General features: G+C 38.8%; 1 protein-coding gene across 1 annotated transcript; it reads left to right on the plus strand.

The window, feature by feature from the left end:
* Window positions 1-61,838: 61,838 nt before the first annotated feature.
* opn8a (opsin 8, group member a) lies at window positions 61,839-120,405 on the plus strand. Its single transcript, XM_055232187.1, has 4 exons — window positions 61,839-61,911; window positions 89,097-89,390; window positions 95,920-96,245; window positions 119,980-120,405. The coding sequence occupies exons 1-4, from the start codon at window positions 61,839-61,841 to the stop codon at window positions 120,403-120,405; spliced, it is 1,119 nt and encodes a 372-aa protein (XP_055088162.1).
* Window positions 120,406-121,896: the final 1,491 nt, after the last annotated feature.

Raw genomic sequence — 121,896 nt, forward strand, 5'->3', positions numbered from 1 at the left:
CAGACCCCAGAGCACATGATCAGAGGAAAGAATGACTTACTATAAAAGATACTTAGTCAAAAAAACACACAAAAAAGATAATAATTGAATAAATAAATGCGTATTCTTAAGTTGCCAGCGTTACAAGTTTTGCTAAAAGGTGTTTGTTTATTTAAAAGTTCACCAAAACCCAGCGAGGCGAGGTGGGTGGTCGCCGCTTGTGCCAAAGATGCACCAGCCTTGTTTAATCTTGACAGTTATTTGTTTGCTTTGTGAATGAGTATGCAGACTGGAAAGCCCTATTAGCCCCAGTGTAAGCTCATTACAGGAGGCCGTTCATGATGCTAGACTGTGGTCGGTAAAGCACACGGGGCTCCAAACCAATGTCCAGACAGGACTCGGTAACCTCTCTCCCTGTAAGAGCCGGTCCATTCAGGGCGCGCAGACATTCACGGGTCTGATAGGATTTGGTAACTGTCGTCACCGCTCCAGCTGGCACCCCGAAGCTTTGACTGCGCGCCGATTCGATTCAGAAATCCGAAAAGTGACTCCAGTGTCCTCCAGTGATCCATCTAAAAGCAGAAGCCACGTGATGCTGATAAATATTGACTTTTTAATTTGCACATTCGCTGTTGTCTCTGCAAACATTTTCGAGGCGATGTGTTTGTGCGCTGTCCTTAGGTTCGTTCCTCCACTGCATCCATCCGCAGGCCTCTCAGAGCTGCTCTCACCTCATCTGGGAGCCATTACCTGCACACATGCTCCTGTCTGAGCTTGATCTGCTGGGTTAAACAAATCCAGGCCTTGCACAGCGGCCTGCAGGAATCAGCTTCATACATCAGCTGTGAAACGGTCTACATGACAGGGTTCGAGCGGCTACCGTTAGCTCGGCACTATCACTGATCTTATAATGCCAAATATGTTCAAAATGACAAATGCACTTAAGTTCAGACTCCGAATGTGGCATTTCTATCAAAAAAGCGGAATTTTGATTGGAGCCAAGGCACACGCTGTGTTCTTTCTGCTTACATTCATCTGGTACGGCTCTGATTCCCAGACTTGGAAAAGGCACTTTATCCTTAATATTTTTGGTTTATAAATTGACTTCTTCAAAAGATGTGAATGATAGACAAAGACACACCTAAATGGTACAAAAGGTTTTCATAGTCAGGATGTCATCTGCAGTGTCTAAAAACCTAAACGCACAACTTATACTTAGGAAACAAACAGCTCCAACCACTTTGACGTTTGTAGAGTCTGATTTGATTCTGTCCCTTAATCTAAGCTTGAAATTTCATTTATGTTTATTACATTTCCTGTTTCTCACTTCATCACATTAAAATTGAAAATGACAGTGTAATTATCATTTCATCCTAAATTGATCCCAATCCATGTGGGTTGGCTCCGTACGAGACACGAGACAGAAAAAGAGATGGGGGAAAAAGAGCTCAGCTTTTGGGAGCATTTGGCGATGGTTCAGTCATCTGTAAGACGTATCGCTGAAGGGTGGGGAGCACTGCAGGCGGAGGGAGGGAGGAGGGGGAGAGAGGGGAGGGAGGGGGAGGGAGACGTTGGGAGATTGCGTTGCGGGTGTTCCCTTGATGTCCCCCTGACAGGAACCAGATTGGGAGCCGTGCGGCGTCGGCGCTTCGGCTTTTTATTCGTCTGGCTCCAACGGGTTTTTCCTGGCCTGAGTAGGCCCGGTTCGGAGACACTGTGGCCCACTGGTGGAGCCAGCCTCGAGTTTAAGTGAGAATAACAAATGTTAGAAAAAATAATAGGCCTACAAAAAGGAAAAGTGAGGAGCCGTACAATTCTACTATTGTTCATAAGAGCAAGGCAGAAAGCGTCAAGCCTCGTCTTTGGGACATTTTACTGGCTCTAATAAAGAGTGTGTGGTCCTTGTTCTGCAGAGGGCTGCCAGATTGACACATATTCTCTACAGTAGTATTGGACGGTTCCGTATCATGTATTTTGAGTTGTGTTACTTGGCACAGTGGAGTCGAGACCTGTCATTCATCATGCTGTAGCCTTGCTGAAAGTAGCGGTCCGCACTGCTTATGATGGCATAGTAAGCAGTGCGATGAATAATAGTACAGGCCTTGGGTGGACACAAATGTGAGATTTCCACAAGACGTTTCTGCTCTTACACCAAAACCTGGGGATATAAAATGCATTTTAATCTAGCCTAATGAAACAAGAGAATGAACTTTAGTGATTAAAATTGTGTCCAATTATAGTAATGTAACCTTGACTCTTGTGTTACATGCATTACTTGGCTGTGCTGTGCGCTGAGGGGCAGAAACACACTTGGTCTGTGCTTAATCAGGCCTGTTTTAAGTGTTCTCTGCAGCTCTGCTCTGTCAAAGAAAAACGTCTGGTCGTGGGTGGCTTCGCTGGGTCACTGAGCCTACAGAGTGGAGCATTTCATAAGAAAGAGCCCACTTAATTCTGAACCATACATGCCATTAGCTGATTTACATGTGGACAGCTATCATCTTGTGAGAGCTTTGACATTGATAAATGAGGTGTTTCACCTAATAGGTAATAAAAACAAATTATAGGTCTTAAGAGAAAGGATGTTCTTCATTTGGCCCTGTTTTTTGTCTCTTTCGGGGCAAGGGCCAGATTGTTTCCATATGATTGCAGCATTCATTTGTAAAGATTACAGACTGAGATTAATAACAGACACTCTAATGACCGACATCGACTTTTCCTTCAAGTAATTAAAGTAAAAATAGTAAAGACTAGAACAGACAAACTCATGTTGTATTTGCACTGAATCAGACATTTGAAGTGAGTAGTTAGTCTAATTATACAAAGCAGTAACGAAAGGGAAAAGATAACGCGGCAGTGGCTTATTATTTAACACGAGACGACAGAGGGGAGTCAAACACCTTTAGATTTCGTCCGACTGTTGTTGTAACGCTCGAGCGAAAACGGCGCAGTGCACGGGCTGAGAACGGACGAATATTTTTATACCTAATTAAATGTTTACAGTCCAGCAATTGAAGGTGTTGGGTAAACCTCAATGGGGGAATAGTGTGTGTTTGTGTGTGTCCTGCTCCTGCTGTACTAAACTCATATAAAGGACACTATTAACAACTTCATGCGAGTGGATAAAAACAAGTGATATACACCAGAGTGAGGAGTTATTATCTATGGACAGACATTCAAGGACAAAGATGGTGAAAGTTTTATTTTTTTCCCCAAATATAAACTATCCGCCTAAGCAGTACTTAGTGATGTGTTATTCTTAACCGGCTTCAGTCCTGGACCGGGCCCTGGAGTCCCTCAGAGGCCGTATATAAGCTCTCTCGACTTTCTGTAGCTCCAAGTGAAAAGCTTTCCTTCTGCTGTAACACAAACCTAACACAGGACAAGTCTGCCTCTATGCCTTGTCTGGGAGCGCTCAAACATCTGATGAGGACGCCACTTTCACAGCTCCACAGAGGAGAACTTTCCGGAGCAAAAGGTTCATTCACGGCGAAAAGAACTGTTCTGTCAGCTGTGAGTCTCGCCGCTCAGTAAGTGGCAGCAAATCGCCGGTGGGAGTTAACGCAAATAAATTTCAAAACTCCACGAGGTGCCGAAATGTAATTCTAACGATACGGGTTTTTCCATATACGGTAAAAGTGAAAGTCCATATGTGCAGAAATTTCAATCATTAGGAAGAAAATGCTAATTTAAAGTAGAGAAAAAACACAAAATGATACTTAACGGAGAACTGGATGAAGCGTGTTAAAGGATCTTTATCACGCAAAAATGGACTCTTGGGAGATTCAAAATGCGTCAAAAACATGTCTGGAGTTGTGTTTTGTTTCATTCAGACATGTTTGAGTAACACTGTCTACATCTCCAAAGCTCAAAACGCTCTGTTCCACCTTGTGATGTCATGAAGTGGTAGTTTTTTTCAAGTTACCAGCTACCTTTTCGTTTAAACACTGGCAAATCCCGGGCTGAAATGATCCAAACTGATTCTAGTGAAGCTGTATGGAGTTTAAAAACACAGTGGAGCACTTCCTGTATTACCACATGATGACATCACAAGGTGGAACGGAGTGTTTTCAGTTTGAGAGAAGAACTCGGCCTAAATATGCAGGATCTTTGTGTTTAAACATGTGTGAATGAAACAAAACACAAGTCTGGGTGTGTTTTTGAGGAAACAATATTAAAACATGGATCAGAAAATGGCGTAACATGGGCTCTTTAAGTTAAAATACTTTTTTTTTTCCAACATAACATACTCCAAACAACTTTTAACCCACTACCTCTTGTAAATAGCCTTATAGTATTATAATTACTATTTTATGTTACTCGTACTGTGTCTGTATCTGTATATTTGAGCCTTATGCGACATCCCTTTTGATATTTTCGCTCCCTTAATTATTCTGAAATTGGAATCTTATAACCGTTCTTTTTTGTTTTTTCTTAATATAGTGCGATATGTGAGCTGCTACGTCCAAATACTTTCCCTTTCGATCAATATATCCAGGGCTGAAATGATCCAAATGATTCTAGTGCAGGCGTATGGAGTTTTAAAACACACTGAACCACTTCCTGTATTACCACACGATGACATCACAAGGTGGAACGGAGTGTTTTCAGTTTAAAATATGCAGGATTTGTGTGTTTAAACATGAGTGAATGAAGCAAAACACAAGTCTGGGTGTGTTTTGAGGAAACAACATTAAAACATGGACCAGAAAAGAGTGGAATATGGGCCCTTTAAGTTGAAGTATGTTGTTTTTTCCGCCCTAACCTTAAAATGCTCCATAAAAATGTACAATTCACTGTTTTTATTTAACCCACCACCTCTTGTATATAGCCTAGTAGTATTATAATTACTATTTTTACGTGTACTGTATCTGTATTTGTATATTTAAGCCTTATAAGACATGCCTTTTGATATTTTTGCTCCCTTAATTATTCCGAAATTGGAATTTTATAAGCGTTATTCTTCAGTCTTTGTTATTATAGTGCGATACACGAGCTACTACGTCCAAGTACTTTCCCTTTGGATCAATATGGCGTATGTTTAAGTCTGGAGGCTCAAAACCTCCTACCTACAATGTCATTTCTCTGCAGCGCAAGTTACAACATCAAATAAAGAGTGTGAACGCCAAGAAAGTGGTGTGGGCAAATAAAAAAAAAATGTCTTGGATTCCACGGTAATTGCAAAAAGGACACATTTTGCTGGAACAAAGTTTGTGCTGAGTGACGGGAGAACGACTGCAGCAGTGTTTAGAAACACCAGTCGGCCAGTCTATTGCCGAGGAGCCTGGGTGTCTGCTTCGAGAATCCCCCCTCCCGCCCCCGCCGCTGCTGTAAGTAGGATGGTACATGCGGCCTCACTATACCGCTCCTGCACAGCGCTAAAATTAGCCCCCCCCCCAGAACGAGATGGAATTCTAAACAGAATAAACTTTTCTTGACTTGATTATATTCAACCATTCCAAGTTTCACTATTCAAAAGAGACAAAGGGCAAAAAAAAAGGGGGAACTTTAGAATGTAATTGCCCCGGGTCTGGCATGCACATTGAGTATTGTGTTGAGTCAAGACACACAGTAATGCCCGGGTCTCCGTTTCGGCTGCGTCTACAAGGGGGCGCTTTCACATCTTCCATGGATTTGTGGTGAGTTTGGTGATCCATAGAAAGTACAGCTCAAGCCACTAATTAAAAGCAAGCAATCCGTAAAACTGCACTAGCTTCAGGCGCTGGTGATGTCCTCTGGAGGTACAAAGTGAAGCCGTGTTTGTGATGGTTTTTAGACAGAATCGGTGGAGTGACGTTGACGCCAAAAGATGAATTAATTCTATGTTGATTGCGTTGTTGATGTTGTAGATTTGCAGCTTTAAACAAACTTGCGCGATGCATGTTTAGTATAACCTGGCCAGAGAGAACCACACGCTTTGACTAAACTTTATAAAGACGAGTGGGTTTTGGAAAAGAATCGCGTTTCCCCAGTTTCGGAGTGCGTGTTTGACGGGGGGTGGACACGTCGTTCGGTCGTGTTGAAATAAATATGGCGGCTTGTATGTGCCGTGTTTTCAGGGTTCTGAGTATAAGTCGCACCCTCAAACTATGAAAAAAGTGTGACTTATAGTACGGAAAATACGGTAGAGGTAGAAGAAGAAGAAGAAGAAAAAGAAGTAGAAGTAAAAAAAAAGTAGGAAGTGTAGAGGTAAAAGTAAAAGTAGAGGAAGTAGAAGTAAAAGGAGTAGATGTAAAGAAGTAGAAGAAGTAAAGTAGAAGTAAAAGAAGTAGAAGTAGAAGAAGTAAAAAAAAAAGTAGAAGTAAAAGAAGTAGAAGTAAAGTAGAAGTAAAAGAAGTAGAAGAAGTAAAGAAGTAGAAGTAAAAGAAGTAAAGAAGTAGAAGTAGAGGAAGAACTAGAAGAAGTAAAGTAGAAGTAGATGTAAAGAAGTAGAAGAAGTAAAGAAGTAGAAATAGAGGAAGAAGTAGAAGAAGTAAAGAAGAAGCAGAAAAAGTAGAAGTAAAAGTAGAAATAAAAGCAGTAGAAGAAGTAGAGGAATAAGTAGAAGAAGTAGAAGTAAAAGAAGTAGAAGTAAAAGCATTAGAATAAGTAGAGGAAGAAGTAGAAGTAGAAGAAGTAGAAGTAGAAGAAAATAACACTACTGTACTGAGAAACAGTGTGAATTTTTGCAGAATTAACAACTGAAGAATATGACTCTTAATTTCATGTAAAATAATATAATTTTGTTCTTAATGATACAAGAATTTTCCAAAGTCGATTTCTTCTGCATTTGAGAGTCATGTGATACAAATTAGCGGCTGTGGTTGGACCGTTCCAAGTCAGGACGGGGGTTTGTGCCGCTCCATGGTTCGATTCCAGGCCCAGAATGTAGAAGGGATCAACAGACCAGATGATTTTGGATATTCCAAGGTCCCGCCTAAAAACTAGAGGGGACCAGACTTTTGCTGTAGCTGTCCCAGACTCTGGAACAGTCGACTTCTGTGTATCAGACCAGCTCCATCTTTATATATTTTAAAATCTTTGTTGAAAACTCTTTGTTTGAACTGGGTTTTAACACGAGCTGAGATGGACACTCGTATTGTTTTGTTTTATCGTGTTTTTGCATGTTTTGTTTTACAAGACTGCACTTTATATCGCCTTTGTGCAGCACTTTGGACAGCTGTGGTTGGTTTTAAATGCGTTTTAGAAATAAATTTGACTTGATTTGACGGGACTGTCTGGTCAGGCATGTTTAATATGTAATTGCGCTCGCATAGTTATCAATTCTTTTGTGGTCAAGACAATTTTATTCTATGACTTATGTAAACTTGCTCCACTCTATTTCATCGCAAACCAACTTATCATGAAGCTGGAACAATATTTCTGAGGGTCAGTATTTATTGTGTGCACTTTTTCTTTGCAATACTGAGACTCTTTTGAATATATTATCAGATTTGAGCTGTTAAAGGTTGAATTAACACGCTGTATGACTCATTACAGATGCAAAACCATGATTTTTTTTTAACAATATTGTACATTTAGCACCATTTTTGTGGTTTACGTCTGCTCTTGAGTTGTCGTCAGTGGCATAAATGAGTTTCAATATTATCTTTCATCATTTATATTTACTCCAGCGATTTACAACGTGTTATCGTGACAGACCTATTCGTCATTTATGATTTATTTGAAAAGAAGCCCACGTTCTGTTGACTATAGTAGCAGAAACATAAATGGTCGGTAAAAATAAACATGGGCCAGCAGTGTGGTAGGTACAATCTTGCAGAGGATAGACTTACGTACGTGAACTATGCTTCCAGTAACGATTGCGTTGCACAACCCAACCCAAAGAGAATATAAATCCCCAACATCTCATGGATAACCGACCAGACAGAATAGGTCTTGAATCACTCTAAACAGACTTTATAATTACCGAGATGTGTTTGTTTCTTCAAAATGACAACTAAAACGTCCATAAACCAATGTCACTACTTTACGAGCCGAGGCCAGCGGTCGGCCACCTACAAACCAACAAAAACAAAGTTGAACAGAAACCTTTATATCAAAAGCCTTCTCCTGGCGACTGCACACTCGTGTTTATCGAACGCTGATTTTAATGCTCCATTTTTATCATGGCGATTAGCGTTGTTTAGTCATCAGTCAAACCATGACTTCCCATGCTGGTGAGAGTGTAAACACTTGTCTCTCAAATCAGCTTCATTTGGATAAAAAGGACACTAGCGTCTTTGAGAGCATGATGTTTTGTGTTGTTTTGCAGTGAGGCACTGTCAATGTTTTTGTGGAAATAACTACAATTCTAACATGAATCACGAGTGAACCATACTGTATTTGCCACAATGAATTGCTATTTCTCCTTTCAAAATCCCCCTACTTCCCATCCCAGTTTTCCACCATTCTCTGGCGTAGAAGTCTTCCACAAACACTGGATATGTTTAACTTAAGATCTGAAAGCGTTCTCTGTCAAACCGCTTCTATCTCGTGTGATATTGGCTTATATCTGCAGCGCGGCCTGTGAGTTTCCTCGATAGAAGGAAGGAAAAGTGTTTAGGGTAAAGGGGGAGGGGTGACGCGAAGGGGGGGATGGAGAGAGGGAGGGAGGGAGCGACCCAGACTGTGACTAGGCTGGGGTCAGGTGTAAACACACACAGCTGGTCCGCAGATGTGAGCGCGCCGCAGCCAGTGACCATGACTCCGATGCCTTCCTCTCCACTCACCTGAAGCGCGGCAAAATCAACAAGAATTTTTTAAAAAAGCACTGGTAAAAAATGAAGAAAATGATTCTTTGCAGCTGATGTCATCAACATTCCCTGTGGGTGTGATGTTAACTGGAGGATTTCTGAAGTTTCGTTTGTTTAATCTTTAACTTCTGATGATAAAGAACTGACTTAGCTGGAAATCACCTTTTTTTTGTTGAAAATGAAAAACCTAAATGGGAGCATGGACACTCGTATTGTTCACAGACTCCTGAAAATGTGTTGTGCAAATCTATTTCGTTTTCAGCAGTAAAAACCTTAAAATGTAGTGTTTGCACTGCTGAACATTCCTCCATAGACACACATGTAGAACCCACTTCCTCCTCAACGCATCATGTCACTGCAAAGAATGTTATGGTGATCAAAAAAGAAAAGAATTTAAAGTTATAATTAGTCTTGCTTTCCTCTTCGTTCACCTGATGCACAGCAAAATCAGCAGGAATTTTTAAAAATGCATGTAAAAACATACAAGAAATGCATGAAGATTTAAAAGACGTTAAAAAAAAAAGTGCAATCACACTCGCACGTAGACCACATCAAAATTAGAACTAAGCTTGGACTAAATTCAGAAATAATCCTGGACTAAAACACTATAAAAACCAAAAGTGTTCAAACCACATCTGCTCTAAACTGGGCTCAAACCAGGAATCAACAAGGACGACTATGAGCACACACTCAACTTATAATTAGTCTGATTTATGAACAAACTAGTCTCTCTAATTCTCACATTCCACAGTGAAGCCAGGCAGATCATTAAGAGCACTGCCATCCATAAGTCCAGCGTGGACACACTGTTTCTTCCAAAGCTTTTGTTGTCTTTCTAAATGCTTTAGAATTTGTTATGCCGTTTGTGGATTTTTTAAAGCCCCTAATCAAATTGTTCAAACAAATGATTTCATGATGGAACAGAGCGGAGAGATGCATTTAAAATTCCTCGCAAAACACGGCCAAAAAGAAACAGAGCTTACACCCCATCAAACTTAAATATTTACACTCCATGGTGAAATATCAGTGGTTTATCCCTTGTTATAACACATGAAAAAGCTCTCATTCTTCTCATATTTGAAACTCATTCTACACGGCTGAAAACAAGGGCGTAGGATCGGATTTAAATCTCTTTGTACATAAACTACCCATTGACTTGCAGTCTTCCTGCCGGAAGAAGCAATTAGCCGAGCGAGACAAAGATCTCAGACATGTTAAAGAGATAAAAATAAATAAATGTGGCTATTGCCGTTAGACTTTAGGGCCTGTTTCAATTACAGCGAGGGCTTAGCTCTGTGTCTGTGCAGGCTCCATCCTCCTCTTTTCTATGGGGACTTTTTAATTGCTATGTTTTAGCAGAGAGGAAAACAGAGGGGAAAGTAGTCTTCATCCTGGCCTCCCACTCTGCATCAGTCATGAGGCCTGCGGTGATTTGTCTGTTTAACGCAGGCCACAGTTCGGTGTACAAGCGCCGCTGCCCAGACAATGCCTTCATTCTTCCATCATGAATAGAGATTTTCTTCCACAGGTCTTTTCTGCTGGATTGATTTATGTGACATAATTTATTATGACCAGCGAGTCAAGCTCCTTCAATTTCAGGAGGTAAAATGATCTGGAGATTTGTTGAAATCACAACACCCTCCATATAAAAGCTTTTGACAAAGTGCACATAATATACATCATTAGATTAGTTGCTGGCATGACTTAGCCTTACATAACTGATACAAGTAGACTGGCTCTTATTTTAGGGATTGACTTCCATTTTAAACATTCCACACAATCTGCTGAAGTTGGTTATCCTTTCGATGGGGCGTAGGATTTCAACCCTCTCAGCCTTTTGCTTTTTCCATCTCCAGCGGATGGCAGCCATGTCAACTATCAAAAGCCGAGTGTCTTTGAGATGATGAGTGATGAGAGCCATGTGGGTCAGAGCGAGCGCAGACACACCTCCACATCTCCTCTGTCAGATACACACTTTCTGTCAGCGAATCTCTGCTGCGTTCACTGTCCTCAGGCCTCCCATCAATCATCGGTATTCCGAGCTCCACGTCTCCGCCGCTCTGGCTGCGTGTGTTTAAAGCTCTCTTTGTGCCTTTTGACAGCGGAGCCCATTTAAATTTCCCCTCAGATGCGATAATATGATGACGGTTACGCTATTATCGAGGACACTGCGCTCTCAACACGTTTAATGTGTGTTTGACAGTGGCGTTGTACCTTTCCTCTCCCGGTGCTGTACATAGCGTGATTACATGGAGACAGATGGTTTGAATTTGAGCCCTTCCTCCACACACTAATATTAGACATGCCTCAAATTTATCTCACATCTTCATAGTCGACAGGATAGACAGTTTGCAAGTGCAGTCTTTACCTTATTTATTTGACTTTCAAGGAACGGGGCAATTTAAAAGCCAGACATAAACCAATGAAAGAGAGTGGGAGGAAAACCAAAGCAAAGAATATTTGTCTTAATGTCTAGAGCAATGTCACTATTATAATTTCAGTTTTTGAGATGGACAAGAGTAATTATTAGTTCTTAAAGGTGCATTATGGAACACGTCAGTCATCTGCTTGTCTTGGTGGGGTTTTTTATGCCTGGAATGTTGCACAATATGGCTTTACTCTCATCTATCTCCAGGTTACAGGTCAGATCTGAGGAGAGGCAATTCCTAACAGTCAGAATGCATGTTTTTTTGCGCAATAAAACACCTGCACAACTGTAATACACAGAAAGTTTAATGTGAAACCGTGGAGTATTACCGGCAACACAAAAACACCTCATTGGAGCCCAGCAGGGGGCACACACTCCACCAGAAAAGTCACATACTGCAGCATTAAAATAACTTTCTGTAACTGTAGAATTCAAAAATGTAGGTAAGGACGTCCCTATGACCATATTTTCCGGAGTATAAGTCAAAAAATGCATAATAATGAAGAAAAAAACACATTTGTCAGGTTGTCAGTGTGACCGCAACAAAGATGTGAAATGATATACTCAGGTGTGACTTATATTCCTGAGTATAAGTCGCATCTGAGTATAAGTCGCACCCCAGCCAAACTAGGAAAAAAAGAAAATTTATAATCTGGAAAATACGGCAATCTTTATCCTAAAATGTCTCTGTTGAGTATTTATTCAGTAGATTTGCCTAAAAATACGGTATTTTTGTTGAATATTTGTTTTCTGGAAGCCAAACGTTGTACAGCTACATCGTGGAAATGAGATATTCCTTGTTCTGTTTCTCAGTGGTTGAAAGGAATGACTTTTTATCTGGCATTGGAAAAGATAAGCTAAGTTTTGGGAAATACGGACAATATTGTACAATTTTCTTGTAAATAACATCATATCTGTTGATGGCTGGGTAAATGATACTGTTTATTATTTTGGATTATTATTGTATATTTAATTATGTTTTTGGTCTGGCTCCCTATTCCTCATTGTCTTATTTATATTTTACTACGATTATCATTATTTTAACTAGTAATACAACTTTATTTTGTTCTATACCACCTTTATTACCATTATTATGCCTATGTGCCTTGTTAGTTCGTTGTTCATGTTAAATGGAAATGAAAAATCTTAATAAACTCGTAAAAATAAATAAATACAGTGGTCCCTCGCTATATCGCGGTCTCACAATTAAGTAAACAAGAGAGAAATGTGAGAAAACGTCAATGTCTGTGTGAGAAAAGTGTATAAAGTGTGCGGTGAGGGGTTTTACAGCTGCAAAATGTATAATAATTGCAAAAAATAAAGCTGATACTTCGCAGATTTCACCTAGCGTGGATTATTTTTGGAACATAACCCCCGCGAAAAACAAGGAACCACTGCAACTGTAGAATTCCTGTTCAGATATTAAGATATTCAAGGCAGAACATTACTCACTGCACACGAACTGATTGCCTCATACTTTACGACGAACTCAGACGCTGCTCTTATTTACCGAGAGATAAACACAAGAATTGGTTTCGAAATGGCTTGATTGGGCCTTATGAAATAGACACGAGATGAAGCCGAGTCTCATTGCTCCAGGAAAAGCCGGAAAAACCCTTCTACGGCATGTGACCATCAGACAGACTGCATCAACAAGAATAGTGCAGAGGGCTGAGTCAGCCTCACTGCTACTGCCCGGCAATAAGTACTGAAGACATGCAAGATAGCCAAACGCAACGGAAATAGAGAGGAAAAGGGGGAGAGCGAAAACAGCCCTAGGTTCTTGTTAAAATTAGACACTTAAAGACTCCTGCTGTGCTATGTACTTTCTACCATTTACCATTTGACTTCACGACTCTAACCTTGACCTGACAGCGCACAGACTTAAATGAGTACTTGGCTTCCATAACAGCCTGTTTACTGGAAATGCAGCGCACATGGGACAATAAAGACTTATGGAGCGTACCAAGCTCCCGCCGACCTCTGCTGCTGTAGACCAGAGCCACAAGTGCGTCCTACACGTACACTGCAGCGACGGGTAAACAACAAACACATGTAATGGATAGAGCGCATTAGCCTGTCTTAAAGCAGCGCTGCAGATAAAATATGAGCCTTGTTGTAGCTAATGATGGAAGCTATTAGTTTTATCTGTCTCAGGCCGTAAAAGGAGCACTATGTAACTTTTCGGCACCTACTTGTTGTTGCTTTGCCTAAAATGTTCCACAGTATGGGGTTAAAAGTATCTGTTTTGTATTTATTCTACTGCACATTTTTATTGCACTATGATGCTATAAACTTGCATTCTTACTGTGAGTGGTGTCGCCTCTCCACAGATCTCCAGGGTAAAGACACATATCTCCATGGAGACAAGCCACTGGCAGATCCTCCATCAGAAAATTTACATAATGCACCTTTAAAATAGTATAAGTAAGTATAAATCTAGTCTGCATTTATTCAATTCATTTTTATCGCACTATAATACTAAAAACATGCATTCTTACTGTGAGTGGTGTCACCTCTCCACAGATGTGACCTGTAACTTGGCTGGATAGCTTCACTTGAGTGTTTCCATAGAATTAAGATGTTTAATTCTACACTGTGGAAAATTCCAGGCCAAAGTCACACATCACCATGGAGACAACCCGAAGACAGACCCTCCACCGGAAAAGTTACATAGTGCATCTTTAAAATAGTATCCTTAAGTATATTACAAGTTTTTATCGCACTATAATATTAAAAACATGTATTCTCACTGTGAGTGGCGTCGCCTCTCCACAGATCTTACCTGTAATTTGGCCTGATAGACTTAGACACATTTAATTCTACACTGTGGAGAATTTCAGGCAAAAGTCACACATCACCATGGAAACAAGCCAACACCTGAACCTCCACAAGAAAAGTTACACAGTGCATCTTTGAATTAGTATCAATAAGTATATAAGTGATCTAATTTGGATTTATGCAATTACACGTTTTTAATCGCACTATAATATTAAAAACTTGCATTCTTCTGCTGAGTGGTGTTGCCTCTCCACAGATCTGACCTGTAACTTCGCCTGATAGCTCCAGTAGCCCGTTTCCATAGAATTTGACACATTTAATTCTACACTGTGGAGAATTTCAGGCAAAAGTCACACATCCCCACGGAAACAAGCCAATGGCAGACCGTCCACCGGAAAAAAACTGCGTAATGCACCTTTAAAACCCCACATTTAGGCTCAGTATAGTATCAGTAAGTACACAAATGTGCCCATAAGGAACGAAGTAAATCTTTTTAAAGCTAATATTAACGTGGCCATAATTCAACTGGCCACCGTGTTGTCGTTTACTCCACGATTTCCTGCGTCGTGCGGTGAAAGGGCAGGCTAATTATATAACATATCACCTCATTTTTTATTAAGTGCACGTGGATGGCCTGTTTCCACATGGATCTTCAGTCGGGAGCGATCTCTTGTGTTTTTCCCGTCGCGGAGCACAGAAGCATGTGGTCAGGAGACTCAAAGCAACCGCCCACATCAAGAACAACTATCCGACCTCCGCCACAAACCGTACCGCTCCCCCGCTCAACCGTAATAACAGAGCCATCAAATACCCGTATTTATAATCTCTGAATGGGCCCATTTTAAAGCGGCCCACTCCAGAGGTATAGGAATTGTTGGATAGTTTGCGGTTCACAATCTTTTAAGACACTGTGACTTAAAAACGTGAAAAACAACTAGTTCTTTTTAAAGGGCCTATATTACGATAGTTTCTGATCTATGTTATAATGTTAATTCCTCATCACAGACCGACCTGGAGTTGGAAATAGCAAAAGACGAAGTTTAAATCTGTCAAATCTGGACAAATTGTTGTAGGAGTGAAGACGTTTTGCTTCAGTTCTGGTCAGTTTACTCCTGGACACTGCCTTATATCTTTATCTGAAACTGTAAACAGCTATTTGTCTCCAGTTTCAGCCTTAACGATCCAATTCAACCTGTAATGACCGTCTACTGTTCTCTTTGTTCCTGTTTGCTTTGGGTCTGAGGAGAGAGTTGTAGATTGGTGAGCTTCTTTAACTCCATTTCTTTTCTCTGGCTAAGATCTGAACTTCTGACCAGAACTGAAGAAGTGGCTTGGATGAACAGCGAAACATCTTCACTCCTACGACGATTTGTCTACTTGACAGATTTAAATTTCTTTTTTTTTGTGCTATGGATCAGACCAGGACGACTGAGGGATTACACAAACAGACCTGGAGTTATGTTTTGTTTCATTCACACATGTTTAACACACAAGTTTTGGATATTTTCAGCCCTGGGAATGCCAATCTCTACTGATATTAAGGTAAAAAAGTAGCTAGTAAACATGAAAACTACCCTTATGTGACATCACAAGGTGGAACAGAGCATTTTGAGCATTGGAGCTGTAGACAGACTAATAATAAAAGGTTACTCAAACATTTCTGAATGAAACAAAGGTAGGTAACAGCTTTATAATGTGGCTTAAAGCTTTTTTGTGTAATATAATATAGGACATTTAAACGGTTTGAAGGTTCAGTTTTTCTTCACTTATGAATTCAGAGCATCCTAATTATTCACCGCGATGAGTTTATAAGCACTTTTTCAGAATTTTGAGAGACCAGAGCGGATTATTGTCATCGGAACAGCATTGGATGTAGAATTAGATGCAGACAGCACACAGCCTGACTTATTTTGACCTCAAGAGCTGCTTCTACGATATATATCTACACATGGGCTAAAACACATTCAAGGAAATATATAGAGTACGGGCCCCAAGAGTCACTGTTCTGTTATGGTAAATCAAATAAAGTGAGTTCCCGTTTAAAGCACTAGTACGGAAGTTATATTTAATCAAGATTTACCAAAAGTGACGACCAAAGTGGGTTCAACTTTGACTTCACAATTTGGTTCCTCTTAAGTGTGTGCAGTTGAGCTCCAGAATACACACTTCTTCACTACTTTTACTTCAATATTTTCAAATGGGCGTGACTGACAGGTGGATTAACCAATCAGGGACAGGCATGATCTGTCTGTATTGGAAAAAATAAAGGGAAAAAATATCATAGGAGGCTGAAAAATATTGAGGATTTCTGCAAAATCTGTTCATCTGAGGTGAGATTAATGTGATTTTTATTTGTAAATCATAGGTGACCAGTGAGCTCCGTCGTTTCACACGTGCAGGGCCAGTCCAGCCTATAAACAGACTAAGCAGCTACTGAGGGCACAAAGGCCAGCAGGGGGCCCCCTAAAAGCCCATACATTTTTATTGAAAATAATATATCAAGTTTTATTGGACACAGGGCTTGTGTGTTTACAGCAGCCTAAATATCCCTCTCAACATTTGTTTTACATCTATAGTAACAAAATATCTGCTGCTGCTACTTTTGTTCTTGAGTCGGGCAGAGGTGAGGGCAGCTCTGTGTTTACACCAGTGCAAGGACCCGACATAATGTAAATTTAAGCCGACTGTCGCCAACTGGAACACATTAAAATCCACCAGAAACGAAGAAAAAATGTGTAGAATTGAAAAAATCTTGACCCCCCTTATATGTTTGTGTTCTGTTCTTGTGACTGTGGTAGTTTTTGTGACATTCTGGATGTTTTCAGTCTCATGTTGGTCAGATAAACACAAAAACAAACTGGTCAAGATGATGAGAATAGAGCCTCAGTGACAGATTCAGCTTAGGGCCCCCTGAAAGCTAGGACCGGCCCTGCACATGTGTCATTGAAAAAAAAGACTCAATGATATGAATCTATAGAAAAAAGAGAGAAATCAGTGTGGATTTGCCACATGCTGTGCTTCCATGAATCACACTTAATACCAATGCCAGTAACGCTAGTGAAAATAATTATACTTGCCTTGTCGGATCCTCATTTGTACATTCATGCCCCTCAACTGTTTGCTACAATATCCAATTTCCAATACCAAATGTGCTCAATCTTTTCAAAACTCCCTATTAAAATAAGCAGGGCCACCGTGGATGTATTGTCTGCTCCTAATGACACACAGGCCTGCACTGACGAGGCCAAATCGTGTTATAAACCTCAATAGAAACAAGGAAACAAGAACTACCACATGTCACAATAACCAATGACAACATGAATGTGAAAAGCAGGTTATCAAACAGACTGGATTAAACAAGATCTGCAAACTTTCAAATGTCACTTTATTTGAAGATTTATCACTAACTTTATGAAGAAATTGTCAAATGACTCAGTTAAAATGTAGTAAATCTAACTGTATGTTTGCTGGTGGGCCTGTTACGATAACCAGGGCTGGCCCAACCTATAATCAGACTAAGCAGCTGCTTAGGGCCCCGAGGCCACCAGAGGGCCCCCAAGAGCCTATACATTTATATTAAAAATGATTGGAAAGTTTTTTCTGAAAACAAAATATCTCTCTGGTGTTTATACTAGTCTAAATATTCCTCTTAAATGATTAGATGTGTTTTATTTCCAGTACCTAGATATGTGCCGTCTACAATATTTGATTCAGGCAGTGGTGTGGACAGCTGCATTTACACTGGTGTGAAGGACCCCTCCCTCCAGGTGCGCTGAGGAAGCAGCCGGACATTTGAATGGACTAAAAGTTCGGGACAATGCATGAAGAGCCCAGAGGAAGATTATTTTGAGGAAAGAGGGACTTCAGAGAAGACTCGAAGTATGTCCCATTTTACACCAGTGGATCTGCAGATAAAACAGTGAGACTGGACGAGTATAATTCTGCAGACAGGACACACCACAGAGGGACAGAGGACACACCTCAGAGCAGCAGAGGACAGAGGACACACAGGACACACCTCAGAGGGACAGAGGACACACAGGACACACCTCAGAGGGACAGAGGACACACAGGACACACCTCAGAGGGACAGAGGACAGCAGGTGAGTCTACTTATTACACTGGCTGTTTTTGGTTGTGGCTTGTTCTTTTGTGGTAATTTATTTAGATTAGCACCTGGGTTTAGTATTTACCACTTCCTCTTTGCAGACTGCACTCCGGGCTAACTGCTAACGCGCTAACTGCTAACATGCTAATGCGCCAACTCCTAATGCGCTAACTGCTAACCAGCCACTGTTAGCATAACAGTGACTGTTGTCACTTTTACCAGTCACACTTTGTCTGATATATTCACGCTGCTGTGTCTTTTTAAAGCTCTGAACTCGCTCTGTTCAGTCAATAAATGTGTTTGTCAGTTATAATAAGTCCATAAGTCCATGCACAAGCAAATAATCACCAGAGCCACTTAGCAACGTTAGCATGCTACTATCACAAGCACTGCTCTGATGTCCTCTGTGAACTATAAAAACATTTAGAGTCCTAAATATTTGAATATTTCCTGTGACAGTCACATGTGTCACAGATGTGCTTAATGTGCAGAACAATGTGCAGTTTTATGTCCAGAGACTCAGCTGAGAGATGAGAGTCAGTTGTATCGGCTCTTGGTATCGACTCTTGGTATCGTGTGTTTTTATACTGTTATACTTGTTATTGCTGTTGTGAGAATGTTCAGTCTTTTTCTAAGTGGTTATGATGATGTCTTAATGTTGTTAAATATGAATATGTGGCACTGAAGTGGAGAGGGGCCCAAGGGTAAACTCAGCTTAGGGCCCCCCAGAGGCTAGGGCCGGTCCTGACGTATAACACATATTCAAGTTCGATATAGCGCTGAAGTAAATAAAGATAAATATTGAAACTGTCTTATGCCACTAACACAATAACCCGAGAACAGATTTAAACCTCAAAAACTATTCTAGATCTACAATATTGTTAAAAAACCATGAGCTGCAATAAACAAACAGCAGAATGAAACACTTTAGTGCTTAGTTTGCATCTGTAATGAGTCATACACGTTATTTATTCAATCTTCTACAGCTCAGATTTTATAATATAGCCAAAAAATACTGTTCCATCCAACATGTACTGAACGATAAGCTGATATAACAATTATCATGACAGGCTTCTACAACTATGTGACATATTACAAGGGCGACTTTAGTAATCACGGTGCAAAAATGTGTTGTATTGTAAAGCCAAAAAAAAGGAGACGCTTTCTGTCAGCTGTAGTTTAATCTGTGGCACTGGTGGATAATTATTTTATATTTTGCACTTTTTAAATCATGATACATATTAATCTCAAGCAACTCCACTGTAAATGTCATCACAACAAAGTACCAAACCAAGCTGGAGGCAGTGCTAATGGATAGATACACTTCACTTGCCTGGGAACTAGAATACACACTTCAATACTTTACGAAGATTAGCCAACCAGGGACACGCATGGTTCAACTGTATCGAAAAAATAAAGGACAAAAATATCACAGGTGGCTGAAAAACATCGTAGATTTTTGCAGAATCACTGGGCGAAGGCAAAGCAAGTTTATTTGTATAGCACAATTTGTACACAAAGTGCTTTACGGAATAAGAAGGACATTAAAATCACACAAATCAAAACATAAATAATCACAAATAATCATCATAAAACTAACATTGAAACTGAAGAGTGCAGAATAAAAACCTTTCCGTCAGTTTCAACTGGTTAGCTGTGTATATGACATATGTTTAGTGAAGTAGTAAACTCTTAATCTGAGGTGAGATAAATGATTTTATTTGTAAATCACAGGTGACCAATGAGCTCCTTTGTTTCACATGTGTCACTAAAAAAAACAATCTGATTGGACGATCACGTTTGACCAGCCTTGAGACACAAAGGACGTGGGGATCAGACTGATATTAATCTATTTAAAAAAAAACAAAAAAACCCATAGATATTAGTCTGGATTTGCCCGGCAAAAGTTCACAGTAGCAAACAGTGGCTTCTCTTTCAGTTGAATCAAAATGGCTATAAACGAGAATATCTGGAACAACGTCGTCTTGAAGTAGGACAATAGATTACTAAAACACGCATAAATTCCTCTAAAAACAACTTTGAGAAGAGAAAAACCATTATCGTACGCTTAAACGCTCTTAAAAGTCCATTTTGCACAACATCTCCTCTAACAATAATGAACCAAAACATTAATTAAGACACAAGCGAACGCAAATCCCCAAACTCCACAGTGTGTTAAGCGTTTCCACTGATTACTGATGTTTCGCATGTGTATTAAAGCACGACATTCAATGCTGCGCAGTCTAACGATTACCTCCATGTGCTTTCATCTTTCTGTCCTGTCTGGTTCGTAGTGAGCGGTTGTGCTCGTGCATGCCAGTCTCCTAATCAGCCATTCTGATATTCTCAGAGTCAGGAGAGGCATTATTTGCACATGTGGAGTTGATGACTAGAATACATCAAGGAGCAGCTGGCATAGAAAAAGCCTCTCTTCAAAAATACAAAAGAGCTACATTTTTTAACCATTTATTCCCCACTTGATGCTAAACTAAGCCTACGTAGAGATGGGCGCATAAACAATAATATCGTTTATCGTGATAAATATGGTAGACTATAATCATTTGGGGGACATTTTATATAATCGTGAGAATCGCCAACGAAGAGAATCCCCTTTGTATCACCAGAATGTGCAGAAAAACACCTCCAAACTACAAGATAACTACGCCAACAGTAGTTTAAATATGGAAACAATTCATAATATTAAAATTATAGTTATTCAACTGTCAGCAGCTTTAATAATTTTCGTGATACAATCGTTAATCGCAGATGTTTTGGCCATGATAATCGTGACACCACATTTCAGTATCGTCCCATGTCTATTCATATGCATCATGTCATATAATAATAATAATAATACATTTTATTTATAACGCACTTTACATTTGAACAACAAATCTCAAAGTGCTACAGTGCAAAAAAGACATTAAAAACTGAAGACAATTAACATTAAAAACAGAAAACAATTAGTGTAAAAGCAATAAAACAATAGCCGGTGTTTATCTGTAGGCCAAGGTAATATATTCACTTAAATTATTGTACAACAGTCTATTCCTACCATATTTGAATTATTGTGTAGAAATCTGGGGTAATACTCTATATTTCTACTCCAAAAGAAGGTCGTTAGAATAGTTCACCAAGCAGACGATCTCGCACCAACAAATCCTATTTTTGTTAAGTTAAAACTAGTAAAATTGTTTGATCTTGTTGATTTGAGCACAGCCGTAACGATGTATAAGGCAGATAATCATAACCTCCTCCTTGTTTACAGATGTTATTTGAACAGAGAGCGTCAATATCATCTTAGACGAACAGGTATATTCAAAAATAGTAAGACTAGAACCAGTAAAAAACATCATTGTGTTTCTGTTCGGGGGGATAAGTGTGTGGAACAACCTCGATGATAAATTAAAACACTCCTACACAATAGAAACATTTAAAAAGAGGCACAGTATAAAACATTACTTTTGAAAATTACAGGACTCAGGAATGATTCATGTGAACTGCTGTGGTTTGTAGTTTTTTTGTTACATATTGAGTCATTTGTTGTAGAACTGATGCTGCTTTTTGTGGAATTCTTGTGCGTTATTATTAAATAGGTTTTTCACTTCAGCCTAAACCCTTTCGGTCGTGACAGAAATGTTAAGTACGACCTTACACAAGTTGAATAATGTTTGATTTTGAACATAACGACCAAATAAAATACTTAACTTTACTTCATATGTGATGGAATTTTTCCCAACTACTGTTTAATGTGAATATTAAAACAGTAAAATATATCCAGAGATGCTTGAATGGTGCGTTTGGTAACAAAAATCCAAAAGAAATACAGTATTTAACCATTTCATCCAAACCCAATTCAAACCTAATCCAATGTAATTAGATTAGTGCGTATTCCATTGTCAAAAAGACTTGCAAGATTATTGAAAAGTATAAAATATGTTCAGAAGGCTTGTGTTGAAAATCATTTGAAAGCTTAGATGTCGTGACGTCTGAGTATAGGACAAAGTATAGACATTTCAATGGGTTAATTTTAAGATATGCTTCATAATTGACAACTGAAACGTACTTATTGATAACAAAACATCACTATTTTTCACTTCCCAATGACGTCTGCCTGTCATAGAACTCTTATGTACAAATTAGCCACCTGAAATAATGATAAAAGTGGCAAATATGGATTTTTATATAGATTTTTCCACCTTCAGGTCACTCAAAGCGCTTTACATCAAGGAACCTGAAAGCATGATTTTTTGTTTTATCACTTTACTCTTAAACCTTGTGCTGAATACTGTGTCTAAACATTGAGGTGAACTTGTTTCTCTGTATGAATGCGACACATGCTTATTTTAAGACGTCCACACTGGAGCCTGCTACTTCGGTTACATGACACGGGTATTCATCTTTCGGTTGACACTTTGTAATACATCTTTTCAGTGACGTATTCTACCTTTATGTAAACAGCTAACGGTAAATCCATTTATGAGCTTGTACGGACAGTTTGTAAATAGGACTAGCCTCTTATGGATAGTACCTTTCTCGAGGTATAAGTACTGGATGGCTCCTTTGTTATGTAACTCACACAAACGCATGATGTCGAGACTGGGATTCGAATCGCCAACGTTCAGATCAGCGAACAAACACTGTACAAACTGAGCTCCTGCAACACTATCTTGACCCTAAAACTGTATTAGAAATCCACATTTATAGCCACATTTTCTTATCGTTTTCCATCCAAATCAACCCTTTTTGTGAAGTCACATGAGGCGACCGTGGCTGCGACTTTGGGCTATAGCTATAAAAATAAATCGAAACTGATAGAATGGCGCGAACCCAAGATTATACATTACGTTTCTGTCAAAGCGCGGGGTAAAGACAAATCCTGACAGACATCTGCATTAGACAGAATCACACAAGTAATACCAGAAGCAGAGCCGGTGTCACCTAAACACGCACGGTATATTTATGAAGTCCACTACGAGAAAACTGGCCACTGCTCGTCTCCAGAGAGAGCGTACCTAGAGGAGGATGTTATCGCCGTGGCAGTGATGAGGGATGAATGGTGTCCCGAGGGTCGAAGCCTAAGTCCAAGTCGACACATGTGCGGCAGTACTTTCAACGTATGTCCATAAATCAGGCGTTGGACGTTTGGCACGGTATCAGTATGGGCCTGTCCGTCATCCTGCCACCGCTGCCTTGAGCTACTTAATTAATGTGGCAAATGAATGCTGCATATCATAATGAACACACAGCCCCTTCTGTCCCGGGCCTTCCTCGGGTTGTTATTCTTGGTCCCCATAAAGGACGCACGGCTGTGTACGTAAGGATATTTATAGGTAATGGATCTATTAAAATGCATGAGATCAAACTGAAACAACAAATAAATGCAAATGCGCTTAAACTAGAAGTATGTGAAAGTAAGGTTAGATTGGTTTGGGTTTGATGTATCTCCATGGTTGAAACTTTAGATCTTCTTGAGAGTTGGATGGTTGATGGACCCTGCTGCCTATTGTCATTGACTTGATGTAGGGGTTAGGGTTAGATGCAAAAAAAAAATAAAATAAAATAAAATGAAAATTTAAAAAAGAAATTAAATTAAAAAAATAAAATAAAATAAATACATTAAATTAAAAAAATAATAAAAATAAAATACAAAATAAATAAATAAAAAAATAAATAAAAAAAATAAAATAAAATAAAATAAATTCCGACACACTTCATAGTGATTGGTTAAATCCACCTGTCACTCACTTATAGCATTGATAGGAGCTGACCAATATGGGCAGTGGATGGTTAAAATGTCTGCCTTTGAGCCTTTGAAGTGCTGTACGTTTGCAATTTGTTTTCTGCCCGACAAAACCCACAATGTCGATGAAACGTTCTGCACCGACAAAGACGCCTACGAAGATTTGAACTTTGAGAGAGTTTAAACGAGAGAGAAATGTGAGAAAATGTTAACGCCTGAGTGAGAAAAGTGTATAAAGTGTGTGGTGAGGGGTTTTACAGACAAAAACATATAGAATAACTGTAAAAAATAAAGCTGATACTTTGTAGATTTCCCATATTGCGGGTTATTTTTAGAACGTAAACCCCGCGATAATGATGACTGAAAAACTGTTGCCTCTCTCTCTGTAACTGCTGCAGTGAGACTCTTCATTTTGGTCTTAAAATGTTCGTAATAACTGTCTCTACATGATCCTGGTAGAGCTAAACGAGGACTAAACGAGGACTAAACGAGGACTAAACGAGGACTAAACGAGGACTAAACCAGGACTAAACCAGGACTAAACCAGGACTAAACATGGGTAATCAGTGTTTCAGTTTTATGCAGCTAAAACTTGGAACAGTCTTTCTGAAGATGTGAGACAGGCCTCTACTTTGACAATGTTTAAATCCAGGCTCAAAATGGTTCTGTTTAACTGTGCATATGACTAAAAGGTTATTATTCTGCACTCTTCTCTTTTAATGTTAATTTCATGATGAATATTTATGATTATTTATGTTTTGACTAGTTTATATTGTGATTTTAATGTCTTTCTTATTCTGTAAAGCACTTTGAATTACTTTGTGTATGAAATGTGCTACACAAATACACTTTCCTTGCCAAAGTTAACAAATAATTAGCCGTAAAAGTGATTTAATCAACCCTCTACAGCTCAAAACATTCCGTAATACAACAAAAACACCACAAATTTCCGCACCTCCACAAAGAAAACGAAAACATGATAAATAGTGAGCCCCAAATATATTGAACAATGAGTCGATACAGCGTTATCGTGACACACTTAAGTATGTCTGGAGCGAATGGGCCATTTACAATCTAAACTTGATTGTCCTCTGCACGCACATTTTTTCTCAAAGAAGAACTACACATCTATATTGGTCTGACAGTCTCAGGTAGAGGTTAATGCTTCTCCATTTGTTACTCTTCCCTCTCCTAACACTGCGCCCCCTTTAGTACGGAAGACTCATAAATCACAAGCACCTTCCTAAATCTCAAACAGGAGACACTTTGATTTACAGCTCCAGAAGACGGCTCATTCCTCATCCTCCTTTTACTTCTTTTTTTGGGACGTAAAGAAACTATTGCCTTACCGCTCCCTTCCACTCGCTTTTCTGCAGGTGTCTAGACGTCCAAAAAAAGACCCGATTCACCGATAGCCAAACGACAGAGACTCGCAACTGGAATGGAGCTCTGCGGAGATGGTTAATAGGACGTGACATCATTTACGAGTGACTGGAGGTAAAATGAAATATTAAAATGCTTTACAATAAGACTGCTGGACTAATAGCTCCTTCTTAATGTCAGGGATTACTTTACAACTTTTGGTCTCTGTGTGATTTCTTACTAAAAGCTAAAAGTGCTTTGCAGAAGGCAGCCCATACGTCTAAGGAACTTTTTGCCCTAAATCATAGAGGGACAGGCTTACAGTTGGAGAGTTTAGAGTAAAAATATAGATCAGGTTCTTGATGGAACTAAATGGCTTGTGACCCAGTGACAGAATGTTTTCTTGTCCCAGACTTTAGGCTATTTCTCAAACTCCGAGGCTTGTTGTACTGGGAAGGCCTTCAGTGAGTCCACTTTGAACCCCAATCCAATTCTCTGTGCAGCCCCAAACCATAAAAGATATTTTAAAAGGAGTCTTTGTCTCGGTCACTGAAGAAAGGAAACAGTCTTTCTTGGATTTGTTTGTATTCCAAATAGTGGACTCTTTGTTTAAAAGACTTCCATTTGTTACGGCTTCGTGACTTTATTTCTGCTTTGGTACAAAAACCTGTGGATTTGGGTAGAATTTTCTGCTGCTTTACTTTCCAGTGAGCATGCGTTGGTACATTTTTTGCATCTGACCGTTATAATCCATTTACTTTACGTAGTTTTTATCTGCATTTGTGAGAAGAAAATGGGGCAATAATCTTGTTTGACAGTTGGGAGCAGGGGCAGCGAGGCATCGGTGTCCCACAATGCAAATGTAAAAACAAACAGAGTGTAAGTGTGTGAAGAGAGGAGGGAGGTGCAGTTCACCGCATATACACCACATATACACATACTGTACATGCTAACTCCACAGAGACCCTCCATGTGTTAGACCTTACTCCACTCCACACGCGAGCCTTTGTATGACAACTATTCAGCGCAAGAATTCACTTTGCGTTTGTGTGCCCAAACTATTTGGTCCCGTCAGGATTGATTTTTCGTTACTGAAAAAGTGATGACAATTGTTCTTAAAAATAATCTATGATGAGCATTTGAACGGCCGTGTCACGAAACAGAACGCGCTCAAAACCGACAGAAGAGAAACAAGATCGACAGGCTGCAAACTCGACTCTCAGGCAAACTCAAGAGTGGAAAAAATCAAAAATATATATATGAAAAGCTACACTACTTAACCAAGAAGATATTTTTTTTGCTCGGAGTGTTCCACAGCATGGCATTTAACTTATTTATCTCCATGGAAACAAGCAGGTAACGCCACCAGGCCAAGTTACAGGTCAGATCTGCAAAAAACGTTTGCATTTCAGCCATAAAAATCATGTGTACGCTAGATAAGTTTAATGCCATACTGTGAAACAATCGAGGCAAAGCGATATCATCTCCACAGAGACGAGCAGCTGACGGACACCCCCATCAGAAAAGTTACACAGTGCACCATTAATTGCCTACTGTGTTTGTTATAAATACAGCAAAATGTACATAAATGTTGTATCGAAGTGACTCTGAAGTGCTGTACGTTTGCAATTTGTTTTCTCCCCGACAAAACCCACAATGTCGATGAAACGTTCTGCACCGACAAAGACGCCTACGTAGGTTTGAACTTTGAGAGAGTTTAAATGAGAGAGAAATGTGAGAAAATGTTAACGTCTGTGTGAGAAAAGTGTATAAAGTGTGTGGTGAGGGGTTTTACAGCAAAAAAACATAAAGAATAACAAGAAAATAAAGCTGATACTTCACGGATTTTGGCTATTGCGGGTTATTTTTAGAACCGCTGTACATATATAAATGCACACACAATAGATTCATGAGTAGCGTGGCATTTCCCCGCTGCAAATATTGTCGATTATTCGCCATAATCCTGCTACGAACGAAAGCACAGCGACTTTCTCCACATTTCTGATTCACTACTGACCTCCGCAGTGAACTTTGTGGTCAGTGCTCACCATACTAACACAGCTGCACGGCCTGCACTTAAGAATCATATAATTTAGTGAGGGAATATCTGTATGTTTGTTAATCTGTACTCAGCAGAACTGCAGCAGACATAATGCTTTCTGCAGCAGTGACCCCGTCCTGGCCCTGCCTTGCGCTTGCGGGTCGAGGAGCAGACACAAACACACAATGTATATGTCCGTTTTATGTCCCTGCGGCTATTCTCGGACCGGCTGGACACAGTAGGTTAACGTACGAAATGAGAGTTCAGACGCTGCAACGACGCAAATACTGGCTGTGGGTTTTTTTCGCGCGGTGGGACGACTCATTCGATCTGACCACCGGCGGCCGCCCCCCTTCCTCGCCCTCCTGCTTCTTGCTCGGTCTTCCTTTCTCCCCAGGGATCACGCTCCGTCGCTTCGGGCACTCATACCCTCGGTTTGCGGGCAGAACGCCAGAAGCTAGACCCGAGGAAAAGAGGTCCCGCTGAGGGGAAATTCGAGAATGGGATTTATTAAAGACAAGAAAGAAGGCGAAGGGGGGGGGAAAGTACATGCGAACAGGCGTCGAGGAAAGGTGGACGGGGGGTCAGAGGGGTTCTTATCACGTAGTTTATCATATACAAAAAGTACGGAGTGTGGCTGCAATCCCGGAGACAGCGGAAAAGCGGCAGAGTAAACATGTGTGCGCTGATGGAGATGAGGCGTGAGTGACAAGGCCTACACTAGCCCCATTGTACCGCACGTTAGCGAGTTTGTCGATCTCTTACACTCATCTATCAATAAATATACACACATCAGCTTTTGATAAACAAACGTGTCAGTGGTGGACGTCTTGGTCAGTGGTGGGTAGTGCTCGGTTACATCCACTGAGTTAGGATTACGTATTTTAAAAGGAGCTAAGGAGCTACACAAAACTGACTCTTGTAAGGTTTAAGTCATGTTATAATGCTGTTACCAGTACGTGTAAGTAATATCTGATTTATAATTTGAGTTTGAGGTGATTGGAAAGACAAAACCTTAAGTAATGCAAAAAAAAATTGGTATTTTCAGACCAAAAAACATAAAAAATGTATCGACAGAGCGGTGCAAGAAACATAAATGCTCCAATCATTTAATATTTTCAACATAAAATTATATTCACTCACTAGTAAGAGTACTTCACAGTAAGAGTACTTCAAACTAAATAATACTCAAATAGGAGTAAAAGTATGCCGAAAAGTACAATGTCTTTAAAGGGCTCATATTACACTATTTTCTGATCTGTGTTATGTTGTTTTCTCATCACAGATCTGGAGTTGTGTTTTGTTTCATTCACACATGTTTGAGTAACAATTATTAGTCTGTACATCTCCAAAGCTCAAAATGCTCTGTTCCACTTTGTGATGTCATGAAGTGGTAGCTTTCAAGTTAACAGCTACTTTTTAACCTTTTGTTCAGTAGAAATGGGCAATTCCAGGACTGAAATGATCCAAATGATTCTAGTGAAGGCGCATGGAGTTTAAAAACACAGTGGAGCACTTCCTGTATCACCACATGATGACATCACAAGGTGGAACAGAGTGTTTTCTGTTTAAGAACTCAGCCTAAAAATGCAGGATTTGGGTATTAAACATGTGTGAATGAAACAAAACTCAGCTCCAGGTCAGTTTGTAATGAGGAAACATAAAATAAATCAGAAAACAGTGTAATATGAGCACTTTAAAGACATTGTACAAGTTGGGAGTAGTTTTCAGACTGTATAAATAATACTCAAATAGGAGTAAAAGTAGTTTAAAATACTCTTACTTGTGTAAAAGTGTTGGTTACTCTTGGCACTGCGACTACGTCAGATATGTTTTCATTTTTCAAATTTTCTGGTCTGAAAATACCAGAATTTGCATTACTCTACTTAAAGTTTTGTCTTTCCAATCACCTGAAACTCAAATCAGATGTTGCAGTGTCATAAGATATTGCAGTGTCATAAGTACTCATAACTAGTAGCTTTCTCACATACTTTTCACTCTTACCTGAGTCATTTCTCTGACCACTACTACTTGAGCAATACTATTTTGAAGTAACATTATTGAGAAGAGTTTTAGGCGACTCTACGCACCTCTGATTTTGAATTATTTAAAGGAAATGGTTGAAATAACTCTGTACTACGTGGGATGGTCCAAGTGGTTCAATATAATAAATGTTTTTTCTCATACATCAGGGCTTTTTAAAACTTCAGAGTAAAAAAAAACACATAGGCTTATAGTTTTCTTGTAGGTTTTCAGAGCAGAACGATGTAGACGTACTGGTGAGGGTATATTTGGGGTGACTTGTTTCAGAGCACCTCATCTGTAATACTAGAAGAAGGAAAATTACAACTCAAGGCTAAAATGGTGTTTTTTGGCTTGTACAGAAACAGCCAGAGAGAGGTCCTTGCAGAGGTTAATAAACAGAATAGTATGATATATGTTTTCGATCAACGCAGTCCATCAATTCATATTAAAACTGCCAGTGAATCCAGTTAAAAAAGTAAAAGAAAAAGTTGGAAATCAGCAAAAAAAACAAAAAAAACAAATCACCGTGCGTCTTTTTTCCTCTTTTCTCCCCTGAACTCTAGCTGGACATTTGCATAGGATTGTAAAAGTCACAGATTCAGAAAAACAGGCCTCATTTATAGACCTTTAATGTTTGGTAAGGCCTGGGCAACACCGCCATCTGCAGGTCGGTCCTAGTTCTGCAGGTTGGCTGGAACAAAACACTGGACACAATTATCTTTAAAAAAAATTAAAATAAACTGTGATTTTTTAATGCAATGTATAGTTTTGGATGCATATTTAGGTGACAATAACTTTGCTTTTTAATGTTCCTCAAGTGAAATAGTGTTATAGCAGAACACTTTAGAAGGAAATACTGGAATAAACATGAAATGAATGCGAAATATGAATCTTGTAAGTGTATTTTATTTGTATCTTTTGAATATGGCGCAAAGCTGACTTGTTTTGGCTTTAATGCATTGTTAAAAATGTGGAATTTTCCTGCTTTTTCCTACTTTTCTACATGAGCTAGTTTTTTAATTCAAAACGTGAGCAAAGGCTGAACGCAAAAAAGTCCAAATATTCAAACAATATTATGAATTTCAACGTCTTATATTACACAAAATTGATTCTTGTGAGCTTTAAGCCGTGTTATAATGTTGGAGTAACCTTTTATTAGCCTATCTACATCTCCTGAGTATTTTTGAGCTTTGGAGATGCTCTGTTCCACCTTGTGATGTCATGAAGTGGTAGTGTTCAAGTTAACAGATTTAACCTTTTACCTTTAGTTTAGTAGAGATGGGCAATTCCAGGGCTGAAATCATCCAAATGATTCTAGCAAAGGTGTGTGGAGTTTAAAAACACTTCCTGTATTACCACATGATGACATCACAAGGTGGAACAGAGTGTTTTTTGTTTGAGAGAAAAACTCAGTCTAAATATGCAGGGGTTTGTGTGTTAAACGTGTGAATGAAACAAAACAAAACACAACTCCAGGTCTGTTTGTGACGAGGAAACAACATTACAGTATAACACAGATCAGAAAATATCGTAACACGGCCCCTTTAAGTCCTTCTAACCCTCGTTCCTCTTTTGCCGTGTAGGATCTAGAGGAGTTTTTATTAGTTTAGCCTGCAGTGTTGACGCCCACCCACAGGTGCCAGGCTAAAGTGAGTACTGTTCCAGGTGTATGCAGCCACAGTAGCCTCTGCGCTGCTTGGCTTCACCCTGTTTGACTGCCTGATCTCACAGGAAGTACAGGAAGTGCTCCAGTTACCCAGCAGCAAATTTGAGGTTTATAAAAGGAGAGAGCTACATAAAAATCCCTGGACATTTTCCTTCAAGTCAGCAGCTAGCCCAAACAAGCTCGAAATTTTACTCTTGCATAATCAAGATATGGATTTTTTTCTTGAAGTAGTTTCAGACTGTATACTTTTACTCCTACTTGAGAAATACTTTGTTTGAAGTAACAGTACCCTTATTTGTGTGTAGGTTACTTTTAAAAGTCCGTGAACAGTTTCCTCCAACTCAGCAGGCTATGAATTTTACTCTTGCACCATTAATATATGAACATTTTCGTACTTTTTCGGGACTGTTACTTTTAATTTTACTTGAGTAATACTTTGTTTGAAGTAACTGTACCTCTTACTCGAGTAAAAGTGTAGGTTACTCTTCCCATTGTCGGTGAGTTTAGGTTCATTTTGACTAACTATTTAATGGTTTTAATAGATTTTGCTTTACTTGAGGTTTTATCCTTCTAATTACATTAACTTAATCTTATAAATCAGATGTTACTCAGTGCAGTGGTAGTTTCCAAATATACAAGTTTATACAGTATTTTCCAGACTATACGTTGCTCCGGAGTCTAAGTCGCACCAGGGAAAAAAATGCGTAATAATGAAGAAAAAAACATAAGTCGCACTGGACTATAAGTCACATTTTTGGGGGAAATTTATTTTACAAAATCTGAAACCAAGAACAGACATTTTATCTTTAAAGGCAAGTTATAATAATAATTAACATTTATATTTATTCAGCTAATTTTAAATGTTCAGTGGTTTTAATAATTTCACATATAAGTCGCACCCCCGGACAAACTATGAAAAAATGTGCTACTTATAGTCCAGAAAATACTTTAAAAAAACGCTTCACAAAAATCAGTTTCAGACTCAGCAGCTAGTCTGAGTTATATTTGTTTGGCTTTTTTTTTGTAGACTTTTATGTGAAGCACTTTAGTCAACTCCTGTTTTAAATGTTCTATAGAAATAAACTTGAACTGAACTGAACAGTACTCTTACTTAAGTAGTACTTTGTTTGACGTAAGTGTACTCTTACTTGAGTAAAAGTGCAGGTTACTTTTCCCACTGTCAGTGAGTTTAGGTTTATTTTGAAAGTATTAAATGGTTTGAACAGATTTTGCATTACTCGAGGTTTTATAAAAGGACAACACCTCGTAAAAATCAGTTTCCTTCAACTCAGCAGCTGGTCTGAACGAGATCAAATTATTACTCTTGCATAATTAATATATGAATTTCTTTGTACTTTTCAGAATGTATACTTTAAGTCCTAATCTTTAGTCTGAAATAACAGTTGTATTTGGCTTTTTTGTTGACTTTTATGTGGTTAGTTCCTATTTTAAATGTGTTATATAAATAAACTCGAGTAAAAGTGTGAGTCTAGTTTTATGTTAAAAATATGAAATGACATTAACATTTATGTTTCTTGTATCACTCATTCAGATATTACGTTTTTTTTTCTTATTTCTGGGATCTGAAAATAGCAGATTTTACATTCGTTAAGCTTTTCTCCTTCCAATTCCAGGAACTCCAAATTATAACTCAGATGTTGCTTACTTTAATGGTAGTTTCCCCAAATAAAATCTAAAAGTTTATAAAAAGACGCTTCATAAAAATCCCATCACAACTTCTTTCAACTCCGCATCTCGCCCGACCAAGCTTTTAATTTTACTCTCACGTAATGAATATATGAACTTTTTACCACTTAAAAGATAAAAAGTAATAGATTTTGTTTACGTTTTTCCAAAGAATTTACAACAACCGTGTGAGGTGAGATTTATAGCTCCATTAAAGTGCGCCATTACCTGCCTCACACCAGGGCACCACCCACAGCGACCACAGCATCAGGCAGCACCACCGCGCGAGAAAGTAGCAAAAGTAAATAGTTTCACGGGCATCACCCAATAAACCAACACATCGCCACTTGGAACGAATGCGCGTTTTAATTGAGATGTAAAAGCCTAGTGGCATTTTAGGATTCTATGAGCGTTTACCTTAGAGTTTGTCCTGCCAAGTCGAGGAAAAAACAGCACAACACGGCGTAAAAACGGGCACATTTGGGCTTGTTATTGTCAGAACAAAGCTGCGTTCACACTCACATGTTGCGTATTTGGAAAGCTAAGGAAAGCAAAACAAGAGCATCCAGTTCCACTCTTAAACTACAGCCCCGCATTTTTAATTTCCTCTCTCTATACAATGTTATTCACTGGCATCCAAACCAAACACGAGCCCGGTAGCCTGCGTCGCTCCAAAGGACAAACTGTGTTCTCAGGGCGAGCTGTCGGCGGCGCAGGGCACGGCTAAAAGGATGCACTCCCTGATGCGGAACTAAAAGGTACATGTACTGGGACGAGGTAATGTAGACGAATAGAAATTTGACAGCACTGATTTCATTTAGAGGCTGGTTTTGTGCCCAGTCAGCGGCGTGTTCGGCATCAGATACTATGAGCATGTTTAAACTGTCAGTCAAAGCAAAAAAAGTTATATACTGTACTTATTCAGTTTGTCAATTATTTATGTAGAATATTCAGGGAAAAAGATGGCCAAAGCGTTCTTTCTTAAAGGTCCTATACAGTGGTCCCTCGTTTATCGTGGGGGTCACGTTCTAAAAATAACCCGCAATAGGCGAAATCCGAAGTATCAGCGTAATTTTTTTTACCATCATTCTATATGTTTTTGGCTGTAAAACCCCTCACCACACACTTTATACACTTTTCTCACACAGGCATTAACATTTTCTCACATTTCTCTCTCGTTTAAACTCTCTCAAAGTTCAAACCTTCGTGGGCGTCTTTGTCGGTGCAGAACGTTTCATCGACATTGTGGGTTTTGTCGGGGAGAAAACACATTGCAAACGTACAGCACTTCAGAGTCACACCGCGATCCAATGTTTATGTAAATTTGTCTGAACACATTCTGTACTGTACAGGAGACACGGCACGGAGGAGACTGATGGACAATGGTCTACAGTCCAACAGCCAATCAGGACGCAGAACACAATGGTCTACAGTCCAACAGCCAATCAGGACGCAGAACACAATGCACGTTCAGACGCTGTAAAAAAGCATGAAAAACTGCACAAGAAAAATCTGAAACAGCGAGGCGGCGAAAGGTTACACAAAATTGACTCTTGTGAGCTTTAAGACATGTTATAATGTTGTTCCAGCTTCAAACAGACCTGGAGTTGTGTTTTGTTTCATTCACACATGTTTGAGTCACACTTTATTATTAGTCTGTCCATATTTCCAAACCCCAAAACGGTCTGTTCCACCTTGTGACGTCATGAAGTGGCAGTTTTCAAGTTAACAGCTACCGTTTCCCTTTAATTCAGTACAGATTGAACTGATTTAATCCAGTTCTGGAGCTGAAATTGTCCAAATGATTCTAGTGAAGGTGTATGGATTTTAAAAAAAACAGGGGCGCACTTCCTGTATCGCCACATGATGACATCACAAGGTGGAACGGAGCGTTTTTAGTTTGAGAAAAGAACACAGCGTAAATATGCAGAGTTTGGGTTTTAAACACGTGTGAATGAAACAAAACGCAACTCCAGGTCTGTTTTTGATGCAGAAACAACATTATAAGAGATCAGAAAACAGCGTAATATGAGCTCTTTAAAAAAACAGTAAAACATATGATGGTATTTACAGCTTTACATGGTTTGGTGTAAGTTGGCCAATCCTTTTTGTGTTGGAATTGAAAGTAATAATAATAAAAAGCATATTTATGAGATTTATAAGGTTTTTAATGGACACGGGATGGTAGGACTGTTGTTACTAACGACAAAGCAGATCAAACTACTACAAAGAGCTGGAGTTGGCTGCTAAAACAACACTATAGGAGTCTGTTATAGCAGTGTTTCATTTGTTAGAATTAAACATCTAAACACCATCTGGAAGACATGTCTCAAAGATTAAACCGGCCCTTCATTTACACCGTTATATTTTGAAACCAAAGCGCTGCAGAGCTGAGTCCGATCTGATTTGATGTGCTCCAAACATCTTAAATACTGTAATGCACATAACCCGGTTTGACAATGAACAGGTTTTAAACATGAAAAACGATCCGTGATCTCGTTTTAGCAGCACTCAGCATCTTCAGTGCCACACAAGGTGGAGGGGATAAGTCCACCTGGCGTTGGCTCGGGCAGGCCGTAAATGTCTGTGTAATCTAAAGAGACAGCCGTGGCAGGGCTCAAACTCCGCGTTAGATTGATCCCAGAGCACAACAACATCGTCAGCCCCCGGCCCTTCTGCCACATTGTTGTTAAGGGCGGGTTACAGTGGTTTTGATTTCAGCAGACTTAGCTGACCTCCGCTTCACAGCCCACCAGAACAGGGAACTACGTCTGGCTGGCCTCCACGCTGGAACCAGGCCTACGCAAACATTTTAGCTTTCTTAGACAAAAACTTTTCTTTTTGCTTCATTTCCACTGCTTCAACAATATTCTGCATTATCTAAAGCGAAGACGTGTTTCTTCTAACTTTGTTCATTTCTGCTGCTGTTTTTGGCAGATGGGACACTTAGGGGACAGGAGACGGGGGGGTTAATTAAACTGCGTGTCTCCGTGGGGATGTTATGGCGTTGCCTGGAATGTTCCACAGTATCGCATTAAACCGTGTCCTGACGGGAGTGACGGGCGGATTAACCAATCAGAGAGACGCGTGGTCAGTTCATGTCAAAACAAACATGGACGCTTACATGTAAAAAAAGGAAGGAAAAACAACACGGACGGAGGTTTTTCATGCTCTGCGGTCCGATTCCAGACACGACTGGATTCAAATAGAAACTAGAAGGAACTGGCTGCTCAGGAAAAGGCCAAGTGACAGGTCAGATCTGTGAAGAAGCAAGCCTGCTCACAGTAATAATAATAATAATAAAACACCTGTTAACTGAGAAAATGCAAGCTGGATAAGGTTAATGCTATACTGACAAATATTCCAGATCACACTATTACGCTTCCATTGAGACACGCAGTTGGAAAAGTTACATAATGCACCTTTAAAGCACAGTCAATATTATGTATTTTTAAGTCGCACCAGCCAAAAAATGTATAATAATGAAGAAAAAACATATAAGTCGCATTTTTGGGGGAAATTTATTTTACAAAATCCAAAACTAAGAACAGACATTTTACCTTTAAAGGTTAAGTTGTAATAATAATAATAATAAAAAAATAAAGAACAACAGGCTGAATATCAGTACATCACGCTAACGTAACACATTTATATTTATTCAGCGACATGAAGCACAGACAGAACTGAACACGTGTCTGGTTTGTTAACAGTTAATCAGATAAATAAAGCAGAAAAAAAAACAAGCAACAAGTTTACTCTGGATCTCAAAATCTCTAAATCCATTGAATTCTTCGTCCTCGGTGTCGCTTCTGAACAACTTCAACTCCGGAGGAAGTTCCACGTGGCTGTCATCAGACTCAGTACGATTTTCTTTTAGGTCCATTTTTGTTCAGTCTTTCTCAGATATCTTTTAAATTACCGTAATATTACTGTAGTAGAGACTGGTACACAAGCCTAGAGCGCCCTCATGCGGTTCTCAGTGTGACAATAACAAAGATTATATGAAATTATATACTCAGAAATGACTTGCATTTCACATACAAGTCACTGAGTATAAGTCGCACCCCCGGACAAACTATGAAAAAAGTGTGAATTATAGTCCAGAAAATATGGTTTGTACTTCCTGTTGCCCTTTTCTGTACTAAACTGGTCACTTTATAACAGCGGTCACCTTAAGTCATGTTTGCACTGTTATTCTGATGTTATTATATACATCTACCTCTACTCTACTCTTTTTTACTTGTATATTGTTATTATTCAGTGTTTTGTGTTTCACTTTATCACCAAAGAAAGTTCCTTGTTTGTGAGTTGTGTTCACTGACAATGGAAATAAAAGTTTTCTGATTCTGATTCCATGGAATTGTAGTTTCTTTGGCTACAATCTTCCTCAGTATAGCGTAAAAACATATTTATCTCTATGGAAAAAGCTCCGAATTATGATTTTAACTTTCCATGGAATCGTGCAGGTGACACGACTTTAATGGAATTGACAACAAAAAAAAAAGCTTTTGTATATACTGTATTTTCCAGATAAGTCGCACCAGCCCAAAAATCCATAATAATGAAGAAAAAAAACATTTCACATATAAATCGCATCAGAGTACAAGTCGCACCCTGGCCAAACTATGAAAAAAGTGTGAATTATAGTCCGGAAAACACGGTATGAAATTCCTGTTGCCCTTTTTCCATGGAAGTGTAGTTCCTTTGGCTATAATCTTCCTCAGTATAGTATAAAACGTATTTATCTCTATGCAGAATGTCCCAAATTATGATTTTAACTTTCTGTTTCCATGGAATCGTGCAAGTGACGCGCCTTTAAGAGAACTGGCAAAAAAAAAAAAAAGTTATTACTGCATACCGCCATCCAGAGTAAACAAACTGCGCAGACAATCGCAGTGTGAGTGTCGTCTGCTCGGCCCCAAAGCACGATTCAAAACTCAGATTATTTTTCCTTCTATCTTTCCCTCTCCATTTTTTGCTGCTGTGTGAAAAACCCCGCCAGACGCCTCCGCTCTCCCCCTCTATCTCTCTGCTTGAGTGTTGATTATTTTGCTTTTTGTCTTTTCTTTCCTCAAATGTGTTATTCATCCTGTCCTGTGTGTCTCGGGGCGCACTTCAGAACAGGATATAAAATAAACAGAGCAGCTTCGGCCTCCTATCGCTACGACTCCACTACGTCTACCTGTAACAATAAACAGCCCGCGGCCTTGTTTATACTCATCTCTCATTTGAAGACAGAAGCACAACAGGAACTAGACCGTGGCTGGGGATTTGCACTGCCGACAACCGCTGTGAAGAGGAGGGCTGCTGGATACTACTGGAGCATGGCAGGTACGATGGTGCGCCGTCTGGCAAAGCTGACGTTTACCTTGGAGAGACACCAACCATCTGCATACTATAAGCACCAAGTCGCCAACAGTGAGCAAGACGAAACGTTCCCCCTGCATTAGAACGTGTTTATGTAACTTAAGGCTCTATTTTCTATACTGTGTGTGTGTTCACCAGAGCAGCCGCTGAGGTTTGTACCGTCATTACCCCAAGAGCTAAAGCGCTACAAGTCGGTTATTTCATTTCTACTGGCAGAAGTGACAAGAACAAGCTCAGTAACAAAACAAAAAAAATGGTGTTATAAATGATGCGTTAAATGTATTTCATTATATTTCATACTACTGAGTTTTGGTTTTATGTGTTACAGTTGTCCCTCGCTATATCACGGTTCACCTTTCGCGGACTCGCTGTATCGTGGATTTTTTTAGTACGCATCGTGTTCTGCGTCCTGATTGGCTGTTGGACTGTAGACCATTGTCCATCAGTCTCCTCCGTGCCGTGTCTCCTGTCCAGTACAGAATGTGTTCAGACAAATTTACATAAATGTTGGATCGCAGTGTGACTCTGAAGTGCTGTGTGTTTGCAACATGTTTTCTCCCCGACAAAACCCACAATGTCGATGAAACGTTCTGCACCGACAATGACGCCTACGAAGGTTTGAACTTTGAGAGAGTTTAAACAAGAGAGAAATATGAGAAAATGTTAACGCCTGTGTGAGAAAAGTGTATAAAGTGTGTGGTGAGGGGTTTTACAGCTGCAAAACATAGAGAATAATTGCAAAAAATAAAGCTACTACTCGTAAACGAGTTTCAATATTATCGTTTATCGTAGTATATTTCAGTAGCGATATATCGTGCTTCAAAATCTGTTATCATGACAGGCCTATTTCTTATTCTGTAAACTGCCACTTCTGTAAAACTTTGTGTACAAATTGTGCTATAGAAAGAAACTTGCCTTGCTTTTCGTGTTTTTGTAGTTTTTTGGGGCTTTTTTGTACAATTTAACTTACTGATATAGAGTTGATGTTTTTATAATCATATTGTTCATCACTACACACTGCCCACCTCTGGACTCATTATCAAACAGCCAGTCTCCAAATGCTGCAGGTGGATTATAACGACACTTTACAGGTGCGACTGAGAAGGCCGCGATGAACTGGTGCGACTGAGATGTTTGTCACTGCACGACTGAACACTTCGCTGCACTAAGAACGTTAATGTGCAGTTTTATTTGCAACTGAATAAGTCAGAAAATGAAATAACGTCACTCACAAACACAAGATTTAGTGCAGTCCGTTTCAGTCCAAGATGTGAAGACACTGTTGTGGTCGTCTTTTTAAAATGTGATTGTGACAATTCAGTTCCTGTGAACTTTAGTTAACCCTGTGTCCATGGCCTGAACTTTTATGAACTTAACTGAACTTAAGTCATTTGACTAAAACAATGTAAAACAATATTATTTAGAAATGTTAAATGGTGGTATTGCAATCGTCTCCTTGTTATTACAAGCATAAGCAGTAATTATAAAATTAAAACCATAAGAATAAAACCATCAAAATCATTAAAATGACAAATATGAATATATGATAATAAGCATGTATAATAATTAAATCTTAGCGACTAAATCTTTACTCAGTTAGCTTCTGTAAGCATCATTCAATAAAAAAGGAAACCATAAATGTAAAAATTAAAGATACAGTAAGGTGAATATCAAAATATCAAAAATAAGTACTCATAATGATTAATCAAGTATCCTTAACAAGTTAAGTAACTTAGCAACCTCGTTCAATCATATTTGGCAAATCAGTCTTTTGTATTCACTACCTAATGGTATTTTAACTACTACAGCATCATAAGCAAATCAAATATAAAATGAAAGTAAAATCATCAAAATGACAGATATATATAAAAAATAAACAATAAGTTTAGCGAATAAATTTACATTCAAGTGACTTCATATCATTTAGCTACTTTAAGCATTATTAAACAGTGTGACGTCACGTTCGCTCTGGCGACCTCTGCTGATGGATACCGGGGTTCTTCAACATAAAGAAATAGTCTTTCTTTTTCTTTCTTTAAGAAAGGGAAAGAAAGATAGTCTTTCTTTTTTTCTTTCTCTCTTTAAGAAATACTAGACTACCTGCCCAACGATGTAAATCGTGTCAAAAACTTGATGAACTGTAACTTCCACTCCTACTACAAGGCTCCCCAGGGTGATGCCTCAGCAGTGACAGAATCCCCGCGGCTCCCGCGCTCTGATTGGTCGTCTCCGAGGGACAACGTAAGCAGATTACCGTAATGACAGTAACATATTTAAAGAGCCCCATGCCTCTGCTTTGAGATGCTGCTTGAATTTACACGAGAGCACAATTGGTTGCGGAGTTACGATAATGGAAAGTCCACAACCACAAATCTATTGGCGGTGATAGCAGCCGACGCTATAGGGTTAAACCCAATGTTATTTAAAGACACACTGTGTATGTGTGTGTACTGTGTACATATCACTGCAGGTAGTTCTACTGTGCATAACATCTTTAAGGTATTATAAGAATGTCTGTGTTGGTTTGTTGGGAAATATTCAAAGACCTGCTCTGCTCCGTGACAAAATCTAATCTATATAATCTCATTTCTTGAGGTAATTTGTCATCATTTCATTGCAGTTTGTTACGTTAACATTGTAAACAGCCGATTTATAAAACAGGCATAGACATACTGAGGTTGTGCTTTCTGCTTCATTTTGTGTATATGTGATATAATTGGAAGAAAAAATGCAATTATGACGTACAACACCATGTCTATGTAATCCTCCAGACATCCAGATTAATTGGAAAGTGAAGGTACACAAATGAGTATCGCCAAGTGTATGTCGTAAAAATAATATGTCAATTTCTCACATATTTGAAAGATACTTAAAGGTTCTATATTACACAAAATGGACTCGTGTGAGGTTTGAGTCATGTTATAATGCTGTTACCTCCTCAAAAACATACCTGGAGTTGTGTTTTCATTCACACATGTTTGAGTAACACTTTATTATTAGTCTGTCTACATCACCAAAGCTCAAAATGCTCTGTTCCACCTTGTGATGTCATGAAGTGGTATTTTCCAACAGCTACTTTTACCTTTAGTTCAGTAGAGATTGACAATTCCAAGGCTGAAATCATCCAAATGATTCTAATGAAGGTGTGTGGAGTTTAAAAACGCAGTGAAGCACTTCCTGTATTATAACATGATGACATCACAAGGTGGAACAGAGTGTTTGCAGTTTGAGAGAAGAACTCAGCCTAAATACACAGGGTTTGTGTATTAATGAATGAATTGATTCATCTGTTGTTTTATTGTGTCTTGCATACAAAAAAACAGAACCTTTTAATGATCTTCTAAGACAATTAACAAAATACAATAAAATACAAAAGGGCCGTTGCCAGATGTGCCTTACAAACACCAATGGACTCATTTGTCGCTTCTTCCAAGCTTTACTGAGAAATAAAGCCAACTCATAAACATCAGAATGAAACAACCGCTTCATCTTGTTGTCGTCATTACTCCAGAACATATCAGGGAGAACACTGGGTGAACATTTCATCAAATAAAGGATTTCTAAATTCATCATAAAATGGACAATACAACAAAAAATGAGCTTCACTTTCCACTTCTACCAACGCACATAAACCACAAAGTCTTTCTTCTTCAAGGGCTTGAGAAAACCTCCCAGTTTCTAAGTCCAGATGAAGGATCCCTGTCACAGCTGTGCCTCAACGAGCTTTGATTCCTGCTCAAATCTGCTCTGACATAAAATTCAATCTTAAACGTATTTTTTATTTGAAAATATGATCATTTATTTTAACATGTGTCAAACAAAACAACTCCAGGTCTGTTTGTGCTGAGGAAACATTAAACATGAAACATAGATCAGAAAACGGTGTAATACGGACTTTTAAAGCTGCACTACGCAACTTTTCCTTTAGTTGGATCCATTAACGGCTTGTTTCCATGGAGATTTTGCTTGGGATTTTTCACAGTATCACATTAAAACTCATCTATGTCCACGTCAACGAGAAGCTGACGCCATTGGGCCAAGTAACAGGTCAGATCTACGGGGAGGGCAAGCTCGCTCACAGTAAGAATAACACAACGAAAGATAAAATTAATACCACACTGAGAAACATTTCCAAAGCAATCGCATCGCCATTGAGACAAGCGAATGAAGAAGTTACACAGTGCACTGTTAATTGAGCTGACAAGAAAATTAAAAGTTGTTATTGCATTAAGTTCACCGGCGAAAACAAACTCGACCCACGCAGACGATCGCTGCGTGAACGTCGTCTGGATGGTCCCGAGGAGGATTTAAGGCTCTGATTGGTTTTCCAGAAGGATGTGGGACGCGGGCGTGTGGCAGCTGCTTAAAATAAAGTGACAATTTTTAATGGGGTCTCAAACCTCAGCCAGTGTCTACATCCTGCCAAACCCAGAGCCGTGGCACCGGTCCAGGCTTCAGCTTTATTGAAGGCGACGCGGAGGAGTTAGCTTGTTCTAGGAGCTTATGGGACTATTAGGAGGCCTTTGGAAAGGTCTTTACTGTAACGTCAGCACATGTCACGCAACAACAATATAACATGAAATAGTTTTATATGAATAACCGACGGAATTAGACTTAATAAAGCATGAACAAAGACTTAACTCATAATGAACAAATAGTTTATAAACAATGATTCAGGCTTAGTAACGACCTGATTTTACTGCACACGTTACACTATTTTCTGATTTATGTTATAATCTTGTTTCCTCATCACAAAGAGACCTGGAGTTGTGTTTTTATTTTTATTTAGTCTGAGTTATCTCAAAGTAAAACGCTCTGTTCCACCTTGTGATGTCATCAAGTGGTGATACAGGAAGTGCTCCACTGTGTTTTTAAGCTCCATCTACACCTTCATTAGAATCATTTGGATCATTTCAGCTCTGGAATTGTAAATCTGTTCTGAACTAGAGGTAAAAGGTACGTGCTAACTTGAAAGTAACCACTTCATGACATCACAAGGTGGAACAGAGCATTTTGAGCTTTGGAGATGTACAGACTAGTAATAAAGGGTTACTGAAACATGTGTGAATGAATCAAACACAACTCTGGGTATGTTTTTGAGGAGGTAACAGCATTATAACAGATTAAAGCTAATAAAAGTCAATTTTGCATAATATAGCCCCTCAAAAATCGTGAAATGTAGACTGCAGTGGCCCAAACTTATTCCTCACTTACTTTATGCATTCCGAGCATCCTAATTATTCACAATGAGTTTACAAGCATCTCTAAATGTTCTTTACAACATGAGCGTAATGCTAACAACATACATAAAAATGCTTTATAATTAGACAGAGACAGCACACAGAAGGCTCATTTTGACCATAAGAGCTGCTTTTACGATATACAGTGGTCCTTTGTTTATCGCGGGGGTTATGTTCTAAAAATAACCCACAATAGGTAAAATCTGCGAAGTATCAGCTTTATTTTTTACAATTATTCTCAATGTTTTTGTCTGTAAAACCCCTCACCACACACTTTATACACTTTTCTCACACAGGCGTTAACATTTTCTCACATTTCTCTCTCGTTTAAACTCTCTCAAAGTTCAAACCTTCGTAGGCGTCTTTGTCGGTGCAGAACGTTTCATCGACATTGTGGGTTTTGTCGGGGAGAAAACACGTTGCAAACATACAGCACTTCAGAGTCACACTGCGATCCAACGTTTATGTAAATTTGTCTGAACACATTCTGTACTGTACAGGAGACACGGCACGGAGGAGACTGATGGACAGTGGTCTACAGTCCAACAGCCAATCAGGACGCACAACACAACGCACAATCATTCTCTGTAAAAAAGCATGTAAAATTGCACTAAAAAACTCAGCAAAACAGCGAGACCACGAAAGGTGAACCGCGATATATTGAGGGACAACTGTATCTGCAAGACCAAAGTTACTAAGAAAAAAAGTACAGCCCTTCTAATTAAGAACAGCCTAACAATTCATAACCCCTTGATGAAGTAGTTACTCAGCGCTTCTTTAACTGGTTGTTCATCGGTAAAATGGTAAAGGGTCACATTTTTATATAGCACTTTTGCACTTTCAATACACTCAAAGCGCTTTAAATCAAGAAACCACTCACCCATTCACACACATTCAGTACAGAGACACTGGGAGCGAGGTGGGTTGAGTGTCTTGCTCAAAAGTACCTCTTGTGTCCATTTGACATTGATACAGTTTAAAGATCTGTTTAGGTATCATTACTCAAAAACAAGTCTTGCACAGATTTTCCCCTCTGTGTTGGATGTTTGTGGCAGGTGTGGTGGATCACCTTGAAACCTCGCGTATATATTTTTTCTTGCCCATCCCTTACAACCTTTTGGCGGGTTTATTTTGATGCCATGTCCAGAGTGCTGTCAAAAACAATTGATGTTTCTCTGTATGAGGCCATCTTTGGTGTTGCAGAAGACTTCCCTCGATATTCAACTTTACAGCTACAGGTTTTGGCTTTTACGTCTCATCTCGCAAGACGCCATCTCCTCTTACATTGGAAATCAACAAATTCCCCATCCAGCACTCAAGGATTAATGAGGTTATGGCCTTTTTGAAAGCAGAGAAGATTAGATATTCCAAGAGGGGTATAGTAAACAAATTTTATAGAAAGTGGCAACCATTTATTAACTTTTTTGAAACTCTCTAAGCCAACCCCTACCTCCCCTTTTTATTGTATTTTTTTTTCATTATTATTATCATCATCATTAATATTTTATTTACAATTTCTAATATTTTTATGATGATTTACCGGTCAATCTTTGTTTCTTTGTTTCTACCCTCACCTATGGTCATGAGCTCTGGGTAATGACCAAAAGGACAAAGAAGATCGTGGATACAAGTGGCTGAAATGGGTTTCCTCCGCAGAGTAACTGGGCGCAGCCTTAGGGATAGGGTGAGAAGCTCGGTCACAGGAAGAAAATGGATTGATGGCATATTTTTTATTATTTATCATGTGCGGCTCTTTATACTCATCTTTTCACTCAAGATTTTATTTATTTATTTAGTTATAGTATTTTCATCTAGTCGACAAATGTATACCCAATTTTTAATTTTTATGGAACAAAGACTAAATTTGTTTACACATCAATAAAAATATATGAAAAAAAAGTTTCTTGCCCAAGGACACAACAACAGCATTCGTCTGTGGGAGCTGGAATCGCACCGCCAACCTGTGGGTCAGTGGACTTGACCGCTCAACCAATGATTTATGTTCACGTCGAGAGCTGGATTCGAACCACAGACACACACTCTACTGTCGCTCCATTAGTATTTAAGCCTTTATTCATGCTTTATTAAGGCTAATTACGATATAGCGGGACCGAAATATAAAAAAATGCATGATAATAACTAATCGTACATGTAAATATTTTTGTTTTCCTACAGAAGGCCACATTTACTGTACAGCGAGACAAAGACGACAATCGGAAATGCAATTACTGTCTACGTGAGCGACGCATTCCTAAGTACAGGGCCAATTTCACAGCAATTTCAGTGAGTCAGCGGGTCGTAAGTAATCATAATGGGCACCTTAATGTTTTCTCACTGAGCAGAGCAGGTCTTTGTGGTTTGATCCTTTGGACATCTGATCCTTCCAGTCCTCCCCCACATATTTAAACTGTACACAGAAGCAGGGCATTTGTACAAGTCCCCAGAGAGGCCCGGCTGACTCCGTGTTTGTTGGATATAGTCATTTTAACTCTATGTCAACAGGGATCGGGTTGTTTTAAGATTCTGTTGGTCTTAAGGCTGGCGGCGCTCGAGAGACTGAAGGTAATGACTAGACGTTTTACACTAGACCTAATTAGACTTTGAAAGAGTCCTGGTAGTTTAAAGTTAGTTTGAAAGGATCAGAGACAAGAAGGGTACACACTACACGGCCCAGAATTCATTATAAGCTGTAAGAAATATTCATGAAGTCCTTTCTATGTTCAAGTTTTTTTTTAAATAGATATTTTAAACCCCTTTACACTGATATTTTATATATGTTATAATAATGTTTCGCCGTGTGTTTACTTGGTTTAAGCACTTAAAATGTAAATTCATAACTTTATACATATTAAGTGTTTTAAATATTCACTCATTCACTCGTATCCACTACTTTCTACTGCCTGGAATGTTCCGCAGTAGGGCATTAAACGTCTATTTCTGGCAAAATTCAAAGTGCATGTGTTTTTAATTACAAAAATACCTTCATAAATATGCATTCTTACTACATTCATAACTCTTTTGTTTCTAAATATTTTTATTTTATTTTTTCAGAGCATTTAGAACGAGCCTTCCGACATTAATCTGAGCAAATACAGCACCGAGAAACGAACCCTCATTGTACAGTGATACTTTGGGTCAAATTCACAAACCCAGCGGTGTTTTACCGTCGACATTTTAACACCAGAGATGCCCAAGACAGGGGGCAGTATGTGACCTCCACAGACCTGACTAGTCCCGATTTCTTCCTGTGGGGCGATCTTAAAGAAAAGGTGTTTGTGAATAAACCCTCAGACAATAAATGACTTAAAACGTAATATCGAAGATCAAATAAGAGACATAAGCCCAGAAATGCTGAAAATGTTATGTAAAGTGTGTTGGATCGGGCTGTTCAGGGCGAAAAGTTCAAGTGTAAGTGAACAATATGTTGCCAAAAATCTCGGAAGGTTCAGTTTACCTACTGCTAAAATTTGGTGAGTATAACTTAAGAATTATAGGAGCTATTGCAGATTTAAAAGTGTATAAGCAGGGTTGCCCCTCCTCAAGTCTAACCTGTAAACTGGCCTGGTGGTGCCGCATGCTTGTCTCCAAGGAGTTAAGACCAAAAAGACTCACACTACATGAGCATAATACACACCAATAATAATCTATAAGGAACATTTAATCCTTCTCCTATATACAAGTTTTAATTTTTTTGTTCTATGTTTCTTGAACCCATTTACCTCATTTTGGTATTAGCCGGCGCTAGCTTTCAGGGGGCCCTAAGCAGAATGTGTCTCTGGGCCCCTGGACAGAGGATATACCCGAGCTCAGCTATTGGTGACTCACATTTGACGACATTATGACCCTGCTCTCATCACCTTGTCCAATTGTGCTTCTATTTATATAACCAAAAGACTAATGTTTTAATGTAACTTGTAAAACAGCCATTCAAAAGTACCTCACCTATACATAAAAAAAACTAATGTAATCTTTATAGAGGGATATTTAGGCTGCTGTAAACACTCGAGCACTGTTTCTAGTATAACTTTACATATTATATTATTTTCAAAACAAATGTATGAGATCTTGGGGGCCCTCTAGTGGCCTTGGGGCCCTAAGCAGCTGCTTCATCTGCTTATAGGCTGAACCGGCCCTGCATATAAATTACAATAATGTCGTATGAACTGTCAAACTAATAACATCTCCGTGCAGACAAGCAGGTGGCAAACCCTACACTAGAAAAGTTGCACAGCATACCTTTAATGTTTTGGTATTACAGTGTTAAATGTTCTAAAAAGACACCATGCTTATTCCTGGAGCTTCTTACCTGCTTGTGGACCAATGGGCTTCTGATAACATAACCAGGTCCATATGTTCTCTTTGAGTCACTATAGTGTTCCTCCAGGGCCCAGCTTTCACTCTCCAACTGTTAGGAGACAAAACGTAGAGGTCAAAACACCTTAAATGAACTAAACCGTCTCAAAATCATGACGCAGCACTAAACCAGAACCAAAACAGTCCCAAAATAGTAATAAATCAGGAGTTTATCATGTCTAAACAATGACTACTCCTGATATTAACCTGTTTTAAGATCAAACCCAGTTGAAACCAGCCTTATCCACTAGAAAAGCTAGAGTCTAGAATCACATTTTAAGAACTACTTATCCTTTACTAGTGCCATAAGTAATTAATACATGGTCGCGTGTAACTTTATGACAAAAATTGAGTACAGTAGAGGATAGTTTTTTAATGTTCATAGCTTGATTTACAGACACAATAGTGAAATAAAAATACCAGGATCAAGTAGAACAGGGTTAATATGAACATTTTAAGACCAAAATGACGAATCTGACAGCAGCATTTATGAAGATAGGGACGACAGTTTTTCAATAGAAAGAACTGGAGCCAGAGTCAATGGAGCCAGATGTGTGTCCAGGCTCACTTCCTATTTGTAACACAGCGGCTAGCAGGTTAGCTATGTCCATTTATATGTACAGTCTATGGTTGAGCCCACTGACACAAAACTTGGTGTTAAAAAAGAAACCTGCGTGTGTCTCATCTGCGAAGCAACTGTGGCGACAGCAAAGTGGAGAGACACTTCACTACGCGTCACAAAAGCTCCACACCAACTACCCACCAGGAGGCGCTCTACGGGAAGAAAAAGCCCTGCGCTAAAGGCAGATTTGGGTAAACAACAGGCTTTTTTCACAGCGAAAAAGTCACAAAAAGCAACTGAGATTTATTAAAAAATATGTAAGTTGATGTTTCTTTAACATTACATAATTGATAACTTTTTGAAACATGATGCAACGTAGATTATGTTTTGTTAAAAAGGTTTGTCCGTGGCTCGTTAAAATGGGACACTTTTCCAATGAGACGTAGTGATGCAAGTGTCATCTGAAAGTTTAACAATTCCTAAGATTAATAAAGTTAAAGTGCTGAATATTTATATCTGTTTCCCACCTTCTGTCATTGTTAATTGTGAGAAAACATTAACGTGATCAGTGTCTTCACATAGATCAGGGGCGTCAAACTCAATTTCACTGAGGGCCACATCAGCAAAACGGGCCAAATGTAACCGTAAAACCGTATTAATGTAACTGAATGTAATGTAAAATAAATGTAACTGATTTTTTTAACTTACTACTTGACTACAAACATTACATATGTGTTTAGATGTAAAAAAAAATATGACTGTAACTGCGTATCTCCTGATAAACTGACATTTTAAGACAGTCATACTTTTTAATTTACCTTGTCGCGGGCCACATAAAATGAAGTGGTGGGCCGCATTTGGACCCCGGGTCTTGAGTTTGACACATGTGACATAGATGATTATCAATTATCATTATTAAGAATGTAGAACTAAAGGAGAACAAACAACAAACAGGGCAAATTTGTTATTTCAGAAAAGTGTATTAGACTTAAAAAGGATGGTGACCCCTGGTTTAGATTAAGGTCAGATTCAAGTGGTAAAGTGAAACATATGTGAATGAAGCAAAACACAACTCTAGGTATGTTTTTGGGGAGGTAACAGTATTAAAACATGGCTTAAACCTCACAAGAGTCAGTTTTGTCTTATGTGCATAACCATAGGAACCCAACATACTGTAACATGGACGTGTGTGAATGTTGTGTCTATCCATTTCCTTCAGCAGCTCACCTCTGCATCGTGAGCCTGGTCTTCAACGTTTTGCCAAATACCATTCCTTTCTCTGTCCCCATTCCCCGCTGTACTGTCCTGTCAAAAACACACAGAAACACAAACATATAAAAATCCCGGAGAGTGGACTTGAATGTGCTGACACAACGCCGTAGCTGTGTCCAGGTTGTCTATAAGCAGCTCTGTCAGGGCCAAAATGATTAAACAACCAGGCGCTTTGTGCAGGGACTGTGATTAGACCTGGGAGTTGTATGTAGTGAAAAGGGAAATACAAGAAAGTGCTTTTAGTGGTGCCAAAATTCACTGCCCCTGTTAAAACACTGCTGCTGTCAACGGTGTTTTTACTCACACACATGGAAACAAAATTTATCACAACTCTCAGGAGAAGTCTGGGGGTTTTTTTTCTTTAGTTTTTAATGGGTCTCAAAACAACTCTGCATTATTTGGTTAAAACACTGAGCAACAACTATTGTAAAATGTGTTTGATTGCAAGTTGTCAACGTTTTTTTTTTCTTTCCTACAGTAGTTTTTTGTTTTGTTTTGCATCTTGAGCGCCCCCTAGGCATCGTCTCATACTCTACCCTTTAAATTATGCACCGGTGTTTCCTTAGCCATTATAAACCAATTCAATTTAGTGGAATATTGCCCATTACAACTAATATTTTATTGTTTTATTAACACGTATGCCAGACTTATCCTACAGAAACATCTCTAAGGGTCTGAAACAAACATTTTATATTCAAATATTCAATCTGAAATCACTCCAAGTACCCGCTGGCTGCTATAGTGCTTTTTGGGAAACACTGTAGTATAATTAATGTCAAACTTTCTACAGATGAGAGGAGGATGAGATGTCCAACACTGCCCTCTAGTGTTTAAAGACTAATAAGCCATTCAAACCTAAACAGTCCACAGTTGTATTATTTGTTTATTTGAGCAAAGCAACGAGGCACTTGTTTAAGATCAGTTTTTGGTGGTTAAAAAATTCCTGAGATGTTTTTGGATCTTGCACACACATCCATTTATTTCTCTCTATTTCACAAACTAAAATTCTTCCAGTTGATGATATACAGTGTGTCCATTAAGTTTCTTTACAATTTGGTAAGATACATTCAGTTGGTAAGATATATTCAGTTGTTGTATTGTACTCGGTGGTTATGAGCGTTTTTAATCACATTGTATTTTTGTTTTGAATGAACCCATTAGAAATGGCTGCTCCTCAAGAGAATGTACAATGTGTATCATGGTTTATGGACACAGATTCAACGAAATTACAGAACAAACTATGGAAGAGATTCACCGTCACGTCTGTCAATTCATGCATCGGCACAAGAAATTTATGGAGACAGGAACATCTTTCTGCGGGCCTGTGTTAAAGATATCATATTAAACAAAGATACGGAACATTACTGAACTAAAGCAAGAGATACAGATGTGTTTTTAACCACTGATGAGGTTCTGGTACAGCGAACATGGCAAAAAATCCAGTTCCGTCTTGATGTGTTTCGTGTGGTGCCCACGTAGAGATGGATTAAATGAGGTTCAGTTGAACTCAGTGGTTTCCAACATTTTAGTTTTTTTTTTTAACAAGTCTGACTTAGATACTATCAACCGCCTTTGTAATATTTTTTGTTTAATTGTAAGAGACTTAAAGGTGCACTATGTAACTTTTCTGGTGTGGGATCTGCACCTGCTCGTCTCCAATGAAGACGTTTTTACTTTTAATGTAATGTTCCACAGCATGGGACAACATAAATAATATAAATACATAAATACAGATGTTTTTATTGAGCAAAAATACCACACAGCATGCAGTCCCACTGACCGGGGTTGACTCTCCACAGATCTGACGTGTAACTTTGATCTGGTGACATCATCATGAAGCCCAGAAAAGTTCCATAGTGCCAGTTGTTCTGTTCATAGTGAAACTGTTGCTAGGCCTGTCACTATAACAGGATATATCGCTACAGAGAAATATTGTGATAAATGATAATATTTGAAGTACTTTGTCACTAATTAACATTTAAATCACGCTAAATAATCCCAGTAAACCTGTTTCATTAAAAGGCCTGAGCTGCAACAAATACACAGCAGAATGTACCAATACTGAAAGCATGTTTTTTTTTGTTTTTATTACTTTACTCTTAAACCTTGTGCTGAATGCTGTGTCTTAAACATTGAGATTAACTTTTTTCTCAGTAAAAATGTCCACACTGGAACCTGCTACTTCAGTTACATGATACAGGTTTTCATTTTCTGTGACAAGGTCTTATAAAACATCTTTTCAGTGACTACAAGCATCTTTTTAGTGACGTATTCTACCTTCCTGTAATCAGCTAACGGTATATCCATTTACGACCTTGTACGGACAGTATGTAAATAGGACCAGCCTTCTGTAGATAGTACCTTTCTCGGGGTATAAGTACTGAATTGTGCATGTACCTGCTCTTTGTACCTTCACTCCTCTGATATCAGATAAAACTTCTTTCAACTCTCTACCTGGTCTGGAATCGCTTCCTTCACAATTACAAATACTCAGTCATATAAGAGACTTTCTCATGCCTCTACATCTCAAATCTCATCCTATTCCAACAAAAAATACCCAAAAATCTCACAGTTAATATTGAAGCCCAAAATATATTGTTCCAGTTTTCATATATTGAACGAAAAGTCGATATACTGTAGTAATTATCGTGACAGGCCTAACTGTTGCTAATGACACTAGCTGTTTTCGCTAGTTGTAGAACCGACGTCACGCTCTGAGATATGGAGCAAGAGACACATTTTTGGAGGGAAAAAAAGACAAATTTAAAATCCAGAAATGACGAAACAAAACGCTATTATTTCTTACCCCGCTCCGCAACACACAAACACGCAGTACTTTGTGTGGCCCTGGTTTAATCATCGTAAAACCAGACAAAGCCACATGTACACAATTTAGCTTCCCGAATCAGCCCGTAATCCATAGTTACAGAGGATGTTTCTGCGTTACGTAACAGGACAGATGCACAAAGGGATCTGTCTATGAGCACAAGCCTTCGACATTTTAACATCAATGGAACAGACAAGCTATTGATAGAAGCACTGTCTGAGATCAGTTTGAGATTAACCGACACAAAACCCAATGAGTCAGAAGTCCATATTTCATTTCGTTGTCAATCCATAGATTACTCCTTTAAAGGTCTCGTCAAAAGCACCGGCAGCACATGGGGAATAGATTACTGATAACTATAAGCCAGATTATGTTTCTTGTGAATGAAAGAAGGAGGGTCTAAGGCAGGGGTGTCCAAACTATGGCCCAGGGGCTAAATACGGCCCTTAGACCAATTTTTATTTGTTCTCCATTTGCTTGCTTTCTGTTGATTAACTTGCTTGTCTGTTTCTCTTTCATTGTTGATTTTCTAACGTTCCGTTGGTTAAATCAGTTCTCATGATCAACCCTAAGTGGCAGCTGCTGTTGTGATTTTGGGCTTTACAAAAATAAATTGAACTGAATAAACCCTGTAATTACATAAATATTAACCATAAGCCAGAACAAAACATCTGTATTAAAACATCAAATTGCACCGTCCTTCAGTTGAGTTTTACACTGAACACAACCTATTAACTGGACTGGATTCATAACGCACTCTTACAGCATCCACAGCTGCCCCGGGACAAGCCGATAGAGACTTGGCTGCCCGTTTGCGCCAACAGGCCTATCTCATCTAGCATGGGTAGCTGGAGTACTTTGCCTAAGGACACAACATCAGAGCCTGTGTTTGTCGTTAGCGGAAATACTAAGCTCACCTCCCAAAGAAAATATATTGTTCATTACAGATTTGAGTTTTTTCTTGTGTTTTTGTCTTTGCTCAAATGGAGTAAGGTGAATAGTATTACAGGATACTTGGCTTCCGGAGGTAATCAATAAAACAGAACTGATTTTACAGCCGTTGACATATAAAAACAATAAGATGGCGACATTGAAATGGCATCTCCCTGATCCGGCAGAGTACACCTAGATCAGCAGGATCTGGATGTTGTTTTACGTTTATTTATATAGAGAATATTGTGTTTTGTCCCAATTTAGTCCTGTCTAGTGTCTGAATAGAGGATAAAGGTTTTGCGCTATAAGCTCTTTCAAAGCTGATACTGCCGTTGTGTCACTGAGCAAAACACTACGGCTTTTGGTTAAGAAAGCAGCACTCACGGCGTCTGATTGTTTACGTGACTCAATTGTCTGCGAGGTTGAGCTGATTTAATGTGTTGAGGTCTGAAAAATGCAATTTTTACGGTCTTAAAAATGTAAAAAAAAACAAAAACAAACAAACATCGTATTTTCCGGACTAAGTGGCACTTTTCATAGTTTGACGAGGGTGTGACTTATATGTGAAATGTTTTTTTTGTTTTTTTTTCCATTATTATGCATTTTTTGGCTGGTGCGACCTATACTCCAGTGCAACTTATACTCCATTGTGACCTGTACTCCTTATACTCCAGTGCAACTTATACTCCATTGTGACCTATACTCCTTATACTCCAGTGCGACCTATACTCCTTATACTCCAGTGCAACTTATACTCCATTGTGACCTGTACTCCTTATACTCCAGTGCAACTTATACTCCATTGTGACCTGTACTCCTTATACTCCAGTGCAACTTATACTCCATTGTGACCTATACTCCTTATACTCCAGTGCGACCTATACTCCTTATACTCCAGTGCAACTTATACTCCATTGTGACCTATACTCCTTATACTCCAGTGCGACCTGTGCTCCTTATACTCCAGTGCGACCTGTGCTCCTTATACTCCAGTGCGACCTGTACTCCTTATACTCCAGTGCGACCTGTACTCCTTATACTCCAGTGCGACCTGTACTCCTTATACTCCAGTGCGACCTGTACTCCTTATACTCCAGTGCGACCTGTACTGCTTATACTCCAGCGCAACTTATACTCCTTATACTCCACTGCGACTTATACTCCGGAAAATACAGTAGTTGATTCAATTGTTTGACGACAGGTAATGCTATAACAACTAGCAGCACCATGCTTTATGAATAACAAAAACTCAATAATAAGATCCATACACTGGTCTCATGCTACATCATATCTGTACCGGGGCCAGACAAATTTCACTTCACTATTGCGCTCAAAACAACACCGACCATTGAACCACGAAGCAATAGGATGTTGAGTGTCCTAAATTCCCTGAAGATAAATGTAATATTTCTCCTCTCATGGAAGCGTACCCTGCTGGTGTCAGCCCAGACTCTGAGATCACCCTATAGCAGCTGTCGTGCAGTTTCTTATCCTGTCCCTATTAAGTCTAGCTCCTGCTGATTTGTGTTTCACTCCAAGAATCCGAGCGACATGATGGACAGTTACATTTATATCTCCGTGTCGGTTAAACATTGATTTATGGAGAAGCCACTGAAACCCGCTTCTTACAAAAGTAGCCGTCAAATCCACGCTTATCACTTATTATGAAACTGACCTAAGATTAAAAACATACTAAAACAAGAACAGAACTGCATCAAACACATATTTACCTTCATGTGAAATTCATAATAGTTCAACACTGAGCTGGAGGCAGGGCCAGTCGCAGTTTTCAGGGGGCCCTAAGCTGAATTTGTCTCTGGGGCCCCCTCCTGGCTCAGCTATTAGTGATTCACATTTGACACATTCTGATTCTGCTCTCATCACCTTGACCATATGACCTTGATTATATTTGTGTTTATACGACCAACATCAGACTGAAAACATCCAGAATGTCACAAGTACTATAGTCACAAGAACAGAACACAAACATATAAGGGGGATGATCAAGATTTTAAAAATTTCTAGACATTTTTTCTTCGTTTCTGGTGGATTTTAATGTGTTCCAGTTGGCGACAGTCGGCTTAAATTTACATTATGTCGGGTCCTTGCTCCGATGTAAACACAGAGCTGCCCTCACTTCTGCCCGACTCAAAAACAAATGTAGCAGCAGTAGATATTTTACTACTATAGATATAAAACAAATGTAATAGTTTTAGAAGGATATTTAGGCTGCTGTAAACACACAAGCCCTGTGTCTAATAAAACTTGATATATTACATTCTTTTCAATATAAATATATGGGCTCTTGGGGCCCCCTGTTGGCCTCGGGGCCCCAAGCAGCTGCTCAGTCTGTTTATAGTCTGGACCGGCCCTGGCTGGAGAACAGGTTAGAAAGCTATGGGTGAATTTCCATTTGCAGATTAGTTGACCTGGTTTATGGTTAGCATCTCTGTAAATACTGGGCCTATCCACATGAAACAAAAAACTGTTTCATCAAAATGTTTAACGCCTTCTCTGTTGGCATAAATGAACCAAAGTGATTTTTTAAAAACTGTGGCTTCAGAAAACGGTAACATTACACAATCCCAAATATAACATTAATATGGCACATATGTGGAGCCAATACATAAGAAATAATTAATGTCTAACTGGGCAAACCGCCATTGCTGTGAAATTATAAACAGTAGCATGCTGTGACTCTTATGTAAGCAGACATCAATATATAGTCCATAACAATTATTAAACACCACTTTTTATACAAACTACATCGCAAATTAGTATATTTATGTTTTTCCTAACATGTTAACTGCATATATACTGAGCTTTGGAGTCAAATTAGAGAAGCCCAGACCTACATCATTTATTAATATTTGTATGTATTGGACCATGGCCTTTTTCAGTGATTCCAAACCTCTTTTGTCCCCTAAGCACAGTCTCATATTCTGAGCCCCCCATATTAACGGTACCGGTGTTTCAGTAGTAATTATACATCTGTTTTTAGTGCATTGGCAATCATTACTATATATGATATATATTCTTGTTTTATTAACATTTATGCCAAAATTATCCAACAGAAACATTGTTAAGAATGTAAAATGTTCTATAATGAATATTTCACATTCAAATACAATTCAGTGCAACCTTTCTTTTAGTTCTGAAATCACTACAATTTAACCCTGGAGAGTGTTTATGTTCCTCAGGGATCCCGTACCCCTGGTTGGGAAAGAATGGCCTGCTTGACACCCTCTCTGTACAAACATGGCGGGTCAGTGGGCTGTTTGTTTCTTCACAAATTTGTCCTACTCCTACATCTCATTTATTATCACACACTTGTTGATATATATGGAATTATTCTTATGCATCTAGAAACCATTTGAGTGACACATGACAGCTCTACAGATACTTATTACATATAATCTACATTCATGAAGAGATACTGTGCACTGGTCAGACAGGTGAATGTAGTCTATAATCCTCAAACACAGCCCCTCACACTCATCTCTCACAGATGCAAATCAAAACCACATCTTTCCTGAAGAAATGTCCTGTATTTCCTTAAAGTGAAGCAGGTCCAGAACAGACACATGTTCCTCACACGTGTGTCGTAGTCATGTTATTTCTTTAATGCTGTTGCTCCTTCATAAACACACAGGTCACAAATCACACTGGCTACACTTCAGTCGCTCTCAATCCACTGCTCCGTCCGAATCCTCCAATTTTACTAAAAACTCACCCTGAAACTAGCACACTGTTTGATTAAATGACTGTCTGTATTTCTAACTAACATCTAATCACGAGAAATGCAAAGCTAAAAGTTATTTCAGTCATTTGTGTTGAAAGCTGGCGCTGTTTCCTGCTGCACATGCGCACTCATCAAATCTCCTCAGATGTCCGATTCCTCCATGGGATTTATTCAGAGCTGGTTGAGCCGGCTGTAGTCCTCAGAACGCATGCTCAAATCCCTAAAACAACCGGATGTAAAAGCGCATGTTGAGAGTGTGGCACAGCCTCAGAGGACAACAATAACTCACCACCGCGGTTGATGCAGTCTGCTCAGTGACCAGTAGGGTGTACTAAAGAACACCAGGACTACATCCATACTCCAAACAGGCAGAAGTGAAGGGAAAAAGGGATTCATTGGATATAATTTGAAATCATTTGATTATACTGTAGACCCACAATGATTTTAAATGAATTTATTGGACACGAACTGCCCTGACCACACGCGACTGATTATAAAATATAAACAGCATGACTAATGTTACACAGAAGATAGAAGATAGTCACGCCTTTCATCAGAGCAAACTCCAGCTGTCACTGTGCAGATTTAAAGTCACAGGAGTAGGCCACATGTTCAAAGTGTGAGCTGGCACACACCTGCTGCATGATGGAACGTGGCTGAGCAGAGTTTAGTTCTTAACAAGACATTTAAACTATATATATAGGATATTCACCACAGTACATATATACACAATATGTTCACATTAGTGCTAATAGTGCAATTCACAACAAGAACTGCAAAGTAGTACAGATACAAAAGTGCTAGACTCTAGAAAATTATACATTTTATATCTCTAGCTGCTAGAGAAAGTAGTACAGATACAAAAGTGCTAGAGGACAAATCTCCAAAACATTTGTAAAAATATGCAAAAAAAAATATAGACATTGAATTACAATTATTTACATAAGTTTAAATCATGTGGTTTCAAAGGAAGGGGGAATAATCTAGAGTCTCTTATAGTGCCGTCACTTCTTTTAAAAAAACAGTTTATTTGTTTGATTCGGTTTGATTCATCCTTTTAATTTATATTTGAGGGGGCCCATGTGAGGCTTCTTGGTCCAGGCCCTAAAAACTTTGTCAACGGGCCTGACTAGAGTTGTAAAAAAAATAATATTCTAAATAAATATGTTTTGTGGTAATTGTGGCATCAAAATCAGTATTGAGTATTTTCCTTGTGTTAAGAGTGTCCACTCTACCCATGTCTAATCATGTGTGAATTAACCACATTACACTTCTGCCTACGGCCATATTTTAAGAGCACGTCTGTATCTAATCCATGAGTTTAATTATTCCTCATTATACTCAAAAACTTTACATTCACTAATTAATGTGTTTTTTTTATGCAAATGTTCTTTGTATTGTGATGTAATGTTTGTATCTTTGCTTGCGTACGAGTGGGGGTTTATACATACATGTGCGTTGCCTTAATGCAGACACAATCGCTGGGTTACAGATGACGTCACAACATGCTACAGGCTAACAGCTCAAATAAATATTGTTAAAATTGAGCTTTTTGTTGTAATACAGTGAGTTCTTGGGTCTAGTTACGAACAGACATCAACATTTGTGAATTATAGGAGTGGGCCACAGTAGCTCAGTGATAGAAGATGGTTCGAATCCTACTCTCGTCCTTCAAAAAATAAATAAATAAATGGTAGAGCGGTTAAATCCACTGACCCACAGGTTGGCAGTGCGATTCCAGCTCCCACAGATTATTTTTTACAGTTATTTTATATGTTTTTGTCTGTAAAACCCCTCACCACACACTTTATACACTTTTCTCACACAGACATTAACATTTTCTCACATTTCTATCTTGTTTAAACTCTCTCAAAGTTCAAACCTTCGTAGGCGTCTTTGTCGGTGCAGAACGTTTCATCGACATTGTGGGTTTTGTCGGGGAGAAAACAAATTGCAAAACGTACAGCACTTCAGAGTCACACTGCGATCCAACGTTTATGTAAATTTGTCTGAACACATTCTGTACTGTACAGGAGACACGGCACAGAGGAGACTGATGGACAATGGTCTACAGTCCAACCGCCAATCAGGACGAAGAACACAATGCACGTTCATACGCTGTAAAAAAAAAAAAAAAAACATACAAAATTGCGCCAAAAAAATCTGCAAAACGAAGACTGCACAATCTACAGGAATGAGTCTACATCAATTCATATCATCAATAAATATCTATAATGCCATTGTTTGTGGCATACGATACAAATACGTTTTTGGATATTTAATGATAAAATACAACATAATCAATAGGAAAATCTGGCTCTTGCCCCCAACTTTACATTCTAGCATCTGAAAACCACCAGAACAATTTGATAATCCCAACATAAGTCACAGCATTGGAACATACTGTACCTTTTTATTCCTTGTTGGTACATTTGATGTTTTCACTGCCTGTTTTCACACTTAAAGAGGTGCAAAGATCTCTTGGACAAACGTGAAGAGGGTGTTAGATATAGACATGCTTCGGGCTGGATAAGGCGAAGTCATAGGCTTGAGAACAAATACAAAACATCGAGTGTCATTGAATTAAAAAGCTCTCGTCAATGATCAAAGTAAACAAGCTAATGCAAAACACCTGCACCTCGGTACATATGATTCACACTGTTATCAAAGATTCCTCCACTCAAATGTGCACTGTGTAACCTTTCTGGTGTGGAGTACGTCAGCTGTGTCTCCAAGGAGATTTTGATGTTTTGCCTGAAATGTCCCACAGTTTGACTAACTGAACTTTGATTAACTTATAAATTTAGCTTTTTTCCCCAATTATAATCACGCTATTGCTAAAAACCTTGAAAAACATGCATTCTTATTAAGGCTGCAAGATTAACTTTAATCTAATCGAAAATAAAATGCCCTGTTTTATTCTGCATAAAAAAATTTAATCCTGTAGTTTAGATTTGTACAAACGTGTTCTGAAAAAGTCCTACGTGTGACTCCTGTATTAGTTCATATTTCAGTCTTTTAAAATGCAAACTTTGAACAAAATCCCATTATTAAAGCATAAATATCACATCTGATCATAACCGCGATGCTTGTCAGAAAAAAGGAAATTTGTTATTTTTCCCAAATCTCTGAATCCTATATTTTTATTGTGAGCTGTATCGCCTCTCCGTAGATCTTAACTGTAAAATGACTTGGTGGGGTTGGACACAAAGCAGGTCACGCCACCATGGAGAGTGATAAATTTAAAGACGACATAGTGTGCTTGTTTCTGCTGTATACAGTTGTTGCTCACTATATCATGGTTCATCTTTCGAGGTCTCGCTGTTTCGTAGATTTTTTTTGCGTAATTTTGCACATTTTGTTTTACATTGTCTGATCGTGCATTGTGTTCTGCGTCCTGATTGGCTGTTGGACTGTAGACCATTGTGTTGTGTGTCCTGATTGGCTGTTGGACTGTAGACCATTGTCCATCAGTCTCCTCCGTGCCGTGTCTCCTGTACAGTACAGAATGTGTTCAGACAAACTTACATAAATGTTGGATCGCAGTGTGACTCTGAAGTGCTGTACGTTTGCAATTTGTTTTCTCCCCGACAAAACCCACAATGTCGATGAAACGTTCTGCACCGACAAAGACGCCTACGAAGGTTTGAACTTTGAGAGAGTTTAAACGAGAGAGAAATGTGAGAAAATGTTAATGCCTGTGTGAGAAAAGTGTATAAAGTGTGTGGTGAGGGGTTTTTACAGCTGCAATATATAATAACCGCAAAAAATAAACCTGATACTTCACGGATTTCGTTTCCTATTGGGGGTTATTTTTACAACGCAACCCCCGCGATAAACGAGGGACCACTGTAGTTATAATCTATGACACCTGTGGATCATTATGTTATCATTTAAATCTCAATATTCATCTAAAACGACTTAATAAAAGAAAATCCGCTGACTTACGGGTTAGAAAACTCCAGTGCCCAACGAGAGCTGACGTCGCCGTAAACATCACCGCAACAAAGAGCCGCGGACTTATCAGCACCTCCGATGGATAGCTGCACATCACACTAGCGAGTAGCAGTAGTAGGATCACGGATTAAGGAAATAAAATCGGAGAAGGATGTAAGTACGGAAGGCTTAACGGAGCAATGCCGTCTTGAATACAGGACTATAAAGATCACTCAAACTTGCATGTATCAGGGTAAATACAACTTAAGAGGGGAAAATGAGAAAGCGATACAACTACAACATGGACAAAACAGTTCATTGTGCATAACAGGTCCGCTTTAACGTCATTCCGCTCTACACGTAGCGCACCGTACTACAGAAAAGTTCCAAAGTGCGCCTATGTCGATACACTTTAATCGATACAGATGCTTTATATTCATAGAAAGACACATCCCGCTGTGCGCTGTTAATCCCTCGGAGATAATAATCCCTGTGTGTTGTCAATTTAATCTAAACACCGTCACCTGTTGTGTCTTTACAATGACCACCACGGAATTGTAAAAGATAAGAAAAGCGTCAAGTAGCTTTCGACATAATTTCAATAGATTCTTTAGACGATAATTGCTCATAGTCTGGGTACATCCCTTGTCAAAACTGATGCTATCGTTTTGCCACACCCCGGGGAATTTTTACTATATAAGGCTAGAAGTAATTACAATCTGGATGTAGCGGTGCTGTTATTTGTAGATTAGCACACAGCGGTGGGGGAGACGGGTAGGGGCCCAGCCTAGGTGTAGCGTCAGAGAGTGGCGTTTGTCCGTGGTGCGCTCAATACTAAATTGTCCATGTGGTGGGGGTTTCATGCTTTTATAATTGGTGTCAGCGGAGGCAGCATCTCACTCCCTTCGGTTATGACGGTTGACAGCTTTGCCAGGAAATAGCGTGTCAAGTGTTGGGGAAAACTCGAGCGTGCAGGTGCATCTAGGACCGTATTCCCCTCAACTCCCAAGTACGTGCGAGGAACGAGAGGAGAATCCGGCAAGACGGACGTAAACATGGAAGAAAAATACACGTCCAAACTGTCACCTACCGTCGATTTTTGGGCAGGAGTGTACTTGGTGATTGTTGGTGAGTTTGGCTTTCATTTTTTGCTTCTTTGACATGCAGTTTTCTGAAAGTAGAAGAGAAAAGACATGGTAATCAATATTAGCTTAAGTGGAATTAGTAAAGTTTGTCTTCTGCTTTTGAAATGAAGTGTTTGACTTTTTTTTAAATCAACATTTGGCTGAAGTGTTTACTGCTGAGGTGGTATCAACTAGTTTTATTTGAATAATCATATGACAATAACAGGAATCAGCTGAACAGGAAAAATGTGTTTTTGTTATTGATAAAACAGCAAGATGGGGGTTAATTTTGTAGAGAAATGTTTTGTTCAGCTTGTTTTTTAGACATAAATAGACAATAGTATAGGGGCAACACTATTATTCTCCTTAATAATCATATAATCATTCAAATTTCTGAGTCAAGAATCAAGAGTAGAGTTATAGTTTTGATCATAACAGCAAGAAAAACAGGTTTAATATTGTAAACTGTTGTGAGTATGTGACATATGTCTGCTCTGGCTTACTTTAAAAGAAAATGGCTTACTTTAAAAGAAAATGAACTGATTATGAGTAGCGGGAGAAGTGTAAATATGTTTTATCAGTATGTGTTTGTACGTTTATCTCATTTCTGTTGGCATTATCTTCACAGTTTGCCCGCTCCACTTGTGTTTGGAGTCACTGTGAGCAAACAGAAGGAGACACGTGGCAATTTTATGGATTTACAAACCTGCAAGAGGTTAAATAACAATGTCTATAGAATTCTGTTGTTCCTGAGACAGATGTGTAACTATAACTGCAAATTTGATGAGGAGATTGCGTTATGCCCATAAATAGAGTAGACTAGTGTCCATTTTATCCACTTTTTTGTCTTATTTTTTTGTTTAGAATAACATTGGACATGATGTAGTCCATTTTCAGACGTAGATTAAACCTGGAATAGATTGGACCTGTTATATTCTTGATTTAAATCTGGTGTTTTTTCTTTGGTTGCACTCGGCGTGAAAAGTTTGAGAGCCACTTAAGGGCTAGACGCATAAAATATTAAAACGAATCCTGTGATAATTGCTGCTTCTTTTCTTTTAAAAATAGGGAATTTACAGCAGCTGCACTGTGCAAAGATACTAGCTCAATATGCACTGTGACCTTTCTGGAGCAGGTGGTCAACATGTTCCACAGCATGGCATTTATCTGTTAAATTATGTTAGGGGGGGCAAGCCGCTGATGTCACCAGGCCAAGTTACAGGTCAGATCTACAGACAGTCAACCCCGGTCACAGTAAGATACACAGTTTTGCAAGGTATTTTTCAGCAACACAAACATACTTTAATTGAATAAATGTAAAATAGATATGTTTAATACCATTACAGTGGAATAGTGTTACTTTACATTAAATAGTACTTTCTTTTATCTGTGTAATCCCTCAGTCATCCAGTAGGTTCCATAGTGGTCCACGGGTGTGTACTAGTCTATGTGTCTTACCGTATACCAGGGTCTCAAACTCAAATTATCTGGGGACCATAAGAGGCAGAGTCTGGGTGAGGCTGGGCTTGAGGAAATAAAGCAATTCTTGTGGATTTTATGGATATACATTGTTATTTGTCAAATCTTTTGCGACAGGAGGACACAGCGCGAGTTACACGTGTGTTTGGAGTTTACTGATTTGGCGGAACCTTCTAAACGCAACATGATAATGCCATACTAATATTAAACTTTCATATTATCCTGCGGGCCACAAAATATCCTCTCCAGGCCCCCGGGCCGCGAGTTTGAGACCCCTGCCGTAAACCGTATTTTCCGGAGTAGTATAAGTTGCACCGGAGTAGAAGTCGCACCATCCAAAAAATGCATAATAATGAAGAAAAAAACATTTAACATATAAATTGCATCTGAGTATAAGTCGCACCCCCGGCCAAACTATGAAAAAAGTGCGACTTATACTCCAGAAAATACGATACAGCTCAAGATCAGTCTAAAACTATTCAGGAAAGGTTCATTTCTGTCCTGGTTTTAGAGACTTTTTTAGTACTGATGCTTGTTCAAATTTGTATCTTGTTTCAATAGTATTTTAGTGTGGATTAATATCTGATTTTCAATACTTCTGAAAACTCTACAGTGAAACATTTAAAGCAAATCAATAACATCTCCATGAAGACAAACATTACAGTGCACCAAAAACAATTACAATTTGTGACTAAATCTACCACAAAAGGAATATAAAATATATAAAAACGATTCAATTTAAACATATTGATGCTGAAAACAAACAAAAAAAGGACTTTTGAATCTACTGAACTCAGTTGTTTTTCTATTTATTCTATGGCTCTAAATTTCTTCCCATCTACAACTGAAGAAAATATCAGATCATGACCTTAAAGCTTCCCCGTTCGTATGGAGCCAGCCTATTTCATTACTTTAGACATATATCCAACAGATAGCTCCTGTATCTCCTTAATATGTTCCACAAATAGCGAGTCATACGTGAATCAGGACAGCTGCATTTTGCATAATGTAACCTGCTGAACGTAGCGCTGTACGATCCGTGTCTTGTATTAAATATTAAGGTTAGCCCAGGTTAGCTAATCAAACCAACACGTCGGACTACATGAAATACATAAGGTACATTTTTTCTATAACCTACATATTGTTTATTCATTCATTGATGCAGGAAAATTATGTAAGACTACTTTTTCTTAGCTAATGTTTCAGATGTTTATAATACAATATATAAATGGATCTTACCTGATTACTTACAATACATTGATACTTGGGACTGCAGGTTTTCATAAAGTTAGGTTTTTGGGCAGGTAGGCGAGTTTGCAACCTTAATTAGCGAAAAAAAAAAAAAAAACACGTGTTAATTAGTCCAAAAACTTGTGATTCTAGCTGCTACTCAACTCAAGAATGTGGAAATATGTCTGGAACTTTATAAATATATTTAACTGTATTTTCTAGTTTTAAATCACATTAGGATGGCAAAAAATAAAAAAAATACATAAATAATAATAATAATTATTATTATTAAATCATATATATGTTTATATGTATTTTATATGTATTATTATTGATATTTATTTTGCCATAAAAAATAAGTTACATTTAATATTCATAATTAAGATTCAAGAAAATATTTACAAACTGGGAATATTTTGAAAAGGAATTTATTAATTTTTTTTAAATTGTATTATTTTATTTATTTTTTACAAAATTAGTCATTCAAATCATTTATTGAATTTTTTATATATACTTTTCTGGTAGAACTTGGAGATCTACCTATTATACTTGGCCATGGCTCTACCCTCTGCCTGCCAGGAATGTCCCGTAGCATTAAATATTTATATCTTGCATTGTTAATTCAATGCTTGTCTACAGGTTTTTACACACTGCTAAATAAACCTTGAAAAACATGTTCTTGTCACCTCATTTCTGTGGCCATTATCTTCACAGTCAACCCGATCCACTTCCACTGGGGCTCACTGTGAGGAAACAGGAGATGTGTTTATGGATTTACAAACCCACACAAGGCTAGACAACAATGTGTCTATAGAATTCTGTTGTACTTGACACAGCGGCAGACGTGATGAATACAATACTAAAAAAGAATGCGTTATGCCTTTAAACAGGCAGGATCGGCTCTTCAGTTTGTAGGTTTTGTCCTTCTTTGGATAATGTCTTGTTTTGAACTATAGTGGAAATGATGTAGTCCACTTCTAGACCTGGAATAATCCTGACATATACTGTTTTTTCCAGACTATAACTCGCACTTTTCATAGTTTGGCCGGGGGTGCGACTTATACTCAGATGCGATTTATAAGTGAAATGTTATTTTTTCTTCATTATTATGCATTTTTTGGCTGGTGCGACTTATACTCAGGAAAATACGGTAGATAATTTAGATCTTGTGCTACTCGAAAAGCCTTGAAAAAAACATGATCTTGCGGGAACGGTGTTGCCTCTCCACAGATCTGGCTTATAACTTGATAACCTGGTGGTGTTACCCATTGTCTTCATGGAGACAGATAAGCGCAGTGTTTTATTGAGTAAAATTCCAGGCACGAGCAGGTTGCGGACTCCATCAAAAAAGTACGGCACCTGTACTTGATTAATGTGGATAATTTCTGCCTTTTTAAATCAATTCCAACTGAAAACCTTATATAATTGAGTGGCGTTATGTAAAGGTTGCTCGCTGTGGACCCATCAATCTTCTAATGCAGAGGGAGCTGTACGTTCAGTTTTCATTAACACAGTGCTCTGACCGGACAACATTTCAATCGCACTGCGTCCCATAACGATAATGACTTTTAGCTATCAAAAATCGCCTTACAATTGACACTAAACTTGAACTTAAACCTTGACAAGTCTAGACCAGAACTAGAACAGGATCAAATCAAGTCTTCATCAGGACTAAACCAGTATAAATATGGACAGAACCAATTTGTAAGACGCCCCTATAGTCACAGCGGTCACTAAAGTTCCTAAATGCTGCCGTTTTTGCTTTGTTTGGAATGTTTCAGTTGTTTTTATTGCTAAAGAAATCCTGAAAAACATCAATTTTTACCAGGCATTGACTCAATATCAATCCCGATACCACGATAATAGTAAAAAAAAAAACCTCTTTCTTTAGACAACCGAATGTGATTTTCAGCATTAAATTGTTTCTTGTCTATTCCAAAGTGGCTTTATATCTGTGGTCCAGGTACGTTCCATAGTGTTCCATGGACGTACACTTGTCTATGTGGTATTACACCTCATTTTTGTGGAGAAACTTGAGCTAAATCACCTGCAGATGATCCGATTCTGGACAATATACAAATATAATGCATTGCTTACTTTCTTTCAAAGGTGCAAAACGTTCTACATGACTCATCTGTGGCCATACATCACACTAAGGAGCGATAACAGCTCTGTTCTGGTCATTTTGGTTATCTGTAGCCGTTCTCTTTTCAATATTCTGTAACCCCCACTCTGGAAGGGTTATAAGACACTCACCTTGTCTGAGTTTGCTTTGTGTTTCTTGTCTGTGCCTCTGAGTGTTTGACCTTCACTCTTCTAGTTGCATAAAAACCCTGGTACAATCTCACCCTGTCAGACTCTATAAAACTCAGACATCACTTAAGACTCTACTAGAATCTGCTCCACACATCTCTGAAGACACCGCGCACTGGACATTGCCTTTAACCCGACTTATTGCTGTAACCGTCAATAAAAAATCTACAGAACGATCCGTGTGTCTTGTTCTGATACAGTTCAAGATCATTTTAAAAGGTTCATTTCTGTCCTGTAAATGATTTTTTAGCATCGACACCTGCGCAAATGAGTATCTAGTTTCGATTCTAGTTTTAGTTTGGATAAGTATCTGATTGTCGGTACTTTTGACAACCCTAATTCTTCCTCTTGTGAGATTATTATTCCATGTAATATGGTAAATCATACTTTGTACTCCTGTTTACGTGTGCGCCAACGTGGCATGAGATTGTATATGTACCCTGAACCTCCATATATGATGATACTTTGAAAGATCAGCTAAAAATGCTTGTTTTTGTGCACTTTGTCTTCATTGAACCCAGATAACAATCTGCGTGCTGTACATTTCTAGCTAATTATTGAGGAATTATGACGTGTGTTAACTAGTATATAAGGAGCCACAGTAGAGATGTAAAACAGGAGACAGTTGGTGTTTCATTCGATTGATGCCTGCATCTGCTGAATAAAGAGACTGATTTGAAACTGCCCGGCCTTCTCGACTCCTGCTTCTAGTTCGCCGTCCAGGAAAACTGACAGTTTTGGTGACCCCCGACGTGATGCTAAGTCCTGGTCGCAAGGGCGAACCTTCTCCTCCACAGAACGCCTGAGAAAGACATCGCAAAAACGAGCGCTCCAAAAGACGGTACGACAGAGGCCTTTTTCATAGAATTTCTGTCAATTGGTTTAATGCTAAATTAATGTGATGTGCTCTTGGGACATTCTGTGCAATTAATTGTTATAACTTTAAATTAGTAAGTATTTCCGTGTTTATGGCTTAGCACGAAGAGAGAAAAAAAGCACTAGGAATTAATAATAAATAGCAAGTTTACACTTAGATCAGGTAAAGTGTAATTAGAAACAAATTTAATCATTTCCGTGTTTATGGCTTAGCACGAAGAGAGAAAAAAAAGCACTAGGAATTAACAATAAGTAGCAAGTTTAGACTTTGATCAGGTAAAGTGTGATTAGAAACAAAGTTAATCATTTCCGTGTTTATGGCTTAGCACGAAGAGAGAAAAAAAGCAAGTTTTATAAAAAATATTTAGTGGTTAAAACTTTACACTAAAAAAGAAAACAAAACTGTTTAATCAAGTTTATATAAAAATGTGGTACCCAAAAAAACTATATGTAATGCTGGCAACAATATTTATTAGCATAATAAGAGCTCAAGCAAACGAACCTGTTCAAATGAATTTTACTCAGAATGAACATGAAATTACTTGTTACTGCAAAGTTGATAAAGGGGCAATAATTCAGATTGGCATCATTTATATTCCCTGTGAAACAGAAGCATTAATAGATGGAATTAACTTGGTAGACTTAACTAGGAAAGAGCAAGAAATAGCAACTTATTCGCCGGAACACGGTGTCCACTCGAAAGTTTGTGATTTCATTAGCAATATCCCCAAGCAAAAAGATAATGTAACCCAGACCAAAATACAGTGTACATGGTACAATCAGCCCATTCGTTCTAATATTGGCTGTGTTTGCATCTCATATCCTTTTGGTAGTAAGGAACTACGTAATATTGACAATATTTGTGAAAATAATACAATAAGAAATGTAAATACAACGGTCAAAAATAGCAAGCATCTTAATGTGACATACCAAAATGCTAGTGAAAATAGTCTGTTTGATGTCCAAATGATAAAAAGTCAAATTGGCACTCTTATGAAAAAGGTTACGCTTACAATTGGAGCAGTTTCTGAATCAAAATCCACACAAGAAACAAAAATAGAGACTATGATTAAGAAATTAAAGAATGAAATGGTAAAAGAGATTATAGACGAAGCTAGAATTATAACCAAAAACTTGTGTCCGTCAAACTCAGCAAATGTCGCTAAAATGCTAAAAGATCTAAAAGAAGAGTATGATGCCTTAAAAAATATCTTGAAAGGAAATGTTATTTATATTGTGGCTGCATTTGTTGCTGTTTTTCTAACTCTGGCTATTGTGTTGATTATGGCTTTATTGTTATGCTTGTGTTCGCCACGGACCACTAAAATTATGGCATTAAATCTCCCTGATTCAGCTTCCATCTTAAGTTGGGATGATTGTGATACAAAATAGACAGTTTAAATGGTTAACTGATATATTATTGGATGATATTTGTTAGTGGCTGTATCTTGTAGTGGCCAGATGGGTTATGGTTCTTTTAAAATGATATTCACATAAATAAATTGACTAATCGGGAGAATTAAAAAACTGTTGCTATGATTGGAAGTTAATAGAAGGTATAGATAATTGTTTAATTAATGTGGTAAAGGATTGATTTTGCATTTATTGGGCAATTGTATGGATAATTGTTTAATTGATGTCAGGTGATGCTAATGTTTTGCATTTATTGAATTATTTGTGAATAATTGTTTGATCTAAGTAGGATAAAGCTATTGATTTGTACTTACTAGTTATTTGTGGATGATTGATTTATGTGAAATGATGCTAATGTTTTGCATTTATTGAATTATTCATGAATAATTGTTTGATTTAAGTAGAATAAAGCTATTGTTTTGTATTTACTAGTTATTTTTGGATAATTGATTTATGTGGAATAATGTTAATGTTTTGCCTTTATTGGATTATTGGTGGATAATTGTTTGACTTAAATGGAAGAAAGCCAATATTTTGCATTTACTAGTTATGTGAATCATTGTTTTATTTAAGTGAAATAGAGCTAATGTTTTGCATTTACTAGATATTGGTGGATAATTGTTTGATTTATGAGAACAGAGCTATTATTTTGCGTTTATTGGGTTATTTGTGGATAATTGTTTAATGCATGTGGAATGAAGCTATGGTTTTACATTTGTTAGTTGTTTATGGATAATTGCTCAATGTATTTGAAATAAGGATATTGCTTTGCATTTATTGGATGCTTGATGGTTGTGGGATGACGGTTTTGCTTCTCATTGTGAAAGGTTGAGCCTTGTGTTGTCCTGGGATAATTTATGACTACAAAAACAACTTTGTTACAGCAGAACTCATTTCTTCATCAAAACTGAGTCACTTATTTATTTTGACAAATTTCATAAAATAAATAAATAAATTAAGAAATAAAAATTAAAAAAAAATTAAATTAAATTAAATTAAATTAAATTAAATTAAATTAAGTTAAATTAAATTAAATTAAATCAAGTATTTTGAAGTTCAAGTTGTCTCCAGGTTTCTCCTATAACGTGGCTCAACTTAATTTGTATCACTGTACAACCAACGAACACAATGCAGTGGTGGAAATTAAGAGTTGCAGGAGATTTTGAGTTCCAAAATTGTACATTATCCATTAAAGTAGGGTCTACTAACCAAAACAAAAATGTATTATTTAATTACTTAACTAATCTGGTAATTAACTCATTAGTGTGAAGACAGATTGAAGATAGACCCCAAATTAAAAAAAAAAAAAAAAAAAAAAAAATTGTTACTTTAAGATTTTATTTTGAGAGCTGGGAAATGCAAATTGGGGAAAAGTTTAAAGTATTTGTAATGTAACTCTATTGGAAGGAAAACGCAAGGCTTAATGGATATGAAGTGAAGCTGTTGTTGTACAATTGTTGGGCATTTTGTAGTTTACATTTTTGCATTATTAGGTGGATGTGAAGTAAAACTGGGTGGCACTTTGTAATGGCTGCACCCTATTTGGCCTTAGTGAAGTGCAGGTACTTAATTGGTGGTGATTCGGGCTTAGGGACTGTTTGGTTGTGGCCTTAAGTGAGCACTTGATTTGGAATTTATTGGCTTGTGTTGTGTGTAGTTGTTCATGCTAGTTTTGTGCTTGGTTGGTCCTTGGCTAGCCATTTGTGTGTGTATTTGTGGACGCATGTTTGAGTGTCAATTTGGGTTGATACTTGGGTGTGCGTTTGCAGGTGCATGCGCTGGTGGTTGGTTGATCATTGACTAGGTGTGGGTAGCTGCACGTGGCGCAGGTCAGTTAGTTGTTGGTTGGATGTTTATTTAGGATGGAGATTGAGTGATTGTTGGGCCTAGGTCGCTATTGGTCAGGTCTAGTCATTATTGATTGAATCTTTGTTCGTGCCCTGTTGGGGCTGAGTGAAGTGTAGTTGTTGAAAGGTGTTATCTAAAACTGTTTTTTAAATAATACTAATAGAAATAAACAGAATTAAATTATAATAATAATTAGCAGGATTGTTAAATTTAAATAATAATAATAATAAAGAATATATTTATAATAAAGAATAATTTTAAAACTTAAAAAAAAATAAAATAAAATAATACTTCTTTAATTTAAAAATAAATAAATAAATAACTAATACAAATTAAAATAAAAAATTGAATTGAAATTGGAAAAAAAAAAAAAAAAAAAAAAAAAAAGATTAAAAAATAAAATAAATAATTAAATAAATAATACAAATTAAAATTGAAAATTTAAAAAAAAAAAAAAAAAAAAAAAAAAAAAATTTTATTTAAATTTTAATCGGAAAAAATTAAATTGAATTGAAAATAAAACTTAAAAAAAAAAAAAAAAAAAAAAAAAAAAAAGGAAGCGAAAAATAAAATAAAGAAAAAAAAAAATAAATTATATTAATCAAGTACTAAAATAGGATAATGCTGGCTTTTGGGTGAATTTCGAGCTCTTTCTAAGTCTTCTAAGTTAAGTTTTTTCTCTCTTTTAGAAACCAAATTAAAGGCAGGAAGTGAGAACGAAGACGCCCCCCCTCCGAGATCAAAAACCCCTTAGAGTCCACAGGTAGATAGTTAAAGACAAATTGTTCATTAAATAGTAACTCATTCTAAGTTAAGTTTTTTCTTTTTTTTTAGAAACTAAATTAAAGACAGGAAGAGGGAACGAAGACGCCCCCTTCGAGATCAAAACCCCTTTAGAGTCCACAGGTAGATAGTGAAAGACAAACTGTTCATTAAATAGTGACTCATTCTGCCAAAATCATAGACTTGACAACAAATTTAAAACAATATCCAAATTGTTATACAGTAGCCGAGAGGGTAATTTAACAAAATACTATAATACAATATATATCACAATGTCCCAGTTCATCACGCTAGACCAATTGGTAGAATTCTGGAAAAATAAAGCCCTGCAGGAGGAGGCAGATCCAAAAAAGGCCCAAGAAACCCAGTCCATCATTCAAGTCATTATTAAAAAATATGTCAAAAAAGGAATGATCCATGGTGGAAAAGACGCCATTGCCCCCACAGAAGAACAATGGAAGAACATCAAAAACTACTACAAGGAGAAGATCAAACAGTGCCAATTGGACCCAACCCGAAGTGCTTTAGTAAGAAAGGTGAACCAATTGAAGATACAAAAGCACAAAAATGAGATGAAGAGCCAAATAAAAATACAGAAGTACGAGAATGAGATGAGAATGGCGAAGAAGATGCATAAATGGGCAAAGGAGATGACGGTGATAAAAGAAACGAAAGAATTGTCTTCTATCCTGGTTCTTAAGCCGAAGGAGAAGGAAGTGTCCCTGAAGGAAGAACTGCTGAGAGAGAAACCGAACGAACCTGCAGCAGGCGTATATCCAACCCTTGAAGAAAATAAAACATCACACAAATATGCCACACGCTCTAAGCACAGAAAGTCCTGGGAAGAACCTGAAAATTCTGATGAAGAAGAAGAAGTGACTGGCAGTAAAGTACTAAAGAAAAATCAAAGATCACAAAGATGGGATGAAGACAACACAGATGATGATGTTCCACGTCTCGACAGTACTTTACGGTATGCAACCAGTCCATCCCCACATGATGAAGAATGCTGGTATGAGATGTCCAGAAAAGCTGCTCTGCCCCCACCATATTCAGGTACCACCAGCAAAAACCCAGTGCTGAGGAAATCTTCTGCTTCCATGATGACATCAGACCTGGCTGCATGCTTGACCCCGAAGATAACTCACAAGGTAGTTGGAGGAGAGTTGGCATTAACATCTGTTGGAGCATGCTCAAGAGAAATAGAAGAAAAAATTGACTCTGTCCAAAACCAAGTAGCTGCACTGGCTCATATTATTGAAACTGAGAAAAAGCTGAAGCGAAGTGATGACGAGAGACGCATGCAAAGACAAGAAATGATGCCTGACCAAGAGATGACAACGAAGACAAGCGGAAGTTTGCTCTCAAGGACTGAAGAAGATGAAACTAGAGGTGCTATGGCTGAAGTCTCAATGAAACAAAATGATGAACCCTTTTCAGTTGATGGATCGTTCAGCGGAACTGTTGAAGAGACTCGATACGAAGAGGCATACATCAACGGTACCATCAATCCCATCCAACAAAGAGAACCTGCAACTGTCTTTCCAATAAGGACGGATGGCCGACAAGTGGTCTACCAGCCATTCACATTAAAGGACTGGAGTGCCCTGATGCTCACCCTACCAAAGCTGACCAAAGGAGGCCTGCCATGGATGAGAGCTCTCCTGAAGCAGACGGCTGGAGATAAACTATGTTGGGGAGACATGCAAGCTGCCCTAATCAAAGCTGCCGATGAAACAGTCGCTGATAACATCAGAAAAGCCATAGAAAGAAGATTGAGAATGCGGCTACAGAATAACAATGCCATTCACATCTTCCGAGACATCCTGGAAGAAGAACTCAGGACACGATATCCATGCATGTGACAGAAGAGTTGTTATCCATGCAGATGAGAGATACTGAAGATTATTACAGCTTCAAGCAACGTGCCACAAGCCTATATCATGATGTCACTGGAGAACCAATTGAGCCAGGAACTGGTATGTCAGTCATGTTCAGGTCTGTTCTGGTCAAGGGGATGCCTAACCAGGTTCAAGAGGCTTTGCAAAATGTGATGGGGCTGTACCGTAAGACTGAAGACGACTTTGATGCACATTGCAATCATGAAATAAACAAGTGGCAGAGAAACAGGAAGGCGTTTGAGGACCAGAAGAAGGAGTTGGAACTGGCTACTGTGAAGTTGCAATTGCAGAAATACCAAACTGAAGTTAAAGAGAAGAAGAAAGATAAGAACACAAATGTGATGAGTATACAGTCAGACCCTGCTGAAGAAGACATGTTATCTGTCACAAAACAACTAACAACTGCAATCAAGATGGTGATGAACACACAGCAACCACAAGCAACAGCAGTGACACCCAACTCCCAAACAGGTCAGCCTATGTCAATACCAAATGTGCCAGTGATGATTTACAACGGTCCTCAATCAAGGAACCAAGGAGGTTTTGGAGACCCCAGAAGAAACAAAGGTACTGGCTACATGAACAATCCAAGACGTGATCAGTGCCACCTATGTCATGGAATAGGACACTGGAGAAGAAGTTGTCCCTTAGCATCTCAAGGACAAAGGCAAGAGCCACACAATTTTCAACAATACAGGCAACCAATGCAGAGATACAACCGACAACAGCAGCCACCAATGATGCCACAGCAGACAGCCGGTCCAATGCCCCCACCTCCAAATGGAAGACTCATGAACGTCGGAGCTTACTATCAAGGAGGAAGAGATGTTCATGGATCCTTGGATGAACACTATGACTACTGAAGGGGCCTACAGCCAGACCATTCGCTAAAACCATGGAAGAGCGAACCAATGGTGGTCTTGAAGGTAAATGGACAAAAGATTAAATTTTTGGTGGATTCAGGAGCCACAGTATCCTGCATTCGACAGAAATTTCCACTCTCATCGAAGACTATGTCCATAACCGGCTGTGTGGGAGAACCAGAAGTAAGAACTTTTACTGAACCATTGGCAGTAACAATGAATGAACAGACAGTGAAACAAGAATTCTTATACTTGCCTGACTGCAGTATCTCCATATGTGGAAGAGACTTGATGTGCAAATTATCATTGTCAGTGGTGTTTTGCCCCGAAGGTCACAAAATACTGGACCGATGTGAAACCCTCAAGATACTGAGAGATGCAACTATGTGTAAAACCACTGAGATCTTGTACCTTTCTCCAGATACTGCTCAAGACTCAAAGTCACAAGTCACAATCTATTGGACAGAAATACTCACAGATCCAGAAAAAGGTAACACTGCATCAGCATTATGGCAAAACTACAAAACATGGGCAAGATCACTATATCCACTCAGTGAACCTTTTGACCCCTTGCATGTCACTCTATACTACTCCACACTTGATGATGAGACCTATGACGAATTATGGCAAAAGGTGGATGGACAGACTTTTCAAGTGAACTACTCATATCTCTACTTGGGCCCTCAAGGTATGGCACTCGCAGTCTCCCTCCCAGAAGAACTGAGACCGTATTCCAGGGGGAGTGAAGAAAGCACACCACACGTATCGCTGGCCATATCCAAACATCATTCACCAAGACAACTTGGTCCAATGGTCAAGCTGGCTTCAAGTCTTCAGTATGAAGCCACCGAAATCGGAGGTGTGTTCTACAACTCACAACACAAAATATTCAGAATTGTGCTACCTCAGGGCTCTGAAGATAACACAAGAGCATCCAAGCAATCCAGACAACGAATTTTCGAGAATCATCCGGATACAGAGAGGTATCTTGCCCAAGTACCATCACACATATGGATGATGCACCCGAATGATGTGGGTCAGACGAAACATGCTGTTAAAGTGCAACTCACCACAAGCAAGCCGATATACCATCCCCAATATCCACTCAAAGAAGACCAAGTAATGGGGATTCAAGAAACTATTAATGGATTGCTGGAGTCTGGAGTGATATATGAAACTGAATCAGAATACAACACACCTCTCTTTCCAGTGAAGAAATCGGACTTGCAGAACTGGAGGATGGTTCAAGACTTCCGTCCAATCAATGAAGTTACAGCTGGAGAATCATATCCAGTGCCAGACCCCTACATCGCCTTGAATAATCTGTCACCAGAGCATAAGTATTACACTGTCTTAGACTTGGCAAATGCATTCTTCACAATCAACTTGGAGGCCTCCTCCCAGAGGTACTTTGCTTTCAGACACGGAGACAAAGTCTATTCCTACCGAAGAATGCCCATGGGATGGAAACACAGTCCCGGTTATTTCAGCCACTTCCTAAGACAAGACCTGGCAGATTTGAAGTTTCCAGAGACATGCACTCTGATCACTTATGTGGATGACATCCTCATCGCTGGAAAAACGGCAAAAGAGGTCCTAGAAGCAACAGTACAACTGCTCACACATCTGTCGAAAAAGGGGTACAAGGTAAAAAGGCAAAAGATACAAGTTGCAAGACAAACTGTGCATTTTCTCGGACGAGAGGTGTCGAACGGTGCGCAAGGAGTGTCTGCCAACAACAAAGATGCTATCCTGAGTACTCCAAAACCAACTACGGTACGGCAAATGCTCAGTTTCCTGGGACTCTGCAATTACTCTCGGGAGTACGTCCCTGGCTATACCGAACTCACAACGCCCCTCCGAGAACTCATTAAGCCCCATGGTATGCATAACCTCTCAGCCAATTTACAGTGGACGACGGAGTCTGAAGAAGCATTTATCAAGACAAAACAAGCTATTTGTGCAGCATGCAGCCTATGTGCTCCAAATTATGACATTCCCTTCCATCTAGATGTGACAGAGAAACAATCATTTGTCCAAGCTGTTCTCTATCAAAAGCATCATCAGAGCCGAAGAGTGCTGAAACACTACTCTTGTAAGTTGGATCCCCATGAACAAACTCAACCTGGTTGTGCTCGTTATCTGGCTGCTCTGGCAAAGACAATTGAGAAGACTTCACATATTGTACAAAATCATCCACTGGTGGTGCACACTCAACATGGGATACTTGCTTATCTCAACTCTCGTTTGTTCATAACTACTGCACGAAGATCCAATCATATTTCAAAGACTTTGAAACAGTCCCATATTACTTTTGAAGGAGGAAATACCAATATGGCAGTAAATATGGAGACTGAAGGACTTTCACATGTGTGTGAAGAAAAAGTCAGAACTGAACTGTATGTGAGAGCAGATTTGCATACTACACCTCTTTCAGACCCAGAGATGACCATTTTCTGTGACGGATGTGCATACAGAGCAAAAGAAGGTCATATTGTGTCCTCGTATGCAGTGGTGGAACAACTGCCCTCTAACCAATATCGTCTGATGGAAGCCCAGCAGATAGCAAAAGGTTCTGCACAAGTAGCTGAAATAACAGCAATGTTACGAGCACTACAACTTTCAGAAGGCAAAGCAGTAAACATCTATACAGACTCAATTTATGCTTACAAGACTGTCACATTGTCTTTAGCTGGCTGGATCAGAAATGGTTTCAAACTTGGGACCGGCCTTCCAATTAAGCATGAACAACTGATCAAACAACTGATAGATGCTGTCCAATTGCCATCAAGACTTGCTATCATGAAATGCAAAGCTCACACCAAGGGAACAGACTCCATTTCCCTGGGCAATCAAGCCGCAGATCAAGCTGCAAAGAAAGCTGCAAATTATAATCCAAGAAACATGCTTGTTTGCACTGAAGAAAAGATTGAGAAGTTACCTGATGCAAACCTGATCGATGCAACATACATAAGAGAAATTCAAGAAGCAGCTGGAGCATACGAACATGGTGCTTGGAAACAACGTGGGGCCATTAAAGATCCTTCAGGAATCTGGAGAAATCATGAAGGAAGAATTGTGGCTCCTATCTCACTGCTGCAGATGCTCTACGACGAATACCACACCCCTACTCATCGTAGCTACGAAGCCATCCTCAAACATATCGATTTGTGGTGGCACCCAAACATGAAGTCTATCATGCAATATTGGATAGATGATTGTCGCATTTGTCAAACCATGAATCCAAAGAAAGCTTGTAAACCACCGCCAGGAACTTATACTCTTCCCAATAAGCCTTTTGAAAGAATTGTCATGGACTTTACAGACATGGGTCCAGAAATGAGAGTTCGAGGATATCGCTATCTACTGGTCATAGTCTGTGAGTATACAAGATGGGTTGAAGCGTTCCCCTGCAAGACGGAAACTGCCAAGGAAGTAGTTAAGCACCTAACTACTGATGTCTTCCCACGATTTGGCATTCCACACGTCATAAGGTCAGATAACGGGACACATTTTACTGCTAAAATAGTCCGTGATGTGCTAAAGGCTCTTAATATCACCCAACGTTTTGGTACTGTCTATCATGCGGCCAGTCAAGGGGTATGTGAAAGGATGAATGCCACTGTCAAAAGAAAACTTGCAAAGGTTTGGAAAACCACCAAACTTGATTGGGTCACTGCCTTACCTTTTGTTTTGATGGACATCAGAAATAGCGTGAACAAAACCACGTCATATTCTCCTCATCTCCTATTAACAGGCAGAGAAATGCATAAACCAGAAGGCTCATTCACTGAAGATACACCATTTATAGAATGGGACAAACAACATCACTCATATGTTCAGCAGCTCCAAGAAATAGTGATGCAACTACATAAATGTAGACAAAGAACACATGATCTTGAAGATGTAATTGATCCAGAGATGAACATAACCCCGGGATCTTTTGTGTATGTGAAGGTACACAAACGACACAACTGGACTCAACCATATCAAACTGGTCCATATCAAGTTCTACAGTCCACTGGAAGATCAGTACAAGTTCAAAAAGAAACATCTAAAGTGTGGTACCATTTATCACACTGCTTTAAGTCACCAGTAGACCCAAGTGAACGAAGTCTAACCCAAATCCAAACTGACATTGCCACCACATCTACCATGCAGAATGAAGAAAGCCGACCAAATCCAGACATCGCTGGAAACAGCGACCCTGATGAACAACCCCAACCACCTTCTGACACTGGGGCTCCAGAAGAGGAGGAAGAAAGGGGGAGAAGAAGAAGCGGGAGAAGGAGAGTATAGGCCATTTTTTAAGCCATATTTTTTGAAAAAACTTTTGGAAAATTTTCATTGTCTATTCTGGATCACACTAATTATGCTAATTTCTATTGTTCTAGTGTGTTGGTACGTTCCCCTTATTCATGGAAGTGTTGAGAATGGCCTCGGACAGCCAACAATCAAAACAACAACCGAGCTGACAACAAACAATACAGGTAAGAGACAATGGGCACTGAAAAGAGTAAAGAGAGGGACACCAAAACTTCTAAAATATTGTTATGAAGGACAAACGTGCAACGTACTTTTTGATGTGTGCGAAGTACTAGACTGTATGCAAGACGCACCTGCTATAGACCATGCCTTAAATGTACAAATTGTCTGCAAAGATACATGTCTGACCAAGGTAAATGCTCAAAATGATAAGGTTATAGAGATCGCCAGAGTTATAACAAGTACCAGTGGACAATATAATAAAGAAAAAGATACTTTTGAAATTGGCTTACAACAGAGAATTACTTTAACAAAAGTTAGGAAAAATCATGCTTCTTATCAAGAGGACCTAAAACATTGTAGAGGGCGCAAATCAATTACTCAAAGATGCAATCCTTTAGTATTATCTATTAAAAATCCAACACTTAATGACTCTGGAATCTATTCTATAGGATTCCAGTGTTCAAAAATTGATACTGTACCCTGCAATAGAAAACTAAAGTTAAATTTTGAAGGCTACATCCAAACAACAATTTTGAAACCTAATAAACCTGCTCCAGAAAATGATTTAATTTCCCTAACCGAAGCAATTAAAATTGAAACAGGGCACGAAATGAATGAAAATACTTGGCTAAAATGGGTACAGTATACCGCCCATACTTTAACTACAGAGGATTGCGTTGCATGTTCTGCAGCTAGACCACGATTAACAACTACATCAATACCATATTCTAATGAAAAAGACCTAACCTGCATACTTAAACTCTTCACTAAAAATTCATTTGATAAAACTGATGAATGCTATCAACTTCATAATAAACTACCAGTAGTAGCCTCCAAGGATGTGCCGACATCCTGGACTCTGGGAATAGCTAAATATACGTGTTTCCTTAAAGATACCATTATGCGTACAGACGCAGGGAAAAATGATAAAAATGAAATAGAGAGTTTCACTAAACATTTTTGTAATCAGACTTTATCTTCTGATAATTATAGAGAATTTGCTTTTCTGAACGGCCATAATACTGCTCGTGCAGATATTTGGTGGTTATGTGCAAATTTACGTTTGTATGCCATTCTATCAAAAACATGGTCAGGTGTTTGTGCACCAATTATGTTAATTATTCCATTTACCATAGGTCCAGCAAATTCACTAAATTTAAAACAAACTCAATTGTCATACAGAGTTAACTCAGGAAATAATCATGTATTCAAAAGGTCGTTGTCTCCTCAATCTAAACCCAAACTCCAAGGATCATTTAATGAAGATATCTACCTCAGTTCTATCGGTATACCCATGGGGGTTCCAAATGAGTTCAAAGCACAAGATGTAGTTGCGGCTGGATTTACTTCAGTTTTATTTGCTGGAGTAACTGCTACTAAAAATACGGCTTGGATAAATTATCTCTACTATAATCAACAAAGATTTATAAATTACACAATTGAGGCAATAGAAGGCATCGTAGAGCAATTGGGCCCTACGTCACTTATGGCCTGGCAAAATCGGATTGCTCTAGATATGTTACTTGCCAAAGAATCATCAGTATGCAGCATGTTTGGAGCAGAATGCTGTACTTATATACCAAATAATACCTCACCCGATGGAAGTATTGCAAAAGCTTTGAACAAACTTAAGTCCTTGTCCATGGAATTTGCTAAGAATTCTGGCGTATCTGAAAACACTTGGTCAAATTGGTTATACGGGATGTTTGGTCCTTGGACTACGACCATAATATCTGTCATTACTACAATATTGACTGTAATTGCTATCTTGATCATAATTGGATGCTGTGTTATCCCATGTCTCCGATCTCTAGTAGAACGATTGATTGCAACTGCCCTAACAAAAAAAGACCCCTCGTCACAAATTCTATTACTCTCTGTAGGGTCCCAACTCTCAGGTCCCGAATCAATTGACTAAGTTTGGTCAAAATTATGTAGATTGCTAAAAAAGTATACAAGAAAACAAATTCTGAATCCTAGTAAGTGCTCCTTGTTTCTTATTTGCTGTCCGAGAGTCATGTATTGATTTATGTGCTATGTTAGCCTAAGGGCTGGGTTGTGTTATAATCAGGGTGGTTAAAGCTAAAGCTAAAATTTTACTCACATATGGGAACTTTAAGTTGAATGTATTATTATGTGAAAGTAGCTTTTTGTTTTTTTTGTTTTTTGATTTTGTTTTGATGATCACATGTGTAAATGTGATCAAAAGGGGAAATTGTGAGATTATTATTCCATGTAATATGGTAAATCATACTTTGTACTCCTGTTTACGTGTGCGCCAACGTGGCATGAGATTGTATATGTACCCTGAACCTCCATATATGATGATACTTTGAAAGATCAGCTAAAAATGCTTGTTTTTGTGCACTTTGTCTTCATTGAACCCAGATAACAATCTGCGTGCTGTACATTTCTAGCTAATTATTGAGGAATTATGACGTGTGTTAACTAGTATATAAGGAGCCACAGTAGAGATGTAAAACAGGAGACAGTTGGTGTTTCATTCGATTGATGCCTGCATCTGCTGAATAAAGAGACTGATTTGAAACTGCCCGGCCTTCTCGACTCCTGCTTCTAGTTCGCCGTCCAGGAAAACTGACACTCTCCACACGTCTCACTCGTCTGACGTCATCACCGATACGTCCCACAGCGGAACGTTCGGCAAAGCAAATCCGTACGATGGCCCCTCCGCCGGAAAACTTTAGTACATCTTTACAAAAGCCATACAATTGCAGCTATAAAAATAATCCACACACAGACTGAGCGCGAGCGAGAACACCTGATGTCTTAGCTCCCCAGAGGGTAGAAAGTACAAACACAGGCTTATGGTAGACCTGTCATAAAAGTGCACAAGAATGAATTGAAGAAAAACAGTTATGTCTTCAGAAATAAACAAATGAGCACAAGATCATGAGATTGAGGTTGATTGAGGTGATGCTATTCATTTCAATGTGGAACGAACTAATGAAAGGAAATATACAGCAGCAGGAGATGGTAACAAATATGAAGAACGTGTCTTGATGTGTTGGTTGAGGTTTAAAAGTGTCGAGATTCTTGGGTCTTTGTCATCACTAGCTCCACAATCAATCCTCAGTCAGGAAAAGCCTGTGGTTGGGAGCACAATTCAGACTTTGGAGGAAGAAATGCGACTGTTTTTGTGTTAAAGGGCCTGTATTACGCTGTTTTCTGATCTGTTATAATGTCGTTTCCTCATCAAAAACACACCTGGAGTTGTGTTGTTTCATTCCCACGTTTAATACAAATGCTGCATATTTAGGCTGAGTTCTTCTCTCAAACAGAAAACACTCTGCTCCACCTTGTGATGTCATTTTGCAATCCAGGAAGTGCTCCACTGTGTTTTTAAACTACACTTTCACTAGGATCATTTGGATGATTTCAGCCCTGGAGTTGCCAATCTACTACTGAACTAAAAGTAAAAGAATGTAACTTGAAAAACAGAACTTCATGACATCACAAGGTGGAACGGAGCATTTTGAGTTTTGGAAATGCAGACAGACTAATAATAAAGTGTTACTCAAACATGTGTGAATGAAACAAAACACAACTCCAGGTACGTTTCTGGGGAGGTAACAGTGTTATAACATGACTTAAAGCTCACAAGAGTCAGTTTTTGGGCAGTAGACGACCTTTAAAGGACAATGATTCAAAGTGTGTCTTGTTTGAGTTTATGGAATATGTTGACAATGGCATATTTATTTGTTTTAATAATAAGAATAATAATAATGTGAAAGGACTGTCACCCAATAGTAATCCCACTTAATAACTTTCAAATACAAACTTTTATACCTAACCAGATCTTCTTGCAACAGCGTGCGCGTACTCTGGTGTATGAACGTGCATTGTGTTCTGCGTCCTGATTGGCTGTTGGACTGTAGACCATTGTGTTCTGCGTCCTGATTGGCTGTTGGACTGTAGACCATTGTGTTCTGCGTCCTGATTGGCTGAGGGACTGTAGACCATTGTCCATCAGTCTCCTCCGTGCCGTGTCTCCTGTACAGTACAGAATGTGTTCAGACAAACTTACATAAACGTTGGATCACAGTGTGACTCTGAAGTGCTGTATGTTTGCAATTTTTCTCCCGGACAAAACCCACAATGTCGATGAAACGTTCTGCACCGACAAAGACGCCTACAAAGGTTTGAACTTTGAGAGAGTTTAAACGAGAGAGAAATGTGAGAAAATGTTAATGTCTGTGTGAGAAAAGTGTATAAAGTGTGTGGTGAGGGGTTTTACAGCAAAAAACATAGAATAATTGTAAAAAATAAAGCTGATACTTCGCAGATTTCGCCTATTGTGGGTTATTTTTTTAACGTAACGCAGACGATAAACGAGGGACCACTGTATAAAAATGGAACTGTCACCGTATTTATGTAATATGTTTTGTAACAGTATCGGTTTTTGATCCCTGTACCCTATGCAGTTTTCTAAGTCTAGCTTTAGTCACATTAAAGCAGAAACAACTTTTCAGAGGTTTTAACCACGCTATAGTTGTTTCTCCTTCAAATTTACCCTCTTGAAGTCGTATTTTGAGTGATTTGCGCATGTTTGACCAATCTTTAATCGCCGTGTCAATCAATCAACCCCCGTTTTTACTCGCCCACCGCTCTGTACTTACGTCGTTCTTCAATATTATGTTCTTATTCAGTGAGATACGTAGGATTCTGCAGCGTCGCATAGTCATTTCGGTACAAATGAGAACAAATCTACTCACTAGTGTGATGTGCAGCTATCCATCGGAGGGGCCAACGTCAGTTTTCTAAAGCGGAAATCGGCAAACTTGTCTCTTAAGTCGTTTTACATGAATATTGAGATTTAAAACATGCAAATTATAACAAAATGACCCACAGGTGTTGTAGATTATAGCTATAGAGCAACACAAGCACACTATATGTTACTTAAAGACAAGAGTTTTGTTGTTTCGTTTAGTCCTGGGTTACATCAGCCTGTTTCCGACAAATACGTTGTTTTTTTTCCTCCTCTTAAAGTGTATTGTAATCAGCCGTTTGTGGCAAAAATCACAGTGCTGCTACATGCTGTTTTCATCTCAATCTAAAACAAACTTGGAAGAAATTGGAAGAGATTGTGTCGTTTTGGGATGAAAGCTGATTGGCTGTCCTCTGGTGGCCCACTCTGCTCTAATTAGTCGTTAATAAGTAAAGTGATAATTGCTTGAACCTGTTAAAACACTGGTCCACATTGTAACGTTATAGCCAGTGGTGGAAGAAGTACTCAGTTTTGCTACTTAAGTAAAAGTACTGATTACAGAGCAAAGAAATACTCAAGTAAAAGTATCACATGAAAAAATCAAGGCAATCAGGCAAGTATTTAGAGCAGACTTTGAGATGTAAAAAAGCGTAGTAGTGTAGTGATTTTGAAACAAATTTGTGCAGAATCTTTAAACAATTGAATCAATAGATTTTCAGCTGGTCAACAATAAATACTTTTACTTTTCAGTCCTGTTCAAAAATGTAGTGGAGTAGAAAGTACAAATACTGCTCTCAAATGTAGTGAAGTAAAACATATCGAGTTTAAATGTAGTGAAGTAAAAGTAAAAGTACAGATACCAGGGCAAAGAAATACTCAGGTAAAAGTATCACATGAAACAAAATCAAGTATTTCGAGCAGGTTTTGAGATGTACAGGTAATAAAGCTTCAAATGTAGTGATTTTGATACAAATTTGTGCAGAACTTTGTTCAACAGAAACAATTGCGTCAATGGATTTTCAGCTGGTCTCAATAATAAAAAATACTTTTACTTTTCAGTCCTGTTAAATAATGTAGTGGAGTACAAATACTGCTCTCAGATGTAGTGAAGTAAAACATATCCACTTTAAAATGGAGTGAAGTAGAAGTACAGATACCAGAGCAAAGAAATACTCATGTAAAAGTATCACATGAAAAAATCTTTAATAAAAGTATTAAAGTACCTGTTGTGAGGTAAAAGTAAAATGCAAATACAAAATCTGTACTTAAGCAAAGTACTTTACTCCTTTTACTTGATTACATTCCACCACTGGTTTTGGCGTAGTACTGCTTTAGTCCATAAGTATTGCAGTCCATAAGTATTTGATCAATAAAAATGAAACGAGACACTTAAACAAGTCAATTGGTGGAAAAAAACACATTTTGATCGCAGTGTTGGCTCTATGTATTTAACATTCTGCTTGTGCGTCAACACACAGTATAATTATATGGTGTCTGAGTGTTTGATTGTGTTTTTATTAACACCTGCTCTGATAGGCTTATATTTGTAATGAAATAATACTCAATTATACAGTCACTTTCCCACTTGCTTCCTCCTACAGCCTCATTTATAACTCAAGGATTTTGCTTTGTTAAAGATGTATTGTGTCACTTTTCTGATCTGCTATTCTTCATGAAGATGTTATGGCAATGCTTGAATGTTCCTCAGTATGGCACAAAGATTGTATATATATATAAATGGACGTAGCTAACCGCTGCATTTCAAACAGGAAGTTATGAGCCTGTTTCCGGTTCCATTGACTCTGGCTCCAATTCACTTTCTATTGAAAAATTGTGCATCCTCTCTGTAACTGCTGCTGTCAGACTCATCATTTTGATCTTTAAAACATTCGTATTAACCTGCTCTACGTGATACTGGTGTTTTTATTTTGCAGAAACTCAAAACATGAACATTAACCCCTTAACATTCCGGGTCATTTTGGTGAAATTGTCTTTGTTCTGACCTCTACAAATTAACATGATCATCATTATTGAACCCTCAGTAGTAAATACACAAATTTGAGGTCTTTGTAAAGGTAACACCCTTTAGTTTTACCCACAGGCGTCTGAATCACTGCAAGTTTGTCTGCTGAGCATTTACACACTTTAGAACACACATAAAAAATTAAAAAAAAATCTCATCCTCGCTTAAATTTTTTAGTTAAAATGAAGGTGTAGAAAGCTGTAGTAGGTAGCTAGGGACAAAAATACACTATATCTCAACTGAAAATTGCTGTAAAGTTGTAACGTAAAGGCGAAGGCGGGCCGTCGGAACTTTAAGTTAATAACAAACAAATCAAGGACCTTCTTTTCCTGAGGTCTAAGCCGGTGGTGCAGGCGGGAAGGGGCATTACCTTCAACAGCTTTGCTCCGAATTGTCTCTTTAGGCCATTACATGGGACTAACCTTGAAGCTAACAGAAGTTTAAAATGTTTTATTGATTGAAGTGGTTGTGTATCAGCAACCTGACTGTAATTGAACTGTTTACTATCTTAGGTGTTGTCTGTTATCTTATGTGTTCTGGTCAAATAAGTCCCTGTGGAGCCAGAGCACCAAGAAAGTTCTGGGGCAGACAACTGTGTGCTGAGGAGGAGGGGTGTCCAAATGTTAGCTTGTTGTATCTCTTTTGTTTTTTCACAGTTAAAACAGATACATTAATGTAGCACTCCATTTTTAACAACTGACTTGACTGAATAAAGATTTACACTGTTTTGTTAGCAATAACTTTTAACAAGATTATGGGGGCGTGTTGAAACTTACCTGTGCTGCAGAGTGGGCTCAACCAATTAAGGGAGGTGCTGTATAAAAGGAGCAAAACTCAGTCTGTTCAAAATGAGGGTGCTGTGTGTGGAGGAGGTTGTGGCCATGCTGATTTTAAATTTTCCTGTTTTGGGAAATATTTTTGGTGTTGGAAAATAAATGCGCTTGGATCTGTACTGGACAAATTGTCTCAGCTCTGGTCTGTTCCTCGTCATAACACTAAGGTTGCTATATTCTGCTCAGATTTCTAGCTAATATCTATCTGAAAGGAGGCGCTAACTACACTGAAATTGGAAGCAGCTTTTGTTTACAGTTTTTGTATGTAGGCTAGGTCTACTAAGTGAGCACTGTGCCTAGACATACGTAGCATATTCATTCAGCTCTTAATGGATGCAGTCAGACATATTGGCCTCCTGGATCCTTTATCTGCACCATGATTAAAAACACCTTGCTCTATAATTGTCTGATGGCTCTAATATGAGTTTCATAATCTTATTCAAAACACTGAAAACGAAGGCGTAGAATCAAGTGGCAGAAATTAATCACAAGTCGTGTTTGTTTTGTTTCAGTAAGTGCGAGGTTTTCTAATAGAGATACTGACAGAGCAACTTCATAAAACATTTAATGAGGTTTTTCACAGCACAGTTTGTTGATTAAATCTAGTATGAAATAAGCACAAGCCCAGATGATGAGAAATAGTACTATATAAACTGCAACTAAGTCTTACTTTGAAAAACAGGTGTGTGGCAATCAACCTGAAGAAAATACAAAAATGTGTTGAATTTTTTATTTTGAGTTTGATTAAGAACCTTGAAAAGCCAATCACTGTAATAGTCAGCTGTATTTAATAATTTAAAAAACTCAAATTTCTCAGCATACGTTTCTGAAACAAAGATGGAAACACCTTGAAACTTGAAGGTGCTGCCTGAGATGAAAGCATAAATGAGATTATTTTCTCAAAACGCTTTTACAAAGTTATTTATTAAGCTTTAAACTTGAGTGCAATGAAACAACTGCTCAGTATTGACAGCTTTTGATGCTTATGTCAGGTATAAGCAGCTGGTTAGACTGTGGACTTTGTGTATCATTAAACCAAATTATCAGGTTCAAATATGGACTAGTGATGGGACTTTTGGCTCTTTTAGGAGATCCGAATCTTTTGGATCTGTTAATTTCAAAGAGCTGTTCAAAAACCTGGCTCTTTTACCATTTATTTATCTGACAGAAGACAATGTGAGAACTCATTTAATCTACAAACTAATCAGAGACAATTGACCAAGGCTAAGATTTGATTAAAATGGTTCAAACTCAGCGTGGTACTGTGTTTCCCCATTGAAAGAATACATAATCAAAATAAAATGCTACTCTACACTAATAATAATTTTAAAACTAGCTGTTATTACGATGCCAAATGTGTATTTTGTGCACAGAGCTCTCACTCGTGTCGCCTACTCTGCCTCTGTCCTGAGTCTTGTGTTGGTTTAGAAACAAAAAGATCTGGATGTTTTAAAAAATGAAATCCGTTCCGATCGTTGAGGAACCGTTCAAAAGACCCGACTCAACAGGGTTCAACATAGTGGATTTTCTGTAGTGATTCCATGGGTTTCAGAATTATGAAAAATTCGGACAGTTGCCGTAGTGATTAACAATTTAAAACAAAGAGATTACATATTTTGAATGGGAAAATCTTGCATATAACACATAGACTGTATATTAAAAGAACATAGCTAACCTGCTAGCCGTCGCGATCATGGCCGCGCTTCCAGCTCCATCGACTCCGGCTCAAATTTACTTTCTATTGAAAAACTGTGGCCTTTCTCTCTGTACCTGCTGCTGTCAGACTCGTCATTTTGGTCTTAAAATGTTTTTATTAACCCGCTCTACATGATCCTGGTGTTTTTATTTCACTATTGTGTCCGTAAATTAAGATATGAACATTAAAAACAGACAAATCATGGGCCTCCTTCCCTCGAGGTCGCTCCTGCTGGTGTAAGCAACAGGTTTGGTTGACAGAGTTGGATTGGCTCTTTGGTTGCTATGATACTCGCAGTCGGATTTCCAAATATGGAACTCTGGCTAGCCACGACGAGCTTAATTTGACTGGAGCTGGACGCTGTGGGTGGCGTCGCACTCACTCAGTCGACACAACCCATTACCTACACATTCAGGTAATTGCATAGTACGTTCACGTCCACAGTATGGCATTGTATTTCTGTATGTCCTTGGAGACATTTGACAGCGGAGAGGTGATTCTGAAGGGATTTTTGAGCAATAAAAACACCTGCAATTGAATAAATGCAAGATGTTTTAACCCATACTGCGGGATATTCCAGGCAAAGCAATTACATCATGGAGACAAGCTGGTGACAAACTCTCCAGCGTGAAAGTTAGACATTACAGCTTTAATTGTGTTATCAAACTCATTCATTTTCCGTATTCCTGTTTTGTTTTTTGCTTGTTTTCCTTATAGCCACCATGTCCGTCATCGGTAACGCCGCGGTGCTTGTGAGCGCGTCCCGTCGGATCAGTCAGCTCAAAGCTCCGGAGCTGCTGACGGTGAATCTGGCCGTGACCGACATCGGCATGGCTCTGTCCATGTACCCGCTTTCCATCGCCTCCGCCTTTAACCACGCCTGGCTGGGAGGAGACGCGACCTGCCTGTACTACGGCGTCATGGGAATGCTTTTCAGCGTCACCAGTATCATGACCCTGGCTGTGATGGGAATGATCCGATACCTGGTGACGGGAACGCCGCCCAAGACAGGTACGAGACCGGTGTTCTGTTTGGGTTCAGATTTGGGAGGTTGTGTTTGTATTAAGCATTTTTGCAACGTAAAGCACCCATACTACTCTGTTTTCTGTTCGGTTCAGACTGAAAACAGCATTTATTTCCTTGAAACAAATGAGACAAATCTGTTACGTAGCAGTTATTCATCTCTCAAAATAACTACAGAAAAACTTTGTATAAATAAAAGTTTAAACATTATGAGACTTTCTGGGCCGAGTATGATTAGTAAACAGTCTTATTACATCAATGTACCATATACATGTCCAACTAGGAAATCGTCTGAACTGATATTTGGGAGCCGATATCTGCTATACATCCAGCTAATTTTTCAGCGTCAGTGCCAATATCTGATACCAGTACGAGATCCTTACAATTCTGCATGAATGAGCAAATAAATAAAAGATGCATCTAGAAAGGACATAATGATGATGCTCATTAATATCTGGATTACTGTGACGAGAAAACATGTACTGTAAATTTCCGACTATTGAGTGCACCTGAATATAAGCCGCACCAGCAAAATCTGAAAATAAAATCAATTTTGTACTTATAAAAGCCGCATGTAAATATAAGCCGCAGTTTTTCAAGTTGTAACATGAGATATTTACACAGAAAGACGGTACACAGACGCTTTTTTAAGTTTTAATTTGTGGTAAACTAGCCACACCTGCCCCAGAAACAGACCACTTGCTATTTCTGAAGCACTACATTTTGTAATATTTATGTATTCTACTCAAATATAATTAAACACAAGCACAGTAAACTATATAGAGGTTACAAAATAAAGCTTCTATACCTGACAATGAAGCAAATCATCTGAAAATGTAACACAACGAGGTTACAGGTCAGATCTGTGGAGAGGCGACCCTGTTCACAGTAAGAATTCATGTTTTTAGAGGTATTTTTGAGGAAGAGAAAAACCTGTAATTGAATAAACACATGCTCAATACATTTAATACTATAACAATTGGTGTTTTTCCAATTCTAGAAAGTGATGAACATGACGAGACGCTTTTTCCTATTGATTACGTTGTACTTTTCCACATAATATCTAAAAGGTAAATTCATAAATGTTCAACGTGATCATTTCTATTCGTGAGTATCCCCCAGAACTCGCTATACAACAACAAAAATCCAATGCCCGCCATTTGTATTAAATATTGTTGGCCTATAGAATGTTGAAGTCAACTGAAACCCACCAATAAGCATTCAAGACACGACAGATCTTCCAACAAAAAAGTTATATAGTGCCGCTTTAAAATATTGAAGTAACTTTTCATCGTCTTTTATTTATGTGACAGTGACTCCTGCACCTGAATGTGGGGAGTATTCATGTTAGCGTGGCCAGTATCAGAAGACTGACTCGATCCCGTGTAATGAGAAATCCAGTCCAAACAAACCATGTAGCGCAGTGGAATCGATGTAGTCTGACCCAGGGGAGCGATGAACACATGAATAATTGAATGTGTGTTGTAGGATTTCAGGGAGCGCGCTAAGAAGTGTCAGAGGGTGGTGTCATTGGAGAGCGAAGGTGTTGTACATGGAGAGTCTGTGAAATTGTACAAGTGATGGACCGCCGCAGAAACGCCACTGGTCTAATCTTGGTCTTCGGTAAATGTTTCGCGCCGTAAAGGTTTTATATTACACAAAATGGACTCTTGTGAGGTTTAAGTCATGTTATGTCGTTACCTCTTCAAAAAAAATACCTGGAGTTGTGTTTTGTTTCATTCACACATGTTCGAGTAACACTTTATTATTAGTCCGTACATCTCCAAAGCTCAAAATGCTCCGCTCCACCTCGTGATGTCATAACGTTGTACTTCTCAAGTTACATTCTTTTACTTTTAGTTCAGTAGAGATAAGTGGCAGTTCCAGGGCTGAAATCATCCAAATGATTCTCGTGAAGGTGTGTGGAGTTTAAAAACACAGTGGAGCACTTCCTGTATCACCATATGATGACATCACGAGGTGGAACAGAGTGTTTTCGGTTTGAGAGAAGAACTCAGCCTAAATATGCAGGGTTTTGTGTGTTAAACATGAGTGAATGAAACAAAACAAAACAAAAAGGAAACAGTATTAGAACATAGATCAAAAAAACAGTAATACAGGCTCACAATGCTCTGTTCCACCTTGTGATGTCATGAAGTGGTAGTTTTCAAGTTAGCAGCTCCGTTTACCTTTTATTCAGTAGAAATGAGCAATTCCGGGGCTGAAATCATCCAAATGATTCTAGTGAAGGGGTGTGGAGTTTAAAAACACAGTGGAGCACTTCCTGTATTACCACATGATGACATCACAAGGTGGAAAACATGTGTGAATGAAACAAAACACAACTCCAGATGTGTTTTTGATGAGAAAACAACATTATAACATAAAACGGTAATAATTGAGTTTGAAATTTCGGTATAACGTCAACGCCATTTCTTTATACAGGCCGTGGACTATATCATCGCTGCGTTTCGCCTGATGTTTGGTCATCGATCTTATAAATAAACAGTGGAAAGGAACAGCGTCTTTCTTATTCCACCGTAACAATCGGATTTAAGCTTTAGCACATAAATAGTGTCTTTTTTCCATGCTGTGCCAAAGATACAGAATAGCATGCGCACAAAAAGCCGGCTTACGCATTGTTTACACAGTTAATTACTCCTTGTAGTGTGGCTAATGCATTCAAAGAAACCATCACCTCTAGTGTCCATTCCCGTGTGAGCCGTGTTTACTCTGGAGTTGTGCGAATGACGCTACAAACACCATGACTCCTAAAGCGGCGTTCAGTCTATTGTGGAAATGCAAAGAGGAAGGAGGCACGATTTACATTTTAATAAAGGATTTAAACTAATTTACACTTTAGGGTGAGGGCGATTTAGACTTTGGGTTTCAGAGTGAGGTGTAAATGTCGCCGTGTGACTGTTGCCATAGCGATGAAGAATTCAAAACAAAATGATCCAAGTCTGAATGTTCACACTACAGTACTGTATATCCCACTGTATTCATGGGTTTCAGGTTGCAGTTATAGGCAGCATTTCGAGGACTTTTTAACCTTCAAATTCAAAACCTTCTAATTTGTCAATCGCTATGGCAACGGTACAAATTTCACATCCTTCTGAAACACGCGGATGCCATTTTGTAGCACTATCCGAATGTCCAGCTGGTGAAAAATAGTAGCCAAATTACAGTCATCATGAAAAATAGAGTCCAGCGCTTGTCACCGGACTGGTCAATATAGACCACAATGCATTGCAAGAACAACGGTGCACAGCGACAGGTATTTAACTGGACACCACGAATGAATGAAAGCAGACTGAAATGCTGCTGTAACCATAGGCTGTATATATATAATAAATAAATGGACATAGCTAAAATGCTAGCCGCTGCATTCCAAATTGAAGCGATTATGTGCGCGCTTACAGCTTCATCGACTCTGGCTCCATTTTACTTTACATTAAGAAAATGTGTCCTCTCTCTGTAACTGCTGCTGTTAGACTCGTCATTTTGGTCTTAAAATGTTCGTATTAACCCGAGCTACGTGATCCTGGTGTTTTTATTTCACTATTGTGTCTGTTAATCAAGATAGGAACATTAATATCAGACAAATCAGACACCTTCTTTCCCAGAGGTCACTCCCCATAGTGTTAGCAACAGGTCTGATTGACAGCGTTGCTAAGCGCCTGGGGTGACGTCACACTCACGTAGCCCGCTTCTTTATACAGTCTGTTTTAAACACTGTTGAGCCGTGATTATGAAGTAACAGTTATAGTCATTAATGTTACCTGCTTATGTTAGCTCGAGCTGTTAAACGATAGTTTACCTCCTCAAGCAAAAAACGCCAAACGCTCCAGTCCATTCGGATATTTTATGTAAGCTCTGTGTTAAATCAAACATGTGATTAGTATTAGTCCATATACTTGTGTGTCTGAAGTGCTCTCAAAACAAGTGCACTACAGAGACTACAGATTAGTCTAGGTCTATTCAGTGAATGGATACGTTAGATGATGAGTGGTTTTCCAAGTAGACGCCCTCCTCTCGGGCAGCAGATATGACATTACACAATTGTTGATAAGAAAAACATGAAGACCTGTTATATGCAAATTAAAGCAAGTTCAAATGCTGTTACCTGCTGAAAATGATTCTAGTGAAGGTGTGTTTAAAAACACAGTGGAGCACTTCCTGTATCACCACATGACATCACAAGGTGGAACAGAGTGTTTTCTGTTTGAGAGAAGAACTCAATATGCAGGATTTATTTGTGTGTTAAACATGTGTGAATGAAACAAAACAACTCCAGGTCTGTTTGTGATGAGGAAACATAACATAGATCTGAAAATGGCATAGTACGGGGCTGGTTAGAGCGAAGGTCGCAGGATCGAGTCCCGCTCGGACCAAGTTCTGTGGTTGTGTCCTTAGGCAAGACACTTCACCCACATTGCCTAGTATGAAAGTGGTCGGAGGGGCTGATGGCGCAGATTAGCAGCCTCACTTCTGTCAGTCTGCCCCAGGGCAGCTGTGGCTACAATAGTAGTTTACCATCACCAAGTGTGGAAATGAATGAATAATGACTATAGTGTAGTGCCATTAGACATTATTACGGGCCCTTTAATATCAGTTCACTAAAAAACTGCGTCGGTTGGATTTGAGAATTAAGACATTTTTAATTAACTTTTATTCATCCGTACACCAGAGTCACATGACCCACAGAACGGAAAACAGTAGTGTCTAAGTGCAAACAGGGAACCAATGCATTATTCAAAACAAACAAAGAGAGCCACAACATGTACTAAAATAAAATGGAAAAAGCTCGTCTCTGTTTATATCAATATTAATATGGTGAAATTAAATTGAACTCCGATGCATCTCCTTATTCAAACGCACCGTATGAGGTGAGTGGCTTCTTGAGTGAGTCAGTAATGCAAATTCCCCCTCCTCAAGCTCTGTCCTCGGGACTTTGAAGAAGCCACAGCGCCTCACAGTGACCGAGTGCGATTAAACCTCAGAGGAATCACACCTGAAGCATATGCCTCCGTTAGCAATGAAACAGCGTCAGAGAAATGGATTTTAAGTGGCTATTTTGGAAGTACGGCTGTAAAAAGTATTGGAAATCAGATACTAATCGATACTAAAACTAGTATCGAAACTCGATACTTATTTGAGCAGGCATCGATACTAAAAACGTCACATCAAAAAAACCTTTCCTGAATAGCTTTAGAACGATCTTGAGGTGTATCAGGACAAATATAAGACGTTTTTTAGTTTACTGCCGTTATGTTTTATGTATTCATTTATTTTTGTATTTTTATTGCATTTTTTGTTGTATTTTATTGTATTTTATTATGTTTTCTGGTCAACTTGTGTGCCTGTATTGTTGCTTTCCATTAATATGATATGATCCTTAATATTATCCTTACCATACTTTGCTGTTATTATTTATCATTAATAATATTTATCATATTATTTGAGTATTATTATTAGTAGTGTTATTATTATGAGTATTATTATTAGTAGTATTATTATTTATTTTGTATTATTTTTATGTGCTTTACTCTATGTATTTTTTTTATTTATATTTATTATTATTATTTATTATTTATAAGTGTGGGTGAGACGGGTGCGAGGGCTGTCAAATATTAAAATGACATAAAAAACAAAAAAAAACAACAACAACTATAAGACCACATAGATAGATTTTTTGTGTTTTTTATTATCGTGGTATGGAAATCATATTGAGCATCAAGTCACTTAGTATCGAAATCTAGTTTGAAATTTTAGTATTGTGACACAAATTAGTAGATGCATTGAACTGAAAGGAGCCCATAAGCAGAGAAAATTCTATTTCACATAATAAAAACTCAGTGTTGATTTTAAATAAATACACCGGTAGTTAGTCTGTATTTTCCGGGTATTTAAGTATTCATTAAAAATATAAACACTTTGATCATTATTAAAAACTAGTTGGTGAAATTTGACAAAAAGCACTATAAAAAGTAATTCATAAAGTCGTTATTTCTGGCTTTTTTAATAAGACTTTTAATTATTGCACATTTCAATGGAGGAAGTTGATTAAAATTGTCAAGGTCAGACCAAGACATGGTAAACGTAACAGCTATTTACAATTGTACGTGACAAGTTTGTGTTGTGTGTGTGTGAGACATGTGCGACGTGTGTGTATGTGTGTTATATTTTCGTGCTTTTGGAGAGAGTAAGTTGAAAGTTGTGCTTAAAAACTCATCGCTGTGAGTAACTGGATGTTAGAATTGCATTAACATAGTGAGGAGTAAGTTTAGATTGCTGCAAACATTAGTAATAAACTTGTTTTTATGGACAGTATAAGTCAGCTCCGGGCTCTTTTAAGTGGTTAATGTTATATTTTTTTCAGATTTGTGCAAACCTCAACCAAGGCATTTACAGACACATTTTAACACATAATCTTGACATTGGAAACTGCCTTTATCTAAAATTTTCACTCCTTTTGCAGAACATTTTACTCACCTCTCTCTTTTACTCTGTTCAGGTGTGAAGTTCCAGAGACCCACTATTCGACTGCTGATCAGTGGCATCTGGCTGTACGCAGTGCTGTGGGCAGTGCTCCCCCTGGTGGGCTGGGGCAGCTACGGTCCCGAGCCGTTCGGACTGGCCTGCTCCGTGGACTGGACCGGTTATGGAGAGTCCCTGAACCACTCGACCTTCATCCTGGTCCTTTCGGTCCTCTGCACCTTCCTCCCCTGCCTCCTCATCCTCTTCACGTACTTCGGCATCGCGTGGAAGCTGCACAGAGCCTACAAGTCCATCCAGACCCAAGACTTTCAGTACGGCAACATCGAGAAGAAAATAACTCTGGTAAGTGTTTCGTTAAAGGTGCTGGGAATCTCACTTCACTGCAAAAAAAACAAAAAGACAAAAAAAAAACTCTGAGAAATGCAAAATATATCGTAATCGAACTGAAATTTGAACATTACTAGATCGCAAAAGCTACAACTGTTAGCATAATTTTCTCAACAAACAGTAAAATGTGCTGTGCTATGTGTAAAACTTGCTATCCCTGTAGTTTAGATTTTGTCACATCTCTCTAAAATGAATGGGGCTTTTGTATTAATTTCTGAGCATATTTATATTTCACGCTTTGAAAAGAATCCAATTAATAACATACTGTAAATTGCTAATACCAGTGTCACAAAAATCATACTTACTGGGCTCTATTCTAAGACGACTTGTGATTACCCGTAAATTTCGGACTACAGAGCGCACCTTGATATAAGCCGCACCAGCTAAATTTGAAGAGAAAATCAATTTTGTACATATATAAGCCGCACCTGAATAAAAGCCGCAGGTTTTCATATTGTAACATGAGATATTTACACAGAAAGACGGTGCACTGACACGCTTTTTTTAAACTGTGCCTGAAAATTGGAACCAACACGACAACAACACGGGATGAACACATCTGCAGGTTTAGAAAATAAAGCTGCACCAACACGGAAAATCTGCTTTTATTTCCTCTGAAAACTTTTGTCGTCTTTTTACATTGACCAAGTTGGATTCATTGATGTCGAGCTCACGTGCAGTGGCTCTATTTCAGGGGTCGGCAACTCGCGGCTCCGGAGCCGTATGCGCCTCTTTCAGCCTTATACTGCGGCTCTGCGTGGCTTGGGAACTGACACAGACACAGCTCACAGTCCTGCGTAAAGAGCCCTGATTTTCAGACGCTGTGCGCACAGGGGTCAGGAGCAACTTTGGCCCGTCCCTAATGACACACTAATAAGCTCGTCCGTAGATGTATCATGAAAATCCTGCTGGAAATCGCCACAGAAATCTATTTGATGTAGTAGCAAGTATATTATCTGCTCTTGTATCCGCGGTGACGTATCACGTATAACACATCAGACACGACGCACAAAAGTAGAGCCACAAGCGAGTGAAAATGAGCCAAAACAAAAGTCTTTGGAGATCTTTTTAACAAAGGGGAAAAGGACAACTGAGGAGCCAGAAGAGGAGACTACGACCTCCAAGAAAAAGAAAGATAAATTTAACAGACAATGCCTACTTAAAATCTGGGTTTGTCGCTACAGGTGACTCACGCACAGAGTCCGCTCTACGTAACATACGGGAAAAGCAAATAAGGCAATGAAACCTTCAAAACTGCTTTGGCACATGGAGAATAAGCACCTGGGATTAAACGATACGCTACGAGTTTTTTTGTTGTTTTTTTAAAGAAACTGCGGAGTAGAGTAGACATAATCACATAATCAGCGCGATGCATGATGCAGCGGTTTGGTGAGTTGTATTTTTTTAATGCACTTAAGTTGTTTTTGCCATATTTATCTGCCACGTGTAGAAGGCTTGTCCGTGAAAGTAAAACCTACATTATTCCGTTACATTATTGTTATTATACAGTGTTATCTTCATTTTAGATGTCAAAAAGTATTTGCGGCTCCCAGTGTTTTATTTTATGTGGAAAGTGGGTCCAAATGGCTCTTTGCGTGCGTGTTAAAGGCCGACCCCTGCTCTGTTTCCTTTCTGTTTCTTTATCTTAAAAACTGCATCATATCCATTTCATGATGCGCAAAATGATCGTTCAAAATCAAAACTAGTGAATTCTTCAGAGCAGAATCTTTCCCCACGTCTGTCTCACTTTTACGTTTACAGCTAGAGAGCGCCCCCCAGGGGCCGTTATCCAGTAAAATTCCATATATAAGCCGCACTGCTGTAAAAGCCGCAGGGTTCAAAGCGTGGAAAAAAAGTAGCGGCTTATAATCCGAAATTTACGGTAAACGATTCTTCATTTTTAAAAAAACAGACCTGAACTAATGTAATGAAGTAAAAGTAGTAATGTACTGTGCTTAAGTACAAATTGTAGGCATCTGTACTTTATTTAAGCACATTTTACAGTTGATACTTTTTACTTCACTACATTTGAGAGCAATTATCTGTAGTAGAGTCTGTACTTTCCACTCCACTACATTTTTTAACTGGACTGAAAAGTTAACGTATTTTTTATTATTGTTTGATACCTGCTGAAAAGTCATAGGGGTTCATTTTAAACACATTCATACTTTGAGCAAACAAAAATATGCAAATTTAAAAAAAACTACAATAAAGAGATTTCTATTGTATAAAATTTGGCACAAATCTTTATCAAAATCATTGTATTTGAAGCTTTATAAGACCTCAAAAATCTGCACAAAATACTTTAACTTTTTACTCTTTTAGCACATTTTTAAACGGGTACTTTAATAATTTCACGCAATTAGATTTTTTTCATGCGATACTTTTACTTGAGCACCTTTACTTTTACTTAAATAATACGGTTTTAGTTCTTCCACCACTGATTATACCATAAATTGCCAATATCGTGACTAAAGTACATACTGTAGGTACAAGGTTCATTCAATAAGTAAGGTGAATTTTTCAGTATAAGGACTTTTAATACAGTTAGAAGCTTACTTTTTTTTTAGTTTTACTTGTTTTTCACATGGATTTAATTTCTTTTGCAGATTAAAAAAAAAACATTGAGAGTTTTGGCGATTAACAAAGATGGCCGACCAAGAAGCATGCTCCAGGATTGAACAGCGGGCAGTTATCAAGTTTTTGGTTGCTGAAGGTGCAAACCCGTTGAAATTCATAGGAGAATGTCACTGTGTCTGGTTCGATCACCTCAAGAGACCGCACTTCTGTAGCCTCCCTGCCTTCATCTTCAACACTGCTCCGTCCTTTAAACAATTTAGCCACTTGTAGACATTTTTTTGGCTGAAACGTGTGGCACCAGACACAGTTGACATTCTCCTATGAATTTCAACAGGTTTGCACCTTCAGCAACCAAAAACTTGATAACTGAACCAAAAACTTGATAACTGACCGCTGTTCAATCCTGGAGCTTCTTGGTCGGCCATCTTTGTTAATCGCCAAAACTCTCAAAGTTTTTTTTAATCTGCAAAAGAAATTAAATCCATGTGAAAAACAAGTAAAACAAAAAAAAAAGTAAACTTCTAACTGTATTAAAAGTCCTTATACCAAAAAGTTCACCTTATTTATTGAATGACCCTCGTACATATAGTATCTGGAGCAGGACCTGCCATCTGTTTGCCTTGAATGTTCCACAGTATGACATTAAACTTATCTAACATGGAAACAGGGAAGCAGAGCTACCAGGCCAAGTTACAGGTCAAATCTGTGGAGAGTAAGTAAGTATATGTATTTTTGGGCAGTAAAAACATGCAAATAAATGCAAATTAGATACTTTTTATGCCGCAAAGTGGAAGAGTTCAGGCAAAAGTCTACCTCATGTTCACTTTAATATGCATATGTACATTATGGAACGCTGCAGACGGGGTTGTACAGGTCGTTTCTGGTACGTTTATTTGTGTTTTTTCATGGCATTGTTGTAGGGCTGAAAACACGTATTGTCTGGTTGCATTTTCTGATGTTATACTGCGCCAGAACAGGACTGAATGGAAATTGTCCACTTTCACTGTACACAATTCAGTCAGTACAGGGCACTTTGCTGCAGAGTGTGATTTTATAATAATCTGCAGAAGGTTTTCAAATGTGACTTTAACTACATGTTGTCCCTTATTTAGTGCAATAAAAGTGAAAAGCTATAGACAAGATGTTCTTCCAAGTTTCTGATGTACTTCTCAACCTCTTTCTGAATGTTTAAAGGTTCACTGTGTAACTTTTCTAGTAGAGGGCCCACCACTGCTTGCGTTTGTAGATTAATACTATATATAATTAATTTAATCTACAAAGTGTCTTCAAAAACATGGTACTTTGACTTGTGAATTGGCCTAATGGTTCCACCTGCTTGTTTCCATAGACCTAGAGGTTTAATGCCATGATATGAAACATTCCAGGCACAATATCAATAATTTCCATGGAAACAAGTGGATGGCTGTGCACTTTTAAGAATCAACAAAATATAACATAACTTAATAAAAAAACTTGACATTGTAATTAATAACTTGCAAAGTACAGAAGCTAAGCGGGGCGGGGCCTGGTTAGTACTTGAATGGGAGACTGCTGTGAATACCAGGTGCCACAGGGGGGCGCTAGCAGCAAAACTGTTGTACTGTCCTTAAGCAAGGCACTTCGCCCACATTGCCTAGTATGAGTGAGTGTTGGTGACAATCACAGAGGGTGGAGTGAATGAATAATGCACGAAACTGTACAGCGACTTTGAGAGTCTGGAAAAGCCTTGTATAAAACTAATAAATTATTATTAAAGTGAAAAAGATGTCGTCTATCATGGCTAAAAGCTGAAAGCACAATTTTTTTTATATAATATTCTGTTAAAAACATACCTAGTTGTTGGGTATTTTTAGTTTCACTCTCAAACATTTGACACCACAATTATACTTAAAAACATACTGCAACAGAAATAATAAAATAATTCTAATGCACATGTGGCAAACTCGAGGCCCAGGGGTGAAATCTGGCCCGCCATGTCATTTTATGTGGCCGCGACAAGGTAAATAAAAATGTATGACCGTCTTAAAATGTCAGTTTATCAGTAGATAGGCAGTTACACAGTCATATTTTTTTTTATATGTATGCAAATTGAGTCTGACACCCCTGTTTTAATGAGTATCTTTTATGTATTGATTTGCATTTTTATATATCCATGTATATATGTCTGTTGTCATAGTGATATTATAACTGCTGAATGGGAAAAATCCTCATAATATAACAAAGTGGAAACCCATAAATCGATATTTTGACGACCTTCATCCACAGGCCAAACCCAAGCTACAGTGATGCCGTTTTTAAATCCTGAAACATGCATAAAACATAGACCTTGGAACGTAAATCCAAGCTATTACAAGTCAAAGTGGATATGCGCCTTGACTTCAGACTTGTCCGTATGATTACAGCTGAGACAGACGGAGTTTAAAGCTGTGTCCATGTCTATGAAACTGTCACATTGGCTTTTCTGTGGAATCTTCTTTTTACTCGCTCTTTGGCATGTGGACATGACTTGTATGTATTTTGCATGGGCCGTGTGCACAGTAATAGCATGGCAGGGTGTACAGATGTGCACAGCATGACACTCTAGGAGACACGGGGAATACTTTTCTCCATCTGCGCGTCTATGAATGAATGAATGAATTATAATGTGAAAGCTTTTTTCTGGGAGATGGTTTTATTGCAGAATTCCTGTCAGAATCATGAATCGGACCTTGAATATGATCCATGCGGGTGATGTCACACTCACTTTGTCCACTTTTTTATACAGTCTATGGTCTGGTCTCCACATCCTCTGTTGCGTCTCAAGTCTGGTCAGATGTGATCGTCCAATCTGATCCGTTTTTTCAATGACACATGAACAAATGAACGAAACGAAGGAGGTCATTGGTCACCTATGATTCATAATTAAAGTAATTTATCTCACTTCAGATTTGAGTGAGTTTAGTGTTTCGCCCATTAATTCTGCAGAAATCCGTACGTTTTTTCAGCCTCCTGTGATTGTTTTTTTTCCTTTATTTTTTTGAAATACGGACCACGCATGTCCCTTATTGGACAATTCTCCAATCAAACCGCCATTTGAAAACCGGGAGATTCACCAGAGATGGATCCTTCTGTCTAAATTGTGTTTTTTTCTGTTTGTTTTTTGCAATTCCTGGATTTTAGATGACATGACATCAATACAACATTTTATAGACCAATAATATTTAATACAGATGGGAGCAACAAAAAACAAATATTGCTGTGTTTTGTGGTAATGTCGCGTTCATGGGTTTTGTCCCTAATAGAAACCATCTATTTTAATATTCATAAATTCATCTTTTGGATATTTCATGGCAAAATACAATGTAATAGGGCTGCTGGATGAATTTGATTGGAGGCAATTAGGCTGCAATTTTCTTTTAAGTGCCTCAATTTCTTTCCTAAATGAGAAAATAACATTTCTGAACATGTTGTTTTGCAAAAGAAGACCTGTGTTTTTTGTTGTTTTTTTCACATTTCAGCCTTTTTGTCAATTCTTCTGGATGTATTTAAATTGTGAACCTTTGAACCAAATTCTATTATTATTAAAACATAGCAACAATAGCAATCAATAGAGAAATCGGACTCTTGCTCCCCCATCTGGTAGCATGACGTCATTACATTCTAGAAATTCTCTGAAAAGCACCTATATTTTTTTTTTTGTGTGAATATGACAGTTTAGACTACTCCTTTTACTAAAATATAGTTAACATCAATATATTTAAGAATTAATTAAAAATCATGCCTAGTTTTATCTATTTTGTTTTTTTAAGTTAATAATTTTACCATCTGGGACGTGTTCCGGGCATGTCCCACCGGGAGGAGGCCTCAGGGAAGACCCAGGACACGCTGGAGGGATTATGTCTCTCTGGCCTGGGAATGCCCTGGTGTCCCATTAGAGGAGCTGGAGGACGTGTCTAGGGTGAGGGAAGTCTGTGAGTTTGCAACCCGGCCCCTGATAAGCAGAAGAAAATGGATGTTTGGTTGGACACGGACAGCTGTGACATACGTAGAGGTAATGCCACAACTTTTACCTAGCAACCGGAATGTTAAAAGGGGCGAAAACCTGTCGAAATCACACAATAGAAGGAGCAAAGGAAGGTGGAAAACACAGCTTCCGAAGTTTTAAGTTCTCTGCTGGAGCATTTACTACAAGTTACTATAAATATATGCAAAGTATACAAAAATGCTAAAGCTAGGTCCAAAAACTGACAATATTAGGGTCTGTGGCAATAGTTATGAATAGAACTCAAATAAATACATGTCAACATCTTTGTTTTGTTAAATTAACTTCTAAACTGTCAAAAAAAAAACGCCTTCCTTGTGCGTAAATGGTCCGTGCATTTTGGATGAAGTTTTCAAAGTTGATGGCAAACTGTAGGTAGGGGGTAAGGGTTCGGTTTTAAAAGTCTGTGCTACTTAATGGATTTTTGTACGTTTCTTCTCAACTCCAAACTGCCACTTAGCTGATGTAAAACTATGCTAAATATTTACCACATCACCAAACCAGAATAAAATGGATTATTATGGATCATAACCTGGACGACCAAGGGATTACACAGGCGCCACCAAACCAAGTAATAATTAGAAAAATCATGAAAAAATAAATAAAATATACCCACTAGCGGTCACTAGCTCGATATTGTTGGGCTGACGTGCAGAGGAGGAGGTGTGTGCCTTGGTTTGAGGTCAGATTATTGCCGTAGTACGGACTGGGAAGGCCTGTGGGATTTTAAATGTCACTCATAACTAATTACTCCATGTTATTGGAAACCTCAGAGAATAGCAGGCTATACGCTCTGTCATGGGAAATCTGTATTTTCATTAGATGTGCTAAAATGGGTTGATGCCGTTGTATGGGGCTTTGGATTAGAATATTATCTGGTCTGCAATTTTGCGATTTAAAATTTAAATTAGCTAGATTTTATTCATTGTCGCTGCTCTCACACATGTTGGAGCATCTGTAGTATCAAAATAAAGTGATAAATAGTTCTGAATTGACAGGGCTATCTGAGGTTTTATAGGTTTATCTAATAACAAATGAACAATTAGATCCATCTTTAGATAAGTCTTCAACCAAAACTGTTATTGCAAATGTTCCACAGTATTGCATTAAACTGACTCACCTAACATTTATTGAATTATTTGGGTTTTTATTGCTAAAAAAAGACTTTTCAAACATGTATTCTTAAATCCAGCCTGTCACTTGTCTTGGTGTTGCCCAATGCTTGTTTCCATGGAGATATAAGAGACTAATGCTAATATACTGTGAAACATCTCCATGGAGACAAGTATCAGGAAAGCTGCATAGTGCACCATTATGAGCATATTGCCAAACAGATGCACTATTGATGCTTTGCAGTGACATCATGCTGGGGGTGTTCTACATGTCTCTCTGTGGTGGAATGTTCAGTAGTTACCAAACTGCACATGTTAACAAATACTGCCAAAAACCTTTTAAAATATAAAATGGATTTAAACAGCACATTTTCAGGAGTCTGATCAATGTGAACGTCCTTGGTCCTGTTTAACAAAAACGTGAAAATGACTAACTGAAAAACTGTTAGCTGATGTTAGCTAGCTTGTGACTGTAATTTTATGTGTGAGAGACTTGTTTAACAACACAAATCAGCTCACCTGTTGTAGTTCCAACTGAATCAACGTCTTTCAGGTCAGATTGTATTAAAACAAAATGCAGATTAAGCCAGACAGAGTAGTCCCTCCAGTAACATCACCTGCAAAGTATCAAGGTATCAAATTTTACAACTGAATGAGTAAAAGTGAGAACTAAGAGCCATTCTACCTCAACAGCTCCCTATGATAGACTGTATATATTCATGGACATAGCTAACGAGCTAGCCGCCGCGTTCCAAATAGGAAGTGATCATGGGCGCACTTCCGGCTCCATCTCTCTGGCTCCAATTCACTTCACATTGGAAAATTGTCGCCCCTTTCTCGGCAACTGCTCGTCTTTGGTCTTAAAATGTTCGTATTAACTCGCTCTACATGGTCCTGGTGTTTTTATTTTGCTTTTGTGATGCTATTTCACTAATGACAGTGTTGCTAAGCCCCCGCTCCCTGCTAAACCAGTGGTGCGGGCAGGAAGGGGCATTACTTTCAACAGCCTCACTCTGGATTGGCTCTTTGGTTGCTATGATACTCGCTTCATTTGACTGGAGTGGAACGCTATGGGTGACCTCACACTCACTTAGTCGACCTCTTTACAGTCTTTGCTCAATATACTAATCTTTTAATGCATCCATTGATTGTCTCTTAACTCGTAACCCAGTATCAATTTTGTTTGTTGGATTAACGATTAACTCATTGATTCTTTCAGTGGAGAATTGATGAAGTGAATTGTTGTTGTCTTTAACGACCTTGCATCGAAATTTGCCCTCTAAAATTTGACCTGTGATTAAATTTCAAAATAACCGTGGGCGACCACACTGTAGTGTTCAGGATTTAATCTTCAGATCTTAAGCCAGTATCTTGGTGCGTTTTTTTTAGCTGGAGGATTAGCCTGCTGTGGATGTCACCGGGTGAAGAGGGAAACCAGGGTGCTTGAAGGAAACCCATCCAAATACATGGAGAAACGCACTTGATGTCATACAAATTTGGTGTAATTTGTATAAAAAGTGGTGTTATTATATTGTTATCGACTAAATATTGACGTCTACCCCGAGTCTTCTTGCCTACCCATAAAACTCACACCACGCTATTGCGATTACCCTTTCGGTTTACCCCGTTCTTGCCGCCGTTGCCGTAGCGAACAGGTCAATTCTTCATCGTTGATTGTAGATATGGCCAATTGATACAAATAATCTACTGCCACAGGGGGGTTAAATAAGTTCAGTGCATTACATCGGAGTTTCCAAACAAGCGGTCCAGGGTCAATTTCACACTTTTTAGAAGAATTTACGAGAGTGCTGGATATTGGTAGCTTTAAAACAAAAATAATGACTATATACTACGAGTAAACATATGTATTTTCTTGGTTTTTGAGTTGGATTGAGAGACAAATCTTGCGTTACATAACCTCTTCCTACGTCATATGTAAGTGTGGTAGTGTGGTGTGTGTCAGTGCGGTGTGGAGTGTGAGTTCAGTCCGAGCGCATGAGGTCAGAGGCTGGTCAACACTTTGGGGATTAACACCTCTGGGTCAGTGTGAACTCAACATTTGAAACTGTGATGCAGCCCGAGGCCCCACGGGTATATACGAGCGTGTGTGTGTGTTGGGGTGTGTGTGTGGGGGTGGGTGTGTGTGTGTGTGTGTGTGTGTGTAGGGCATGGAAGGAATATGAGTTAAACAGGCACTGCAAGAGTACACTACTTTTTATTGTACAGGGTTGTCCAAAGTATCAAAAATATGATACTAAATGACGCTAAAACTTGTATTGAAACTAACTGCAGTGGTCCCTCGTTTATCGCGGGGGTTACGTTCTAAAAATAACCCGCAATTGGCAAAATCCGCAAAGTAGTCAGCATCATTTTTTACAATTATTCTATATGTTTTGTAGCTGTAAAACCCTCACCACACACTTTATACACTTTGCTCACACAGGCGTTAACATTTTCTCACATTTCTCTCTTGTTTAAACTCAAAGTTCAAACCTTCGTAGGCGTCTTTGTCGGTGCAGAACGTTTCATCGACATTGTGGGTTTTGTCGGGGGAGAAAACATACAGCACTTCAGAGTCACACCGCGATCCAACGTTTATGTAGATTTGTCTGAACACATTCTATACTGTACAGGAGACACGGCACGGAGGAGACTGATGGACAATGGTCTACAGTCCAACAGCCAATCAGGACGCACAACACGATGCAAGCTCATTCTCTGTAAAAAAAAAAAAAAAAAACATGTAAAATTGCACTAAAAAACAGCAAAACCACAAAAGGTGAACCGCGATATAGTGAGGGCCAACTGTACTCATTTGAGCAAGTATCAATACTGAAAAATAATCACATAACTCTGAATTTTTTCCCTGAGCAGTGTCATCTTAAGTTGAACTAGTATAAAGCCACATGGTATAACAATCAAATACTATTATTGTGTCTTGGAAAATACAATATTGCCTAAAAACAAGCTTTAAAATGATCATTAGGGTATTCAAATCGGTATCAAGTATCAAGTCCACTCTTTTGTATTTAGTATCGTGACATCACTGGTACAGAAGATACAAACCAAAAGTAAACAGTACACAGTATTACTCATAAGACATCTTACCTCATCAGGGCAGATGAACAGTTTATGCATATCCCAGTCAGACAAATATTTTTAAATGAATCCCATATACTGTATTTTAAGGACTATAAGTGGCACTTTTTTTCATAGTTTGGCCGGGGATGCGACTTATACTTATTTATATACGATATGTTTTTTGGGTTTTTCTTCATTATTATGCATTTTTTGGCTGGTGCAACTTATACTCTAGAAAATATGGTAATAATGTCCATCTATCCATGAAAAGGTTTAGATTTGAACACAGATTCATAATAGTTTTAATGACTAAGATCTTTATATTTTGAACCAATTTTAACAGCATGTGACCTGCAGTTCTTTACAGAGATGTTACTGCCTTGTATAAGTAGTAAAGTATTATACTGAAGTACACATTGTAGCATCTGTATTTTACTTAAGTACATTTTAAAGGGGACACTTTTTACATTTTTTTTTTTTATTTACTTCACTACATTTGAGAGCAGTATCTGTACTTTCTACTCCACTATGTTTTTGAACAGAACTGAAGAGTAAAAGTATTATTGTTTGAGATCTGCTGAAACTGCTGTGTATTTTTTTTATCAAGCTTATAAGTAAATGAAAATAAACAATTAAAAACCACTAGAAAATTGTTTTTTGTTGAACATTTAATGAAGCTAGCAACTTCAGACAGCAACAGTTTTAACATTTAAGTGTTTTCTTCATAATCAGGATCAATGAGATAAACCAGCGCTTCTATCCGCTTCAGTCGTGTTGTGTCCAGTTAAAATCCTGTCTCTGCTGTTGTTTTTCCAACTCTCCCAATGCATTATGGTCTATATTAACCAGTCTTGTGACCACCTATGCCCACTTCTACTTTTCAAGATGCATTGTGGGAAATTTTGAGTGCACTGCTTTTTCACTATCTGGACATTTAGACACCACTAAAAATGTGTGACTTCTAAATAGTGCCCCCTGTTGGGAAAAGTGTGGCCATTTGAACACAGTCTAGATTTATTTGCAATGCATCTTTCTAGTCTAATAACTATTGTCTGATATTTTGCATAGATTTTACATCAGATTATGATTCATAGGATTAGTTTGTTGGAAAAAAGTGCATAAACTGTGTTCTTTCGCCTACAGTTCAGCAGAGTCTGACTGTGCACAATTATTATTCAGGATCAGGAAGGTCTGAACCTGAAATTTGAAATCATATGAACAGTGTGAAAGTGGCATTTCTTTTGCTTTCTCTTTCATAAACCACCGCAGGAATCTGGACTAAATTACAGGGTGAATAGTTCTACAGTAGTGAGTCTCCTGCAGCTCATACAACTGAGAGCATGTTTTTAAATGTTTTATACTGACTGCTAGGGCTGTCAAAAGTATCAACAATCAGATATTAATACTAACACTAGTATTAAAACTATATACTCATTTGAGCAGGTATCGATACTAAAAAAGTCACATTCACAGGCAGTGCTGGAACATAAAGTAAAAGTAGTAAAGTACTGCACTGTACCGATGCCTAAATAGTTTTAAGTCAATTTTAAAGTAGATACCTTTCACTTTTACTTTACTACATTTGAGAGCAGGTATCTGTACTTTCTACTCCACATTTCTGAACAGGACTGAAAAGTAAAAGTTTTTTTTATTATTGTCCGAGAGCTGCTGAAAAGGCTGAGGATTTATTTTTAACATGAGCCAACAAAAATATACAAATAGAAACAGGTAGGAAAAAAATATTGATTCAATTATTTCTGTTGGAACAAAATTCAGCACAAATCTTTATTAGATCTGAAAATCTGCGCAAAATACTCCAAGTACTTTTACTCAAGTAGATTTTTTCATGTGACACTTTTACTTGAGTATTTCTTTTTTCTGCACCGGTATCTTTTACTTAACAACACTGAGTATTTCTTCCACCACTGTTCACAGGACAGAAGTGAACCTTTTCTGAACATCTTTAGAATCATCTTCAGTTGTATCTTTCACTTTTCATGTATAAGACACACAGACTAGTATACACCCATGGATCACTATGGAACTGTTGGTTTCTCCTCTGTTTCGTGAAGAACAAGGGCAGAGACATGGGGATCGTTCTGTAGATCTTTATTGTCGGTTACAGCAATACAGTCGGGTTAAAGGCAGCGTCCAGCAGAATTCAAAGCAGAGAAGTGTCTAAAGAGTCGAAACAAGGTGAGACTGGAGCAATGTTTTATAACCCTCACAAAGTGATGCACAGATTCCTGAGATGAAAGAGGCAAACGATAATAAATGTGGCCTTAACTGAAATGACCAGAACGTAGCTGCTATTCTCCCTTAGTGAGAAATATGGCCACTGCTGCATGATGGGAAACAGAACGTTTTGCACCTGTCAGAAAGTAAGCAATGTACTATATTTGTATAGTGTCCACAGGATCTACCAGGACGACTGAGGGATTACATAGATATAAGACCACATGGGAAAAGAAAAGTACAACCATTTAATGTTGAAAATCACATTCTACTGTCTAGAGAGTGTTTTTTATTATTGTATTGAGTATCGAGTCTATTCCTTAGTATCAAAATCGAGTTTAGTTAATGGGAAAAGATCATATCATAGGTTTATTTAAAGCTACCATCTGTAAGTTTATTTAATTTTTTTCTACCAGTTGGTGGCAGATGTAAAACCTGTTCTCCCCTCCCCACACCTGGCCCCTCCCCACACCTGGCCCCTCCCCTCCCCACACCTGGCCCCTCCCACTCACCTTTCTTCAGACTCACCTGTGCTCTCTCTTCTTCTGTCAAACCAAACCTGGCACACTATCAGACAACAGTAACACAGACAGCATCTAGTGGTGAAGTGTGAGAATACAACAGGGTCAGGTCTGCCAATCTAATCACACATGGTAGCTTTAAAGGTGCACTGTGTAATTTCTCCAGAGGGGGTCCTCCGCATGCTTGTTTCCATGGAGATGTCATTGCTTTGCGTGGGATGTTTCACAGTATGCAATTACCGTATTAAATCACACTTTTTTTCATAGTTTGGCCGGGGGTGCGACTTATACTTCACATAAATCGCATCTGAGTACAAGTTTTTTTCTTCATTATTATGCACTTTTTGGCTGGTGCGACTTATACTCCAGTGTGACTTATACTCCAGAAAATACAGTAAACATATATATCTTGCATTTTCTTCAATTACATGGGTGTTTTGTTGCTAAAAATACCTCAAGGAACCACTCAAGAACGATAATTTGGGTGTGTACTTGCTCTTAAAACATAGACTGGTTGATCGTTAATTGTTACGCGTACAATATTTTAACTATAGTACATGAAAACCCGACTGTTCAAAAGTATTTAAACAAGTCTGAAGACCTCCCACGCTCTGACAAATGTAATAAAATCATTTCATCAAGGATCACCAGTGCGATCACGGCCATAACAGAACTCATCAAAACTGAATGACTCAAATGGAAAGGCCAATTCATTTGCAGTTCTTGGGTATTAAAAAAAAGAGGACTGTAAGTCATTTTTTGCTGAATAATGACAGTTCAATCTGGGCACCTTGTGGGGAATTACTTGTTAATGTGATCACGGTGATGCTGCAGTGAAGTTTGAAGAGTGGTTTTGCCGACGTCTGACTTTCGATGTAATTTTGTAAGATTGTCAATGAAAACGCATGTAATAAAAAAAGAAGATTAAAGTCATAGTGTGTAACATTCCTGGCAAAGCAATGATAAAGTCACATTTGTATACAGTGGTTTTCCATCTTCAAGGCCGTCAACCTGTGGGTCAGTGGATCTGGCCGCTCTATCAATGATGTTTATGTCGAGAGTGAGATTCGAACCGCCAACCTTCAGATCAGTAATTCGTTGGACCACCTTTAGCTTTGATTCGCTGTGGCATTGTTTCGATTTTGCAACGTCACAAGATTTATTTCCATCCAGCGTTACATTAATTTTCCACCAAGATGTTGCATTGATGATGGTCGAGTCTGACGCTGCACAAAGCTTCTCCAGCACATCCCAAAGATTCTCTTGTAGGAAGGCTCGTGGTATTGTCAAAATGTTAAGTGCATTATTTCAAAATGTCCAAGGCCTCATGCGTCAAATAATCGAAAAGACACAAACACGTTTCTCAAGGGTTTTTTTTGTTTCCGAATCATCATGTCTGTAAAAAGTATTATTAAAGTTTTTGTAAGTCTGTTAAAACCCAAGGTCAATTTACAATACATAACACGATAAACACTTTAACGCAATATAAATGTTGATTATGTCGCTTTTAAAGCTACAATATGTAACTTTCTGGAGATGGCACATTACCTATACGATTCCATGGAACAGAAAGTTTTAAAAAAACAAAAAAACTTTGGAACACTCTCCTTGGATCTAGATGTTTAATGCTATACTGTGGAATATTATAGCCAGAGGAACATTTCCATGGAAACAAGCAGAAGGAATCCCTCATCCAAGCCAAATGAGAGTCAGGTTTGTGGAGATGCAAGCCCGTTCACAGTCAGGACGCATGTTTTTCTAAGTTTAATATTGCAATAAATGAAAAACCTGCTTGATTTTAGCCTATTTTGGGGGTAAAAAGTTGCACATTGTGGCTTTAAGTGCATTTTTAGCTATATCAGCCATGGATAGTGGGCCTATATTAGAAATGAAGCGTTGTTTACTAACCCTCTGAGCTGAAGCATTCTCTAAATAAAACATAAAACAGAACACGGGAAGGTGAGTCCATGAGATAAACTAAATGTGACAATAGCGTGCCATGTGAACCACGCCACACGCATTAATACAGAATAACGGCCTGCTGAGACCAAAGTGTATCGCCATGGCAACCCACTGCTATGAGTCCACTGCTTTTATAAAAGGCTTCAGATATGTTACCAATACAATGGGTTCATTCATGTCCAAGAATGTAAAGTACTCTGCTGGGACATTATGGCATTGTAGAGAGGAGTCTGTACAAATGTATAGTGTGTGTAGAAGAGGAAGTATTTTCAAAAGAACCTGGTCACTGTACAATAATCATTATGATTTTACTGAGGCAATAATATAATAATGACACTGACAATTATCATGTATGAGTATGAAGGAGGATAATATTAATTGGAAGTTTTGTTTTTTCAATCAAATTATTAGGCTAAAATTGAAAAAAAGAAAAAAGAAAATCAAGCAGTAAATGAGGCTGCACTTACCAGTATCCTGTATCAAAATTTAGAACTCGGTGGGTTTTAATTTTGAGCCAAGACCCCAAGTAAAAGACCCCCGAAACAACTCAGATCGACTGACAGACATACAATAACATAGTAATAGTATTTAGGATTAATAATATATTTAATTGATGGAATTACCTTCAAGATTTTTCTTCTTTTCTTTTTGAAATTGAGATAAAGCAGTATAACCACATACAAACGTTTTACCAAATACATATATATCTAAATAAAGTTTTTCCCAGAAGAGCTCTCTTCGGGTCGTGTCGGCCATATTGCAAGGCTGTGTGGAGACAACAGACGCTTCAAACACCCCAAAAATACATATTTAACCATGACATGGACTTAAAGACGTTTAATGAGGTCAAAATGTTACTTAGTTCTGCTTTAAAAACAATGAATAAATCTGTGATATATTGGCATTCGTAACTATAACAACACACTCATGCTCACATATGGAATAATTATATGGGTCATCACCTGGCGACACCTGGCAACACGTAACATCACATATTCCATTTCTTTATGATAGAGTTTCAAATAAAATATTTCTAAGTTCAGCACAAGCCCTGTACAACCTCATTTCAACTCAGCACTTGCAGCAACTGATCTCACTGAAGCAAACATGTCCAAAAACTGATGCGACTACACTTCTGAGGACGACGAACTCCTCTTCAGCGAGGAATTCCACTTCACGGACGACCTGGAGATGGAACTCGCCAATCTGGACCAGACCTCTGGACCATCTGAAGAGGTGGTTGAAACCTTTGTAACTCTTGAGTTGGGAGAGGGAGCAGTTAGGGCCTCAAACCCAACAGACGTCTGAGGAGGAAGACGACAGGGGCTTGGCCTTAATCATGTTCGAACTTGAAACGGCCTCTAAAGCAGCTCAGGCTATAGATGTCAGAGAGGAACATCTGCGCCAAGAACTGGAAGGCCTCAGGAAGCTTCAAGAAAGAGACAGTGAAAAGCATCAGAAGGAGAAGCTCAAGTTAATGAACAAAACTGAGCTGATCACTGGAGCATTTCAGAAGCAACTGCAAGACCTCAAATCTGAACTGGACACAGTGAAAGAGGAGAACGGCCAATTAGTGAGAGACTGAGGAACTGAAACGTAGGATTCAGTTCAAACATCAAGAGATAAACCAGCTCAAGGAACAGCACGAGGAGGACAAGTTAAGGGTCCAAGAACTCCAAAATGAACTGGACAACGTGAAAGAGGAGAGAGGAGCATTTCAAGACCAGTCAGATGAAATGAAATACTAACTTCAGTCCAAAGATGGTGCTATTGAGGTACTGCAGGAACAGATCGCAGAAATGAAAGATGCTGGAGCAAAATCGAAAAGACTCCAGCCAAAAATCCCAAAAGTGGGAGAAGGAAAAGCAGAGTCTCTGGAAGGACGCTACCAATATGAAATACAAACTCCAGGCAAAATCTTCGGAGAATACAGCGCTAACGAAGCAGAATTCTCAACTGGAGCGTGCACTGGCAAATCTTAAAATGGACATGTCTGTTCTGGAACAAGAACTGAAGGCCAAATAAGAAGAGGAGGTCGCCCAGAAGAATAAGATGAGGCAAATGACCGATAAAGAAAACACAGATCCGAAAAGATGGAGGAGGAGAAGGAGGCCATTTTGAGGACCTGTGAGGAGGTGACACAGGAACACAGGAAGAGCGCTCCTTGCTGGTTGAAGGAAACAGCGTATTACAGTAGGAAGTGGCACAGGAAAAACATGGCAGAGCTGAAATAGACAAAGACAAAACCGCCATTTTGAGGACCTGCGAAGACCTAAAAGTAGAGCGTTCCCTGCTGCTAGAGAGATGCAGTGGGTCAGACCGGCTGTTTACAAGAGTAGAGGAAGAGCGCTCCCTGCTGGTCATAAAGAACAGCGTCCTACAGCAAGAGATAGACCAGGAGAAGACAGCCATCTTAAAGATCTGTGAGGAGCTGAAGGTAGAGAACTTCCTACAGGTTGAACGATGCAGCGCGTTGGAGCAAAAGCTGAAGACGACAGAAGAACAACGCTCCCTGCTGGAGGAGATGAGCATAGCAATGGAGCAGGAGCTGGAGAAAAAAAAGAGGAGGTGGTACAGGAGGCTGCTACGTGTCTAGACCCTCTCTCAACTCATCTCCCTGTTCTGCACATGAACAATAAAGCATCGCAAAAAAAATATGTATTTCATTTGTTTAATTTAGACACAAATCCATTCTTTTTTTTGTCTTCTCTAAGGTTAATTATCTGAATCACCTTATTCATGATTTAGTCCATTTTAAATCTGATTAGACCTGAAAGTTTGGGGTCAGACCTGGTGGCACTCAAAATGGTGAATATTATCTTGATGGCACCTCGTGTGAAAAACTAAACTACACAGGGATCTGCCCATATTGTGTTTAAGTTGACTCATCTAAAATCTAGCTAACGTACTTTAACAAACTTGATCGAGTGACCATGTTTTTTTTATCTGACAGACTCCAAACTGAGGCAGCCTTATCAGGACATATATCTTAACAAAACGGCCATTTTGAAATTAAAAATCCATGTGACTTTTGCAAAAATGTTCGGATCTGGACAGACCCCGTTTAGCATTTGTGTGTTTTGATGACCTGTGTGAATTAAGCTTCTATCTTTAAAAATGTCTCTTCAGCTACCTCTGTAATGTTAAAATGAGAAACATTTATCTCCACAGCAACAAAGGCAATTTCTTATCTAATATCAAGCCAGGGTTCATAGAAAGAGGAAGCAAAGATGTAAAACTTCACTGCCGTAACAGAGGCTCAAGACAGATATGACATAGATACAAGTATGGGACCAATGAGGTTATTATTGATTCCAGACTTTTGACGCCCCATTCACTGTGCAAACTGAACCATAAAAACTATCAGTGGAAATGGCAGCAGAGAATACGATCACAGCAGATGAACAGTCCTGGTCTAACAATATTGAAATCAAGTGAATCACGTGTTCTTGGTGATTTGTTCGAAGTATTACACACTATTCATTGGATATCCGTCCCCACTGAATAGGCCGGTCACAATAATCAGTATATCGACTTATCGTTCAGTATATGAAAGCTGATACAATACACATTTTGGACCTCAATATTTATCGCTTGTACTTTTTCTTTGCAAAACTGGGGAAAATTGTTACTTTTGTTGTAATACGAGCTGTAGAAGGTTGAATAAGTCACTTCTATGGTTAATTATTACCTCATTCGGCTATTTATTTGCTGCAGCTCAGGTCTTTTAATGCTACTGCTTATTTAAACATGTTTTATTGGGATTATCTTGATTTATTTTAATTGTATCAGTAGAATAAAATAGTGTCCATATTGTCACTTATCGCAATATTTCTCGTGTTTCCAAATGTGTTATCGTGGCAGGTCTACTATTTAATCATATCTCTATCTTTATTTATTATATATTTGTCAGGGGCCGTGTACAAATTCCTTCATCTTACAAGAAAAAGATGATTTGTACTAGATTTAGCGACTGCTGCTTTCCATGTGCAGTCCCTGGGCAGGTGAACGCACATTAAAAATACACACTTCATTGCAATTATGCCACAAGACTAACAGTTCATAATTAAAATTGGCAGGAAAATACAATAAAATGTCACCACTTCCTACAGTATGCTTCCCACAGTCCCTGAAAGCATGATTTCGGTTTAATCTTTTGCTCTTAAACCTCGTATTGAATATTGTGTGCTATAAACATTGAGATGAACTTGTTTCTCAGTAAGAACGCTGCACAAAATTTGTTAGAGCTCTCCCTGCTGGCGGAGAGATGCAGTGCGCTGGAGTTGGAGCTGAGGAGAACACAGGAAGAGCGCTCCCTGCTGGTCAAAAGGAACAGTGTAGCTAGAGCAGGAGGCATAACAGGAGAAGCATGGCAGAGCTGAACTACTCAAAGACGAAGCCGCCATTTTGAGGACCTGTGGAGACCTAAAGGTAGAGCGCTCCTTGCTGGTGGAGAGATGCAATGAGTCAGACCAGCTGCTGACAAGAGCAGGGGATGAGCGCTCTCTGCTGGTCATAAAGAACAGTGTGCTACAGCAAGAGATGGAACAGGAGAAACAAATCAAAACTGAACTAGAAGAGGAGAAGATGGCTCTTTTATTCTGTGTTCCTTGTAATGTAACTCGTGCGCCTGTTGTCTGTACGTTCACTCATCTGATCAGATAAAAACTTTGTGAAGGAAGTGATTACAGACTAGACAGGGAGTTGAACAATTACAGTCCACACAATCTGTCCTCTTCTTGGCCAGGATTCGTCTGGGTGGTCTTTGTCTCTTTGTATGTGCATCTCACGTTGAGCTGGTGAGCGCAGTTGGTGAGGCCGCGTTTAAACCTCTATATAAAATCAGACAAGGCTGGCGCTTTCTTAATGACTCATGGTTTAGCATTCCTCTAGCATGTGATCTGCTTTATAAAATCTACCTTTCTGAAGAATTAGGTTAAAAGTGACATAAAAAAAACCACAGCTTTTTTGCAAGACTTACTTTAGCTTCTGAAATGATCACGATTATTATTTCTTCGTTATATGCCAACACTGTGACTTAGAGGAAGAGGAGGGCCTACAGAGCTGGCAACAAGGAGGAGGCCCGGTCTGCTCAGAAGGAACTGAAGGTGAAGCTGAGGAAGGCCAAACAGAGACATGGGAGGAAGCTGGAGGGGAGACTCCGACAGAAGAACATCAGGGAAGTCTGGAGCGGCATGAGAGCCATCACAGGACACAAGCCGACCAGAGGGAGAGGCGTTGAGGGGGATGTGAACTTAGCCAATGAGTTCAACATCTTCTTTAATCGCTTTGAACTGGCAGGCAACTACCATCTCCAGCCAGTAGCCTCCCCCACCCCCCTCCCCCGTCCATCTCCAGGGGAAGACTCTGCTCACACCTCCGACAGCTCCACCCCTCCCCCTCCTGACACCTCCACACTGACTGTCACTGAAGAGCAGGTGAAGAGACAGCTGCTGAGACTCAGGGCTGGCAAAGCTCCAGGGCCTGATGGAGTGAGTCCCAGGGTCTTAAAGAACTGTGCCCCTCAGCTAAGTGGTGTCCTGCACCTGATCTTCAACCTGAGCCTGAGTCTTCAGAGAGTCCCCCTGCTGTGGAAGACATCGTGCCTCGTCCCTGTCCCGAAGACGCCGCACCCCAGCGACCCCAAGGACTATAGGCCTGTGGCACTGACCTCCCACATCATGAAGACTCTGGAACGACTCGTCTTGGAGCAGCTGAGGCCCAGGGTCCAACATCTGCAGGACCCCCTCCAGTTCGCCTACCAGCCCCATCTCGGAGTAGATGACGCCATCTTGACCCTACTCCACAGAGTCTACCCCCACCTGGACACACCGGCTGCCACTGTGAGGGTCATGTTTTTTGACTTCTCCAGTGCCTTTGACACCATCAGGCCGGCTCTGCTGGCTGAGAAGCTGGCGGTGATGCAGGTGGAGGACTCCCTGGTGTCCTGGATTGTGGACTATCTCACTGGAAGACCACAGTATGTACGTTTACAGGGCTGTGTGTCAGACAGAGTGGTCAGCAACACCGGGGCTCCACAAGGGACAGTCCTCTCTCCCTTCCTCTTCACTCTCTACACCACGGACTTCAGCTACTGCAGTGAGACTTGCCACCTTCAGAAGTTTTCTGATGACTCTGCAGTGGTGGGATGCATCAGCGGTGGGTGACGAGAGTATAGGACTGTTGTGGACAACTTTGTCACGTGGAGTGAGAAGAACCACCTTCAACTCAACGTGACCAAGACAAAAGAACTGGTGGTGGACCTGAGGAGGACCAAAGCGGCTGTGACTCCCATCTCCATCCATGGGGTCAGTGTGGACATGGTGGAGGAGTACAAGTACTTGGGAGTGTACTTGGACAATAAACTGGACTGGAGCAGAAACGTGGACGCAGTCTATAAGAAGGGCCAGAGCCGCCTCTATTTCCTGAGGAGGCTGAGGTCCTTTGACATCTGCAGGACGATGCTCAGGATGTTCTATGAGTCTATGGTGGCCAGTGCCATCATGTACGCTGTGGTCTGCTGGGGCAGCAGTCTGCGCGTGAGGGACACTAATAGACTCAATAAGATCATCAGGAAGGCTGGTCATGTTGTGGGGGAGGAGCTGGACTCTCTGACTGTTGTGTCGGACAGGAGGATGTTGACCAAAGTCAGGACTATTCTGGACTCTCCCCTCCACCCCCTCCACGGGGTGCTGGCCAATCTGAAGAGCTCGTTCAGCCACAGACTGTTACTGCCACGCTGCTCCACTGAGAGACACAGGAAATCTTTCCTGCCTGTCGCCATCAAACTGTTAAACTCCGTTCTCTAACCAAACACTTCAATACTCCAATATTCCACTTTGTACATAGATGTAAATAGTGTGTGATTTTGTGAGATGATCTATTTATTTTGTTTAACACTGACACTTTATTCTTATTGCATGACACTTTATTCTTATTGCACAAATTTTATTCTTGACACTTTATTCTTATTGCACAAATTTTATTCTTGACACTTTATTCTTATTGCACAAATTTTATTCTTATTTAAATGACTTTTTATTCTTATTCTTAAATTCTATCCCGTGGTTGTGGCATCTTGTAACTAAGAGAATTTCCCTTCGGGGATCAATAAAAGTGATTCTGATTCTGATTCTGATTCTGATTAGAGCAGCAGCGATTACTAGACATATTGTGATAGTAATTGTAATCGTTATGTGGACTAAACAGACTTTTCACACATACAAACAGTCCACTGACCACCATATTTCAACATGTGTTTGGTTGCTAATGCATTTAAAAAGTCTCAATAAGTTTAACTTGTTCACTGATCGAACAATGAATGCACCGACTAGTCCTTTACTAAAATAATTATTAGAGATCGACCAATATGGGTTTTTCCATGGCCAATTTTGATTTTATTCCCCAAATTATGTCAATTAAATTTACTACAAACTTCCCACAAGCCATTTTGTTTACCTCAAACCTATAAGAGAACTGTGTACTCACGTTTTGTGCAGCCCTCTCTTCAGATTTAAGTATTACTATAAAGCTTTTTGTGCGTTTTTAGGTAGCAGATTAGCCAAAACAAAACACTGCCCTGTGCTGGAGATCTAAGCCCAATAAATGATATGCTAAAAAGTCCAAATATCGGCACAATATATCGGTCTATGTCTAATAATCATTAACAGCAGCCCTATTGTGACCTGAATGATGATAATGTTGTCAATTTTGGGCCCCTACTTTTAACTATTTTTATTAATTCTATTGGCTACAGTTTAAAAGAAAGTCACGTTCATATATATACACAGATGATGCTGTTTTGTTTTGCTCATTAGGCGCTTTTAAAACTGCAACAAGGTCAATTGAAAGATTTGACACTTAAATATATAAATACAATAAATATCCTGGATCTTGGCTTGATGAAATCTTATCCTTTAAAAACATCTCAGAATTATGTAACAGTTTAAAATCTATATTATCAATTTATCACAAACAAACTGTATCCCAATAAATTACAGGAAAGAAATAGTGTAAGCAACCTTGTATAAATAATAATAAATAACTACATGAGATTCCACTATATAACAGCACATGGAAAAATGTGTGTGAAGCTTTGAGTTCATCTGAGGCCATTTCATCCCCTCTTTTAATAACTCCCTGTCTTTGTTCTTTCCCTTCTTTCATGCTTTTTTCAGATGGCCGTGATGATCTCGGTGGGCTTCCTGATCGCGTGGACCCCGTACGTGGTTGTCAGCTACTGGAGCATGCATCACGCACGCACCCAGCACCTCATGAGCCCCTTTATAACCCTCCTGCCCTGCCTATTCGCCAAGAGCTCCACGGCCTACAACCCTTTCATCTATTTCCTCTTCCAATGCTCAGCCAGGCGAGAGCAGATCGGCGCCGGGAAGCAAGGCCGAGCATGCTGCTTCTACTTCTACTGCTGCGGTGGGGGAGGAGGCGGAGGAGGTGGATACTCAGAGCGAAGAAGCAGGAATGAAAGGATGAGAGAAAGCAAAATGGCCACAGATTGTAACGGGAACGGGACCGATGAGACAATGGTGGGGTTGACGGGGTGTTCTTTAGTGCAAAACGGGAAAGAAATAGTGACAATAGCTTAACGTGAAGTTTGTGGGTCACTGCGTTGAAGCTAAACACGGTCCCTTTAAATCACACAAGCAAAAAAGAGGTTATCTTCAGGCATTCATTGGATCAATTATATACGAGGGTCATTCAATAAATAAGGTAAATTTTTCAGTATAAGGAATTTTAATACAGTTAGAAGCTTACTTTTTTTTATTTTATTTGTTTTTCACATGGATTTAATTTCTTTTGCAGATAACAAAGATGGCCGACCAAGAAACTCCAGGATTGAACAGCGGTCAATTATCAAGTTTTTGGTTCAGTTATCAAGTTTTTCGTTGCTGAAGGTGCAAACCTGTTGAAATTCATAGGAGAATGTCACTGTGTCTGGTTCGATCACCTCAGGAGACCTCACTTCTGTAGCCTCCCTGCCTTCATCTTCAACACTGCTCCATCCTTCTTTAAACAATTTAGCCACTTGTAGACAATTTAGCCACTTGTAGACATTCTTTTGGCTGAAACATGTGGCACCAGACACAGTTGACATTCTCCTATGAATTTCAACGGGTTTGCACCTTCAGCAACCAAAAACTTGATAACTGACCGCTGTTCAATCCTGGAGCATGCTTCTTGGTCGGCCATTTTTTTTTTTATCTGCAAAAGAAATTAAATCCATGTGAAAAACGAAGTAAAACAAAAAAAAAGTAAGCTTCTAACTGTATTAAAAGTCTTTATACCGAAAAATTCACCTTATTGAATGACCCTCGTACAACTGGTTTTCAATGACTACAAGCCATACTCATTGTAATTACTGTATTATATATGTGTTGGTTGTTTTTACATCACCACATTCTGTTACTGGGTCTCTGATGACAGCCGACAATGTTTAAATGTGCACTGTGTAACTTTTCTGCTGAGGTCTGCCCATAGACTGTATGTATATAAATGGACATCGTTAACCTGCTAGCAGGCGCCTTCCAAAAAGCAAGTAAGCATGGGCGCGTTTCCAGCTCCATCGACTCTGGCTCCAATTCTATTGAAAAACTGTGGCCATTCTCTCTTTGTAACTGCAGGTGTCATTTTGGTCTTAAAACGTGCGTATCAACCCGCTCTACATGATCCTGATGTTTTTATTTTGCTATTGTGTCCGTTAATCAAGATATGAACATTAATAAGATAAATCAGGTGCCTTCCAGCGTTCTTTCCCCAAGGTCGCTCCCGCTAGTGTTAGCAACAGGTTTGATCGCAGCTTCTTGTGAAATGACTGGTGCGGGCAGGTAGGGGCATTACCTTTAACAGCCTCGCTTGGCATTGGCTCTTTGGTTGCTATGATACTCGTGATTGGAATTCGGCTCCAAATTTACCGCTATAACTGCTAGTTTTTTCTTCGCCTGGTATGTTTCACAGTAAAGCTTTAAAATGATCTCTTGGATACAGTTTTTTTTTTTTTTTAAATGCCTTTATTGCCTTTAAAAACATGCATGCGCTGTGAGCGGGGTTGCCTCTCCACAGATCTGACTTCTAAATTG

Source organism: Periophthalmus magnuspinnatus, chromosome 24, assembly GCF_009829125.3.
Source record: "Periophthalmus magnuspinnatus isolate fPerMag1 chromosome 24, fPerMag1.2.pri, whole genome shotgun sequence".
NCBI classification, from domain to species: Eukaryota; Metazoa; Chordata; class Actinopteri; order Gobiiformes; family Gobiidae; genus Periophthalmus; species Periophthalmus magnuspinnatus.

What these genes read in the sequence shown, in the direction of transcription:
- opn8a (XM_055232187.1), top strand. Translation starts at nt 61,839, where the DNA reads ATGGAAGAAAAATACACGTCCAAACTGTCACCTACCGTCGATTTTTGG. An exon ending in AGTGTACTTGGTGATTGTTG is followed by an intron (nt 61,912 to 89,096) that starts GTGAGTTTGGCT and finishes TTTTCCTTATAG; the next exon opens with CCACCATGTCCGTCATCGGT. An exon ending in TCGAGAAGAAAATAACTCTG is followed by an intron (nt 96,246 to 119,979) that starts GTAAGTGTTTCG and finishes TGCTTTTTTCAG; the next exon opens with ATGGCCGTGATGATCTCGGT.